Here is a 127468-nt window from a genome sequence, read left to right on the forward strand (position 1 = left end):
TGGTACTCTCCTTTGAGTCGCCGCGTGACATTAGCCATCTCTGTGCGCGTACTAGTCGGATGTAGCACGCACCGAAGTGTGGCTTGTCTTCTTGGTGTGAATGTGCCTCAGAGGGAGTCACAGAAGCTGCGCCAACTTGCTGTTATTGATTGTTCGAGCGTAGATGTTTGCTTCCACCAACAATTGATCAATTCGTCGCCCTAGCTTGCGGTTGCGGTGCTGTCTTTTCCATTTCTTGCTGAGACTTCTACGGGCTTCCCAGTGATGGGCTAGGTGGTTCATTATAGCCAGCGTCTCCGGTGGGGTTCGGAACTCCCGAGTGATGAAATTGTAAAGTTACCTCTTGAAGTTACTCCAACCTTCTGCCATAGTCGGTGTTGAGTGGAATGTCAGCTGGCGTTATCGATATTTCTTCCTGTCCGTCAGCCTGGCTGTCATTGAGGTTAGGTGGACTTTTTCCGCGTTCATCGTAGGGCAAAGAATGTAGCGGTCGTTGTCGAAGTTTTCCTCGAGCTTACTCCAGGTAACACCGTTGTCAGCGATGATAATGCAAGATCCGGCGTATTGTACCGAGCCATGATGTTGCGCATCCTTGTAGGAACTCCCGGGTGTGTCAGCAGAAGTAACTCGTGGGCGTGGGTGATGCGGAGCATACTGATTCCCTTCCTTGTATCTCGCTTGTACCCCCACTTGGTGCGCAATGCATAGAATTTACCAAGGAGAATCTGTCGGTCCCACTGTGAAAGCAGTGTCTATGCTTGGTTCAGGATTGTAAAGAAGTCGGTCCTGCTTTCACAACTGCACACGCGCACCAATATACAGTTTTCCCGTCCTATTTTGGCCATCGAAATGGCGACCATTTGACGATGTGTTGCGGCTAAGTCCTCCCTTGTAAGGATCGCTATACGTATGTGGTTCGGGTCGACGTAAAGGTGGTAAACCCCAGTGGGTTTCGGTGTTTTGTCAACCACTTCGAAGGAAATGATGTCGGGGGCAAGGAGGGGGGCGGTCCTGCGCCGCCTGGATATATTTGTGAATGTAGCGGCTTTGTGATGTAGTGAGCGACAGTTCCATAGCGAAATAGTAAGATTCTCATATTGTCTGGGTGCTCTGTTTGCCATGTTGGGAAGCGCCCAAAGTTGAATCCTCAGTCTCCGTGGTTACAGTGTATTTTACATTCGGCTTGTCAACAATGGTAGGCTGTCGCTTGCGGGCCCTCTTAACCCAGTGGAGAGGCTTATCCACGTACTGCTTGAGCTCTTTGAACTCCTCGTACATGGACTGTATATGTGTTTTGGTATGTTGTTGTAGTTCCTCTTTGAGTTGAGCGAACATATCTCCGATTGGCTGTGTGAGCGCTGTTTGCAGCACCGCGAAAAGTGTCGCAGATGATATTGGTTAATCTGATGAGCTCAGCAGAGGGACCCTCGCATATTGGATGTGTTCTGGGTGTTGTTGCTGCAGCACAGATGGCATTACAGAATCCCCAACGAGCTAACAATGAGGCAATTCTCGTCATGAATGCCACGAGATCTAACTGCGTCAATTATTGCAATGCCTATAGCAATATGGTGCCTTGAATGTACAAAAATTTGCTTTCGTTACATCGTTGCCCTAGTGTCGTTTGATGCGGAAACAGTGAAGAATTTTCCACAACAACCACTTCGCATGTTGCGAAGTCGAATCGCTTAGTCGTTTGTGGCGCGGAGCTTCCCTAGCCATTGGCGAATTTCTTAGCAACAAAAGAAGATATTCTTAGACAAGTTCCTAGAGAATTGTTTCGATTGGATCCGCCTAGCGATCTCCACGACTAGGATTTGTAAATTATAGCATGGACCCTATGGTAATTAGTTAAAATCTTAAACATTGATTTTTGCTGATTAGTCAATTATGTATTTCAACTTTTTCTGCAAGTAATGTCTGTTAACGTTTAGAGAGATGTACCTAAATAAAAGCAGCGCCCAAATTATATCGGGGTTGCACGGTCACTATAAATTTAGTAAATTGCAGCAAGTATGAGCTTGAATCATCTGAGCAGTGGCAGCACTGTGTTATTGCCAGATGGTGTATCATGAAACAATGCAAAGCCTGCTAGTCATTCGAATTATTCCGGCCTAAAGGGAAAGGCTCAACCAGTCAGGTATATATGCATTATATAACCGCGCAAACGACAACGGACGAAGAAGGAAACACACAGGACAGGCGTGGACAGTTCATTGTCGTTTGCGCACTTACATACTGCATTCCACTGTCGACCACCAACTAGCCCGCCTATCCCTGTTAAATTATACAAATGTATCTGGTTCTCGAAAAAACTTCTCCATACCGGGAATCTATCCGTAAGCCATTACACAACGTATCTCGCAAAATCGCAAAGCAGGTGAGACTTGTTATACCATGCAAAGAAAAAAACCTTATTCTACTTTTTCTCAGAGTTTCATGTACAGGTTGCTGGAAGAGTTTTTAGCACGAAGAAAAACCAATAAATGTGCTTGATATGAAATGTAACCAAACCACTGCAGAGTGCCAGTATTTCTGTTAAGCATGTGCGCAGTAGTTTTAATTATCAAAGATGGCAAGTGCATGCGTGGTATCAGTTTTCTATTGGAGGCGACAATGCATGCGTCACGACAGCCGATTACGTGCCCAGTACACAAACCATGCTGTGCGCCAGCGTTAGACAGCAATTTATTGTATTTCATGCTATTAGGTTTTAATGATTTGCAACTGTCTACTGTATAAAGCAGTGCGTTGTTTCGATCTCTTCGACGTTCTTTATAACGAAGTCTGATATTATTCTCATAGCAATTACTTTGTCACGAAAGTTCACGAGTACACGGGGAACAGACGAAACCGTATATTATAATATTTACAGGCTGCTGCTGCCGCAGAATGACTTACAGCATTTCATGCGGTATGTCGTGGCTTCCTTCTCTTCGCGAAGCGAAGCGATCCTTTAACGACATGTTAATGTGCGATGCATAAGAAGATGAACTCCACTGGCGAATTCTCGCAGCCGTTGTTCTCATCGTCGTCGCTGGATGCGGTCGCACATATAGACTAATTGGTAGACTAGGCAGATGCTCTATTAATTGAGTACCAAAGTAGCCATGCCCATGTTTTATGGTTTCAACTGATTGTTTCGTCAGAATTTCGGCAAGTGCAGAACGCAGATAAAATTCAAAGAATATTGCATCCGTGGTGTTAACCTGTTGTCCAAATGAATTAGCAACAACGTTTGTAGCTGGAAATCGCGAAGTAATATAATTTAACTGGCTCTGCCGTCAGTGGTATTATGTGATCTGATATTTCAGTGGGCGTTGGCTGATGCCGATGGTTTCCTGTCGGTGTCAAGCAGTCTTAGCTCATGCAATGTCACGATACGACGCCTGAACCACCACTTCTGGTGGTCAGCTATCAGCATTTCAGATACCTGCCCAGCAGAACTTGCCCTGAGGGCTGCTGCGAGCCTTGTCCACCTGCAGACAGTTACAACACCATTCGTAGAGTTTAAGGACAACGATATCCTTGCTATCGCTGTCAGTCTATCTCTCTTCGTGCAAAACGGTTAACTGGTTTTAACATTTCCTGTGCTCATTTGGTACATGCTGGTACCTCCAGTTATGAGGGCCTCAGTCCCTCAGTTGATCAACCTTGCCGATAGCTGGATCACGCAAGCTTGCGTATTACGCTAAACAGTCCATGCTTTATGCTATCAATGGTGCCAAAGTTTCAGGAAAAGATGCTTCGGTTGACACCTACATGGCGCGCTTACCTTTACGGAGTAGACATTCTCTTGCTTGTCATCAACCTTCAGAAAGTTCCGGCAGTAATTCTCCTCATTAATAATTTGGCCTGGAAGTGCCTTGTGTTGGGACATGTAGTTTGCGCGCGAAACTATTCTTATGCACTCCCATGGCAGTTTCCTGCAAGGAAGATAATTCCTTTTGACCACTTTCAACCGCTGCAAAACTTGAGGCGAATCAAATTTGTCGTTCTGAAAAATTCCTCGGGAAAGCCATTGGTGAATTAAAAAATCAGGAAGAGGAATCACATTTCTTACTTCACAGTATTGCGTATGTCCTCTACAGTGCACGAAGAAAGCCGATATTTTTTTGCTCCTCCATCCAGGTAACTCATCAGATATCCTTCTGACCACGGGCACTTCGGAGGATGATCATGCCGTGCTCCCAACCTGCCGTGAGGAAATACGATTCAGTCTTTAAGATCAAGTGTTTGTTACTCTAGGTTAAAAGCAGACTTACACATGACCGAGTTCATGAGCCATGACAGCTGCTCCCAGGAATGTCGTTGCAGTATCTTCGCTTAAGCCGACTGCGTACTTAGTGCAAACAGAGCCTAGATTTGAAACTCCTGAATAGGAAATTGAAAACTAGGCTTGAGTATCTTGTTCTTTATGCTGCATGCAAAAGTAACTATTCAAGCCTTAAAGTAGTACATGACTATGGCAAAGAAAGCACATAAAATAATATACAAATAGCATAGTATACGAAATACAAGAAATTCTCTAGAAAACTATCATTCTGTACTTTGATGATTATTTTCAGAATGGATCGCTTTTAGACTGATGTACAATGAATTCTTTAAGATATTGATACCAATTAGCTATGTATCTGACTATCTCATTTTTCTGAATGCACGTTTGGTCTCTCTCCGGATGGAGAGACCAAACGAGACCGGATGGAGAGACCAAACCCCAAATGGGGTATTTTAGAGGTACCAATAAATAAATAAACAAGTAAATAAATAAATAAATAAATAAATAAATAAATAAATATTCTGCCGCCTAATCATGTTTTACAGTGGAGCAGTCACGCCAGCGAGTTTTAGAGGACGGACAAGCAGAGAACTTGGTGCTCACAGCCAATTCAACGAAATCGCAGTGGCGTTGCCTACGATGACCGGTTAGTCCTTGAATGACTTCATTTATTTAATTTGCCGATGCGAAGTCGACGAGAAAAACAAAGAACCTCGGTCCCTGTCCTTCATATTGTCACCAAATGAGACTTGAAGGTGTGCACAGCTTCGGCAAGGCATACAGCTGGACAAGATGGCGTAGATAGTATAGAGCACGCATCGTGATTCTCCACTTCCTCTTCTTCAGCACCCGCATCTTGCAGAGCGCACGTCCCAGTCTTAACTGTTTTTTCTTAGCGCTAGCTCGTGAAATCAAGTGGCATTAACTATGCCCCCTCCTAAAAAAGCATCGACGCTATCCTTACAAAACTAGAACGCACAGACTAACAGAACAGTGCGCGCGTAGGAAGCGTCGGACAACGTTGGACGTTCTACGAAGTGGAAGTGAAGAAGTCGCGTGGAGGTCGGAACTGTGCCGCCTTAACGTGCGAATAAAGCTTTCGCCGAACAACAAGGATTATTTTTGAGTGCTATTGTCTAGATCGAGGCGACGCGACACCATCCGGAACGACCTCGTAGTTCCCTTCACTAACGCGGTGTAACACTTTGTAAGGCACAATGTATAGATTAAGCACGTTCGCAGACAAATCTTGGCGAAGGACCAGAATCTATGCCCAGGCTTGGTGACCTCGCTAGTATTCGACTCGCCGATGCCGAATTTTGTAGCACCGTGCCTCTGTGCCCTGCTGCATTGTGATGTGTATGCGTGCGATTTGGTGAGCTTGTACTCGTTGAGTAAGTAGCTCGGTATCGGAAGCACGCGAAGCGTCGACGTCGTGCGGAAGCATTGCGTCTAGTGTGGGCTGGACCTCATGCCCGTAGACAACATGGGACGGCGTGAATTGCGTGGTTTCCCTAATATTGATCTTGTTCGTGAATGTAAAGTTTGGCAGGACCTGACCACAGGTTTTGTTCGGAAAATCTACATAGATAGATAACATGTCCGCACTGGTTTTGTTTAACGGTTCGATCAGTCCGTTTGTCTATGGGCGATAGGCAGTCGCCTTGCTATGCTGCGTGTAGCTCGGCTTGAAGATGTCCTCTGTCAGTAGGATTTTCAAAGGCAGTCCCTCGTTCGGTGATGACGTATGACGGGGCACAATGTCTGTCTATACGATCTATAAAAACTGAGCAATTTCGTTGGCCGTAAAATGTTGTGGAGCGTTCATCTCGGCGTAGCATGTCGGGTAGTCTGTCACATTTAAAATGCACTTCTTTCCCCTAAATGATAAGTGAAATAATTGCAGCAGATCCTTGACGATTTGATCAAATGGTGCTTTAGGTGCTGCTATGGGTAGGAGTAACACCGACATCCATTTTCGGCGCTTACATTCGCGGCAGCTTTGCACGTAGTGCTTCACCATTGTAGAAAGCCTGCGCTGGTAGTACGTCAGGCATATTCTGACTAGAATACGTGAAAGTCACTGGTGTCCCAATGTGGGCTTACAGTGGAAGCCAAGAGAACGTCATCATGGAGGTCGCTAGCTACAACGAGCAGACACTCTTGGTCGCTGGCACTCGAGTTTTTTCTTGTCTGCCAAAAAGGTGCCGTGGTATTGTAACAGTCTTGCCTTGTAGGTTATTGATGAGACGGCGTATTTCAGTGTCCTCGAGCTGTCTTAAGATCAGGTGTCAGGGGTTGTGACGGCCCCAAAGAATCCACCGTCTTCGTCCATAACATTTTGGCAACGTCCGAAGGCAGCGCGCGACAAGTTGACCGCACTTTCGTATTTGCGGCGTGCTTTGTAGACGATAGTAACACAGAACTCCTGCAGACAGGAGTTCCATCAGCAGTTCCTGCCCCATCACGTCAGCCACCCAGATAGGTCTCGTAAATTTGCCAACCAAAACAAGGAATGACGTTATGTCACCACCTCGTAAGGATGAGCGTTGAGATAAGGCCGAAATTTTATGATGGCCCTCACCAATGCTAGACACTCTTTCTTGAGTAGTTCATTTCCGCCCGGGAATGAGTACGACTAGTGCAAGCGATCAATGACTCAACGCCTTCCTGGCATTGGAAAAGTATATCGCCACGACCGATGTTCCTTGCGTCGGTGTGCACCCCAGTGCAAGCGTTCTCGTGAACAAGGACGGATTGTTCCTGCAGACGCTGTCACTCGATGAAAGCTGCGTCTTGCACATCAGTGGAAAAGAAAGGCGCGTCATGTTGCGTAAGGAAAATGAGTGGTTCGGCAGTCCGCGAGAAAATGGTCATGAAGCAGGCGGTAGTACTGACACAGACCAAGAGAGTGGCGCCCTCCCTTCTTGTCAATAGGGAACCGAAAAGCAAAAACAGTGCCCTCTTTGTAGGGGTCAGGCCAAACGTCATCGGCGCTCACGACATCCCGGTGAAACTGTAGCTCTTCGTAATCGACGTGACAGTTTTCTGGCTGCAGTGTGAGATTAGCGGAGCACAGTGTCAGAAGTAGCACCTCTACACACTTCAGATATTCTTTGAAGATCGCCGCTAACACGATGACGTCATCTAGGCATAGCAAACAACTGTACCACTTCAGGCCAATCATAACAGTGTCCATAACTCTCTGCATTGTAGCCACTGCACAACACACGCCAAATGGGAGTACTCTAAGTCTATAACTGTACTAATGGTGGAATTTAGAGTGTGATTTAACTAAACATTCATCAATACTTAAAGTGCCTGTCATACATTTCTTGTTTAAAAGACAAAGGAACATGACTATGAGACGAGAAAAAGCGAAACGTGGTAAGTGTTGACAATAGGTTGATATTCCGAAATCCAATTATCACTCATCCGTGTGCTTTCCTTTAACTACGACTCAGTCAAGTTGGTCTTCAATATTGTAACCGTGACAGCACAGTGGAATTACGTAATAAATATCCGGCGTCGTGCGTCATATCCTGGACGCACGACGTCGCACTCTCATTCGGCAGATGAATGCGGGAGTGCAGCGCCCGTTAAGCTCGTGCGCGGCGATTAGCATGGGTGCAGGTTTCCAGCAGAGAATGTCAGAAATTGAACCATGATTTGAGGAAGTACATGTTTGTCAACTCCGCCCCGTCGCTCCACTCGTTGATCTGTGCAACGCGCACAATATGAGCCAACCAGTCTTCTAAGTGTTCGAATATGTCTGCGTGGAAGACTTTCGGCCCTTGAAGATTCGGAAGAATGTAACAACATGTTGAGGCCATGTCTTGCTTAACAGTCGGGGGAGACGCCTACCTTCTTTCTGACAGAAGTCCTTCCAAAGCGGTCCGTAGGGTCATCTACGTTGTTTCAGAGAGATTATCACGCTGACGAGGCAATCTTCGGATTCACATGCTGGCCCGGTGGACAGGTGTTCAATGGTATAGGGTTGGTGCTCCTGCTACCAGGAGGGGATTGTGGCATCGGATGAACCATGTCCACTACTCCGCCACTTTTGTCGCGAAATGACAATTGAAGATGTGCAAAACGGCGGCAAGACGGACAGCTGCAAAAGATGGCGTGGATACTCTTAAGACGGGGCCGTGAGTCTCCACTTCTTTTCTTCAACGCCCACATCTCACAGAGGTCGTGTCCCAGGCTGAAGTTATTTCTTAACGCTCGTTCATAGCATGTAGTGGCAATATGTACACGTAGTGTAGATCTCGTATTAATGCAAAAACAATGTTCTCATCAGGTTGGCAACATATCCCCATCAAATGGTACAGCTACTACCGTATATGGTTCCACGAGTAAGGTTTATTGAATTTCCATCTACTCCAGTGCAGCTATAGTATTGCAGCTCAATAAATAACAGGGTTGTAGAGAAACAGCACGTTTTCGAAATCAAGTGACGCTGGAAGCTGTTACAGATTACTAAATGCGTGACGTGAGAACGAGTGGGAAAGTAGGTTTGTGTCGAGTACTTCAAACTAAGGCGACGGCAGTAGGACGGGCCACTTTTTAATAAAACATTAGCTAACCACACACGCTAACCCCACTACGTTGTACACATGTGTCAAGATGGAGTTAAAACCACTCATATGATGTCCCGTGTGCTTCTCTAGCCGCTGCTGACAAAATATTTCTTTTAATTACATAACAGTGCATAAGCAATCACTGTCTCTAAACATTAAATTATTGTGCTTGATATGCGTCTCAGGCACTCCTAGGTTGGTCTATAACTTCATCTTGTCTTCCCTTCCCATGACACTTTTCAGACGTGTCGCGGCTCACGAGTTTGCCAATTTCCATTCGTGAATTATTGTACCCCCATTGAAATTAGAGCCTTGTTCCATAGCAACGCAGCAGTGCGCTTTCTTTGCAAAGCACGTAAACTCACCTTCGTAGCTTCTATCCAGAGTATTATCTTCATAGCGGGCCATGTCTCGGCTACAAGCAAAGAGGAAATTTCAGTTTTTTGAGTCGAGAGATAATGTGTGTTAGCGGCTAAAATATCAAAGGGAGGGTTTATATTTTTGTAGAAGTTAACAGCTCAATTTACGACAATAGATCAGAGGGTGCTAGAACATTTGTAACTCGAGCACGCGAAACTCATTTTTGGGTACCAGCGCTTTAGAAATACGTGACAGTGCCAGCTCACCCAGTTATGAGGTGCACCACGTCAGGCGCACCCGCGATTTTTCCTTCTCTGTAAGATTTTATCAAGCCTTCCAGTGTTTCTGGCCCAATAATAGCACCATCTATAATTTTAGCGAAATCATCCTCCTACAAAAAAAAAAGCCAAAAAACCAAAACATCTTTTACGGCATCAATAAATTGAAGCAGCATTGTTTACTCTTAGGATATTTTGCCTAAAACATTGAACACACACAATTATTGCGCAATTCACGTACGCCTTCGGGCCACACTTATATTCTTACCACTTTTATACAAGTCTACCAGGTGGCATTTCTTTTAGTGCCAACGTGATAATAATGATTGTCTGTTCAAGATAGTGACCTTACGTCAGATAATGTTGGTTACCAAAAGGAGCCAACGACAAATGTCGGTGTCCACTTTAACCATGTTGCAAATCTTACGCGTTAACGTTCGGGCTTTAACGTTCGGAAGACGGGTCGGAAATGCTCAAGCGTAATGTAACTACACCTCATCCATACTCATTTCACACAAATCCTGCTCCTCAGTGGCAGATTAGATGAATTATTCCCAAATTTCAGGAGGAAATCACCGATCGTCAGTTTACGATTTAGCTTCGCTGTAGAAAATTCTTCACCTGAACACATAAGTGAAGTCTGCCAATCTCTTGGCCAATCCCCGTGAATGGGTATGCGCCAAACTCATCAAGGTTATCATCATCATCAAGTGAACTGCTGATCTGCATTAGTGGCAGCATAAATACACACCGTGACATATTTTGAAGCATGATGAGGGAGCATCGGCTTTTGCATCAAACGCAGTTTTAAATCTCACAACTTGGCAATGAATTTTGTGTTATACGAGTAGTGGGAAAAGCGCACAGCCACGGCAACTCAAGATAAACATGGTGTTGATGTCCAACGATGTTTATTCTTTAATCCTCCCACCACACGCTCTCATTGCTTACTCTTTCCCGTTTTCCTCGTTCTGTTCCCCTTTCCCCCACCCCCAGTGTAGGGTAGCCAACCGGGTGCTGGAATGGTTGACCTCCCTGCCTTTCCTGTGCTCGCTCTGTCTATTCTCTAATAGAACCTCAATGTTCACCGGCCTATGTGAAATAAAGAAAATGGCAGTAACTTAACGTTATCATATCGAGAAGGAAGAGCGAGCTGCTCTTTCTGCCCAAGTAACAGGTGCATGCCACTTTTTCCTTTGCAACCGAAAGCTCAAAACCTCATAAAGTACACATTTTACCTTACGAAAACACAATTGGATGGACATTAACACCTAAACTAGCTCAGCATATATTGTTGTCGGTCTGTATAATTTTAGACTGTATTGGTGCTAAGACACCTGAACATTGTCCACAAGTGGGGCTATGTGGCCACACTTTACGGTTGCAAATTATTCCCTATGGACCACCTGCAGCAACATCAGGTTTGTTAAGTGCTCTGCTCTGTTAGAAACATTGGTATTTGTTCGTTTGTGCCGCATTACATTGCGTTATAGGCACAGGGCAGTGCGCGTCATATTCGGCTTTCACTTATTCGGATTTTGAATAGTTGGCATCCAGCCTATGTGCGCTTTCCTATAAGCACACGGATAGATAAGCTGCTGCCGTCCATGTCGATCACGTTGTAACCAGGTACCTAAGATTTCAGCTACGAAAATTTTCAGCGAACCAGTCGCAAAATATGCATAAATTTCGTTTGCGCAGGTGGTTGATTATGTGCTATAGCGGATACAATTATTACTGGAGATCGTTTGGTAATTTTTATTTAGAATTTGGAATTTCTGTTAATATGGCTGGCCTTTATTTAGGTACACTCGAAGGCAGTTCTTCTTTTAGATAAGTGAATTTTGCTACACAATTATACGACGTTCGTGCTACCACATACCCAAAATGTTTTGGAGCTTGGTAAGACGAAAACGTAAGCCTCGCTAATCGTGCTATTACAGGTGCTGCATAGTGAGCTCTTCTACTTAAATATAAGAATACTTTTTTTACAACTTTATTTGTAAAAACACTTATGATACTACCGGTTAGTGAAACGATATTCAACTGAAGGAAAAGATTTGTGCCATAAAGAAATGTACTTACTAAACTCCTTGTTACTCCAACTAGAATGAATTTTATCCTTGGTCTCGTCATGTCCAGATACCTTAAGTTCACCTAAAGTATACGGTTAGTTTACCAGCATTGCCAATGATACGGATGATAATATTCATTACATGTGAAACTGTTACCACAACACATTATAGATAATCATCTAAACTTCAAAGAAATTGAAGGATTGCAGGAAAATTTTTTTTAAATATAATCTCTTATTGCTTGCTGAAAACGCCATGGTATTAATTACGAGGCGTATAAAATAAAATCTCAGATAACAGAGATCTACGTTCAGCAGCTTTTATTGCTTGAATGCTTCTTTGTGAGGCATTTAAATGATAATAAGTAGTTTCATGGTTTCATTTTTCGCAGATTCGCTTTTTACTATATTGGTCATGCATAATAAAAATTCAGCGGTGTTTTAGCGGTTTATGTCAGAGAAATGCGCTAGCATTATGTCGAACCTGTTTGACGTCCCGGATCCATGATTTACACCGCGTTCACCGCTATAAAATGTGTTGTTTAGGAGCTCAGTCCTAAGCCACTGGGCAGGAGTAGAACACGGCAAGTTGAAATTTATCTAGATATAGTATCTACTTGTATACGTGGTGATGATCTTGAAGCTTTCTGTATTTTTAAACAATGGCCTGTTACAGATAACGCAAGTCTAGTATATGATGAATGTGTTGCTCTATGATGCAAGGGGCAATTATGACAAAATAGCGCCAGACAAGCGTTGATGAGTTCGCAGTGGAACGATAAATTCCGAGAGGCAGCTGCGACGTGGCAATAAAGTGGCCTGAAAATGGTGGTTGTAAAGTGCGTAACACCAAAGTGTAATAAAATTATATTAATGGATAATGAAGTGTACTATGCACACGAAATACAGATTGTGAATAATGATGATAACATACATCAAGGCAAACGTCTACAAGAACCCCTACTGCTTTAACAGAACTCTTGAAACGCAAGGGCCTCGAGACACGCGCTGTACAAAACTAGTATCACAGCGGCATCCCCTGTGGAGGATATGCGCTACGAAATCGTAGGGAGAAGAACGTGTAACACAACATCATTTAACAAACTTAGGGCTACCCTGGTGTCAAAAAATGAATCTGGACCAAGAAACATTACGGAATGAAGCGGGATGTGCTGCTGGTATGCTGCAGTAAAGTGTTTCTTTTTCTCTATTTCGGCTGCTCGACACTTCTGGATGACATGGAGGATGGTCAGACTTTGACCACATTTACCGCAGGTTGGTGGTTTCTTTCCGGTCAGCAGAAAACTGTGTGGGCCACATGTCCTATCCGCATGTCCCTTATGTCCTATTCGGAGACGACGTAATAGGCCCTCTCTTCGTCGTGTTTTCGGTAGTGTTTTCAATTAGGAGGGCCAATAACGCAACTGTAGCATTATAAGATGAAGTTTATTATTTGTTCCTGCAGCCCGCAAGCGCTGCCAGTGACTTCTTAGTTTCTTTCGGAGAAAAAGCTTTAAACATAAGGAAGGGAAAGCACCGGTATAAACGATAACTTATGATGCTGTTCATGTGGCAATTTGGTTAGCCAGCATATTACCCTCAATGCCCTGAATGTCGAGGTACCCAGCATATAGTGATTTGTTGCTGAGAAATGTACCATGTGCATATAACCAAATAAAGCTCAGTAAGCACCGGGTTTGGGTGTTTAAACAGTGACCTTGGGACTTTTGCGACGCTTAGAGAGTTTCTGGTTGTAAGGGCTTTGTAATTGTTTGCCTTATTGATTTCTTTACGAGCGGAGAGTTTTGCCTAAGCTTCCGCGGCGAAGATGCTTGTTTTTGGGTGCAACACATCGGATTCGGAGAAGGATAGATGGAAAATGTTGTAAGGTCTCGTGTGTGAGTCGAAAGATTGCATAAACTAAGAGCTAACACTTTAGAAAGTGAATAGCTTTATGCAGCTCAATCTGATTGAAAACCAGCTAAATTTTTGTGGATGTCGGTAAACATACTCACTGCATTCGTCATGACAGCCATGTATAAAATGAAATCCTCGTGCGTTTTAAAATGTTTTTGGTGCTCTCTATCGGAGACGACGTGAAGCTCTACGACGAAGATATCGACGTGGGCTTTTTGCCTAAAAATTTGTCTCCGAATTCGCCCGCTACCTAAAATGTGGAGCAATATGATCCAAAATATCGTTATTTTGTCAGACCAACCACTTTTTTTTTGTCCAAGAACTAAAGCAAGATGTACATTTGTGCGAGTTAGATATGTGACTGCTGGTGATTATAGCAAAGATGTTCGGTTAGGCTTCAGCACAATTAAAAAAAAGTGAATCCTGTTAAGCAATCTTCGTTCGCCAAATTATCATACAAACTTGTCCATGACACGTGATGGAAGGCATTTATTAGGCAATATCGGGCCCTATGAGAGAGAGATAGAGAGAGAAATAGACAGAGAGGAGAAAGTGCAATGATATTGACACGTGTACTTGGTTGTCTTTCCATTTATGATTATTTATTTTTCAATAGATTAAGCGCCAAAAGTGACGGCACACAAGAAGAAATACAGACAGGACAACAATCTCGTTGTTGGAGGCCAACGAGATTAAGAAAAGAGGGGACAACTGTATCAGTACCCCTTCTTTGAATATATACTCGAATGAAAGTATGTTTTTAGATAAGTTTTAGATTTAGATTAAGCGTGATTCCCTTTATCTTCAGTGTTCTCGCACGTGCGCATTCACATATTTAGTGTCCCTCCTTTTTTCGTTCCCCTCTCCTCATGGCTATATAATCAGCCACCTGTCATTTCAATAAACAGTTGCAAGTAGCGCCTTGTCCTGTCGGTATTTCTTCTTGTGTGCCGTCTCTTCTGGCGCTTAATCTATTGAAAGCTATGCACCAACTAGCCCCACAACGTGTTTTAATGATTATTTATCACCTAAGAAATGTTGAATGTTATTGCTTGGCCAAAAACACCCGTGCATGTATAAGAATTTTCTAGATTCTTGTATTTGTTGTCTTGTTGTCTTGTATTTGTTGTCTGTGTTAGTGAACGTAAATATCCTACAGTGTGAAAACTGGAAGTATTGACACTGTATCATTCTTCACCCTCACTACAATGTGACCCGTGGAGGAGGTGCTACTTCGTTCTGTACCGGACACTCGCTGCAAGTATAAGCCGCGAGTACGTCACCGTTAACAAGCAAGATAGCCCTTGGTTAGAAGAATTGCTACCCGAATACAGACCTCTTTCTGAGAGAACCCTACCCCACAACCTACCCAAGCCATTCTGTCTATTTCCTAAATTTCTTCACTAGCGACAATTCAAGTAATTCATTGCTGATGATGCTACTGATGATGATTATTATTTGATGACATCCCCTTTGAAACAGGGCGCTGACAAACAGTCCCCTAGCATACTTGACCTAATCAAGTATGACATGCACATGTTTTTCGTTCTAGCTCTCTTGCATACATCTGCTTAATATTCTTTCTCTTCCTCAAGACAATCCAATCCTTTCTTGGCCAATCGCCCATGTCGAGTAGTAGTCACATTCTTGATAGGAAACGCAAACTAGGTTGTACCGCTACGTAGGCAACTGCCGCAAGACGTCCCACCTTGTGTATTAACATGTAAGTGCAATGCGAAGTGCGCACGTATTGACGCTAGGCGGCGCGCACCTCACATCCCCTGAGAAGTGGCACGATACGATGCTAAAAATGATTACGATGACGATGATTATTATTTATAGGCATTCCTTTTTGAATGGGGTGCTGACAACCAATCACTCTGCCTGCTTGAGTTAATCAAGTATGTCATACATGTTTTTCATACTAGGTTTTTTCACATTCCTAAATGTTTTTCTCCGCAAAACAACCCAAGCCTTTCTTGGTCAATCCCCCATAGTAAGTAGATACTTGACTATATTCTGCCGGTGACGGCGGTGGCGGACAACATCGCCGAGCGAAACGGCTAATGGAATGAGAGCACTACAGCTTACACTGTAAAAACCACACATTACCGATAGTTTCAGGCCGTACTTGATGACTTCTGAAGCAACAGTCGCTATGATTGCTTAAGGACCAACTGCAACCATTAACCTGTGAAATATTAGTTGGGCTTCTCTAGAGGGAAAATCTCTAAAATGTGCGGTTTCCACATTGTACAGCCCTGTTTAATAATATTGTAGGCTTACAAGAAATGACCGAAACTTTTTAGTGTTAAAGCCTAAAATTACCTATCACGTGCCATATCATTTTATGCAGAACACAAATACAATGGTTAATACATGTTACGAGACCAACGAATCGCTCATGATTGTTGGTTGGCTTTTATTTAGACCAAACGTCAGACATAGAGACTATTTAGACATAGAGACACATGAATCGATAGCATAGATTACAACACATGTATTTTGGATGGAGGCTGTATGTTGTATGCAAGAGGGCATGTGTTAGGCTCTTTATCATTAGGAACTTCCGATCGATTTTATCCTCGAATATGAAAGAACAGGATCATTGCAATATGGCAATACTAACGCAGTGTAGGGAATTTTAAGTATACCAAAGTAGCATAAGCAAAAGCGAAGGCACACGCAATTAGCAAGTAACAGTTAAAACTGACAAGTTCAGTGTGAATTAGAGTGGCGTAGAGCTGGTAGAAATTGGTACAACTAGTATTACAGTGGAGATAAAAATTCACATACTAAGTTGAGAAAGCAATGTTATGCTCAGAATAAATACACTGTGGTCTATAACCGTAATAGAATCGGCCTACTTATTAGTAAATTTGCAGGTACGTGTTTGAATCAGCAAAGTTACTGTTGCTCCATAAGCGTTAATAGTTAGAAAAGTACCTAGTACCCTTATTCTCTAGGCTTTATCACGTATAGCCCAATACGATTACGGAAAAACAGCCAATGTTCTCAACAAAACAACAAGTTCTACAATTAATTACATTTAGATGGTACAACAGTTAACGGATGTCGCGATACGGTATTCCTAGTAAAAGTTCATATTTTGAATGTCTTTTTTACATTACCTGCAATCAGCACGCGATGTTCGTCATAAGAAAGTAGGTTCACACACTAGAACATTACAGTAAATAGAGTCGTACTGATATGGCTACCAAAGATGAAATGCTGAAAAAAACTCCGTTCATAGCGATATGGTCAAATAAATCGATAAAATCAATCTATAAATGAGATAAAATTATTTACCAAAGCTTATGAAGCAGTCTCTCTTTTCTTGAACTTCGTAAACCACATGGAGCATTTCACCTCGAAGTGAAAGATTGCCATTCGCAAGTGGCATTATCCTTAGCTTGCGGTTTATTATACCTTTCTGTGAAAAAAAAAAATAGATTCGATTAAGTTACTCAATGCCTGGTTTGACTCCGAACTCGTTGTCGAGCTCGCTATCAAACTCGCTATCGAGGGGAAGCTCCATCGAGCGCATCCCTGAACCTCCGCTCGGTTCGCTGCTTGTATTAGCTGCCGTGCGCCAGGTCGCAAGAGCAGCAGCGCAACACGGCAGCTTCAAATATGCGTGTTCCTGCGGGGCATTTTTTTAGAACGTTACTAGCCATCAGAAGTAACCCAGATGTTCCCTGGTCTCCACGTCGACGAAATTGAGGTCTGGTTGGAAGATTACGACCGCATGAGTGCACTCACCCACTGAGGTGAGATCGAGAAGCACATTTATGTAGCCTTCTATCTAGGCAACATCGTGAAGTCATGGTTTCTCGACCATGAACGTGACCTCGCCTAATGAACTTCTAAACAGTAACTGCGACAGAATTTTGCTGTCCTCACTGTCAGCTCAGAGGTTGCCAAGAAGAACCTTGCCGAGCATCTTGCACTTGGATGAGTCGTACACTTCATATATAGAAGAGGTCCTCGCCATTTGCGACCGTGTCAACAGCTCCATGGCGGTGAACGACCGTGTTTCCCATTTACTGAAAAGCATTGGGACCATTGTGTTTAACGCTCATGTCGTGATGAACCCTAATACTTTAGATGACATCATCCCTACGTGCGAGCGACTCCATGAACTTCATTAGAATCGCTTGCAGCATGACGCGCCTGATCAAAAGGCAACCACCGACAGCTAGCTGCGCGCACTAGTGCGTACCAGGATTCGCGAGGACTTGCATGCTGACATTTCACCGTGTGGTTGCGACATCCCTATAGTGTCGTCTGGTAGCGGCCTACGTAACGTCATGAGGGAAGAATTACCGTCAGTGGCGTGCGCGCAAGGCCCAAGCCGTCAGCCCCTATGAAGGGCCACTTGCGCTCCGATTGCTGCGTTACGTAGCGTCACCCTTGCAGGAACCCCCGCCAGCTGCACCTGCACCACATGTGTTTCTCTCTTCGCCACTTCTCCCTCAGCCAAGTACCGGCTCAGCCTTGTGACAACGAGTGCAATTCACCTCTACCGGTACACTATTCAAGGTTCTGCCGGGACCGTCAGCAGGAAGAATGACGTGGTTATGAAGCTCTTGAGTGAAATGTACTTGCTGCTACCAAACCACAACATCACCGCTTTTACTAACGTTCCGGAATGTGGCTCCCCACCTCCGGAAATTTCCGGAAAACCCAGAAATTCCTATTACCTGCGTCGTCCTTCTTCACCACTCCAACGGTCCTCCCGTTCTCTTCATCTGGCCTTACAATCGCTCAGAAAACTAGACAGAAAAGGTTCAGGTGGGAAAGCTGCATCTTTCGGACTACATCTAACCCCTCCAGAGCGCCCGTCTAATATACTGTCGGCGTGCTAAAGGTGCGCCTATTGAAGCCTTGCTTGATACGGGTACTTCGTATTTAGTCATTAGTGCTGATATGTGCTCTCGCTTGCGAGAAAGTGTAATCGTCCTACAATGGCCCACTCCTTTGTTAATGGAATGCCGTTCTTGTTCATCATCATCATCATGATCATAATCACGATCATCATCATCACCTTCTTCATTATCATCATCCTATTTTATGTTCACTGGAGGATGAAGGCCACTCCCTGCGATCTCCGATTCTCCTTGTCTTGCGCGAGCCGATTCCAACAAGTGCCTGCGATTTTCCTAATTTCATCGCTCCACCTAGTCTTGTGCCGTCCTCGACTGCGTTTTCCTTCTCTTGGTATGCATTATGCAACCCTAATATTCCACCGGTTGTCTAACCTGCGCACTACATGGCCTGCCCAGCGCCATTTTTTTGCTTAATGTCATATATAATATCAGCTCTATCCGTTTGTTCTCTGATCCAAACCGCTCTCTTTTTGTCTCTTAACACTATGCCTAGCGTTCTTCGTTCCATCGCTCGTAGCGTGGTCCTTAACTTGTTCTCAAGCTTCTTTGTCAGTCTTTAAGTCTCTGCCACATATGTCAGCACAGGTAAAATGCACTGATTGTACACCTTCCTTTCCCGTTCTTGTTCAGCCCTCCAGAATTGGTACAGTGCGTGTTTGTGTATCGTGTTGTCTTCCTGTACACGCCAGCTCCTTTTGGGAAGTGACTCTTTCATCTGCATCAGATTTAACTTTTTGCCGCTACGTATATTTCGTATGAGATACACTGAATGCTAATCGGAACTCGTCACACACAGCCTGCGTTTTCTTACAGCGGCCAATTGTTGGACTCCACCTGGCCATGAAGATATTCTAATATTGGCATCAAATACCATCGTTAATGGTGATGTGTTCTTAGTACCATTTGGTTGCCACAACTCTAGCAGACTCATTAGCCCTCCTAGCCCCAAAGCTGATGCCCGGAGGCACCAATGTTACTTGCTTTACAGACACCGAATTTGTTACGCTTGTTGCTCTTTTTATGGAAGCACGATCTTTGCCTTTACTTCCTGATGATGATGGTACCACCGCTCTGACGGCCACGATAAACGAAGATTTCACTGTAGTGCAGAAGGAAGGTCTTTTAGTTCGGCTTCAAAAATTCGCATCTCTATATGACGTTGACCCAAAGCTTCTAGGTCGCGCTTCCATCGCAGTGCATCGCACTTAAACCGATGGCAACATCATTGTACGCAACCGCCCGTGCCGTGTGTCATCCGCGGCGCGGAACATCATCGAGAAAAACCTCACCGACATGCTCAAACGCGACTTTAACGGCCGTTATTGAGCTCGTGGTCGTCTACTGCTATGCTAGACGGGAAGAACGGCGGTTCTGTACGATATTACGTCGATTTTAGAGCACCTAATGAGGTCACACGCAACAACTTCTACCTGATATCGTAAATCTACGATGCTGCTGATTTTCTCCAGCCCGTTTGATATTTCTCAAATCTCAAACGCTACACGGATGCTACTAACTCGACATAATGCCCTTCTGGTTCTGCAATGCTCCTGCAACATTTGAACCTATCATATATCAGTTCTACAGCGCCTGAAGTGGAAAACCTGCTTACGTTATGATGACCTCATTATATTTTGTTCCAGGACGAATGTTTTACCTGTATTTATAACGCTGGTTTTCAGTTGAACACTAAAATTCAGCTGAGTCCCTTACGACTGCTTAAGTGTGCGAAGAAAAAATCATTGTACTGTTTGTATGCCTCGGATTGCCATGAACGCGCTCATTTTAAGCAATCATTATGCGGCGCCGCCAGCTACCCATTGGCCGTGCCGTCATGTACCCAATCACGCACTCAATAGGCCACACCTTTAGTTAGCCCCATGACTGCGACCTGACGTGTGCAATGACGTACAGACTAATCACACCTTTAGTTTACCAGAAGCATGGAGCCTCAGTGGCGTAGGGCGGGCGTGCTCGCCTCGTACCTCGGAGGATCGGGCTTGTTTCCCACAGAGACCGAAGTGTATGAAATTTTCCTTTCAAAGTAATTAATTTACTTTACTTACACGAACCTGAGTGAGAAATTTTACGTCAACCTGAGCATTTATAAAGGTATTCTACCTCTTTGCGGCATCGGCCGTTTTTGGGATGATTTTTCGATCACGCCGACGCCGAGGGATTTACGCGTAATGGGACACATAATTCTTTCTCATTAAAGAGCGCCAATTTGCCAGCAAGAAAATCAATGTGCTCGGCCACCTTACCAGCAAGGACGGCATTGTACCACTCCTTCACCAGATTGCTGCTTTACTTTGGTTTGCTCGTCCAAAACATGGGGAACACTTGTGCAGTTTCCTGCGCCACGCGTCCTCTGTCAGGCACTTTTTCCGGCTTTTCGCGAACAAAGCGTCACCACAGAACACGCTGTTGGCCTCGGGCACTCCTTTCACTTGGACCGGTGATTTGAGCCAGCACTTCGATCGTGCCCTAACATTCAACCCCTTTCTCTCCTATTTTGCTGAAAGCGCGCCTACCGTTTTGCACACCGGACCTATTGGACACGGGGACAGTGCCGTCCTGCAACGTGACAACACTTCACGAGGTAGTTGTGTATGCCAGTCACAAACAAACGACTGCGGAACAGAACTGCTGGGTAATCGAACACGAATATGTTGCTGTAGTTTGCACCGTACAATTTAAGCCATATACGTATGACGCCACTTTACAGTAGTTTCTGATACTCATGGATTATGTACGTTCTCATCGCTGAAAAGTTTGTTTTTATGTTCCGGGCGCAGGGGGGGGGGGGGGGGAGGGGGGGGAGGGGGGGGGGGGGGAGGGCGTGTTCTCCGGTTGCAAGCGTTTGATTTTAGCTGCATATACACCTCCGACAAAAAACATCAAGTGTCCGACACTCAAACTCGCTGTATGCTGCCGCTACTCTCTAGGAGTATATCTCTGCGTAACACTTCACAGTGCACAAGGCTACATCTTCAGTGACGATTTCAGCACTAGCGCCAATCGACACGCTGCTGTACAACCGCTACACTATGTTCGCCTCTTATGAAGAAGCTGATCCGTGCTGCCATCGAATTATACAAAGCCTATGCGGAATTTCTCGTCCACCTCGTCGTCAGTCGACGTCAGCCTACCACCCACAAACAAATCGCTTGACAGAGTGATTTCATCGGACATGGGCTGATATGATATCTATGTACAACGGACAGATCACAAAAACATGGACACAATTGCATTTGTGACGTTTGATCGTAACGCCACTGGACGACGAACTACTGGCTACTCCCTTTTCCGCCTTGTTTACGGCCGTTCGCCCACAATTAGGCTCGATGCTTCTTTCTTCGATGTCCTTACTAGCTCGTCGGCGCTTGTGCCCGAAGAGTTCGTCTCAACACGCTACGAACGCCGTGCTTAGCCCAATACAGAAGCCAGTAAACAATGCAGCAAACAGCTTTGCGATCGGTCTCGCTGCGACGTTTCCTTTCGTGCAAGAGATGGAGTGCTGCTCTTAAATCCTTTCGTTTCCCTGGTTTGCCTGATAAATTGCTGTATCGTTTTCTAGGCCCTTGCATCATTACATAACAAACCTCCCCTGTGAGCAACCGTGTCACTGCGGTTGAAGTTCCTTCTAACTGTCGTTTCCATGGTTCTGAGATCGTTCACGTTTGGCGTCTCAAACCATTAGTTTAGTGGCTATTACCAGTCGAAGTTGCGACCGGGCTGCCCGCTTCAGTGCACGGGCGACATGAGCGCGAGCGCCTGATAGAGCATTTCTTTTTCATCATCTGCAAAACACTCGGAGCCTTAATAGCGGCCGTAATAGAGGCCGTAATAATAATAGAAACAAACCTGCGCCGTAACAGCTGTCTCAGAGCATATATATACACATATATATGCAATCCAAGGTGTACAACGAAAAAAGCGAGCTCTTATTCAACTAAAGAAAGCTTACGACTTGCGCTGTGCGATCTCTTATGTTCACGATCACAGAAGACTGGTGATGTTCGTCGTGGTACAAATTTTCTTGCAGAGCAGACGTGTCGATCTGCAAGCAAAAATTTTACTCTTGGTAGCTGCGTCTACAGTGGTTGGCGCAATTTACAAATTGTAGCCGGTGAACATTCAAGGCAGGTCCACTTGTAACGAAATAGAAAGATTACGCGAGTTTCCAGATATGCATCACAAAATTAGAGGTAGAAATGCCGTATTGTTCGTGTTATTCTTCTTTAAACAACAGTTTTATGCACAGAAGCACAAACTGGAACGCCCGTGTATTTTGCCGCATATGTATGACACCCAAAAAATTGCTTTAAAGTATCACGCCATCCGAACTCACGGACTACAATTCGTAAATTTATGTGTGGTGTAAAGGAAGGTAATAACATGGGGTAATAGAAAATTTTGATTGGTTAGTAGGTGACGTAAGTTGCTTTCTCGTACAATTTATGTACACTTCCTTAAGTAATCCAGCTCAATAAATCAATTATGTTATTTGAAACAGGTTATTTCGAAAATCTTTTATGATCTAAATTATATTCGTATCGCTTTGTGTAAGTTTCGTTGCAGATTTTACTCGCCGGAGAAACAGTCCATCGGAGAGTAAAAATTCGCCTTTTACATAACAGCTTCCTCCCCCCCGCCCCCCCCCCCCCCCAAAATAATTAATTAGGCGTCGACATTTCTTTTCTCCAAATATGTCTTATGTCGAATTTTAGTGCTATTTCTATGAAAGCAGAAATAGCATCAACGTCCAACGTCCTTCGTTTCCCCAGATACATCTATCTAGCCTGGGTATTTTGATACTGAACCTGACTAGGCTTTTTTTCGACTTTGCACAAGAATGTTCACAAGCAATTAAAACAAAATAGGAAAGACAAGTTCCGCATAAGCTTGAAAGTGCGCATTTCATGAGAGGCCCGACAGTAAGACGAAAATTATTGAACATTGTAAGCTGAATATTCCCTGACAAAAATTGCTACAGCGACGAACAACGGATAAATATTTTCTTGACATGTCACGGCCTTACCTCTTCAATCTGGCTGCCTTGTTGACGGTATGTAGCCATCAATAGTTTGGCTGCCAATACATCGCTTTTCTTCAAATTAAGGATAATATCGTCAGTGAGTTGGAGAATGAAATTGGAAGCGGTCGTCCGCTCTTGCAGAATGGTTGGGTATACAAGGAATCTCCTTTCTACAGAAGTGAATAGATTAGTGACGCACAGCAAGTCGTTATAACATCATTGCTTAAGGGCGTGCATACATAGTTGAGGTCATTTTAACTGACTTCTTTGCCAATGTAACGTGAAGGATTCTACAAATTCCATGAAGCTAGGCAAAAAAATCTGATAAAAATTTCAAAAAATACTGCGACGCGATGAACTAACACTGTTTGGAGAAATTTACATCATGAAATAGGTACTTTTTAAGTAAAAAAAGAGCTTGCGCTGAAATAGGACAGCGACTGTTCGTACAATGACGTGGCCAATGGATATGTTCATGGAATCAATTATGGTCTACTTAAAGCTCCAATATGGGCACGAATTGAATAAAAAAGATTACCTGATCAATTTTGCACACTGAAAGGTATTGAAAATTTGGTTCCGTCAATGCGGTCAGTGTATTTTTTAAAGCTCTTGTTACACGAATCTAACAATTAGTTCACAAAGTTACCTGCTGCAGAGGAGACAGCCAGTTTTGCCAATAAAATGATAGCAAGCATTTCCAACCTGCCCGCCTCCGTCAAGCGAGCGGGTCTCATACTGCGCCCTTTGCTTAAGCGCGAATCCCCGTCTCTGTTCTATAGAAGATATCATCGTAGAAAAATATTTTTCGGCCACCTCCTGCTATAAGGTCACTGGTAAGAAAAGTTCATGATCGCACCCTTGGTTCAAAACATCGTGCTTACCTTGACTGTTTTTATTTTTTTTATTAAAGTAAACAAAATACGCTAAAGGGCACCAAATGATGTTCAGACATTCTACTTTTGTTGTCATTGTTGAAAATTTTCTTGTAACACAAAGCGTGATTCTTCAAACAACTCGTTGTGTGAAAAGTCAGCAACAAGGAAGACACTGAAGTTCGGTGCTTCTATAGAAAGGGACGGACAACCTTCTCTTTGACGCACACTTCGTGAAGCAGACCACGTGTGCTCAAGAAAAACATGCCAGAGCCCTGCCATAATATCTGATTATGATGAATAGCCGAATCAAAGTGCTCAGTTTGTTCCACAATGAACTCAGCATGATGACGCAATATGAAGAATGAAGAATACTTCGGTGCTAGATATTCCGCCTCAAGTTGCTTCGTCGAAACAACGATGCAACATGTCGCTAAACATATTGCACCTAATAGAGAGAAAGATATTCAGCTCCCGAAAACTGCGTGCAGTAGCCAAAAAACGTTAATCGCACTATTACATAAATGGTTACATAGCCCTTGTTTCAGTTTGGCACATCTATCTTGGGACCGTTGCCGAATTTAGGAACATACCCTTATACATACGCAATGCTGTAGTTGTCAATTGGGGCAGATACCAAATGCTGCATACCCAGTGGCAACCGACCAAAGCCACAAGTTGTTTACAACACCAGGCAGCAGCCACCATCTAGTTCTCCATCCGGCACATGTCTGTTGCACCACATAGCAGCGAGCACATACCTAATATATAGTGGAGAACTTGAGCCACGGGGTATAAGACGCTACGTGGAGTAAAATACACCAGGTTGTGGGTAAAATTTCCCAGTAATGCCAATCGCATTGAAAGTCGGCCGATCTCTGACACCGTCCAATCCTTCTGTTGGGGTTTGCGCATCTTGCCCATTAGACGCGTTGGCACGTGACCACATCGTTAAAAAAAACGCATCGCAGAAGGTGGGCAGTTTTATAGAAGTTGCACTTAGCGTTGAACTAAAACGTGGCTCTTGGTGCGTCTATGACCGACGTGGGCTTGTGGTTGTCTTAAAAAGCTTCACGTTGAAAACAAAGCAGCGGTGATGCTCCGGACGAGACGCGCTAAATAACCGCCACTTCCCTGCTTCCTTGAAATCTGGAAGGGTAAGCATGTGTGCGCTGACTATGGTCAGACAGTAATGCATTGTTGTGACATTTGACTAACAGCGGCGTAGTCGGATGATCGGACTTGCTCTAATGTCATCGCTGACTTATAATTAAAGGAGCAAAATGTATTCCTTTGTTGATGCCAACAGCAGGATATTTTGGTCCTGGCACACTCAGGGCAGCATTATCTGCGTATCAGGAACATTTGCTTACCGCTCGCCATCTCCACTTAAAAAAAAAGACTCAAAGGAGAATCAAGACAGCCCTGACGTTTTATTTTCAAGCTACTGAGTGTTTTTTCCCAATGATGTCACAAAACAAAGTGAGCGCTCACGTATGAAATAAGGGGAGCCTGTAGTGACTCTCTTCATTAGGATGTAGGTTGCAATGAAAGATGATTTTCATCTGATGATTCAATCAAATAAGTGGCTGACTATAACCAGGACAACAAGGTACTATGAGGCTGCCTGAGCTTCACCTGCAGCCACAAAAAGTAAAACCTACTTCAAGCAGCGCTTAATTACTGATGGATAAGCTTAGTAAGAAATACGAATTGCTTCTTAATGGCTCATTAAAAATGTTAGAAGCATGATAGTACAACACCTAACACGAAAACTGAACACACTGTTTGGTAGTGACAGGTGAACTTATTTGTCCCTTTTCCGTGGACTGCAGTCCACCCGTTAACAACTTCATGTTAGACCCCCAGCGCGAAGACGCACCTGCCTGTTTGGGAACGTGCGCTGTTATACCTTATTCTATTTGTAGTGTGTGATGTCGCCGAATCTTTTGTAATCGCCTTGTATGCACGGCACGAATTGTATGGTATTTTCTAGCGGTTATGCTGGAACTTTCTGCGAGTCATGTATAAATGTCGACGATAAGATAAACGCAAAGATATTATTTAGACGACCGCTCACTGTGCTGACCGCTATCGTTGTGCTTCGAGTGTCACTTGCTTCAGTGGCCGTTAGTGTGCTCTCGACCGTCACTGAAACGTGACAATATTTACCCAGAAGACTGTGTACGGATTTATTTTCTCTTTAAAAATAGATTACGGGCGTCAGAGGAGGCATTAAAGGGGTAGTTCCTAAATATTGATTTGACAGGCATAGAACAGAAAGAAAATGAACATTTAACATGCACATACACGGTATGCGAACGAAACGAAAACTGTGAAGTACAGGCGCGGCCACGGGTAGCGGGAACTCGGGAGCTCGTGGCATCGCTATGCGGAGCGCCACCGACAGGTGCATTAAGAAGCCTTGGTAGGTGACTCGCCATAGTAGACGACTCGCCGGGCTTTCCACCAATTGCTTTTATCGGGACTGCGCCTCAAGAGTTCATGAGATGCCGGTGGTGGGGCTCTCCGCGGATTGATGTCACGACTCCGGTATTCCCCCTAGCAGTCGCCGCGCCCATGTACTTATTATGGCAAACCGCTTAGCCCTAATTTAGTTAAACATCAGCAAATAACACTTTGAGAGCACGTCCCCTGCCAGGTGAACATCTTGGCATTGTGACAATACCTCATCTCCTGGCTGTGCCTCACAGACTGCATTCCGTTTAGATACTTTGAATACATGTCGTTTTCTCGCGAGCCCAGAATGTTCCATCATAAACAACACTATCAACAATGTGTACAAATTGTGGGTCGTCTCTCTTAAACATCACTAGCGCATTTGCCGCATGGTATGTTATTCTGCGTAGTGAGCTACATGGCTTGTACTGTAGTACCTGTAGGCACACACTCCTCAATGCATGTCTCCTAAACCGACATTGGTGTAGGTTTCTGAGCTTTCATAATGCAGGCTTGGTTAAAGATAACCTCAGGAGATGTGTGGCTTTGGAAACGTTCGTGAAGCTCGTTCAAATGTTCGTGACGCTTTGCAAATGTTCGTGACGCAAATGTTCGCGAAGCCTTATAGCCCTGTATATCAGCACTGCGACAGGTACTGAGTGCGTTTATGGGATGAATAATTTTTGTGGAAACTGCAGGCTCGATCATTTCGATATGTCAATGTGCATTGTTATCGATTACGGCAGGCAGACGCGAGAGCTCTCAGTGTAGATTTCTTGCAGCTTTCGGTGCAACAGATTTCTTGTTATAGGTACACGTCTAACATAGGCGTCGAGCAACATTTAATCTCCTGAATTAGCCTATAGTGCACTCGAATCAGAGTGCGTGCCTTCCGCATGATTACGCGCAACACACGCCTTTCAACACGGTTCGATTGACACATTTTTTAAAGGTGCTCGCATTACCGAATATATATGCGTGCGGAAATCAGGCCCGATTACAATAAAAGGATTTGGAAGACATGAATATGCTGGCGCACTTATGTTTATATTGCTGCACAGAGTCACAGATGTGCCACTGGTAAGGCTGTCTTGCTTATTCAATGTCTTAATCTTGACAAAAACATTTTTAGCTTCATTCCGATATAATTTGCTTCAATTAACTAACACGCTGTGGATATTAAAAACACGTGGCGTACAGATGAATGAACAAGTGTTCATAGGAAAATGCGTAGAAATGCTGTTATTGATAAAAAGTGCGGGCCTATTTGCTTTGGTATTACTGCAACATTGACCAATAAAGCCATACCGCAAGTGAGTAGAATTGCATAACCAACGCCAACTGCGCCGACAACAAGCCGTCTGGAATGCTTCATTGTTCGGGAAGAAGCCATTAAGCTTCAGTGCTCTAGATGGGACAGGTAGGAAAGAATACCAGTGTTGAATTACTATGTTCCTATCCAAAACTTGCTAATAAAATACTCAAAGCATGAGTTTGCATGTTATCCGAGCGCAAAGGAATATAATGCGCAAATTCTGTGTGGTATTTGAACTCCTGGTTGAAAATGAGAGTAGCTCCAGAAGTAAGTTTGCAATTTTTCTTCCTTGTTGTGGAAATTGAACTACGGACATACACATACTTTACCAGTCTCAGACTACCCCTGTTTATGTGAGCAAGATTTATTTACCTATAATACACAGCTTTATGAATCCTTGTATTTGCATTTTATATGTCAAAGGCTTGTGCTATGTGTTTTTGGTTGAGGTAGTTATACATTTTTCCATTTAAATAGATTTCTATCCGATAACCTTGGTGCAGCATCTTTAGCATAGGTTCCCTATATAAAGCAGACACATTTCTTTGATTTCATTGCCCGCTAGGACAACATACAAGCACCTACCTGCCCACGTCACCTCATATGAACATGTTAGATTTACCTCATTGTTTCGTTATCCAAGGTTATGGCGGTAGATAAGAAGGCAAAGGCCGTGACAAAATATTCGTGGTTTTCAAGCTCATTGACTCGTTTTCACAGACCTCTGTGGGGAATAATCTACTCGCAGGACAACATCTCTACAACTGATGTCACTAGTAAAACGGCACAATGCCACCTGCGAGATTTCTGAGATTTCACATTATGTATATAGCTGCACGGCTGCTATATGGGACACTTTGAGGTGGGGAACACTGTGGGCGACTCTCTTAACAATCTGGCGTTGCTGTTGTGTCACTTAATTTTGCGTTGACATCGTAGATAATTTCAAAGCTGTTCTTCGCCAACTACCTTACTCTTGGCGCATCCTATATCGTGGGCATGCGCCATGCTCGGAGAATACCGTCGTCACTGTCGCGTAAGCTTCTTCTGTGGCGCCGACGCTTCTTACAGGAGCCTGGCAAGGAACAATAGCATGCACATGCAGAACCATCATGTCCAGCGTATTTTCAGCAGGATATGCAAATGTAGCCTCGTTTTGTATAGTAGTGCTTGATGTGGTATCGCAGATACACGCACAGACGCTACTGCTCGCATATTGTTGTGCGGAGCGCGATGTATCCCAATAATTTTCTAGTGCGGTTGCTGTGCGATACCAGAGACATAACCGATTCTTCCTCCAGGAACTAATACATTTACATTAGGTGGCATTCGGAAACTTTTCCTGTCAAAACGTGGTTCGAGAATGGAGGCTGCTTTGTACCGCGGTGGACACATTGTTGTTTGTCTACAAATAATGAGACATTTGATCACTATTCTGTAGACCGGAAAGATACCGTGTTATTTGGAGACATTTTCCCAATAAGACAAAAGAAGGTTTAAATATTCCTCCATACGCAAGTCATTTCATACTTTTTTTAAATATCCCTGTGAGCCTCCCTGTTTCATGCTTATGTTACATTGCGTTCTTTAACACTGTTGAACAAAGCATCTTTGGCACTGTAAAATGTCCGACGGGTATGCTGAAGCTGTATTGGATTCCTTTTTCCTAGTATCTGCTGCTTACACTCCTAATGTGTACGCTGGGTGTGTTTATTTCGCACTTGGACGTGGTTTGATTATGTTCAAATCACGTTTGTTATGTTAGTTCTGATTATGTTTCAGTAGCCTTACATTTGTGTAGTAGAAACCTATGAACAATTGCCATTAGTTGAATTTGAGCTCATGCCGGCGAAGCTGTTTGAATTTGGGAGTCGAACGCGCAAACAACCGAGTATTGCTTGCTTTTTCTGAAAGCTGAGCTCCCATGTAATAAAGGAAATGAGCAGTTGCGCAATAGCTTAGTAGTTAGTGCGTTCGACTCCCAAATTCACATTGCTTCACTGGTGTGTGCTCAAATTCAATTAGTGGCACTTGTTAAGATTTGCTTTGCTTCATGCTTCGGCAATAGCGATGCTGTCGGTGATAAACATCCTGGCGATGAAAAAAATCATCGTTTGGGAGTCGTCGAGGACAGCAATGGTTGTCGTCGGCGTAGCAGAATGGGCGGACCAACAAAGCCAATACAATTTTGACCACAACTGCTGTCATCGTCATGAAGCACTATAAAGCGTTGTTACTTTTATTCAAACAAACAATTAGATTTCTAAAAGCGTTTAACCTATCGCATACACCGAGAAAAGCCGTCGATGACTTGGCAGAAGTGTTAAATACTGCTACATACATATTGTGTGTTTCTTTTGCACAAGGCGCGCGGACGCCGCGAAGGGGAAATGAACCAAATCCACAATATTTAGGACCCCTCCCAGTAGATGCAGCATGAAAGGCCTCTTTCTTGACTAGTCGTTTTGTTGCTGTGATCAGAAAACGGCCTCTATAAATGTACCATATTGCAACTTCTGGCACTTAAACGGGATTGCTCATCTAACTCTTCAAAGAAAGAGATCATATGGTTTGGAATACATATTTTCCATGCCCCCCTAAACCGGCACAGAACTGAATGTTGTTAACAACATTGTTTGTACCATCAGGAGTTTTGCATTTCTTGCCAGATATCCTTGGCAATTGTTCTTTGAGGCATTGCTTCACAACTGTGTGTGCGGGCAACTTCCATTCGCTATCTAGGGTTCCGCGCTAGATACGGAGCATCGTGGAACATTGAATACATGACTAATAAGAAGACTAGATCATCGCTGGTATAGGTAATGAAGAATCACCGTTGCGGTCATCGAGTAACGGATTCAAAAATAGCTTTCGGGGTAACTAGATACCACATGATGCTCATACGACCAGAAGTACACAGACAATCAATTGGTCATTCTACCAACCCCATGCACCCAGAAAACAAGGCAAAAGAGATTTTGTTGGTTTCTTTGGGGATTTTAACATAAGCCGAGGAGCATGTCCTTCAAAGCTGAATATATGTGTGGTTTCCGCAGACTCCTCTTTGGCATGTCTAGAAGAAGAAAGAACGGAAAGTATTAGGGAACATCAATCAATAGACAAAACTCCTGCCAAGCTTGATACACCTATAAATATTTTATACGATTGATTTTGGAGGAACATTGGGAGAAAGCTTTAGTTCGAGGCGAACTCATTTCGGAGAAAGGACACAGCGAAAAATAGACAAGCACACGAGAGAGCGACACGCACACAGCGCTGACTTACAACTGTTTATTCATGAAGCCATGAAGGAACGAATATATAGGGTGCTACCATGCGCAATATGTGAATGACCGGCAAAAAAAAAATACCTAGAACATCATTCGCAATGCTGATAATAATATCCACGTACCTACAGAGCACATGGAATGATTGCCATTCAATCCCTGTCAAGATACGCTATTTCCCGAGATGAAAGTGCAATCAGAGAACCGGCGCACAAGCTATCAATTTTCCTAATAAAATCTGCTTCAATGATTTCACGTGTCAGCTGTGAACTATGTTTATACAGCACTTTGCTTTTTTACTAGTAGGGCTTACACTCGTGGTCGCGGCAATAATACCCAGATGACCCTGCACCGTGTTGGACAAATTGTTATGCTTCTCCCTGAGACGGTCATTGATTCACCTTCCTGTCTGTCCCACGTATTTTGTTCCACAAGAGAGAGGAATCACATACACCACGCCAGTGATGCAGGGCACTAAACCCTTCCTCCCTTCCTGTTTTTTATAGTACAATGGCCACGCCTGGCTTGCGAAGTAACGTTGCAAAGCTTTGGCAGTTTTTCAGCAGCGGAATAATCTATCGTAATACGAGCACGCTGGCCTACCCTCTTCAGTTTGTGGGACAAATAATGTTTAACGGAAAGTACCCCAGGTTTTTTTCTCTTATGCACTGGCGGACGTGGTGCTCGATTATATTGGCAATGCTTGATTTGGTTAAAAAGCTTTTCTGCGACAGCTGATACTAAAGCCAGACAACAAGCGGTCAACTTGTGCATGAAAACTTTTTGCTTAGAATGCGGACATGGCCTAGTCAGGATACTGACGAGGCAGACATTAACGATTTCTATTTTGACTACAACTGCATCTGCTGACTGGGAAGAGAGAAGCGGTTAACCAGTCCTTGGTTTGAACGACCAGTACAAATGTCTACTGGACATGCACACCCTGACGTACAAAAACCTTAAACAGTTATTTTCGGGCAGCTCATGAATAAACTCCTGTATGTTCGCACTGTGAGCGTGTCGCTCTCTCGTATCCTTGTCTTTCTAGCGCTGTGTCCTTTTTTCACTGAACCACCAGCAATCCCAAGCTCCCACGCTAAAACTTATATCTTCCAATGCAAATGAATGTAAAACACGGAAACACTTTTAAGAATAGCAGTGGACTAATTTGACAGAAAATTGTCGGTTTTGAGAGAACAGTTTCTAGAAACTGTACTGATCTTAATTTTGATATAAAATGTCGAGGCTCTTACAATATTTACGGAAGATTCGTAGGTAGAAAAAGTGAAAAACGCAACTCATAAACGCTATAGCCTGCGCGGAAAACCGATATCGGTATTCGGTAAACGGCATCTGTGAGAGTATCCTTTTCAAATGGATGCTCTCGCGAGTGCATATATAGATTTATATCTCGCGTGATTTTATTGCTGGTTTATTGTACCATTATGTACCATCATACATCAGAGAGGTGTATCACACAAGAAATCGTTGTGGTTTAGGCATAATAAGAGGTACCATTTCTGGAATTACTCAGTCGTTGTTTATTGATAAGTTATAGTTTCCAATTTGATAATTGCGTTTTCTCTGATTTCGTAATCTTCAATACGGTTGCTGAAAAAAGTTACGGCACCATTTTGCTTGCTAGAGGCCGCTTGCGAAAGTCAGTTGAAAAATAATTCTTACTTCTAGCAAGAAATATAATAAAAATTGCTACAACGACAGAAACTTTTTTTTGTTCCGCTCTGTTGAAATAGATCGCAGCTCACAACTTAGAGCTTCATCATATCCTGTAGAACTGTACATTGCTTTGTAAATGAGGTAATATATGTCAGCTCAGAAATTATATTGTGCTCAGGTGAGATATTCTTTTAGACGTAAGATATTTAGGCCAATCTTTTCTAACTTTATATATATATATATATATTAATAACGAAAATGAACATATTTCTAAAATCACACCTGAAAACAACGCAAAGTGCTTCTTGCAGCTGTAGCGTGGTTACACTTATTGGAGCACGTCCTAGTCAGTTTCTGTGAATATTCCAACAAAGCACGTTTTACCTAAATGCGAAGGTTCCACTAAACTTGTGTAATTGGACACGCTGTGATATACGCTATTTTAGTATGCAGGGGAAAAGTCTCCATGATATTGCTTCCATTTCTGTTGCGTTTCGGACCGAAATCAAAACACGAATAAATAAGGAATTCTTGAATTTTGAGCTGTGATTAAGCGAATATCTCCGCCAAATTATGCTCATATAAGTTCGTTTCATCAATACGACGCTCACTCTAACACTTAGGTGCGCTATTTTTCAGGCTGGGATTAATATGCACATATCGAAAACATGAAGTAACCTACGCTTTGCAGCACCTACTACCCAAGAAAAGCAGTTGATCATCGTAAGCATTCGCTTTTGTTACCGTTATTTCTACTTACTTTCTATCATGATGTTTCTACTCGAAATAAACAGTGTTTACACCATTTACACCCTACAAACCTTTCCCGTAACGCACTGCATTCCATCCGGTAGCTTAGCTTCCAGGCATATTCTTATTCTATAGCTCGGTGAATGGCAGCAATCCATTTTGCACTCCTTGGCACCACGTTCAGTCTGAAAAGAAAACCACAGTTCTCGTGATTGTTTTTATCCTCCTGACTTCTCTTCAATAAACACAGTTTTGTCGGCTTGTAAAGTATGCTTTGTAAAAAGTCAACCACTAGGGGGCACTTTCTCAGGTATCCGTCTCCACCTTCTGTTAGAAAATGCATTCGCCTTGCAGATTTTATCACCCTTAAGTGCACAATAGAGGCTTATCCGAACACAATAACTGCACTGTGAGCGCCGTTTGAAAACATCTTTACACTCTTAGTCAATACCGGCTTAAAATGAACGCATGTAACGCGCAAAGTAGATCAAAATTTCGACGCTTATTATGGGCTCACTCCAAGCAGCCACTGCATATGCGGTCTATTTTAAGCGGTTCTTGCATATACGGCCCGCATTTACCGGCCCCATTCGTTGCAGGAAAGGGGCCACTTACAAAATGTCACGCATAAGCCAAACCATTATGCGGTACTTCAGATCAAATCTGTCCACCTTAATAAGAGCTCAAATATTCTGCGGCCCTACGAGAATTTTTATGTAATTTTTTTTTCGACAAGAGCCACCCCGACGGGTTTTGCACGAGGTTACAAACACACAGCTTAGAGCCACTTCATAGGAAATGGGGAAGACTCGTCACACAGACATCGAAACACACATTGCAAAACATCGACAGGCTGGGAATGGAACCAGGGTACACCACGTGACAATCAAACACTGTAGCCACCACACCACTCGCTACGCTGACAGGGAGGATTCGCATAGCCATTTGTACGTACATTTGTGCTTCCGAGGCTGCCGTCTTATGTCTGTTGGTCACCGTCGCCATCATGTGTGGTATTCATATATTGTGTAACTGTTGCCGATGCTTATGAGGTAGGTGATAGTAAAGATGTATTAGTATACGCTTTCAACAGCTGTCATGTGCGGCGGAAATGCTAAGAGTTGTAAGATAACAGAGGGTGGGAGCTACGCGAAAACAAGCTGCTTCGTTGTTGTTCTTCAATGTTTTGTCTTTATTCGCTACGCTGCGGATTGTACGCTGCAGTCACTTTTTAACCGAGAACTTGGCTTTGTCTGAGAAACTTTGAACCTCGTTCAGTCGAATATGATCCGCCGCCAACATGGACGCCTGCAAATGTAACTGACTGCACTTGCTTCAAAGTTGCGCTGCCTCGTCGTTATACCGACAATACGACTACACTATTCCGAGATGTCGAATAAGCGGGCGGGATTTTGCCGGCATGTCCAAGTTTGTTGAACGGACGAATATTTCCATTCACTTCCGCATGCCGCAACAAGGATGCACCGTCCGGAAGACTGACAGATAAAGCTTGTGTAAGTACGATAAAGATGGTCCCGAAACGTGCGTTTGATGCGGCACCGTTGTAGTTATCGATTCATTGTTTATTTCGGAGCAGCAAAGCGCGTCACCATATCTTTCGTGACCCTAACGTAAGTGTGTGTACGTTATGCTCATATCGCTAGGCAAATATCGGAAGCTTCACCGCTTTGCACGCGCTAGCTTGTTTTCACCTATTTACATGCCATGTGCGCGTCAGCGCAGCTACCGTGGCCGTGTCTGCAGCGTTCTCAAAAATTAAAATTAAATTGTGGTGTTTTACGTGCCAAAACCACTTTCTGATTATGAGGCACGCCGTAGTGGGGGACTCCGGAAATTTCGACCACCTGGGGTTCTTTAACGTGCACCTAAATCTAAGTACACGGGTGTTTTCGCATTTCGCCCCCATCGAAATGCGGCCGCCGTGGCCGGGATTCGATCCCGCGACCTCGTGCTCAGCAGCCTAACATGCAGCGTTCTCGATATTAAAGGAAGGAAGACAGAAAAGAAATGAGGGTATGGTTCAACAATTTACATTGTGGGACTTAACATACCGAGACTGCTGCGGATTACGAGGGAGGCAGCATTGGAGAGCTCCAGATTAATTGTGACATCCTGGGATTAATTAACGCGCACCTAAACGGTGACACAGGAGTCTTTGCATTTCCGTCGGAATGCGACAGGCGGGGCCGAAGCGTTAGAGCCTCCAGGTTACCGCGTCAAGTGTCGTCAAAATAGCGATTCAGCTGCTGGAAAATGTATATCGAGGTGCTATTTTGCCTGCCTGTCGAAGCTGATGCCGGCTCCATTCCTAGCCTTTCAAGTCGATGGCTTCGAAGGAAAATGAACTTGGGATAATGGCGATGTGCCCATTGCCTTGTACTACATTTGTGTGAACAGCACTGCTGCAATGAGCAATTTCTGCTGTCTGCAATGCCAGAAAATCTCCGTGCGGAAGACGAGCCGCATTCATGCACCAACTACTTTTAGTCATCCATATGTCCCATGTTCATGTATATATATATATATATATATATATATATATATATATATATATATATATATATATATATATATATATATATATATATATATATATATATATATGTATATATATATATAACACAAACTGTATTAAGCCGGGACGACGCTATTGTGCTGTGCGTCATGTGAAGTAAGGGGTATAACTGAGGGGTATAAGCCCGCATGTGTATTCCTTTTGTGCAGAATGGCTGCTCGGGCTTGTCGCCGTACTGCATAGTAGTAAGGGCTTATATGACGTGCGAAGGGGTCCGCATGAATTCTTGTCCTTAGATCAGGGTGCCTAAATGTAGTCTGGTCTCCCCATAACTTTGGCGTTAGGGACCAGCGAAGTCGCGTTAGCACGAAGCGCCCCTGGGGTGTTGCGTTCAGTCTTTCGTGCTGGGCCATGGGGGTTGCTGAGGAGAGTTCTTCGTATACGTTTGACATGTTCAGTTCGCTGAGGTGGTCTGCGCTCGTATTTTTGGGCAGGCGAAGCGCAGCTTCGCAGGAGATTTGGATCAGACGATTTGCTTCGTCGATGTCGGTTTGTATGGAGGCTTCGAAAGGGAGAGCGTAGATGATTCTGCTTCTGACGAAGGCCTGCATAAGTTTCGTAATGTCTGTCGCCATCCTACCCTCTCTGTTACGCGCAATTCTGGCAATGATGCTAGTAATGCTGCTCGCCGATGTTAATAAGATCGACCGCAGCAGCTGTCCCATCTCTCGCGGCTTTCCAGGGTTTGGAAACACAGTGCTGTTGTACGATTTCCATGGCACTGCTACCTGACCTCCCTAACTCCTGACGTGATCAGTGAACAGATACACAAGCAATCCGATGGCCGTGTCACTGAGATTACGGATCATATCATTGATGACGCGGTCTGGTCCTGGTACCGTGTTCTTTTTGAAAGACTACGCGTCTGCACAATATTCCACGAAGTTGATGGGGACGTCCATATCTTCGTTGACTTCCCCATGGTGCTCATTGGGTGTTGTGCTAGGTGCTTGATCCTCACCAGTGTAGGTGGTCTTGATTTATTGCAATAGCTGTCTTCCTCTCTTGATACTCTCCTGGGAGTCGCCGTATCACATTAGCCGTCTCTGTGCGCGTACTGGGCGGATGCAGCATGCATCGAAGTACGGCCTATGACTTCTTTGTGCTCAATGTGCCTTTAACGGAGTTACAGAAACTGTACCAGTTGCTGTTGTTGAGTGTTTAAACGTAGGTGCTTGCTTCTACCTCCAATTGGTCGATTGGTCACCCTAGCTTGCGATTGTGGCGGCGTCTTTTCCACCTCTTGCACAGACTTTACGAGCTTCCTATAGATGGGCAAGGTGGATGTTTATAGGCGGCCTGTCCGGTGTGGTTTTGAACTCCTAAATGGAGACATTATAAGGTTCCTTTAGGATTTTACGCCACTCTTCAGTAGTGACCCGTGTCAAGGCGATGTCAGCTGTCCTTATCGATATTTATTCCAGTCCGTCAGCCTGGCCGATTCTATGGGTAGGTGGACTTTTGCCACGATCAACGTAGTGCATAGAATGTAGCAGTTGCTTCCTAAGTTTTCCTCGAGGTTTCTCCAGGTAACCTCGAGGAAAACTTAGGAAGCATGGCTGATAATGGTAAGATCAGGCCTAGTGTACAGAGCCACGTTGTTTCCCATTCTTGTAATAACTCTCGCGTGTGTGAGCAGCAGTATCTCGTGGGCGTGGTTGATGCGAAGCAACTTGATTCCCTCACTCGTATGGCGCTTGTACCGACAGTCGGTGGTCGATGGATTAAATTCACCAAGGAGAATCAGTCGGTTCTGCTGTTAAATCGGTGTGGATGCGTGGTTGAGGGTTGTAAACATATCGTTCCCGCGTTCGGGACTGTACACGTGGACAAATATTCACTTATGCTGTCCGTTCTTCAGCGTCCAAATGGCGACTATTTCATGCTGTGTTTCCATCCTCGGCGCTACGGTCGCGGCTACGGCTCAGTCCTTTCTTGCGAGAGTCGCTACACCTGGCTGGTTTGGATCGATGTAAAGACGATAAACCACGATTGGTCTTGGTGCTTTGCCGACCTCTTGTAAGCAAATGATGTATGGTGGGACTAGCACCACCTTGATGTATGTATTGAGTGTAGCTTGTTTGTTATGTAGTGAGGGACGTTTCAATAGCCAAAGAACAAGATTCTCCTATTGTCTAGGTACTTTGCGAGTCATGTTAGGGACAGCCCAAAGTTGCTTCCTCCATCTCCGCGGTTACGATGCATTTGATAATCGGCTCATTGTCGCCAACGGTAGGCGGTCGCTTGCGGGTCGTGTTAACCCCTTGGAAAGACTCATCCACGTACTGTTGGAGCTCTTGGAACTCCTTCTATATGGACGGTATATGGGTCTTTATATTTTGTGGTAGTTCCTCTTTTACTTGAGGGAGCATACCTCCCATTTGTTGTGTGGGAGCGTTTTTTGCGGCTCCGCGAAGAGTATGGCAGGTTATTTTGGTGAACGTGGTGAGGTGCGCAATGGGACTCTCGCGCATTGGAGATGTTCTGGGTGTGGTTGCTGCAGCACAGATGAGACTTGAGAAATCACAAGCCAAAAATGACGAAATTCTCGTCGCGATTGCCACAAGATCAAACCGCATCCAATATTGAAATGCCTATAGCAACATGGTGCCTTGAATGTACAAAAATTTGCCTTCGTTCCATGGTGGCTCGAGTGTCATCTGACATTTCCCAAGTTGCGATAGCTGTTCCGGCTCGTCAAATTGTTTAGTCGTTTGTGACGCGGTGCTTCCCCACCCTTCGGCGACGTTCTTCGCAACGCAAGCAACCAGTTTCCGACAAGTTCCTGGTCTTCTGAAGCCTCGACTGCCTTCACGGCTGCGAAACAAGCCGTTGCACTTGCAGTGGTTCTTATTCATCCAATATTTGATGCTCCATTTGGAATTGTAATGTAAGCTTCAAGAATGTTCATCCGAGCTGCACTTCCCCAACTTGTTGTCTTTGACTTTCTGCACAAAACATCGTGTTATGTATTGAAGAAAGAAAATAGCTGGAACGGTAACGCATTTTTCCAGAAAGTTCGGAAAGTGATATCTCGAAACTGGTGTCATCTTGAGAATTCGTTTTAAGTGCAGCCGCTATGACTGTATTTGTAAATGCAAGTACATGGCGGCACTTGTAAATTGTGACATGAGCCATAATGTAATTAGTTATAAACGCAAATGTCTGTTTGTTAATTAGTCGATAATATATTTAATTTTTCGTTCTATGCAATCTCCGCGTCTTCGAGTAGACCAGCTTATGAACAAGAATTGTGCTGCCTGCCACAGGCAACCTTTGAAATTTTGAAAGTGTTCTCTCAAACACCACGTATATTGTTTTTTTTTTATTTTTTGCTTAGTTTTTGGCGCATATAGTCCTACATGAACGTAGTGCGCGATAAACCTAAATAAAAGCAGCGCCAAAAACATGTCGAGGTCGCGCGCTCACCATCAATTTAATAATTTGAGGCAAGTAAGGCCTTGATTCATGTGAGTAGTTGCACCACTGTGTTAGTTCCAGAGGGTGAATCAGGGAATAACGCAAGGTCATCTAGTCATTCAACTTATTCCAGCCTAAAGGTACAGGGTCGACCAATCACATTTATCTGGTTCTTGAAAAAGCTTCTCCATAAGGGGAAAACAATCCGTAAGGTATTCTCACAAAATCGCAAAGCAGATGAGACGTCATGCAATGCAAAGAAAAATTGTATTGTTGTTTTTCTCAGAGATTCATATACAAGCTGCTGGAAAGGTTTTTACACAGAAATAAAAACCAATAAAACTCCCCAAGGTTGACGACTGGGCGTGTTGGTATGGCATATTAGAGGTTGGATTGCGCAACATTTTGACGAGACACACAGAAGAGACACACACCACAGAGCGCTACTTGCAACTATCGTTTTATTCCCTTGTCAGTGGAATAAATACAGGAAGATTACTGTATTTATTCCTCTGACAAGGGAATAAAGCGATAGTTGCAAGTAGCGCTCTATGGTGTGTGTCTGTTCTGTGTGTCTCGTCAAAATGCTGCGCAATCCAACCTCTAAAAACCAATAAATGTGGTTCATATGCAATGCAACAAGATCACTGCAGACTGTTAGTATTTCTGCTAAGCATATGGCAGTAGTCTGAATTATCAAAGATTCCAAATGCATGATTGGTAGCAGGTTTCTATTGGAGGCGACAATGCATCACTCATCACAATTCATTACGTGCCCAGTACACACACCATGCTGTCCGACAGCGTTATACAACACTTTCTTGTGCTTCATGTCATTAACTTTTAATGATTTGCATCTGTATAGTGCATAAAGTAGTGTGTTCTTTCAGTCTCTTCGACGTTCTTTATGCCGCAGTCTCATATTATTCTGATAGCAATCATACTGTCACGGGGATTCACGAGCACACGGCGAATAGACGAAACTGGATATTACAATATTTACAGGCTAATGCCGCAGAAGGGCTCGCAGCACCTCAAGTGGCATGTCCTGTGTTTTTTCTCTTCGCAGAGCGAAGAGAAAACGAGAACGGGAAACAGGAACGCTTTCAGGGAAAACTAGGGTGGCGCTTTTCCTGGTATTAAGAGAGAGGTTAATTTCATCAAGCCATATTTCTAGGAGATTCGTATAATACTGTGGTGTTTGATTCAAAACATGCAAGTCTACCGATGCAGCAAAATGCAATGTCGTCACGTATAAGTACACATGCACATTCTGTTGTAAAGGTACAATACTGAGTAAAACATTAAGTGGCAATGACGATAGGACTGATCCCTGTGGTAGACCTTTTAACTCTTTATATTTTGATGAAGACAATCCGCTTAGAGAGCAGTAAAACTCCTTGGCGTCTGAAAATTCACAAACCTACGCGACAAAATATTTTGGCAGCAGCATTAGGCTTACATGTTCGACGCTGTCAGACGCATTAGGGATATTTGTAGTGACTAAGGTTGCATATTTTTTTTTACATCAAGCTAGTTAAATACGAATTTCTAGGTCGAAATACGACTTTCTAGGCCCTGTCAGGAGGTATGTTGCCTCCTTTTGCAGCGCCTATCTATATATTTGCAGCGCCTATCAATGTATGTCCAAATAAACTCAATTGATTGATTGATTGATTGATTGATTGATTGATTGATTGATTGATTGATTGATTGATTGATTGATTGATTGATTGATTGATTAAAATGGGCACACCAAATCGAGCTCCCTCGTCTGAAGCCAATTTGGTATGGGCTCGAAATGATGTTCTTTATCAACCAATTATCTAGGCGGTCGTGTAAGATTCTTTCGGCGTGTTCCACTACATTATTTATTTATTTATTTATTTATTTAGAATACCTTACAGGCCTACTTAAGGGCATTGGGTAAGGGGAGACACAACGCAAGTGTTTCAACACGAGTAAACAATATAAATATCAATACAGGCAGTCACAAGATAACTAAAGCAATGTTCAAAAGAATGTTTGTCTAGTCTAAGCTTTAGACAGCGTAAACACAGTAATATAGTCATACACACAAAAATACAAGTGTGAAAAACAGGCAAGGAAAGCAGGTCACTAACATGCTTACACAATGTTACAACAGGAAACTTTACAATTCTTCACGAAATGCGTCGCGATGTGTTAAGCACGCAATGTTATCAGGAAGACTGTTCCATACGGTTATCGCACATGGCACTGCTGATGCGTTAAATGACAATGTATTGCCGAATATGCGATTGAAACTATGTCTATTGTTAGGGCGACGTGACGTGCGCGCTGGTACTTCAAGCGGCAACAAATGAGGTATATTACCATGAACGTATCTATTGAAAAGGCAAAAAGACTTATCGTGCGACGATCTTCAAGTGGCTGGAGTGAAATATCTGCTTTAATCTTAGTTACGCTGCAAGTTCTGTCGTAGTCGCTTGTGATGAAGCACGATGCTCTGTTTTGAATTGATTCTAGCATATCAACTAAATAATTTTGATGTGGAGACCATACTGATGACGCAAATTCTAACTGTGGGCGAATAAAAGTCTGATATGCTAATTTACGAACTGTAGCCGGGGATTTACGCAAGTTCCGTCGAAGATAACCCAGAGGTTTTGAAGCTCTTGCACAGATAGCTGTTATGTGTGTACTCCAGGAAAGATGAGTTGTAAGTTCAATGCCAGGGTACTTGTAGGACGATGTCGGAGGTACGGCGGTGTAATTTAGGACTTAGGAAAAGTGAGTTTGAATGCTTTCGCGAGTAGGAGATGACTTTACATTTGTCTGAGTTGAGGGTCATCTGCCGTGTACTGAGCCAGGAACTGACAAGGTTAAGGTCGTTCTGTAATACTAAGTGGCCATCAGACATGTTTATCGTACGGTATAAAATGCAATCGTCTGCAAAAAGCCTTATCTGCGATTACGTGTTTTGTGGTAGGTCATTAATAAAGATTGAGAAAAGAAGAGGACCAAGGACACTGCCTTGCGGTACGCCAGAAGTACCGTCAGAAATAAGGGATGAGTGGTTATTAACAAGAGTGAACTGTTGCCGCAAGGAGGGAAAGTTTCGGAGCCCAGATACAGTTAATGAATCCAGTCGGAGCGCGGATATTTTTGAGATAAGGCGACAATGAGCGACAGGATCAAATGCTTTCGAAAATCTACGAATACACAGTCAGTCTTTTGTTTGTTATTCATGCTGGAATGTAATTCTGTTGCAAATTCGAGCAACTTAGTTTCACAAGATAAGCCTTTTCTGAATCCATCCTGGTTAAAATAAAAAAAAGTCGTTTGATTCTAAATGGCGGTAGATATGCGATGCTATGATATGCTCCAGTAGTTTACAGCAGGTGCATGTTAATGAGATGGGACGGAAATTTCGTGGAGAGTACTTGTTATCCCCTTTTGAATACAGACATAACCTTCGCAATTTTCCAGTCAAGGGGTAGTTCGTCAGATGATACGGATTTCCTAAATATATGTCACAAAATTTGGCTTGAGATTGTAACGGTATTTTTTTCTATGTTTGAGTTGATATTGTCTATACCGGTAGATGTGCATAATTTCAGATTATTTATTAAAGACAAAATGCCATCTCCTGTTATATCTATTGGTTCCGTAAAAGGATATTCAAAGTCGGGAACTATGGGAACAGTGGAATAGTCTTCCTGTGTAAAACCAGATGTGAAAAAAGTGTTAAACGCTACTGGACAATCAGCGTCAGACAAAGGGCTGTGCCGCCATCATGTAGCACAATATTGCGGACAGTGTTACCTGATGATATGACTTGCCAGAATTTTCTGGGGTTATTGATTAAAAGAGATGGCAGATAACGTGAGAAATATTTGTCTTTGTCTGCGCGTAGCTCTTTGCAGTAAAATTTTAGAAAATCACTGTATGCTGCCCAAGATGAGGCTTGATTGTCCATTCTGGCCGCGCGATACAGACGCTCCTTCTTGCTTCTTAATGTTCGAAGGCGCTTAGTAAACCAAGGATTAAATCTGTCATTTGCTATAACAATTTTTGCCGCGTAATTTTCTACCAGAGCTGTTAATTTTTGCTTGAAAAGTTCCCAGCTGTCGTTTACCAATTTTGAATTAAAGAAAGGCAGGAACTCTTCACGAAGAAAGATAGCCAATTCAGCATTAATATTTTTATAGTCGGCTCTATTGTAGTCTCTAATACTTTTAGTCTGAGCCCGATAGAAAGTTTGAGCAATATTATTGTCTAATTCAAGAATTTTGTGATCGCTCAAGCCATCAATGTAAGCAATAGGCCCGGTGGTATCAGGTGCGGTAGTTAATACTAAGTCTAGGATGTTGGGACCACGGGTGTGTTTATCGACTCTCTGGGTTAGATTGTAATCTAGTGTTAAGCTAATAAATTCAGCAGAGGAGCGGCATGATGATGACAGATTTAGCCAATCAATAAGTGGAAAATTAATGTCTCCCAGGAGATAAATAACAGCCGTGGAACATTGTCGAGTAGCACATGTAATGCTTTCACGTAGTACATCGAGAAACGAGGGGTCCGCGTCGGGCGGCCGAAAACACGTACCCACTAGGAAACAGGTAGAGGTTGTTTCGCACACGCTCATTTCGCACACGCTGGTATCCTCAGGTATGAGGCACTTAGTGTTTCAGTTGATCAACCTTGCCGATAGCTAGATCATGCAAGCTTGCGCATTACGCTAAATAGTCCGCGCTTTATGCTACGATGGTGCCAAAGTTTCAGGAAAAGGTGTTTCGGATTAGGCCTCTATGGCGCGCTCACCTTTACGGAGTAGACATTCTCTCGCTCGTCATCTATCTTCAGATATTTCCTACAGTAATGACCCGCATTAACAATTTGGCCTGGAAGTGCTTTGTGTCGGGACATGTAGTTCGTAAGGGCAACTATTATTGTACATTGCCATGGCAGTTTCCTGCAAAGAAAAGAATACCTTTTCACCACTTTCAACTGCTGCAGAACTTGACTCATTAAAAATTGCTCCGTTCTAAGGAAATGGTGAAATAAAAAAAAAGAACAAATGAAACGACACTTCTTACTTCACAGCATTGCGTATATCCTCTACAGAGCAGGGAGAAAGCCGGTATTTTTTAACCCCTCCATCCAGGTAACTCATGAGATATCCTTCTGACCACGGGCACTTTGGAGGATTATCGTGTTCCGCCCCCAACCTGCCAAGTGGAGATACGATTCAGTCTTTAAGAGCAAGTGTTTTTTACATTTGGTTAAAAGTAGACTTACACATGAGCCAGTTCATGAGCCATGACAGCCACTCCCAGGAATGACGTTGCCGTATCTTCGCTTAAGCCAACTGCGTGCTTAGTGCAGACAGTGTCTTGGTTTGAAATTCCTGAACAGGAAATTGAGTACTAGGTTTAAGCATTGCGATCTTTATGCTGCTGACAAAACTTACTATTTATGACCTAATGTAGTGCATGACCATGGCAAACAAAGCACATCAAATAAGATACAAATAGCGTAGTACACAAGTATTATATACAAAATGGATCGCTTTTGAACTGATGTACACTGCAGTCATTACTATATCGATAGCGGTTAGCAATGTATCCAACTATCTAATTTTTGTGAAGGACCGTTTGGTCTGTCTTCATGTGCAATTCTCTGCCACATAATCATGTTTACAATGGAGCAGTGACGCCGGCTGGTTTTATAGGACGGATATGCAGGGAGCTTGGTGCTCAGAGCGAATCCAGGGAAATCGCAGCGGCATTGCTTCTGATGATCGGATAGCGCTGTCATGGTTTCGTTTACTTAAATTGCTTACGCGAAGTCGACGAGAAGTAATAAGAAACTGTGTCCCTGTCCTTCATATTGTCACGAAATGACACTTGAAAATATGCACAGTGTTGGCAAGAGAGTGAGCTGGACAACATGGCGTGGATGTTCTACAGCATGCGTCGTCAGTCTCCAGTTCCCCTTCAGCGTTCGGATCTTGCTGAGTGCGCGTCCCATTCTTAACTTGGCGCTCGCTCGTGACACATTTACTCGCGGGCAACTTTCTTGGGCAATGAAGGAAAAAGTACGAAGGCGAAGCGCACAGAAGTGAGAGCGCTTCTGAAAAGAGTCCCATGTTTTCATTCACGTGAGTTTATGCTTGGGAAAAATAAACATAAATACCTTATTAGCAACAGGTAAATCTGATAAAACACCCCACCTAATGTAAACGTTTACTTGTTTTGCGGCTATTCCCTTCAACGTCTGGGTGAACGCGCAACCGTCGCACGTGATGCTGAGTCAATTCGGCGTCTGTTGTGCGAAACCAAAAGCACTGTCAAACGCTGGTGGACTGCTTGGCGCCGTAACGCATGCGTGGTAGCCATGCGCCCGTAGCTTTCACTTTGTTGCCACAGAAAGGTGTCCATGAGTATAGTGGCATTATGCCGCAACTAAAAGAAAGCACCAAACCGATGCTTACTCAACAAGAGAGGGAACAACAGAGCAGTGCACGCATAGGAAGCACCGGATTACATTGGGCTTCCAAGTGAAACTGAAGAAGCTGCGTGAGCTCTGTGCAGCGCCCGCTTAATGCACGAATAAACGTGTGGGCGAAAAATGTGGACAATTTTTTTAATGCTGTTGCCGACACCGAAGCGACGCGACGCGACTCTATCCGGACTGATCTCGTAGTTCACTTCACTAGCGCGCCGAATCCATTTGAAAGGTCCAAAGTATCGACTAAGCAGCTTCTCAGATGACGCGTGGTGTCGGTTCAGAGTCCATATTAAGACTTGGTCACCTAGTTGGTATTCGACTTGCCGATGCCGAATGTTATCGCACCATGCGTCTGTACCTTGCTGCATCGTGATGTGTATGCGCACGAGTTGACGGGCTTCTGCGTGTTGAGTACGTAGATCAGCGCCCGAAGCACGTGAAGTGTCGATGTCGAGCGGAAGCATTGGGTCTAGCATGGTGCGGACCTGTCACCTGTAGACGATATGAAACGGCGTGAATCGCGTTGTTTTCGCAATGGTGACCGTGTGCGCGAATGTAACGTACTGCAGCACGTTACAACTGGGCAACTTCGGTGGTCGTGCCATGTTTTAGCGTTTTCGCCTCAACGTAGCGTGTCACGTAGTCTCTGGCGACTATATTCCACTTGTTTCTGCTGGCTGACAGGGGAAATGTTCGCAGAATATCCCTCCCGATTTGGTCAAACGGTGAGCTAGGTAGTGGGATGGGTTGGATTAACCTCACGGGCTTTATAGGTGGAGGTTTTCGGTGTTGGCATTCGCGCCAGCTTCGCACCTAGTGCTTGTCCAGGGTGGAAAGCCTGGGCTGGCGTACTCTGGCGTACGTAATGCGTGCTCCGGGAAGGCTATGCAGAAATCCCAAGTGTACAGATGCGGGCTTACCGTGGAAGCAAAGAGAATGCAATCACGGAGGTCGGCAGCTGCACCTAGCAGATACCCTTGGTCGCTGGCACTCGTGTTTTCTTTTTCTTGCAGGATACCCCCTCTCGAAGACAGAAGGTCGAGAGACTGCCAACAAGGTGCCGCGGTATTATAACATTCTTCCCTTCTAGGTGATCGATGGGAGGGCGTATTTCTGTGTCCTTGCGCTGCCGTAAGATGAGGTCAGGTGCTCTGAGAGCCCGAAAGAATCCGCCGTCTTCGTCTACTAATCAAGCTGCAAGGACCGACGGGAGCATGCGACAACGTGTCCGCTCGTTCGTGATTGCGGCGTGATTAGTAGACAATGGTGACATATAACTGCTGATGGAGGTGCCATCGTGTAAAACACCCAGATAGGTCTTCTATTTGTTGTGGTGGCTTCGGTCAAGAATTCCACCACGGTTTTCAGCTGGCTTCAAACAAGGTCACTTAATAGCCCTTCCTTAACCCCACTCATCAAATGGCGCAGATTCGTTTCCTCTGGCATGTTTGGATCCACCCAACAAAAGAGGTGCGTCATAACCTCGGCGCACGACGTCCCGCTCTCATTCGGCAGATGGTTGCAGCAAGGGAGCGCCCGTTCGGCTCGTGCATGGCGATTAACATTGGTGCAGGTTTCAACCAAGCAACGGCGGAACTTGAGCCAAGATTTGGTGAAGTACACGTTTAAGTTCGATACCTCGCTCCACTCGTTTATCTGTACAACGCGCTCAAACTGAGCCAACCAGCATTCTACATCTTCGAATTTATCTCTGTGGAAGACTTTCGAAACTTGTAGATTCTGAAGCAGGTGACGAGTTGTTGTGGTCATGCCCTGCATAACAGTCGGCGGAGAGGTCGTCGTTCCTTCGTACAGAACTCCCTACATACTGCTCCATGGGGCCATCAACGCTGTTTCGGAGAGATTAACACGCTCAGGTGGCAATCCTCGGATTCGCATGCTGGCTTGGTGGACATGTGTTCACTCGTATAAGATTGGCACTCCTGCAACCAGGAGGGGATCGTGGCATCGGATGAACCATGCCCCGCACTTCCACCACTCTTGTCACGAAATGACCACTGAAGATGTGCACAGATGCGGCAAGACAGACAGCTGGCAAAGATAGCATGGATATTCTAAAACCTGCCGTCGTCTCTCTCTATTTCATTTTCTTCAGTGCCCACATCTCGCAGAGGTCGCGTCCCAGTATTAGGATTTTGCTTAGCGCTGGTCCATAACTTCTAGTGGCCATATGTACACGTAGTGATCTCATATTAACGTAAAATGCTCGCATTAACGTAAGTGCTCACTAGTTTGGCAACATGTCATCATGAAATGGTGCAGAAATTACCGTGCATGGTTCCACGAATAGGGTTTGTTTAATTTCCATCTGCTTCAGTGCAGCTACGTTATTGCAGATCAATAAATATATAAGTTGCAAAGAAATCCGACACTTTCGAAATCGCATGACACTGGAAGCTGTTTCACAATACTAAACCCGTGACGTGAGTACGAGTGTAAAAGTAGGCTTTGTGTCGAGTACTTCAAACTAAGGCCAGGGTAGTAGGACAGGCCATTAAAAAAACATTATCTAACCACGGACGCGGACCCCACAAGGTTGTGCACACGCGTCAAGCTGGAGTGAAAAGCACTCATCTGGTGTCCCCTGTGATTCTCTAGCCGCTGATGCCAACAGATATTTGTTTTTATTACATAACACTGGATAAACAATCACTACCTCTAAACATCATGTAATTGTGCTTAATATGCCTCTAACGCACTCTTAGGTTGGTTTGTAACTTCTCATGAGACAATTTCCTTCTCATGGGACCTTTTAAGTCTTGTCTTGGCTCACGAGTTCGCCAATTGCCATTCGTGAATTATTGTAGCCACATTAAAATTAGAGCCTTGTTCCGCAATGACGCAGCAGTGTTATTTATTTATAAAACATGTAAACTCACCGTCGTAGCTTCTATCCAGAACGCCATTTTCGTAGCGGGCCATGTCTCGGCTACAAGCAAATAGAACATTTATCATTTTATTGTGTCGTCTTAGCGCCCATGTTAGCGGCCAAAGTTCTATACAGAAGCGTTTATGTTTTTTTATTTTTTGGAAGTGTGGAGCTCAACCTACGACACCAGGTCAGAGGGTGCTAGAACCTTTGTAACTCAGTTACGGAAAACTCTTTTTTTATTTGTACGAGTACTTTAGAAATGGGCGCCAGTGCCAGCTCACCCAGTTATGAGGTGCACCATGTCAGGTGCACCAGCGATTCTTCCTTCTTTGTAGTATTTTATCAAGCCGTCCAATGTTTCTGCCCCAATAATAGCACCGTCTATAATTTTAGCAAAACCATCTTCCTGCAAAAAAGCCAGAAAGCGATCACTGTCTTTTACGATATCAATAAACAGAAGCAGTAACGTTTACTTTTAGAATATTTTGCGTAAAACATATCACTTGAACAAATCATATATGCTTTGTGGGCGACACCTATATTCTTACCACTTTTATACATGTCTACTAGGACACATTTCTTTTAGTGCGAACATAATAAATAATGATTGTCTGTTCGAGATAGTGACATTGCGTCAGATAATGTTGGTTACAAAAAGCAGCCAACGACAAATGACTGTGCCCACTTCAACGACGGCGCAAACCTTACACCTTAAGTTTTGGCCTATAATGTTTAGAAGACGTGTCCGGAATGTTGAATCCTGCCCCTCAGCGTCAGATTCGATTAGTAATTCTTAAACTGTGGGACGATATCCCCGATCAATCATTTACGAACTACCAGTGCTGTATAAAAGTGAACTAATGATGTGCATTTATGGCAGCATCAATACACACCGTGACATATATTGAGGCCATGATGATGTAGCATCAGATTTTGCACCATACGCAGTTTTAAATCTCGCAACTTGGTAAACAATTTTGCGTAGTAAGAGTAGTGGGAAAAGAGCACTAGCACGTCAAACCAGGATAAACAAGGTGTTGATGTCTAACAATGTCTATTCTCTAAAGGAACATCAGTATGCACAGGCCTGTACGAATAAAGAAAATGACAATAAATTATTGTGATCACATCAAGTAGGAGGATCGAGCTTCTTTTTCTGCCCAAAAAGCAGGCGCATGCACTTTTCACTTTGCAACTGAAACAGGAAAACCTAATAAAATACACATCTCATCTCCAGAAAACACAACTGGAGGGACATTAACACCTAAACTATCTGAGCATATATTTTGTCGGTCTGTATAAATATAGGCTGTATTGGCGCTAGGACTTTACCACACTTTACCACTGAAAATTATTCGCTATGCACCGCCTGCAGTAACAGCGCGTTTCCGAGGAGCCCTGCCCTATGATAAAAGTAGGTACGTTGTGCGCTGGTGCCATAATACATAGCGCTGTTGACACAGGGCAACGCGCAGCGTGTATAACTTTTATTATTTCGGATTTTTATTAGTTGGCGCTCAGCCTATGTACCCTTTCTTAAGCACACGGAGAGACTAAGATGCCGCCACCCATCGCCCACACGTTCTAACTCGGTACCTCAGATTTTAGCTACGAAAATTTTCAACCAACCTGTATCAAAATTTACACAAATTTCGTTTGCGCTGGTGGTTGAACATTTGCCATAGTAGATACAATTATTGCTGGAAATTGTTCCATTATTTTCTTTTACAATTTCTATTATTATGGCTTGCCTTTATTTGTGTACACTCGAAGGCAGTTCTTCTCTTAGACAAGTAAATTGTCTACGCAATTATACAGTATGTTTCAGCGAACATTCTCAAAATATTTTAATGGTTGCCTGCGGCCGATAGCTCAATTCTAGTTGATGAGCCGGTCTATTCGAAGCGGCGGACACTACATGCAGAAAATTTTAAATGCAAGGTCTACTAATTAACCAGCATTCACTAATGAACATATTATTTAATTATCTTATGACCCATATATCAAATTACACAGTCTAGCAGTGGACTGCGCAAGGCGGATCCACTTGGAGCGAATTCTCAGGACGACACCAGTTCTGAGATATAATATCCCGAACTTTGCGGAGAAATGCATTGGCGTTCCAATTACTTGTGTGCGTGAGTGCATGAAACGACGTTTTGTTAACAAATTAACTGGAACGCCAATTCATTTCTTCGCAAAGTTGTGGAATTTCTCTTTCGAAGCGGGTGGCATATTTCAAATATGTTCCAAGAACGGCCTTGCGAACTCCAAGGCTAGAATGGCTAGAATTTGTAAATTGCAATATGGGCCATACTGTAATGAGTTAAAAACTTCAGTGAATTTTTATAAATTAGTTGATTTTGCATCTCAATTTTCTGTGGAAGTACTGTCAGCCGCTTCGAGTAGCCCAGCTCATGAACTATAATTGTGATCTGTGCCACAGGTAAATTTTATAGATATTTAAAAGTGTTCCCTGAAACAGCCTGAATAACGTTCGGGCTAAGTGATGCTCAAACTTATTTTGACACTTGTTAAGACGAACTTGCTATTACATTCGTGCTATTACAGGTGCTGCACACTGAGCTCTTCTTTTTAAACATATTGCTACGGGACAGTATTTGCTATGACGAAGAGGCGAGCAGTGAGAAGACGAGGACGACGACTGGAGGCTAGCGCAGGCTGTTGCCTCTTGGCCAAGTGCGGCGTATTCCCTCGTGAATAATCTTGCATATAGCTTTTCGTCTGCGTCTTCCTAGGTAACAATATTAATACATTTTCGTCATCTGTGTTTGTGAAAACATTTATGATAGTACCGGTTAATGAAACGAGGTTCAACTGAAGGAAAAGATTTGTGCAATAAGGAAATATACTTACCAAACTCCTTGTTACTCCGACTAGCATGAACTTTATCTTTGGTTTCGTCATGTCCACATATCTTAAGTTCACCTAAAGCATACGGTGAGTTTATCAGCATTTCCAAAGATGTGGATGATAATAACCATTACCTATTAAAAGCTACCGTTACCACAACCACCTAATTACATCTATAAATATTCGTCTAAAGCTCAAAGGAATTGAAGGATATCAAAAAATAATTTAGTGAAATATAATCTACTCTTTGGTGCTGAAAACGCCATAGTATCGATTACATGGTGTATGAAAAAATTACTCAGATAACAGAGATATGCGTTCGAAAGGAGGTGCATTGTTGAATTTCACCGTCACAGTGCGCAAGCGCCCTTTAGACCTTGTTCTGCAGCTCCAACAAAAATCACAGATACAACATGAATATGCTAATCAGATCCCAGTGAAGGTTCTAAACAGGCTGGTTGCATTCTTATGTCCACAATAACGAGGGCATTGACTAGAACGGTGGAACACGGGGCCGTTTAAAATTTATAAACGCTGGGTTCCTGGTTTTCGTACGTATGTATTTTCTTTTGCTTTTATCGCTCGAATGCTTCTTTGTGATCCAGTTGACTGCTAATAAGTAACTTCATGGTTTTATGTTGCGACAGATTTCATTTTTACTACAAGTGGTCATACATTAAAAAATAACTGTGTGGCGTTTTAGCGGGTCATGTCAGAGAAATGCGTTAGCATTGTGTCGAACCTTTTTGTCGTCCCACATCCATACTTTAAACCTTATTCAAGTCATTAAAAACGTTTGCTTAGGAGCTCATTCAACGCCTTTCGTGGATATTTGAGGAGCGAATAACAACTGACACTGGTAAGGAGCAGAAGACTGTCAGTTGCAATTTGTGTAGATGTAGTGGTTGCTTATATACGCGGTGTTGATTAATAAGATTTCCATAATTAAAAAAATTGCCTGTTGCAGATAACGTAATTCTAGTCTGTGATGAATTTGTTGTTCTATGGTGCAAGGGGCAATTATGACCACAGTGCCCGACAAGAGTTGAGTTCGCAGTGGATCGATGAATTCCGAGAGGTAGGTGCGACGTGGCAATAAAGTGGCCTAAAATGGTGGCTACGAAATGCGTAAAACCTACACCTAGCATCATTATGACAATGTCTAATGACGTGTACTGGGCCCACAAAAGATAGATTGTGAAAATAATGGTGACACAATAAAATACATCAAGGCAAACGTTTACAAGAAACATTAATGCCTTAACAGAACCCTTGAAACGCAAAATGCTTGGAGGCATGTGCTGTACTAAAGTAGTATCACAACGATATCCGCTGGAGAGAAGATGCGCTACGAAATCGTGAAATCGTACAGATAACAAAGCGTAAGAGAACATCACTTAACAAACTTAGGGCTAGTCTGGTGTCAAAAAACCAACCTGAACCATGAAACATTACGGGATGAAGGAGAGTGCGCTGCTGTTATATTGCAGGAAAACGTTTGCTTCTCTCTGTTTCGGCTTCCCAACGCTCTAGGAAGACGTAGAGGACGATCAGCCTCTGACCACATCTACCACAGGTTGGTGGTTCCTTTCCAATCAGCAAAAAAGTGTGTGTGCCACATGTGTGTCCGATTCTTAGACGACAGAATAGGACATTTTTTCGTAGTGTGTTTGGTCGTGCTTTCGTTGCGCAGCGCCAATAACATAATTGTGGATTATTTAGGTGAAACTAAATTTAGGAGATAGGTTGCGATGCAATTGATGTGGCCATTGGGTCAGCCATTGCTTTCTTGATTTGTTTACCAGCGGAGAGTATTTCCTAAGCTTCCGTGGTGAAGATGCTTGTTTCCGGGTACAGCACATCAGATTGGGAGGAAGATTGATGCAAAATGTTGTATGGATTTGTGTCTGAGTCCAAAGATTGGATAAACTGAGCTAACACACGGAAAAGTGTATAGATTTTATGCGGTTTAGTCAGATTGAGAACGACCAGAAATAATTTTCGTGGATGTAGGTAAACATACTCACTGCGTTTGTCATCACAGCCATATATGAAATAAGATCCTCCTTCGTTTTAAAATATTTTTGGTGCTCTTTATCGGAGACGATGTGAAGCTCCACGACGAATATTTCGACGTGGGCTTTTTGTCTAAAAATCTGTCTCCAAATTCGTCCGCTGCCTAAAGTGTGGATCAATATGATCAAAAATGTCATTATTTTGTCTCATTAACCATCTTTTTTTTATTAAAGAACTAAAGCAAAGTGTACATTTATGCGAGTTAGAGATGTGACTGCTGCTGATTCTAGCAAAAAGCTTGAGTTAGGCTTCAGCAGAACTTAAAGAAAGGTGAACCCAGTTAAACAATCTGCGTTTGTGAAGTTATCATACAGACTTGTCTAGGACCCGTTATGGAAGGTTCTTCTTATGCAAAATCGCGTCCTATGAGAGAGAGAGAGAAACATTCAACGAGGAGAAAGTGCAATGATATTGATACGTGTACTTGGTTATATCTTTGCAGTTATATTTTTTATCACCTAACGAATGTCGAATGTTATTGCTTGGTGAAAGACGCGCGTTCATGTATCAGAATTTTCTGGATTCTTGCAATCGATTCTATTTGTTGTCTGTGTTATCGACCATAACTATCCTAGAGCGGGAAAACTCCAAGTATGGACACTGCGTCGTTCTTCACTTCGTTCTGTACCGGACACTCCCTGCAAGTACAAGCCGTGAGTACGTTGCGACTAACTAGCAGTATAGCCGCATGTAAGAAGAACCGTTACCGGATTACGGACCTCTTTTCGAGAAAATCATAGAAATTGCGGACAAGTCAACAACCACAATGACAGCCCCAGCGTTCCCCGTCAGGCTGCAACAGCCCAGGAAGCCGGTCTTCCCCGGTTCATATTTGAAGATCAGGAAAACTGGATGTGCACATATGCAAGAATCTCTACATTAAACAACTGGAGCTCCGACGACAAGCTGCAGCATGCTTACTTACTTCGTCTTGCAAGACGCCACCGGGACTTGGTTCAAGAATAGTGAATCTAGCCTGACAACGTGGGATCGCTTCTGCTATACCTTAGCGAACACCTTTACGAGTGTTGTCGGCAAAAGAGGGGGTTTTCCTGTTTCGTTACGCCGATCCAGACATGTCCAAAGAAAGGAAAGTCCGCTTCCTCATGCTGGTTATGAAACAAGTCCTTTTCGTTGGATTATTCAGCAACCCGTTCAAGATAGCCGTGGAATTTCACAGCTTTAGCGAAGACGCTTCAAATGCAAAGAAGAAAATATAACAGTCAAGTGCTCACGCAGAAGTGTGAATTCCAAGAACTAGGCTCTGACGCCATCCGATAGACCACCAGTAACATTGTACACCAATGAAGCAAGATGTTTTCTTGGGCTAGTCTCAATCCACGACATTTTTTATGAAGAAAATTTAGCGCTCACTGGAAGTTTTCGGCATGAAGTCCGAATCGTCGCAGCGCCAACCGGAATCGATGTCTCACACCCTCTTCGCCCATCTTCACGTTTCTCCACCGAGGTAGTGCCCGGGCCGTACCGCAATCCCGTCGCCAGCCGCCACTGCCGCCAGCCAGCTCACATGTGGGCCCGCGCAATCCCCAAAAATGACGGATATTAGGAGCGCAGCAGCCACCACCTATTATGCTACCACTGTGGAGAACCGAGCCGCTTGTACCGCTGGAGTTCATGCCCCGAGCTGGGACCACGAATGTTAGTCGTCAACGCACCGCTCACAAAACTAGGCGAACGTCCACGAGGCATCCCCCACGACCTCGCACTGACACAGCATAAGCCTCGACGATGCTCTCGTTCCCCAGGGCGTTCTCGCTCGCCGCAGCGCCGACCCTATATTGGCCCCACTCTGAGCCGGTTCATTATCGCTTATCAGGGAACCTAAAAGCAGCAACCGTTGGAGGTGCGGTTGCTGCTCATTCTTTGCTTTTGACGCCGTAACATACATATCGGCGATGTAGAGACGACAGGACATCACTCGAACGATGGCTCGAAGTCAAGAATACACCGCCTCGACGTTCACACACACACACATATATATATATATATATATATATATATATATATATATATATATATATATGTATGTATATGTATATATAAACGAGAAGAAATTTGGTTAACCGAGGGGCCCGATTTTTATTAGTCATATCATAAGAAGCCAACAAACACAGACACCAAGGACAACAGTGGGGAAATTACTTGTGCTTAATAAATGAAATGAAGAAACGATAAGTTAATGGAAATTAAAGTGGATGAAAATCAACTTGCCGCAGGTGGGAACCGAACCCGCAACCTTCACATTTCGTGTTTATTGGCTTCTTATGTTGTGACTATATATATATATATATATATATATATATATATATATATATATATATATATATATATATATATATATATATATATATATGTATATATGTATATATACACACATGTATCCAAAACATTCCCGCTTAAATTACCGCAGTAGCTGACTGTTTCATTATGAGTCGATCCTTAGACGCTAAGCTCAAGAAACTAAAGCCTCCATGGACGAAATTATACCACCTGTATAGGGCCTTAAGTTACAGTGCCTTGAATGTGCTCGTAGGCTATGTCGGCATACCGCTTCGCTCAAGCGTGAGAATGTCCATCGCCACCAACATATCCGGAGACGTCCAAGGCGACTTCGATGGCGACCATAATTTACTGCTGAACCGTTAAAATTTACATCGCAAGAGGCATCGCTCGACTAGTTGGAGGAAAAGCAAAATAGGCGTTGACAAACTTCACCCATGATTACACATACCTCAACAATAGTGTTACGATCAGTTTACGGCAAGAAAATTGTGGAAGCCAGCAGCGGCAGAATCCGGAAGGATTCTACCTCGATATACCTGGCTGGCCATTGTATCGGTAGCAGTAATCTACATAAATCAAAGCGAACGTCGCGAACGAACACTGCCTTTCAGAAAAGCTGACACCGATGCAACCAAACTCATGTGAGCTGACGCCCTCAAACCTCGTCCTAAAACCACAAGAACAACGCCTCTTCTTACTACTCTATTCTCAAATGTGCTCTCAAATGTGAACAGCACCCTCAATAAATACTACCCTATTCTAAGCAGCAACCAGAAACTTGAGACCTTTTCCGACTCGCCCACGGTGGCCTACACAGACAGCACTATTTGCAAGAACGTTCTTGTGCATGCCTAAAAATGGCAGAGACGAAGCCAAGATTCGGTCCCGGAGGCCGTTCCAGGTGCTCTATCTGCAAACATATACAGTCTGCTGCTACAGTAAAGACTACCACGTTGGAATACCTTAAGAAGGCAACTATGAGTTTCACCTCCACGTCAAGCAACCTAATCTGCTGTCTAGAAAGTGCGACTTCTAGCAAGCAGCATATAAGTGAGGCAGGACAACAAACTGATAGAAGAATGTACGGCCATTGCACAGATACAAAACACACTTTAGCTAAAGCAGTGGCAAGACGCCTAGTGGAACATGACGCTTTATTACATGGAACATGGCGGTATATTACATGAAACCAGGCACTATAAAGTAGAAACAAATTTCCATTCTCCACGCGAAAAGCCATGTACGGAAACATGCGGCATACACAAGTTTAAATGCCTACTAATTTGGCACAAGGCAACTTATCCCCTTCAGCGACGGTGTCCACGTTGGGGCACGCGAACTTGGAATCACCCGCAGGATCACAACAAATGCCACTCGGGGAATTCAGTCGCTCTCGGCTGTTTCATAGGTGCGTAGCAAATGAACCCCTGATGTCATCTCGCTTTAGGATTAGAAAGCTCAAGCACAAATATCCATTCAAAATAGACGCCTCTGCGTTCTGCGGGTGGGTACGTGAGTACTCCTAAAAATCAAGTTATTTTGCGGACACACGTGCTGGATAGCAAATGATTTTTATTGTGTTTTTCGTTTAGGTATCTTACGTTTGCAGATAATATTTGATTTAGCTTAACTCGAGCAAATCGTGTACTACTAAGAGAAAGATATTTGCGTGATGAAACGTGCACAGCGCGCCTGAATGCCTGCAATCCTAGTAGACATACGGAAATACCTTACGCAATTTGCGCGCGTTGTACTGATTTGTAGAGCGTGCTTTGCGTCTTGTAGGCCTTGAAGATCACTCCCGCTCAATAACAAGAGCAACCAAGTTAGCAGCTGAGCAATTTTTATTAAATATTGCCGATGGAAATGCATCAATGTCTTCCCGGACGATGAGGTGGATGAATGAGGCAGTGGAAGTAACAATGTCAGTTTCCCAAAAATTCCGTAGTAATACTACTGATTGTCTAATTCTCGCATTTTTCCCTATCTTTATTCCACCTGAGCACAGTCTCGAGAGAGTGAACAACGGGCAACAGGTCCTGCTGGCGAAGAAGAAGATCCCCAGCCGCCCGAGCCACCCCAGCCTAAATGCAAACAAAAAACGGAAGTGAAGTGGATTGATAAGAATTTTATGCCTACAAGCACCGATTGAAAAAGTAAGCACCGAGAAGCTACCGCTACGCTGGAACCTTTCCCGTACTCGTTAAGGTATTTTACAGAAAAAATGCTCAGTGATCTGGCCAAGCTCACCAACATTTATGCAATGCCGCGAAACTCCAGAAGGTATGAAGGCGTCAACCACTGGCCAAAGCACGTCGCTATGACCTCCGCTCAAGAATGCGATAATCATGAATGGAATTCAGGTCCCGAGTTTACTGCCGCAAGGGTGTCTTTGCTTGTCTGCTGCAAATGACTGCTTTTTCGAATTTCATATTAAAATATGAAATCCAGTGTTGTAGCACTCAAACGTTTCCAAAAATTGCTTGCTTTCTGAAGCAAATTACTCGAGACAAACGATTTCTAACCGTGAAACCTCACTCCTAGTCAAAAGATGAAGGATGCCATTGAGGCGCCGTGTGCACAACTCTGGATGCGAGTTAAGTTTTACGTTTTTTGGGGCAATATATAAAATTGATTTTATCCTGTGAAATATGTTGCAGTGTGTTACAGAGCTATAAACCGATGTGATTCAGAATTGTTGTTGTGGAAATAATTTATTTACACCTGAACTGGTAACGACTAAAAGCAGTACCTTAAACATTATTTATTATACCTGCAACAAAAGCATAACAATGCGTTTTGCCAACACTTAATGTGGACTCTTAGGCTCGCCTATTCCTCTCTTTCCAGATCTTCCCTTTACCTCCACTGCCGGCTGACCCCACCGGCTGTCCGCCTCCTCTAAAACCATAAACGCACGCCGCCTATGACTGCTTCTCTTCAGTTCTGATGAGTTTTCCGATCCTCTCCCATTCCCTGCCCCAACAACCTACCCAAGCCACTCTGTTTATTCATTTCTTAAATTTCTTTATATATCCGCCTTCCCAATCCCCACTCGTTCTCCCTCGTATTCGAAACCACGTTGAGAAACATCAAATGAGGGCGCTAATTATATTTTGAGCCTTGTTTTTACAACCAGCCACCGCCAGCAACGAGTGCACCTGACATTACCCTATTACCATATTGAAAGTAACCTACCAAGAATTACAAGGCTGCCTTTGACGATGATAGGTCCACCTATTGAAACGTACGCCAGCCTTTCTCTAACTGTGCGCTACAGTATACTAAACTTCACAGTTATTCCAACAGCCACGTACCAATGTCTAGATCTAACGTAGAACAAGGCGGACAAGTCGCATTTGTATATACGGATAAGGATATGATGGGCTCAGAAGAGAAGTTCAGCCGAAAGGACGCAAAGAAAGACGCCTTAACTTGCCTTTGGTATTTAACTAGTGTCACTTACTATGGTAATCTCACATAAAACCATGGCTATGCATAGAGAAAGAGAAACATTTTGTCAGCCTAAGGTGACTTATTTAGTCGCGAAACAAGTCTTGACACCAGAAATGAGGAATGAAGGATGTAGTAGAAGCATAGGTTTCTTTTAAAGGAAATGTCCCCCGACGTTTAACAGATAGCTCATTTTTCTCAAGTGAAAAAAAAAAGAAGAAAGCCTGAGAATTTGGTGGTACACCAACCAAAATTACAATGTAAGTAGGAGGAAGTACTCCGTAGGAACGCCATTTAAGGGAGCACGAACTAGAGGGTGTTCGCGGCGAAGACGCTTTCCATCGTTCTCAGCAGAACGTTCTTAACGGCCCACCCGCTGTCGAAGGCGAGCTATGCTTTGTGCTGCTGTTTGAAAAGCAGTCTGAAGAGCCCGACGTTGGCTGGTTGTAGCCGCGCGCGTAGTTCATAGGTTCACTTTTTGAGTAGCGGTTCCTAACTTGTGAGGCAGCGCCATAAATTATCCGAAGTGTAAACGCGGATATCGAGACTACGGAGCGCACATGACACATCTCTTTACCCTTGACGCAATAAGATGCTGTTGAGGATGCTGATGATTGATTGGCACCGCCTTCGGTAGCAGGCGGTGGCATAAAGTTCAGCCTGCTTGAGATAACCAGGTCCAGCTTCATGCAACATGCAACTGCTCCATGTCGGGTCGCCTAGTGAAATACGATGCAACTACATTGCGAAGCTTGGACGTATCTGTGCTACGCGGCGCGCATGTCACTTCGCGCGTGAGAAGTGGTACGATTCGATTCTGTTGATCCTACTGAGGATGATGATGATCTGTTGGCATCCCCTTTGAAACGGCCTGTAACAAACAGTTGCCTAGCCTACTTGATCTAATATGGTATGACACATGTATACATGTTTTTCGTCGTAGCACTCTTTCATCCATCTACTTAATATTCTTTCTCTTCCTCAAGACAATCCATTCTGTTCTTGCCCAATCGCCCATATCAGGTAGGAGCCAAATTCTTGATAGGGAGCGCAAACTAGCTTGTACCGCTACTTATGCAACTGCCACATGACCTGCCACCTTGTGTAATGACATGTAACTGCAATACGAAGTGTGCTCTTATTGATGCTAGGCGGGCGCGCATCTGGCATCCCTTGAGAAGGGGGACGATACGATGTTAAAGAAGATTATGGTTACAATGATTAATATTTAATGGCATTCATTTTCGAATGGGGCGGTGACAAGTAATCACCCAGCCTGCTTGATATCATCAAGTACGGCATACATGTTTTTCATAGTGTGCTTTTTCACACCACCTAAATGTTTTTTTCTTCAAAACAATCCAACCGTTTCTTGCTCAGTCCCCCATAGTAGGTAGGAGCTCGACTATTAGACCGGCGGCGACGGTGGTGGCGAATAATATCGCCAAGCGAAGCAGCTAACGGAATGAGCGCATAACAGCTCACGCTGTAGAAACCACACACTAACGATAGTTTCAGGCATCACCTCGTAACTTCTCAAACAACAGTCGCTATGATTGTTTAAGGAAGTACTGCAGCCATTAACCTGCGAAATATTAGGTGGCCTTCTAAAAAGGGAAGATCCCTAGTATGCGCGGTTTCAATATTTTACAGCCCTGTTTAATAATACTCTAGGCTTACATGTAATGAACAAATACCTTTAGTGATAAAGCCTAAAACTTGGAGCCACATGCCATATTACGTTATCAAGAACACAAATGGAATGCCTATTATATGGCACGAGACCAACAAACCGCTCATGATTGTTGGTTGGCTTGCGTTTAGGTAAATCAACACACATATAGCCCATTTAGACATACAGACACATGAATCGATAGTATAGATTAGAAGGCATGTATTTTAGATGGACGTTGTATGTAATATGCTCAAGGGCATGTGGCAGATCCTTTATAATTATGAATTTCCGATTTATGTTGTCCTCGAACATAAAAGAATACAATCATTACAATAGTGCGATACTGACGTAGGGTTTCAGACTCTGAGTATACTAAGGTAGCATGAGCAAAAGCGAATGCATGAGCAATGAACAAACAATAGTTAGAACTTAGAAGTTCAGCGTAAATGGCTGTGGGGTAGGTAGCGAAAATTGGTAAATGTAATATTGCATTGCAGAACAGAAGCCACTTACTAAGTTCAGAAGGCGATATCATGCTCAGATCGAACAAACTGTGCATTATAACCGTAATAGAATTGGCCTATCAATTAGTAAACTTGCAGGTACGTGTTTGAATCAACTTGGTTACTGTTGCTGCATCAGCTTTAATAGTTATTAAAGTACGTACTACCCTTATTCTCGAATCTTTAGCACGTATAGCACAATACGATTACAGAACAGCCAATTTTCTTCTCAAGAGACACCTTCTACATTTAATTAGCTTTCACTGCTACATCAGTTAATGAATCTTTCTGTAAGGGATGCCAATTCTAACAAGTTTATAGTTTGAATATTTTTTTGCATTACATGCAATCGGCACTGGATGTTGATTAACACACTGGAATCTTACAATACTACAAAAAGTAGTATTGATGCGGTTCCCAATGATAACATGCGAAAAAACTGCGTTCATAGCTATATTGTCAAATAAATGGGTAACAATAATCGATAAATGAGATAAAATTATTTACCGAAATTTATGAAGCTCTCTGCCTTTTCTTGAACTTCGTAAAGAAGATGGAGCATTTCACCTCGAAGTGTACGATTGGCCATCCGAAGGGGCTTTATTCTTAGGTTGCTGTTTACAATGCCTTCCTGTGAAAGAAAATATTCGATTCAGATACTCTACGCCTGGTTCGGCTACGAACTCGCTATCGAGCTCGCTATGATACTCGCTATCGAGGGGAAACTCAATCGAGCTCATCCCTGAATCTCCGCTCGGGTCGCCGCTTGTAGCAACTGCCATCCACCATGTCGCAAAAGCAGTAGCCGAACAGGGCAGCTTCCATTATGCGTTCTCCTGCGGGAACATTTTCTTAAACCGTCAATAGCCATCAGATGCAACCTCAGATGTTCGCTAGTCTCCGCGTCGACGATGTTAGGGAATAGTCAGATAATTACGACCGCGTGAGTGCATTCGACTATTGAGACGATTCCGCGAAGCACGTTGATGTAGCCTTCTGTCGAACCAACGTCGCGAAGCCTTAGTTTCTCGACCATGGACGTACCTTTGCCCATAAATCTGTTTTGAACAGCAACTGTGGCAGAATTTCGCTGTCCTCACTGCCAACTCAGAGGTTCTCAGCAAGTACCTTGCCGAGCTTGTTCTTGCACTCCGGTGAGTCGTACACTTCATACAAAGGAGACGCGCTCGCCATTTGCGGCCGTGTCAACACATCCATGGCGGGGATCGACCGTATGCGCCATTTACTGAAAGCATTGGGACCATTGTGTTTAATACTCTTGTCGTGATGAGCCCCAATACATTAGACGATATCATCGCTACGGGTAAGCACCTCCATGAACTTCATTAGATTCGTTTGCAGTTTGACGTGCCTGATCACAAGGCAACCAACGACAATGAGCTGCGTGCACTAATCGGTACCACTATCCGTGAGGTATTGGATGCAAAAATTTCACCGTGTAGTTTCGACGTCCCTGTAGTGTCGTCTAGTAGCGGCCTACGTAACGTCATGAGGGAAAAATTAGCATCAGTGGCGTGCGTCCAACGCCCACGCCATCTGCCCCAATGAACGGCCACTTATGCTCAGATTGCTGCCTTATATGGCATAACCCTTGCTGCAATCACCGCAACTTGCAGCTGCACCAGAAGTGCCTTTCTGTGCACCACTTCTCTCTCAGGAAAAGTACCGGCTCAGTCTTGTGGCAACGCCTGCCACTCACACCTACCGGTGCGCTATTAGTGCAGCATCATAAATCAAGGTTTTTCCAGCACCGTCAAGAGGACGAACGACATGTTTATAAAGCTTTTGAACGATATGTGCTTGCTGCACCCGGACCACAACATCGCCGCTCTTAACAACGTTCCGGAATCTTGCTCCCTACCTCCGCATAACACCGGAATAGCTAGGAATTTCTGTTACCTGCGTCATCCTTCTCCTTCGCCTATCCGACGATCCTGTTCTTCTCTTCATCTGGTCACTTTGTCTCCTGACAATCAGTCGGAAAACTAGACAGGGAAGCCTAAGGTGGGAAAGCTGCATCTTTCGGACTACATCTAACCCCTCCAGAACACCCGTCTAATATACTGCCGGCGTGCGTAGAAGGAGCGCACACTGAAGCCTCGGGTTCTTCGCTTTCATTCATTGGAGCTCATATGTGTTCCTGTTTGCGAAAAAGTGTAGTCGTCCTACAATGGCAAATTCCTTTATGTGGCAATGCCGTTCTTGTTCAGCCCTCCAGAATTTGCACAGTGCATGTTTTCATTGAAGGCAGAGGTCACCACATTTAGTATCTCGTGTTGTCTTCCTGTGCACACTAACTATTTTAGGGAAGTGACGCTCTCATCTGCATCAGATTTCATCCCTTGCGGCGACGTATAATTCTTATAAGAGACACTGGAGCTAACCTGAACTCGATGCACACAGCCTGCATTTTGTCACAGCTGCGAATTATTGGACTCCAACTGGCCATGAGAATATTCGAACATTGGCATCAAATACCATCGTGAATGGTGATTTGTTCCTAGCACATTTGGTGGCCCCATGTCTAGCGAACTCATCATCTCTCCGTGCCCCGATTCTGATGCCCCCAAGGCGCCACTGTTGCTTGCTTTACGGGCACCGAACTTGTTACGCTCGATCCTGTTGGTATGGAAGCACGACCTTTGCCTTTATTTCCTGATTAGGATGATGCCACAGCTCTGACGGCCACGATAAACGAAGGTTTCACTGTTGTGCAGAAATAAGATCGTTTAGTTTGGCTTCAGAAATACACATCTCTATATGACGTTGACCCAAAGCTTCTAGTCGCACATATATCGCAGTGCAGTCAGCATTGTACACAACCGCCCATGCCGTCTGTCATCCGCGGAGCGCAATATAATCTAGTGAAACCTCACCAACATGCTCACACGCGACGTTAACAGCCCTTATTAAGCTGTTGGTCATCTACTGCTGTGACAGCCGGGAAGAACGGCGGTTCTGTACGATTCTACGCCGATTTCAGAGCACCTAATGAGCTCACGTGCAACAACCTCCACAAGATATCGCAAATGTACGATGCTCCTGCATTTCCTCAGCGCGTTGACATTTCTCCAATCTCCATGTTCGAGCGGGATATTGATGAATACTTCTGCACGAAGCAGACGAGGACGAAAGCGCTGTTGCAACACTACACGGATGGTACTAGTCTAACGTACTAGGTGACCGATGACCTCAGGTTCTTTTCAGTGATCCAGGCAAGAATCCTTTGTTCGACGATACTCGAGGAAATACTAACTATCAATAGTTCATAAGTCGGCTTCTGCTTATCGCCCACAAACAAATGGCTTAATTGACAGAGTGATTTCATCGCACATGGCCTGATATGATTTCTATCTATAACGGACCGGAACACAATAACTGGGACACAATTTCATTTGTGACGTTTGATCATAACGCCGCTGTACAACGAACTAATGGCCACTCCCCTTTCGACGTTGGTTACGGCCATTCGCAGACTGCTACGCTCGATGCCTCTTTCTTAAATGTCCCGACTAGCTCCTCGTCGTCTGCGTCCGAATAGTTCGTCTAAAGACGCGATGAATGTCGACAACGTGCTCAACCGAATACAGAAGCCAGTGAATAAGGCAGAAAGTAGCGTTACGGCCGCTCTGGCCGCGACGTTTCCATTCGTCCTGGATATGAGGTGCTGCTCTAAAACCCCTTTCGTTCCCCTGGCTTGTGGGACAAATTCCTGCCGTGCTTTCTAGGCGCTTCAATTATTGCAGCAGAAGCCTCCCCCCTGAAGTACCATGTCACTCCCGTTAAAGCTCCCTATAACAGTCGTTGTCATGGTTGTGAGATCGTTCACGTCCCGCATCGCACACCATTAGTGTTGTGGTTCTTGACACTCGAAGTTGCGGCCAGGCGGCCTGATTTAGCGCCCGGGGGACATGAATGTGAGCACTGAGCGTGCATTTCATTTTCCTCATCTGCACAACAATCGGGACCGTAATCGGTGGGCCTGTTGCAATAAAAAAAAACTTGCGGCTTAACCGTTGTCTTATTATATATATAATAAAACAACGGTTACGGCGGAAGTTCTTTATACACATATATATATATATATATATATATATATATATATATATACGTGCATTCCAATGTGCATATGACAGTGAGCGCTTATTGAATTAAAAAAAAGCTTACGATTTGCACTGTGCGACCTCTTATGTTCATGATCACAGAAGACTGATGATATTCGTCGTGGTACAAACTTTCTTGAAGAGCAGACGTATCGATCTGCGAGCAAAAATTTCACTGTTGTTACCTGCGACTACGTTGGTTGATGAGAAATACCGGGTGTTTTTAATCGACTAATAAAGGAGGACGTAATTACGAGATTTTTAGGTATTTTCTTCACAGGACATATTGCAATTTACAAATTGTAGCAGTGAAATTTCCAGACACATGCACTTGTAACGAAATATAACAATTTCCGGCAAAAATACAATATTGTTCCGCTTATCCTTCTTTAAACGACTGTTTTGTGCACAGAAGCACAAACTGGGGCGCGCGGGCATTTTGTCGCACATATTGTGCTGAAAAGTGTTTTATGTCGAATCGTTACTCCTATCTCTAGGAAAACAGAAATAGCACCAACGTCCAATGTTTTTGGTGTCCGTAGATATATATCTAGCCTGGGTATTTTCATACTTAACCAGACTAGCCTTTTTTTTCAGACTTTACAGAAGAATGTTCACTAGCAATAAAAAAAAAATGGGGAACGCGAGTTCCGTATAAGCTAGCAAGTGCACATTTCATGAAATGCCTGATTGTAAGACGACGTTTACTGAAAATTATAAGCTGAATATTCCCGGAAAGAAGTTGCCCCAGCGACGTACTATGGCAGAAACATTTTCTTGACATGTCACGAACTTACCTCTTCAATCTGTCTGCCTTCTTCCCGGCTCGTAGTCATCAATAGTTTGGATGCCAATACATCACTTTTCTTCAAATTAAGGATAATATCGTCAGTGAGTTGGAGAACGAAGTTGGAAGCGGTCGTGCGCTCTTGCAGAATGGTTGGGTATACAAGAAATCTGTTATCTACAGAAGTGAATAGATTAGTGACGCATAGCAAGTTGTTATAACATCATCGCTTTAGGGCATGAATACAATGTAGTGGCCATTTTAACGGATTTATTGGCCAATATCCAACAAATCTGCTACAACTTTCAAATAATAATGCGATGCGATAAACTAACAGTGTTTAGAGATATATTCAGTAAGGAATAAGATTTCTTTACGTAAACAAGAGCATGGGCTGAAATATGACTACGGCTGTTCGTACAATGACGTGGCCATTGGATATGTTCATGGAGTAAGGTAGGTGTATTTTACTTAATACTGTAATAAGGGTACGAACTGAATAAAAACAATTAACTGATCAATTTTCTACACTGTGTGTTATTGAAAGGTTTGGTACCGTCATTGTGATCAGTGAGTTTTTTTTTTAAATCTCTTGTTACACGAATCTAAACTTGTGTTCTCAAAGTTACCTGCAGAAGAGAAGACGGCCAGTCTTGCCAATACAATGATAGCGAACATTTCCAACCTTCCCGCCTCCGTCAAGCGAGCCAGTCTGATACTGCGCCCTTTTGCTCAAGCGCGAATCCTCGTCTGTGTTGTAGAGAAGAGATCATCGCAAAAAAAAAATTGGCCTCCTCTTGCTATAACATCACTGGAGCGAAAAGTTCTTGATCGCACCCTTAGGTGAAAACATCGTGCTGACTTTGACTGCATTTATTTTGTGATTCAAGTAAGAAGAGTGCGCTAAAGTGCACGAAATGATGTTTCGACATTCTACTTTTGTGGTCATGGTTCGAAATTTTGCTGTAACACAAAGCGTGATTGTTCAAACAACTCGTTGAGTGAAAAGTCAGCAACGAGGAAGACACTAAATTTCACTGGTTCTGAAGAAAGGAACGGGCAACCTTCTCTTTGACGTACGTTTCACGAAGCAGACCGCGTGCGTTCAAGAAAATCCTACGAGAACCGTGCCATAATATCTGATATTGTATGACAAAAGGTGATCAACCGCCTCAAACGGTAAGGTTTGTGGCACAATGAACACAGCATGCTGACGCAATATGAACAATGACAAATACTTTGATGCTAGATATTCCGGCTCAACTTGCTTCGTCAAAGCAACGATAGAAAGTATCGCTAAAGTAAACATATTGCTCCTAGTAGAGAGATAGCCAGATATGCGGCTCCTTAAAAGTGCCGTAGGTACCCAAAAGATGTTAATCGCAGTATTACAAAAATGGTTACATCGCCATTGTTTCACTTTTCTACATTCATTTCGGGGCAGTTGCCGAAATTAAGAACATACCAATATCGCATACGCAATGCCGCAGTTGTGTCTTCGGGCAGGTACCAAGTGGTACATACCCAGTGTACATACCCAGCCAGCATCATACATACCCAGCCAACATCAAGTTCCCTCTTCGGCCCATGTCTGCTACGCCACATATCAGCCAGCGCATACCTAATGTATAGCGGAGAACTTGAGCCACGGATTGTAAGAGGCTAGGTAGAGTACAACGACCCGGATTGTGAGTAAGATTCCCAAGTAATGCCGATCACATTAAAAGTTGGTCGATCTCTGACACCGTCTTATCATTTTGTTGGGGTTTCCGCATCATGCCAATTTACCGCGTTAGCACGTGACCGCATCGTTAAAAATCTAATTGCAGGAGATGGACAGTTTTATAGCAGTTGCACTTAGCGTTTCACTAAAGCGTACCTCCAAGTATATTCAGAAGTTTGCGTTGAAGCCGCCTGCTTGTTTCCTTTTTCACGTGGTGCGTCAATGCCCGACGTGGCCTTGTGGATGTCTCACAAAGCTTCACGGTGAAAACAAAGCAGTGGTGACACGACGCGCGAGATGCACACAACAACCGCCGCTTTCCTGCTTCCTAGAAATCTGGAAGGGTAGGCATGTGTGCGCTGACTGTGGCCAGACAGTAATGCATTGTTTTGATGAACTGACCAAGAGCTGGGGCATACTGACCATCGGACTTGCTGTAATGTCATCGCTGACTTATAATAACAAGGAGAAAAAAATATTGCTTTACTTGCTACCGACAGCAGGATAATATTGGCCTGGCACAGTCAGGGCAGTATTATCTTCATATCAGGGACATTTCCTCACTACAACCAGAAACTTTCGCTACTTATTCGAGAGAAATTTTACGAATGATGTAACTCGTAAGCATTTCGAAGAAAGCTTACTGTTTTTTCTTTTGGATAATGCCATTGTTATTTAAGTGTCTTTCGTAGCTCGGAAATCGAATAAGAAACATTTCTCTGAGAATATATTACTGCTAGAGGAAGCCTGTCCCTCCTAGGCGCATGTTGTGGATGTGCCCGTTGTTTTAATATTTGAACATTTCGTCCTGGGTGAACATTTTGTTCCGAGCTCAAAATACACAAGAAGGACATTCGAACACCTGAAACCTTAAGCTGCCATTCATAAACAAAGACAAAAAGCCCCCAGTTACCTTCTTGAATCGCTGTCAATAAACGCAAACGACAAATAATCATCGTGATAAAAAACAAATCAGGAAGGGTTGGTGAGCATTCTTGTGCCACACATTAGATGCACCTTGTTTGATTAAAAATATGTGGAACACATCATCCCGGGCAAAACAGAAACAATACCCTTGTTATACGACCGCTATTTTATCGTTTTATCTAAACGAATTCATGAGTACCGCCAAGTGCTTTACATCTACAGCTATGTGCTAGACAAACGCTGACGCCTGAGTGGTTTCGCAATTTAACCAAACGAATTAGTTATCGCAATATTTTACCATAATCTAGAAAGGGCTGATCTTCTGTCAATTTGTAGGCATAGGATAACACCGTACTGGCAGATATTTATTTTCTTAGCATTATTATTATTCGCTGTGGTGGAAAGGCACAATATTCCTTTTTGTAATGTTGTTTGTGTGTTTTCCTTTTTTTTGTTTGCTGGTACGCCGTGATTTGCCGGACTTGGAGAATGTGTAAGATTGAAGAAAATGAAAAGTGAAGCAAAGAAGACGAGCTGAGGGCAGTAGGCGCGGAAGGTGGAGGAAAAGAAATAAAATGTTACGTGGGGATGTTGACTTTTGGTGCCTGTCAATTAGGCACAAGCCATGGTTCAATGATTACTTCTCTACACATCTTCATTGAAGCATCCGGAAGGTTATGTTTGCAAGGCAGCCGCCGTGTGATGTTTTATTTTACTTTTATTTTTGTAGTATCTTGATTAGTGTTTATTCGTTTTTTATTAATTTAGTGCGTATGTAGTGCCTCTCAAAATCTCTCATATGAGGTAGTTGCCAAATGTTTCCTTCTGAATGTTCTTTCTCACCCATTTTGGTATGTTGTTGGCTGTACGTTTCAATCCATCCAGTGTGGCCATTCCTTGTCGTGTATAAGAGCCATGTTTTGAGGCAAGCACAACGGCAAGGTGCGGAGGAACTCAAGCAGCGATGCAATGGGGTCCGCCAGAGAAGTGCGCCGCTCGGGTTGAAGTGCTGCTTCGGTTGTTCCAGCTACAGTTTAAGCGGCTCAGATGTGGAGGCCTGTCCTAGACCAAGGACGAGGCCTGCTGAACGGCTGCTGCCAAGGCGCAATCGCTGAAAGGCGCATCTTGGTCGAGGCCCACCGAGGCGCTGTCCGCGTGAGTCGTTTCTGGGTCGCAGCCCTCTTGCGTTGCGGCCGGTCCTCGGTGTGGTGTCCTTAACGTAGGCAGGCGCGGCATGCCGTGGCGCAAACGCTGTCCTGGCGACGGTGCCAGCCGCAGAAACCGTGACACTTCCACTTCCGCTAGCCGTGACCACCCTAGAACGCAACGACGAGCTACCTGTCACATCTATTGAAGCTGTAAAACGACGTTGACAACTTTTGTAACTATGGGCGTACCTAAGGATAGTGTGGTACTGTTTATTTTTTATGTCGATGTCCGTTTCTGGCCTGAGCGTCGTGTATGCTTATAGCCTGAAATATGATGTTCGATGTCTTGGCTTTCTCTTTTTTGCCCAGCGTCTGTGCGAAAGATAAATGTAACCTTTGTTTCTTGTTTTCTAGTGCACCTTTCCAGTCCTTTCTTGTCCCAAAACACAAACTAGTCAGGAACGCCATTAACCATCATATTAGTCATAAACAAACTTGAATAAACTTTTCCTTCACTACTTGTGTATTATGGAGGCTTTTCCATGTACCTGACAGAAGAATAAGAGCACGGCTTTTGCCCCTACATGTTTATTTTGTTTCTGAGGAGCATAGTTGATGAAGAAACTCGAACTATATAAAAATATTAAGCCTAGTTTGTTTTAAATACGGCCTCGCTAGTAATATTGTGGTGAACCTCTAATTTGGCGTGCGCACTGTAAGGCTCTCAAAGATACCTTGAAATAAAAACTACGCTTTTTTGCACTTACGTCTAAGCTCGTGTACTTGAACCAAACGAAACACGTTACGGCCTATAATAATGAGTTAGTTTTGAGCCGAACAATATATCATGGGAGGTCTTCTTTATCCAGCTGCGCTGCCTACTAACAAATGCTACGAATAAGAACACAGCAGGCTATCAGCAGCCACTGGAGACGTCTTCCTTTTTTCATTTCATTTATTAGTTGGAACTCTGTTCCTAAATACAGAAGCATTTCAGCTTCATAATCATAACATGTTGCCTAGGCGCAGAACCCACGCAGATAATGCACGAGAAGATTGCGGAGAATCGGAAGGCGAGGTTTTCACAGCGAAAAGACGGAGCCAGTTTCCTTTAGGGAGAGCACCGGTTTAGGTGGATGTGAGCATTATTATGTTGATTCATGCTTTGCTCGTTATCTACTTTTTTGTCAGCGAAGCGCAATGCGGAAAGGGTAGCACTCAACTCATGGAAAATTCAATAGTAAGAGATGGCTGGAACGTAAGTAGTAATAGTATCTTCTTTATATTATTGTAGATTAGCAGCAATATCTCATCGCAAAATCCCCAGCTAATTAGATGGCTTAGGGAATACAGGCTGTTGGTCCAAGAGCACACGTGCGTACTTGTTTGTCCTAATAAAAAGCCAAGTAGTAAGGTCTAAAATTACAGAAATGAACACAATTATCAGTGTGTTTATAACCTCAGAATACGTGAATGAGCACTGCAATACACTGATATGATTAATTAATTAATTTGTTTTTATTTATTTCTTATTAGTACCCTCAAGGCCCGGAGGCATTACAAATGGGAATGGTACATGATAACAGAGTAAATTATACGGGAAACATAACCTATACACAATGTGAGTTCCTTATTATACAATGAGAGCTAGTAGGGTATAGAAATAAAAGTAGAACTACATGTTCAAATAACAGCTAAGGTTAGAACTATGTATGGCACAGTGATGGATACGAGTGCGCGACAAATAACAGGGTCTTGAATGCAGTCAGTGGATCTGAGAGGGCCTTTCAGTTCCTTAGAAGTACGCGGTATGGAGGAGTCAAGGTATGTTTTCGTTCGGCACGGTGCAATACCGACTTTGTTGACACGGCTTACGTGTGAAGACGTGTAGGATGATGGGGGCATTCAGTGAGGACGTAGCTGTCGAGTACGATAATAGATTTTGTAATACAAGTACAGATGCGAACGCTTGGGATGGGTAGCAAGTGGATTGAGTTCGAGTGCGTTTCTGAATTCAGTGATGCTAGTTGTGCGATGATAGTTGGTGGTGATAAATCTAGCGGCGTTATTGCTGACAAGTTCATGTGCAATAACGAGAGTTTTAGAAAAGGGATCCTATATGGAAGACGCGTATTCAAGTCTTTCTGACTAGTGTTTTGTAGAGAAGTAGTTTCAGAGATAAAGGGGCAGAGAAGTTTTGACGGAGGTAACCTAGCCTGCGGTTAGCGTTGTTAATCATGATACTTGTGTGCCTAGTATAGTTGAGGAATGATGTTATGTTTCGGCTGAGATAGCGGTAGGAAGCAACAGGCTGCAAGATAACATCATTGAGAAAATAGCAGCTGGAGGTAGATGAGTTTCCAGTTACATGCCCAGCGTGGCACTTGTTAGGATTTAGTTGCATAAGCCATGTGTAACACCAGTTGCATATGGTGTCAAGGTCAGTTTGAAGGGCATTAGTGTCGTTATCGTTGCAAATTTGACGGAAAATGACGCCGTCATAAGTAAATAATAGGATGTTAGAAGAAACACAATCAGGCGGGTCGTTAATACATATTAGGAACATCAGGTGACCGAAAACGGTGGAAGCCCTGTGGAAGCCCTCAATGGAGAGATTTAGCAGATGATCTGTGACCATTGTACTGAACAAAATGACGACGGTTAGTCAAGAACTACTCAAGCTACTTAAGAAGAGTTGTATGTATATTAACTTTGTTTAACTTAAAGAAAAGTGGTTTGTGACATATTTTGTCGAATGCCTTTGAGTAATCAAGCAATATACAATCGGCCATGAAAGTACGATCCAAAATTAGGTGTAGTTTGGGGTGAATGAGACAAGCTGGGTTTAAGAAGGGGATTTTCGAAAGCCGTGTTCGGAAAAAGAATAAAATAGGATTGATTCTAGAAATTACGTATCTTCAGACGACAGAATATTTTAAACATTACACAGGGAATGCTGGTTAAGGAGATGGGGCGATAATTGTTAGGCAAAGTCTTATTACCATACCTATGGAGTGGAATGACCTTCCCGATCATCCAGTCAGCGGGGATATGGTGGATGTCACGACACTGCTCAAAAACTTCCGAAAGAATAATGTCGAATACGAGGTAGTGTATTTTTTCACATTCTTCTAATTAATTAGGTCTGTGCCAGGCGAGAAAGAATTTTTTAGTGAATCTATTTCCGTAGCAGCACCGCATTAATTGATGATTCTTGGGATTATAGGACGGTATTCGGGGTGGGACGGTGGGAGAGGTAGGTTGGTTACTGGTAAAATTTCATTAAGAGCGGAGGAACACTCGTCATCTGATATAGTAGCACCGGTATCGTTAACAAGGTTGATAATATTGTGACTAGAAGGGTTAATCATTCGCCAAAACATTTAGAGATTGTTAGTTGACATGGCAGGCAACGTTTCGTGAAGAAATTTAGTTCTAGCTAGAGTTGGTACTGAGACGTACATACTGTTAGCAGTAGGGCAGGCATTACAATGTGTGTCAGAAGTCTGAGCGGCACGGTATGCCCGCTTCATTCTATTTCGCAGGCATTTTAAGAGAGCGTAGTACTAAGGAGCGTTGATATTGGAGGAGAGCTTGCGCAAGAGGATTCACTTCTTTACGATTTCGTGAAGTTTAGTTTTTAAAAGCTGCCAGTTATCGTCAGCAGTCCGGTTATCCAAGTTATTAGAGAATTCGAGAAAATTTGATATTTTATTGTTAATTGATTCAAAGTTTGCTATATCATAATCTAAGATAAGTTTAGTACTCGCGTGCTTCCTTGAGATAGCGTTAATACCAAATTTCTGAAGTAGGTGGTCACTTAAACCACGTATGAACAAAATATTAGACGCAAGTTCAGGGCGTGACGTTAGTATTGAATCTGGCGTGTTGGCTGTTCCATTTGCAAGCCTGGTTGGCTTGCAGGCCAGCTGCGAAAGCGCAAACAATGAGCATTGATTCAAAAAATTTGTTGGATTTTGCAGCTGGGGGATGATCTGTAGGCGCAACTGAAAACCATTGTATGCTTGGGATATGAAAATCACCCATAGAAAGAATGGAGTGTTTGGAAACTGAGTGTTAATAGTGCCTAGCAGGTCACGTGACTTACTGAGAACGTCCCTCGCGTACTAATGCGGATGATAACACGCACCAAACATAAATTTACGATAACCTAGCTCGGCAACTGAACAAATGTTTCCTAGTTGAGAGTTCACAGCGGTAACCAGCGGCAGTACATGCTTCTTTAATGGCTAGCAGTACACCGCCGCCAAGGTGCAACATGAGATCGCATCGATAAATTGCAAATTGTGAGACGCTCGAGAAAGCATCATGATCATTAATGTTTGGAAGCAGCCAGGTTTCAGTTACGGCAGTGATATCAGCGTCACATGAATCAAGAGCTGAGTTCGAAGTGGCGACGTGTTTAGGAAGGCTGCGCGAGTCGCAGGTTTGAAAGGCCAAGCCTGGAGCACCGACCTAACTGTGTGATGACGGAACACCACGTCCCCTCGCTCATTTCTATGGGGAAGTGTCACGTAGCAATCTGCGTGCTGTCGAACTAACAACAGCACCGTTTATTTCACGAGTGGTGACCGACTTCAATTTCCGTAATACTGTTAGTCGCCGTGTCGTACACAAAGAATGACAGAATGACAGCGAAAATATATATAAAAAAATTGAGAGCTCATTGAAAACAAAATTGATGTTTAGCTTACCTAGAATACAGTTACCCGCCGCGGTTGCTCAGTGGCTATGGTGTTGGGCTGCTGAGCACGAGGTCGCGGGATCGAATCCCGGCCACGGCGGCCGCATTTCGATGGGGGCGAAATGCGAAAACACCCGTGTACTTAGATTTAGGTGCACGTTAAAGAACCCCAGGTGGTCGAAATTTCCGGAGTCCTCCACTACGGCGTGCCTCATAATCAGAAAGTGGTTTTGGCACGTAAAACCCCATATATTATTATTATTATTAGAATACAGTTGATCTATATCACGGTTACCGCAATTCGGATGTCATGGTTCTGTGTGCCTGGGCAAGAAGAGGACTCATACATGGTTTCATGTCTTTGAACGGTGCTTTTAAATATTACGATATTGTTCAAAATATACTTTCAGGTGTCAGTTCAATTGTTACGATGTTCCTTCTTGTCTTTGCGTCTCGTTGTCTCTGTGTTGCACGTCGGATTGCCATTCGTTTAATATTTTTTCTTCGATCTTCTTCCGAAAGCTATATTAGCGTGCTTAAACCTGGTATCTTTACTCGATAGTAAGCTCAAATTTTGTTTGTGTTCCAATGCCTAATTTTAGTCAGGATATTGCAGGCTCAATTTCGCAACATTTGGACGACACACAGAAGAGCAACACACACCACAGAGTGCTTATAGAGCCTCTAATATACTATACCAACACGCCCAGTCCTCAACCTTGGCAAGTTTCGTCTCCACTTCAATGCGACCTTTTAATTGTGTTAGCGTTCTGTGGTGTGTGTTTTTTTCTGTGTGTGTCGTCCAAATGTTGCGCATTCGAGCCTGTAATATGCTATACCAACAAGCCCAGTCCTTGGCAAGTTAGTCAGGACCTATGAAATATTGAAATTGTTTGCTTAAGGGCTTAGCAGTAGTCTAGTGGCGAAAAAAGTTGACTACAATGGAATCGAAATTTGCAGAAAATGTTAAGCACGGGTGAATATGAATAGACGATGAATTCCTAGAATGGTAATACTTGAACCTGCTGCTAGGAATATAAATTGTGCCTAGCGATGACGTACTCACCATACCAGAAAAAAAAACATGAAGTGGATAGAAGGGACGCGTCGTTAGCTTCACCGATGTCATTCCCGTCATCCCACTTTGTTTCATCAGTGCGAGTAGCACCATGCTGTCAAGGTAAGGATTGTGGGAGGGGCTGTGCAGCAGATAGGCGCCATCAACGGTAATTTCTGTCTACGCTCCATTTCTGATCCTCATTGCGTATAGCCATTCTCACACGACAAATATTTATCGGTGCACTTGACTACGATTGCAGTGTTTTCGATATCTAAAGGAAATATCAGAGTCATGCTGCCGAAGATTTCCTGCTTGTCCTCTAGATAACATCATGCCGTTCGAACGAAAGATGACGTAAAGTGCTTCGCCTTACTATTGTTTCCAACAGTGCCTGCGGTGTATTGCTGAAATAATTATCTTTTTAAACCTGTACCATGCGCTGTTGTGCAGCCTTCCATATTGTTTGTTATAGTACGTTAGACTACTGCATTAGTGAACAAGTGACCACGAGTGTAAGAGTTTCAACCAAAGCAGACGGACACCGCCTCGGTCTTGCGACCTTCTACTATGTATCCTTTAAGGACTTGTTGGTTTAGATATTCACAAACGTTGACAGCATGCATCCGTAGGACACACAATCTGTCTTTACGTATACGTGGCAAGCAATAATTTATCAAGAAATGTTTCACGTTATCTTTTATATTGCTTGCAGATTCACCTGCAGTTATAATGAAAAGGTGTCTCAGTTTATAAGCCTCGTCTGCTGCTACTTGCACTCACTTCTTGGCCAGGTGCTTTCTAACGCCAAACATATTAAGACTATGCCCTTGTGTTTTGCGAAATGTCAAAGTGACCGTGACTCTTGAAGTTCACCTTTACGGAGCCCATAAGTATGTCTGAACAAGGGTGCAATTGTAAAATATTGAAAAAGTCACAATCCCAATACGGATAAGAAGGACCGCAACTATAAGTTCTCTAGTAACAGGAGACCGCATAACGATGTACTTTCTAATCAGACTGATAGCGACCTGTTCTGTGACCGTGTCGCTGTGCGTTAACAATAAGAGATAAACTGCAAAAGAGAAACAACTCAAACGTCGTTAGTGCTCCACTAGTTTCTTTCTGACCGCAAGCAGGATTGTGAAAACAAAACCAAAATGGATAACAACTCGTACCTGTTTTCTAATTATTGCAAGCAGTATTCCGAATTTCAATACCTGTCTCAGAGGTTGTGCTATTGAATTCGCATTCTATTTGGGAATCTGATATTCTAAATTGTAGAATATTCATTTCTTGAGAATATGCAAGGCACAGAGGCACTTCTTGGAGTCTAAAAGGCGAGGGAGTGACATGAGTGGGGAATCTTTGAAATAATTCTGCCGCATTCGATCAGTCGTTGTTTGGTAGGGACACGGGATTCTGAGCAAACGCTAAGTGCAGATACATTGTGCTGAATAAATTTAGCCTTTCACAATTGATGCCTCACTTTTAGCCAACCTCTATGTGAGTTTGTTTCCTCAATTTAGGCTGAGCAACTTATCACTTAACCATACACACCGTGTTCTTATCCCGTTTAAACAATTTAAAGATATGTATTATCACATTTTTATCTTTCACGAACCCAACACTATTTGTGCATCAATTGCAAGCTGTTCCTTTCTTTTTTTACTTTTATTGTCACAGTGCACAATATAACACTAATGAGTTGTTTTTGAATTACAAGCTCTTACTTACAGGGCGTTTATTTGCTAACAGGATTAGATACGTTCAGTAGTGCCTGTGAAGAAGTAACGCAAATCGGGTCACGAAGCCCCTTTTTTTCCGAGGCTTTATCAAAATTATATATCGCATTTGTCCGACTTAACAAAATCTATGTTCAATACATAATTTGGAAGTTTCATTTAAAGAATATTTTTATCAAATTTTATTCAGCAATAGAAATATTCGACGGTCCCTATAATATATCTAAATGGGGTATTGTGTTGGGCTACTCTGTATTTTCTGAACTTGAATGAAGCAGCATGTAATATAGGACGCCGACGACACAAGACTAAAAGTATATCTTCTTTTCACAGCACTACTTCTTTAACACTGTATTCTTCAAGTTCCATATGTTAAGCTTTCCCGCGCAAGTAAAGTTGAATCATAATGTCAACTGTGTTGATCATGTCATCAGGAACTTTTTGATCACTTGTTGTCTTTTTCACCATTGCAGTTTTTTGCACGTCGCCTACAATTCGTGATGTTGAAGAGGACCTACAATGTCACTGGGGGGCTCAACGACTCCATGTGCATCATGGTTCCATTTGCGCCCAAGATAGATAGGAAGCAACACTCGCTGAATGCGACGTTCACTTATCGCAACTTGAGCTCCACGTATAAGCTGCATCCTGATAACACTGCAGACAACACTTCTTATTGGTAAGACGATAGAAAAATTTCTCAAGACACAATACTTCTGCTAAAAGAGGACTTGAGGTCTTTGTCAAAATTCTCGTTATTCTCCATACATTCGCATTTACATTGAGCATATTAGTACATTTACGTGGACGGTAAATCATTTAATTCGATGAAGAGCTGCCCATCTGAGTGGCAGTTCACAACCAGAAGCTGTAGAAGGCACTGATGTGATAGAATGCAATGTGCTGCAATGAAAAAGAAATATATATTTTACACATTTCCTTACAGTTCTTTGCTTTAATCGCCTACATTTCCTCTGCAAGATGTCGGTGCATTGCGCTGATAGCCATTTTCCTCGACAAGCCCTCCTAAATTCATGGCCTGCTTAACGACATCAAATCAACCGGCCACGTAGTTCGATAATAATGATGATGATGATAATGATGACGATTTTCATCCAAGGAGTCTAGCGCACTAGGGGCCCGAGCGAAAAATTTCACGGCCGGAGGTAGAGTGAAAGAAACTTTTATTAAAAGAGTTCAGAGGTAGAATGGAAAAAAGGAAATGAAATTCCGAATACTACACGAGTGAGGAGACACAATAACTGAAACAACAATGAAAAATATGTTAATGAAGGAGGTATGAAAGTACTCATGACTTAAGTTTTTTAGAAAATTACCTTAGTTAAAAAATAAACTGATGAGTGAAGAATACCAAGGTGAAAATATCAAAACGTCAGGACGGAATTTGTTCGGCGTCACTTAGATATAAAATAGTGCAAAACCTTCATTCCTCTGTCCATACAATGTAGCGTTGAAATTGCAGATGATGTAATACAAGAATTGTCCTGCCAAATATAACTTGAATGAGAAAGAAATCGGCAGCACATTCATTCATTGTAATAGTTTGGCGACTCTAATGTGATTGACTGTCATCTTGTGATGTGAGCGCAATTAGGGACGATATGTTTTTATGATGATTACATGAAAACAGGTACATACCCAGTGACAGATGTTATTTCAGCCAAGTTTGCGTGAGAGAGGTTCATCGTCGTGCATATCCACTGATCTATGATGGCGGTAAATGATTTATTGGGCAGCTACCCACTGTGACTGTCATTGTTGCTCTGCACAGATGGCATATGGCATCTGTAATAGGCTTAAAAATTGATTGTTTGCACAATATAACTAGAAAATGTTCAGATCGCAGTGAAAATTATTATTAAATATGAGAGCCACACCAAGTGACCCAAGTTGATGGGTAATATATAGGTACCTAGTGCCTCTTGTAGTTCCAACGACTAACTTTGAACGTGATTCCTTCAGCAGAGAAACCCAACGCGGTTACCATTTGACCATGGGCAGCCCAGTAAATAAAGTTGACGCGAAAGGGGTTAGGTGCATGCTTATATACAGCATTACCGCAATTCGCGTTACGTTCTGTAAAAAGCTTGCAATCGAATTAAAATCTCACTCTTACTATGGCGAGCCTCAACACAAGTTTGCAAGACGTGGTCTGATGTTGGTGAGCGTGATTGCGAGTTACACTGGACAAGTATGACGGTTAGAAGTATTGCGTCTTAGTTAAGGCGGTTGAGCGTGATTATGTTGACTACGAGTTTGTTTTGATCCTGAACTAGTGACCTATTTCGGCATTTAGTGAATTAGTTGCTCCTTTTTCTTAATTGTTGATCCTGGCAAAGCCACCTAGGCGCGCAGGAGGACCATGAAAACGAGCCCAACAACTATCTCGGCTCGCCGAAGCATTGCGAGCACGCTAAAACACCTGCAAGATAAGGTGTGCGGACCGTGTGTGCACTCAGCCGCGCAGGCCGCTCTGTGCAGCCACGGCAATGCCGGAAGTATAGACGCACGCTCACCCATTCTACCTAGCGACCGCTCGATTGCGGTACCGGGCCCTCACCTTGGCTCCACCATCCCTTCTGCCTTGTAAGCACTGATGATGTGAGTTAGAATGCATCGCGCAGAACACGATTGCGTGCATCAATCATTCTGGTACCGTCTGTCACCTCTCACCCTCGTACCCACAGCATATGGTGTGCGCTGGAAGCTTAACGCACTTGAACTTTTACGGAACATCCTGGTGACGTAGAAAACTCGCCTACGGTGTCCGGATGGTTATTTAGAAATAACGGCTGCGCTCTGCCAATTAAAACAAGAAGCATATCTGCAGCGCTTATTCGGCAGCGCTTACGTCGCTTCCTTAGCAGTCGCTGTTTTCCAGATTGCTACTCAGGGCACAGAAACATTCTTTCTGCTCACACACGCGTGAAGGAGGCAGCTACAATATAGATTTCTGAAAGCTGGCGAAAGATATTACATATACATTTTCAATTTGTCTGAAAAAAAGTTGTAAGGCACGCTGAAGTTTAAACTGAGACTGACGTTTTTTTATTGTTTCAGGCCCATTGCAATATTTCAGTTGCATTTCTATGCGCGTAAACTCAAAGGAGGAGCAAGCTTACGAAAGACAGGTTTGGACTTTGTGAATCCAACGGCTGTGATGCGTAAGTACACGCAAAACTACTACGGGTATGTGGTAAATTGATTTGCAAATTGAATTTTAAATTACTAAATAAATAGTCTTACCACCCTGATGATGACTTGATGAATAGATTCATACTTCGACCAGTTCCCGAAATCTATTGATGCTGCTGCGTATTGCTAACCTTATACTGCAGATGTGTACACTCATTTTGTGTAACTGTATATATATATATATATATATATATATATATATATATATATATATATATATAAATTCAGCCGGTCTTTGTTCGTTCATAGGTTACTTACAGAAATAGTGGCAGAATGGGACGTTTCAGCCAGAGAACCGGCCTTTATAATATTGTGTACATGATGTTTCTGTGCAGAATGCTTGTAGCCTGGTATATATTCAATTTGTATTTGTTCCTACATTCCCTTCTTACCTTTTCGAATTATATTTTTCATAATTTTGCACTTTTCGAACTGTGGCAAGCGGTTTCTTTCCTCTTTACAATCGAAAACCTGACTGACAACGTGCGTTCTCTCCACCCACAGCTAAAACTGGAAAAGTAAGAAGCTCATGTAGGCTACTCTACACAAACCCCGATTAATTGCGGCTCTTCAGCCGAGAGATCGAGTAAAGAAACGCCGCAATGACCCATGATATATATATATATATATATATATATATATGTGTGTGTGTGTGTGTGTATATATAAATAAATAATATGTAGGCGCCCAGAGTGGTTCAAATGTAATGGGCGTCTCTAACAAATGAAGTTTATTCAACTAACGCACGCAGATTGTACGGTCACTTTTGCGGTAAATGATTTTAACTTGCGTCGGTACGCAGTGTTCGGGGAGTATTTCGTGAAGAGCGGGAACGCAGTTTTCGGGATTTTCACACTAGTTCAAGTGCGACAGAAATCTAGAGCAGGCGGTGCCCTGCATGTATATTTCTAAACACTTGCTTTCGGCGCACCAACCTTTAATGACATTCAGTCAGAACGCACTTATGCCAACTCTGCACGCCGTGTTCTCTCTATTTTTTCCTACTGGCTGAAATTTTAAGACTTGCACTACCTCCTGTATCACACCACGAAAACCCCCGGATGCATGTCAAGAAGTGAACTGACCCGGAGAAGAATTGCTCGCAATAAAGCTTTAATAAATGATGAACTATTACTAGTTACATAAATATTGCTAACGTTTTGAAATCTGACACAAATATGCTCTTGCCCGTGTATGCACCACTGTTTTGTTTATATTCAACATGCAGCATAGACGAAGTGCACAAACCTATACTTAAATACTATATGTTTAACGGTGATCAATGTTAACAGATGGATGGAATTTCCGTCACTAACGGCGCAGCGTCATTGTCAGCGTTACTGTTGTATTTAGATGCAACTCCCTGAATTCAAAAATGGGTCACTGAATGTCCAATTTCTTAGTGAAAATCTTGGGGCAAATGTGCTTCAAGAAAATCAAACTGATGTTGTCCGTATATGAAAAGTGTCTTAACGGTTAGAGCGAGAAAGTTACTCACGAAAATTTTATTTATTATACGTTTTATGATGCTTTTTTCGGGATGAAATTCATGTTCGCCAAAGTAAATAAACCTTCCGTTGAAGCATATTTGATGTAGTTGCTACAGGTGCGTATTGAAATTATTCTTCCGAGAAGCTTGTCCATGCAGCTTTATGTCACAATAATTCACTGTATAACTGATGTCATAGCAGAATGAATGCCAACCCCCATCGCGTCATCTAATTAGAGTATATAAAGATTTTCAAGGAATGGCATGGTATGAATGTGTCATAACTTAGCGCAATGAAGTTTTTAATTGGCCTGGTTGTATTTTGCAATGCCAAGGTAGCAGCCGTAAAAACCCGAAAAATATTTTATCAACTCTCGTGGCGGCACCCTTTTACAGGATGAAAAACTATTCAGACGATCCAGGCGCATTGGCGCTTTCATGCTGTCCCGCTTCAATCGGGAATACACGAAGCGAGCACGAAGGTATCTAAAAGCTTCAGAACCGTAGGGTTCGTTATGCTGCGACAGCAACCGAGTGAAGAGGATGCACTGTCAGGCATCTTTTTATCAGCTCAACGGTGCAGCATGGACACATTTCTGCCTTCCGATTTTGGCATAGGCTTTGTGAATGCACAGGTCTTAGCAGAAGGGACAGTAAAGATCAAGCCAACGTGTTCTATTAATCAACGCCGACTAACACCAGTGGTTTGCCTTTAGTCTTAGTCAATGCACCTTGGAGGTCTGACGCTTGCAAAGCTTTTGGCGGCACTCCTGATCCTGCCAGCGTTATGAGACACCCGGCAGCTGTCTGGGCGATGTTCCTTCCCCGAAGCTTCTGACTTGCGTGCTGAGTCACGACGTGTCCTCGTGGTACATTTGCGTATTACTTGAACGCCGCCCGAGGGCGTCCATCACTACGGTACACCTTACTATAGCTGTCAGTGGGTCAGTGGAATTCATACCGGATGCTCTTCAGCAATGACGACTGCGATTCGTCAATATAATCCCAGAGACCACGCACGTAATCTCTATAGGGCCCACTTTCGATGTGCCAACCCTCGCTTCCCCCCGCTCCTCAAGTAGCCAAGAGCCGCGCAGAGACACATCTCTACTAATTAGAAAACTTTAACGCACCGTCTAGAAATGGGGGAATAACGAATTGCATTAATTTGAAATAGACGAAACAGGCTAAACGATTGAGAAATGACCCACTAATCGCAACTCCTAATAGAGTTGAATTGTTTTTGCACAAAAGCAATAAGTAATAAGTACTCCCCATATACAAAGAATCTAAATTATAATAAAATATAATTATGGATTTAGAACAACAGGTACGCAAAGCTCCTACCATCAGCTGAGATGTTTGCATCGTATAATGTTACTACTGATCGTGCCATTTACACTTGCAAATACAAGTCTGCATTACAGCACTTCTTTGTTTGTTTTCCATGAGTTTGCCCAATAGCCTGCTGACGTGAAAGAAACACCCCGTAAAAATACGTAGGTGATTCTTTATACTGATGTTTTACTTATAACGCCTAGTGTCTTTTTCTACGATCAACACTTCCAAAAATCTCAAATTCATTTCCCGCTCTCGATAAAGTGCTCCCTGTTAGTTTTGCGAAAGTGAAAACTAAGATACCGCCTCCAACGCGTTTGCAGGAGAATGTGTGTAGTGTTTGACTTAAATGAAACTGGTATTTTTCCGACACAGGTGAATACGGATATGCTCTTTCCCCACCATTTTGGCGTATCATGTACTGCAACAGCCGCTGTGCCGTTGTTGACGTCCGCCAGCTGACGTTTACCACGACTTGTAAGTTCACAAAGGACGCCGCAAAGTTGCCCGTTCCTTCAGAAACTCAAATCTTGTAACATATCTCTCACGGTTTACCATCATTCGGCGAAAGCAATTGTCGTTTGAATTCACGTAAATTTCTACCTCAAGTTGTTATGCTTGCTGGAATCTCTGACGGTATTTTCACGTTTCTTTCATTATATACATGCCCTCAGGAGAGCGCTCGCAAGAACTGTATCATGTGAGAGGCCAAATATATTTCGTGGATCAAATTGCAAAATATTATTACCTTCAGTGAGAGCATCGCAATTCAGTAACATCAAATTAACAGGTTTCTACAGCAAGCTTCGGCCTTCGAAGGCTCGCAATACTGATGCTACTTTCTAAATTCATTTGCATGAGGTGCAGTTTATCGAAATAACACGTTCTGTGCCAGAGAAGGGACCCAAATAGTATATTGGCCCAGCTGATGTTCTTGTTACAAACTGATCAAAAGGTTTTCGACAGCAGTAATCAATTTCAAGCATGAATCAATTTTCAGTAGGCTATACCTTCCTTTCCAAGACTCTTTACGAGTAAGTGATACAAATTCAGCCGAAACCTTACGTGTGCTGCACTCGTCATGGTACCTGAACCTAGGAATGTTGCATTCAAAAATCATAAAGAAAAATATTTAAACAAGTGCTTCCTCGAAACGCCAGAAAAGCAACTTGCCGCAGGTGGTGAACGATCCCACCTCTGGGTTTATTGACCGGTAGCCTTCGCCCAGAAAGATCAAGTTCTCGTGACGCCTGTGGCAGAAAGGATGTTCCACATCCGCCGCCAAAATTTGTGAGTGGTGGCGTTGGCTAACACTCTCAGGGTTTTACTAGGATTCATAAATACTCAAGTGGATGGGCAAACGGCGCCGCGGTAGCTCAGATGGTAGAGCGACGCACGTGAAATGCGAAGGTTGTGGGATCGTTCCCCACCTGGGGGAAGTTATTTTTTCATCGACTTTCATTTTCAATAATTTATCGTTTCTTTATTCATTTATTAAGCGCAAGTAATTTCCCCTATGTTGTCCTTGGTGTGAGTGTTTGTTGGCTTCTTATGATATTCCTCGGCGCAGCCATTTAGTTGAAACCTAAGCGGCCAAAAAGGAACGGTTGCTTCGTGTTAAAAATGGGCGGGCCGAATATAAAAAAAATTTCTTTAATACGAAAATGGTTATTTGTCCGAAATAATACAATGGCGACAGTGCAAAGTAATATTAGAATAACTATAAATTCATCGGCAATCCAGCGTCTTGCATGTTTCTAAGGGAAATGGCAAGTTCCCTCGAGAGTGACCGATTTGTTATCGCAGTACAAATAAATGCAGCTGCTCCAATTCTGGACACCAAGAAAATGTACCATTTTCGTACTATTTAAACAGGGAGGACTCTATCCGTTTACGCACGTTAAGAAACCCAATTCAGGAGACTGGAGACAAAACAGCAACAATGGGATGATTATGTGATTGAATCCGCCATATCGTTTACAAGGATCAGTAACCAAAACACCCTGCTTCTTTCGCAAGTGCCTTGTCGTTTATTTTCTATCGCCGCTTTTACGATGGTCAGATTTTTAGTTGGCTTTGAGTGTTTCCTGTCCACGCTTTTCTAAATGGTGACTGTTGATATAACCAATTATCACACGCACGGCGTTGGCTACACGTCACATAAGCTTTCAGCGGTATACGTGCTAGCTTGTTTTCAGGAAATGGATTTTAATTCTTGCCATGCGGTTTAACCTTACATTGTATATCTGTTGCTACTAAGCAGTAGGCGGCTAAATCACTGGCGTGCAAATGCTCCAGCGTGCATTCAATGTTCCACTGTAGAAAACTTTGGAGCATAACTAATTAAACTGGCCAATTTGATTGCCTTTTTTCTTTGGTTTGTTTTTGCAGTTGCAGGTCAGAAGCCCACCCCCCGCAAGCGACAATGTGAACTGTGGATCAGCGTAAGTGTAGGGGAGGCCAAGCAAGAAAATTACAACGAAAGGAAACAAATAATTTGCGAAGAATTTTTCAAAAGATGGTGCGACACCACAAATCTACAAGACATATACAATCCGGAGATGTGTGCCCGACAGATTCAGATATCCGGCTCATAGCATGTGTTTCTTAAAGATGACCAATAGCAATTCTCTTCACCTGAAATATGACCAGATATCGAGAAAAAAGTGAATATGAAATAAAAGAGGGCAAACGAGCGATTTCGTCTTGCCTCATGTGGATATTGAAAGCCAACGAGTTATCATTTAGAGTATGCGCCTTCAAGAGACCGCTACTCTGTAACATTAGACTGCTATATGTTTTGTGTTAATCAGAGGATATATTAGCAATCGCATGCGAAAGATATGTGTCCTTGGCATCTCAGGGTGGATATCCAGTGGATGCAGAAATCGGCCGCATCAGAAAAGGCAATATCGGTGAAGGTGATTAAAAAAATATTGTTTTACATTTTCGTCTTTAATTTTATGACACCTGTGAAAACTGCGAAATTGAAGCCCTGAAATTGTGCACTCGTGTATACTAAGGACGCATTTTAAAACTTACTCAAGTTTTCGGATACCTAACCACTAAATTAGCAAAGAGTGCATAGGCGTTCTAGGTATTATTTTTAGGAACTGCTCGAAAGCGGCATTCTGAAAGCTGCGAGCGAAAGTTACATTCTATTTTTCGGTGCTTATGTGTAAGGATTTGCCAAAAGTGCCCTTAGGTTTGGTGCTTAGAGAAGGTCTAAGGTGCCACGACAAAAAAGAATAATAACAACGGGCTCAGCCCGACGTGTGTGAGCGAAAGCCAGGCACCATCTGAGCCGGTTTAACAGAAGCTGGACCAACACGCCTGGCCCGGTCGTGCACACGTTGAGTCAACGGTACCAGAAAACCAAACCGTATTTATTGCGACAAATTAGTTAGTTGTGCACGACTAGGCCGAATTCGCCATCCATGGCAATTTTAGCGGCGCATTTTCGCATTCTCATTTATAGCCATCATCTTCCAGTGCGGAGACTCAGGTTTGAGAGCCACCCACCGCCATTGAAGACACTGTACAAGCAGGACACATGCACTGGAAGCTGCTCTAATAATTATTGCTTGGAACGTTTGGCGTCGAGCCATTGGGCAGGCCGGTGAAAAGTGTGATGTGATAGCTGGCGACACCGCATGGTTTGACAGCGTGCTGATCAGTTGACATTTTCTGCTCACATGACATCTGACATTGCGTAGTATGCCCGCACCCCATAGAGCGGTGTCAGTTAGGTGACACCTAGTTTGGGCCTGTTTTTCCTATAAGGTGACTAGATTTGACATGTATGTTAGCAACCATAGTTCTGTTACACAGTCTAAACTTGATTGCTCTTTGTATCTCCATAACGCGACCAGTGCTGAAGGGCATCGTGTGTTCTAGTGGCCCTTGGCCACAATTCCGATTTCTGTCAGATGGAGGAGACCAATCCATCACCTCGCTCTCAGATGAGTCAGCATCCAGAAACATGTCCTGATTGTCTTTTTTTTTGTTGCAGGACACAGCGATGCTCATTTACCTACTAATATTTATCACAGAGCGCACTCGCTCAAACAAAAGTAGAAAATGTACATCACGATAATAAACAGCACCAAGTAGCAAACGTATACCGTTTATTATTATAACCATACTCATGCGGTATTAGTATTTATTCGCGAAAGTCAAAATGCCATCACCGTCACTGCACCGCCATCGCACAGTCGTCGTTATCGATTTGTTTCATACCGTCGTCGGAATGTTGTCGTGACAGTGCCATCGTCAAAATCTCAGTTTCGCATTCGACTATCATCGCGTCGTTGTTCCCATACCGCTGTAGTCATGGTATCGTCGCCAAGTTGGCGTTTCACCATCGTTATTGCGTCAGTATTGTCATCCCATTGCCAGCGTGTTGCATCACACCACCTTAGTCGATGCATCGACGTCATTCCTTGTTTGTCATTCTATCGTAATGATGCTGTCCTCATTCAATTGTGATTATACTCCCGTTATCATGCCGTCGTCACCATTGCGGCGTCACACAGACGCAATCCTGCATCTGTTGTCATACGGTCTTCGTCATTACGCATTAAACGTGCAATGAGCGTCATTCCCGGATTTTCTTCCGGCTGACGTTACACTTTCGTCTGCACGCCATCTTCATCATACAGTCATCTCTTTGTATTGATGTTGTCGTCGCCACGATGTCGTCGTTATACCGTCTTCACAATTTAAGAACTGACATCTCATGGTCGTCGCTAATTGTCTTTGTCGTTCCTTCGATATCTTTCCGTCATGGTCATTCCATCGTCAATGCACCGGCGTCATACAAATGTCGTCAGGTCTCCGCGCTCATGGACTACCTTGGCAGGTCAGTGCCATAGTAAAGTGGAATAATATTGAAGTATTTGGCATGCAGCCGAAACAACAAAAGTCTCACACTTACCACTACGCGCGGTAAATAAACGTGACAACAGTTATATTGTCTTTCGCTGCAATGGTCGATCGCTATTCGCATTACCGCTGACAGTCATCTTGAGATGAGTTCTGCCGAAAGTTTTTTTTTTATATAAACCGTCGTTTGCGGGAATAGCGTTGCACCCGCACTGATCTCATGCAGTGTCAACCATGGCTCTCTGTCTCTCTCTGATGGAGCCAAGCTTATATCTGCCAAGTGCTTGGGAACACTTTTTATGAAATTGCAGGCAAGAGCAGCGAAATGAGGGAGGGGAGGCGAGAAAAGGGCGCTACAAACCTAACGGTGCGGCGCCCAAGAAGCTCTCTGGAATGAAAGCAGGTGTCAGATACGAGTTTAAGAGCAATGAGCAATGGCTTAGAGCTTCAGACGGCTCTGCTGGTGCACAGGAGATTGAATTCACTAAGTCCTAGAAGCACTCAGCAACCACCGTCAGCAAAGTAAAGTTTTGGGAAGAAAGCTTCGTTTTAATAAATAGGTTATTAAATAAACAAATTAATGAAACTCAGACTCATAGCAAAATATAAATGTCTATTTCTGAGTTAGACCCGCCACTGAATATAATCGATTGCGTGCTATTGCAGCGTATTAGTGCGAAGAGCACCTATGAGCTGGAAGTGGGCGGAACGTTTCAGTCTGTTCGCGAGAATTGTTCACGATTATCGTACAACATGATCGACGTTGGTCTGTGGAACGGTAAATAAAAAAGGGCCTTAGCCTTCCAACAACGCCACGTCGTCCTTTCGCAGAGAAGCTTTATAGCCTAGACAATGGCCGTATCCGTCTCCGCATGAGAGCATTCAGCGAGCAGCAACTAATGCGGCGCAGTAGAAGGGAAGAACTTCGAAGAGGCTACGTATAAGGACTGCAATGGGTGTCAGAAGAAGCTTACTGCCGGCTCGTAATAACAGTGTGGTAGAACAACGAAAAAAAAAAAAAATCTCCAGTGACTTCACATTATTCCTGTTTACCGATATAGAATTAAATTAACCAAAGCGTCAACATAGTCTCGCAGTTGATTTAATTATCTCATAGGAGTATTTCAGTGAAGAAACTGAAATTGTAAGAAAGACTTAGGAGCTCATGCCGTCACTAGAAAACACAATGAGTTTACTGAGAAAGCTGTGTTTTTCAATACCTGGATTTTCTTCATGTATGCGCCAACCTGCGCTTATCGAAAGCAACGTAACTAAACGCTTTTTTTATTAGTACTCCTAAAATATGTTGGGTGAATAGTGAGCTGTAACAAAACAACCAAATAACATTCTGCGGTGTAAAGTCTTTATGATTTTGTTATTCTGACGTTCAGTGATTTTCTCCGCAGTCGCATGCTCCATCCAACGCGTCGCCCTGCGTGCTGCTTTGCGGCTCCTCGAACGTGTTAGCCTCCACACAATGAACAATGCGTGCAAAGGACACCTGTGATGCGTCAGCCGCAGTGTGGTTGACACGGGGCAAGTTGCCTGTGCTCCTCTGAATATCATGAACTCTCGAAGACGAGCTGCATATAGGCAAGCATTGCTGGCGCGTATATTGATCAACGTTTTATTCCAATAACAATTACCTGGATACATAGATATACAGGGGAATATTTTTCATGGTTCTGGTGTACCGGATGGAAATTTAAGTAACTAAAAGCACAGGATCCCAATATTCTAACCCATAGGCCATGGACGCTTGCCTCGACCGGCGGTATAGAACATCCTCAAGAGTTTGCATCACGGGAAAATGCGCATCACGGGCAAATTTCCCCGAATTTCATCAAATAAGAACAGAAAAGTAAGTGTGTTGCTACGCTGGCAGACAGGGTTGGGAATGGAGTGAGTGGATGTGAAAGGTAAATAAATATCAAATACTAAATTTAGGTGTATGAAATGCAGTTGGAGTAGAGTTAGTAGGACGTGTACTGGAGGAACAAGAAGAATCATAGTAAAATCTCTGCTTATTTTTATTTATAAAACTCGTTTGAGAGGCTCCCTAGAGTACACCGAAAAGTTTATTACTAGAGTAGCGTACGTGCTTTTGTATGTTAACCACTCCAAACAAAATTTCTCTATTACTACAAAGGAATTGCCACGTCGAAAATAATTTAACAGTAATGTTTTATACCATACTTGTGAGGTGCGAACACGATAGATATGTTAGTATTCTCCAGTGACAATGTTCCAATCTTTCTTTCACGTTTAGTTCTCTTTTTTTTTTCTCTGGTGAATAGGAACTCAATACAGCGGCCATGGAATCCTGATGCGAGAACCCCAGATAAAACGTTGCTGCTATAAAAAAATAATGGCACCGTCTGAGACAATGCAGCAATGCTTTTTCTTAAGCTAATTAGTCAGACAAATTGGTAGAAGTATCGCGGCCCGAAAAGCCGAGAACAGGGGAATTAATTCGTCGACCGAAAAAGGTGTTTTAGAACCACAATAATTAGCAAACTTGATGCCGACATAGCAAAAATAGGAGGAAGGTTAACGCTTCCCGGCAAAGCATACATTAAAAAGTTGGCAACTGCATATCCAAAACGACACTTCTATATCAGGGAAAAAGAACAGCTTCTTTTTTTTTCACGCATATCGATGTTCCTTGTCTAAAGCCAAAAGCCCTTAATGACTTCTCTTTACATTGTAGCAAGGCAGGTTGGCACCGAACCTCGTATGCAATAAAATAGCGTCGCACAGGAAGCTGTTCGATGCGCCACCGTGCGGCTACCCACTGCCAATTTTCACTGGAGCGTTTGACTCTATCTCGAAATGTATACTGCAGGTAGCTTGGCGCCTGTCTCACTAGCATGTGTTTTTGTCTGTGTTTTTACTGCGTTACTCACTGAAGGACATCAGTTGCCCCTGAGGCCGGAAGCACACCAGAGAGCTAAATAACATATTGAGCGTCGGCACCGCGAATCGAATGGCCCATCGCTACTTGATCGTCTGATTCACCGCCCGTCATCTCGCATGGGAAAAATGGCAGTATTATTTATGAATTTCACTGACATTTCTGAACATGCTGCTTCAGATACGCCTCCGCATCCAAAAGATATCACGAAACACGTATTCCCCATTATCCCCACAATCCCTGACATGCGGAAAAAGTCTGATATGCCTGTTTCGGCAATATTCCAATTGGCTCAGTCTCACATGTTCGAAATGTTTTCAGATTATCTTTAAGTATTCACAGATGCATCTGTACAGAGCGACGGTCAAGGCGCCTCTGCAGCTTTTTGCTGCCCTTCAACTCAAGTACGGCGTATCTTTCAAATACGTCATCCGACTTCGTCGAAAACTGCGGAGCTAGCAGCCATTAATGTTGCACTGAAATACGTGCAAGAGGAGTTAACTACATCGAACGTTGCCATCTTTACGGACTTCCATGCTGAGCTCAGCAGGTTACAACGCAGTGAGATTGATTGTTCACTTGTGCGCGACATTACTGACTCTGCGAGCAAAATTTCATCACGTGGAGTATCTCTTGTTCCTCAATGGATACCTTGACACGTAGGAATTGCCGGAAATGAAAAGGCTGATCGGCTCGCACAAAAATTTTGTGCAAGCTTGATGACGTTCGTCTGCTGATTTGTCGCCACCCACTCAAGCAGCATCCAGACAAGCGCGTCGCAAATATAACGTTCCCGCTCCGTGTTAGCGGTCGAGGCTTGCCTCGTCGCGCTAGAGCACAACTACTCAAGCTGAGGGTTGCCTGGGTGAACGTGCACAAACGTTTCTACAGACAAGGGCGTTTGACAAGTCCACTGTGTACGTCTTGTAGCTGCTGCGAGACACTTCAGCACCTTATATTTCAGTGTCCCGCTTTCAGTGAGCAGCGCATGTCGCTAGTGAGAAACTATCATCTCCTTGGCCTGCTGTGTACGACACACCACGAATGTTTGTACCCCAGTGGTTGTGCGTCTAAACGTGGTCAGGCTCATCGCACTCTACATACTTTTCTAGAGTTAACTAACTTAGGATCACGTTTGTAGCGTTGAAACTATTCTATTTAACATTCTGAAGGAGCGTGACATTTAGTGACCGGCCCTACCATGCGCGATCTTTACTGTGTTCTACTTTCGTCTTTAGATTTGTCCTGTTGCTCTTCCTTTCCACTTTCCTGCCCTCCTTCCCATCGTCCGTTTCTGTGTTGCTGTTACGTCCCTTCTGAAGAGTAGGCAGGCGTTGTGCCCCTTCCGGTGGCAGTTGCCGGCCTGCTCCTCGCTTTCCCTTTCCTGTTAATTGTGTATATGTGTTCAAAACAAATATTAATATTTTCATGCTATGAAGCTTTTAACAGAAGCCAACGTATCTTGTGAGTAGCCTCCTGAAAGCACACAATTATTTATTGCAACAGAATAATTTGTAGTGACCAAGCAGCACATGAAACCCTAACTAAATTATTTCCAATTTGCCTACCTTGGGCGCAGATCTTCAAAGCGCATCTCTAGGTGATCATGTAAGGTGGAAGCTGCACAATACAAACACGTTTTCTTAGCTTCCTACCACCAGTGCTGCATTGCTCAGAACCATGGCATGTTTTGGTGAATCGGAAATAAAAGAGCATCAACTTTTTCTTGTTTCCTGGTCAGCTGACATTGTTGCCTATTAGGGACATCAGCTTTTTAAACGTATTTAGGCCCAATTACAAGCTTCCGTAACAGAGTTGCGCCTCTAATTCAGGTACAAAATAGGTGTACGCAATCTCCATACTTTCTGAAAGAGTTCCTTGTCACGCATTCATGCTCCTTTATGAAAAAAAAGTATGATGGCTAATCGTTAATATTAATTGGCACACTCACCTGTTTCCTCTAAACCTCTTCTTATTCCCAAATCAGAGCATTAAAAGCTCTAGCAATCTAAATTTTCATTTACCAATACAGTGGAATTCCTATGGCAAATACTTATTGCGTTACCACGAAGCGAAAATATAAAAACTGATGCCACTGGAAACGTAAATTACGAACAGCTTTGCATCCAGTACAAGGATGTTTTATTGAATGAGCAACAATTCTGTTGAGCAACACATTGAATGAGCAAAAATTCTAGAAGGTGATTGGAGGTTATTATTGATCATTTTGTGTGGCATGGTTATCGTTTTAATACACAGGAGTTGTTTTACTTGCTGTTTAATTGTAGCATTATGATGGGTTAGTCTGACAAAATATTGTCGATTGATTTCATTAAACATTCTTGTCGCTTGTATACAGAATTATTTATTGTTTTTATTTACATAGCCTTCGATGTTTTTCATTACTGTGTACTGTAACTGCAAAAATCTGCATGAATACTGGCCAACACTATGGCTAAATATTCAGCGAACAATTCGGCCCATAAAATGTATGCAAACTATAATAATAATATAATAAATAATATAAACTGCACATCAGATTAAAATGTGTAAGTGACAACGTGGTAATTCACTTTCTGCCAGACAAGTACGTAAGAGGCTACAACAGATAAACGGTAGTCCGACAGAATGGCATCAAAGCATGTCAGCTGTTGGAGAACAGTCATTGGGCATCATCATCGGCAGCAGCGTATTTATGTCCACTGCAGGACGAAGGCGTCTCACTGCCATCTCCTATTCCCTCTCTTTTGCGCCAACCGATTCCAACTAGCACCAGCAAATTTCCTAATTTCGAAGGACCACCTAGTCTTCGGCAGTCGTCTACTGCGCTTCCCTTCTCTTGGTACCCATTCTGTCACCCTAATGGTCCAACGGTTATCTAATCTGCGCCTTATATGACCTGCCTAACGCCATTTCTTTCTTTTGGTCTATCAAAATATCGTCTACACCCGTTTGCTCTCTGATCCAACCGCTCTCTTTCTGTCTCTTAAATTTATGCCTAGCGTGATTCATTCCATCGCTATTTGCGCGGTCCTTCACGTGTTCTCAAGCTTCTTTGTCAGTTTCCAAGTCTCTGCCCCTTATGTCAGCACCGGTAAAATGCACTGATTGTATACTTCCCTTTTCAATGATAACGTTAAGATCTCAGTCAGGAGCTCACGATGTCTGCCGTATGCGATCCAACCCATTTTTATTCTTCCGTGAATTACCTTCTCATGGTCAGGGCTCCCTGTGATTAGTTAACCTAGGTAAACGTACTCCTTCACAGACTCTAGAGGCTGACTTGCGACCTTGCCCCATTATTTATCATTATCTTTGTCTTTTGCATATTAATCTTCAACCCCACAATTACACTCTCCCTGCTAAGGTCCTCGATCATTTGTTGTAACTGGTCTGCAGTGTTGCTGAATAGAAGAACGTGATCGGCAAACCGAGGGTTGCTGAGGTATTCACCGTCGATCCTTACTCCTAAACCTTCCCAGTTTAATGGCTTGAATACTACTTCTATCTACGCAGTGAATAGCATTGGAGAGATTATGTCTACTTGTCTGACCGCTTTCTTTATAGCTATCTTCCTGCTTTTCTTGTGTAGAATTCAGGTGGCTGTGGAGTATCTGTCATATCCCAGGGTATTTACGCAACTGTACTCTTAGACTACGCAATGCCTCTATGACTGCTGGTATCTCTTCTGAATCAAATGCTTTTTCCTAATCAATGAAAGCCATATAAAGGGGCTTATTGTACTCTGCGGATTTCTCGATAACCTGATTATTGAATGGATGTGATCCATTCTAGAGTATCCTTTCATGAATCTAGCATGTTCCCTTGGTTGACTGAAGTCCAGCGTTCCCCTTATGCTATTGGAGATTTATTTTGGTAAATATTTCATATAATACTGGATGTAAGCTAAATGGTCTATAATTTTTCAGTTCTTTAACATCTCCCTTTTTGTTGATTAGCATTATGTTTTCATTCTTCCAGTGTTCTGGGACCCTTCCAGTCGATAGACACTTCGTATAGAGAGCCGCCAGTTCGCTTAGCATTACGTCTCCTCCATCTTTGATTAAATCGACTGTTATTCCATCCGCTCCTGCCGCTTTTCCCCGTTTCATGCTTTGCAAGGTCTTTCTGACCTCCTCCCTAGTTATAGGAGGAGTTTCTGTATACTGTTCGTTATTGTTTCGAATACAGTACTCCTGAGTCCTCTGGGCACTGTACAGGTCAGTATAGAATTTTTCCGCTGCTTTTATTATACCTTCGAGATTGCTGATGATACAGGTGGGCATATATACTGCATATATACTGTATTTATTTATTTATTTATGCAAATAAATAAATAAATAAATAAATACAGTATATATGCAGTGGGCATACAGGTGGTGATTTGTGTTGCGAAGAGCAATCTCGGGCAGCGTCCTAGAGATGTTTACGCTGGTAAAGCCTAGGTCAAAAGAACCTCTGCCGCATGTAGTTGTATGTACGTATAGACTCAGGTGTCAAATTGTACTGTAGCCATGGAGATGATAGAAAAATGTGAAACGCAGTCGCTGTGGAAGAGCTAGCCAGAATTCTGCATCATCTGGTTTGACGCTGGTGAGCGTACCGAATATCAAGGCGTAAAAATGGCGGTGGAAAGTAAGGTCAGAATAGTGCGAAGGAAGACTCTTGAAGCTAAACAATCACCATGGTGCTGTGCACGTCCGATTGCTAACACATCAAATGGCCTGCATAAAAAAACGGCATGGTTCTTGAGAAGGTGAGGAAGGTCCACCAGATGGCAGCATGTAAGACAATAAAACAATATTCATATCGCTGGAAAACCCAGCGGCCAGGTCACCCACTCGTATTCTTGTGCAAGAAAAAAACCAGAGGGTACGTTATTAGTTAATGGGTAATCATAGGTGACCAAATATGCATGCGTGGAATGTTACCAAAGCCCTCTCTAAGGATCGGTCAATGCAGATCATGACACTTACTGGGCTCAAGTGCCGGGACTTCCTCTTCAGTAAAACTTATTGTCTTGTGTAGCAAGACCCACTAGAGATACTGGCGCTGTTTGTTGAACACGCAATAGTGACCATGAGTTGATTGATGTGGGTCAATCCCGAGGGTTGTGCAGTCTCAACAACAAACCACATGCCACATTGACGATCAGAAGTACACCTTGTCTACCTTTAATGTTAACTACCGCTCAGTCGCAGTTCTTATACATATTAACGACACATTAGATACTTTTTTTATATTTTCACTGAGCGTTACCTGTATTTTACAATCTGCTTTCTCAGTGGAGAGTCACTATGTCTTATTATTCTTCATTGCTTAGTGGTGCAAGGAACGGTACCTAAGGTTAGTTGCCGCGTCAGTGAGGCATTCCGACACAATCGCGTGTTGTTCCGAAGAGAATTGCTCGTCCCCATTGTCCGCCGCCATTTTGCGTTGCGATACAAGGGCGCCGTGCAGAAATATGCCTTCCTTTGATATCGACAGCGTTGGGAAATTGTCTCCAAAAGTGCGTTTCGTGCGCGAATGCTATCACCTATATCATCTAGACTGAAATGAGAGGGACGTTGTTGCTACTGCTTGCAACAATTTACTTCACGAGGAGTGCATATGGAAGCGGGGAGCGAAATAATCAAACTAAGGAACACAGAAAATTCTTGGATGGATGGACGGTAAGCACGCCTGTGCACCTTCGATTTGAGATTTCTCTTGTCAAGCCGTGTACTTTCAAGGGTTCTGTGGCAACCGACGTTGCTCGCTAGTAGTATGTTCAAGTAAATACGAAAGAGTGGGCACAGAACCATATTATTTCAATTGTGCTTTTGAACAACGTAAGCGCTGCATAGACATATTTCGTTCGAGATTTTCTTACCTTAAGTGATTGCTGTACCTGACACCTCCTTTCGCAATTAAGTTGTTCTTTATACCAGCGTGTTACGTATACTGACTACAGTAAATGAACAGAAACTCCTGCAACCTTCCGCAATAACTGTCAATTAGCACTGGTGGAACAACAATTAATGCTCGATTGAAGACTTCAGACTTCCGTCGTCCCGTGAACTTCTTTCTTGCATGGACAATGTTCATAAACAGTAAAAATCATACACACACAAAAATAAGTACGTACAATAGTTGTGCTGGTAAATCGTTTCATATGTACAAGAAGTAAACAAGGAAGAAAGAACGATGAAACTCATTATCATGAACAAAAGTTGGGATAATGCGCACGAATCAAGCCACCATAAGCTTGAAAAAAAAAAAGTGGATCTTGTAATTGTGTGATAATGGTTAGCAATAGCGCCTTCTAATGCTCAGAATTTCAAAACAAACGTTGGCATGAGCTGGCTAGCCTGTGTTGGTTATGTGTAAAATAAAATGAACGCATTTTTTAGTAGCTAAGTTCTTTCTATATGTTGAACACCCTTCAAGACCACAAGATAAGTCACTTTGTAACAGAGCAACGATATCTTCTTTTCTAATTTTCCTATATAACGCTCAGTCGTCGCCATGCGACAATGACGGCATTTCTCCCAACCTTGGCTAAATTCACATGTAACATTCAAGATTTAAATGTGTCACTTCTCTGTTTCATTCCCAGGTCTACCGCGAAAATGCGTATGAACTTTTGTATGGCACACACATCCACTTCGAAAACTTCGTGAATATGCACAAATTATCCAACATAAGCTCGAAAAAAATATTCTATCTTGTAATTGTGTGATAAGAGTTAGCGACGGCGCCTTCTACTGCCGAGGATTTCAAAACAAACATCGGCTTTCGTACATAGTTAGCTTTAAATAGCGAACTAAAATGGTTTCAGATGGCTACCTGCTTGTGCTTCTAGCACACAGGCCCTGAAACGTGAATACATTCGAATCTGCTTCTATACTAACCTGCTGGCGTCATGTTTGCTCAACCGCTATCGCAAACATCGGGCGGTTACCCGCAGCGTTGTTTGAAGAAGCCAATGATATCATCCCTTCATTTAAAGGAGGCCACTTTTGTTGGCTTTCAAAGCGAAGAGCCTTGCCTACCTTGGCGGGTATTGCTTGTTTAATTGGCGGACAAGAGGCATAGAGCCCACAGGAGTCGAAAGAATTTCTGTGATGCTGAGCTAGCACCGTGAAAATATATGACTTGATGAGGAGGGTGGTGCCGGCTGCGGTGATTGGCCCACTTACTTTTCGGTGCCTGGTAGAAAATCGCGTTGATGGGCAACATAAATCTTAAGACATTGCTAAAACCGATGTTCGGAGGAGAGTGTTTGGCAGGGGTATGTCTTTTACATGTCAAAAGGGCTTAACATTATTTAGCCATACCAAAATTGCACGCGCTCTTAGATGCATTATTCCGGGAAACAACACGTAACCGGTGCCAGACAAATCGGCGAGCAGTCATCTATTCATTTCGGAATGGGCAGTCTCCAGTATTTGCGAAAAAGAAAAACAGTCTCGTTCGGCACACTCACGCATCGTCAATGCGTGCAGGTCATTTGAACGTGGAGAGGTTAAGAGGTTTTGTGACGTCGCGTGGCAGACAGGCGAAGTGGCTGACTGCTGAAAAATTTTGACCTATACTGGAAGGCTGATGGAAACTAAGGCGCAGAATGAGAGATGATTATTTTCCTTTTGTTCGTTCTAATTATTCATAATAAGTGAGTGCATGTCACGTCAGAAGAGAAGTTCATCGCGCATAGAGAAGCGCGGGGGGGGGGGGGGGGGGGGGGAGGACTAAAAATGTTTAAATCAACCGTGAATGGCTCATTGCAGAAATGGAACAGAAAAATGTTGAATACCTTCGCGTCATAAAGCCAACTTCTGATTGTTGCAGTTCTTTTCACGGCGTATGACGTATTTTATGCTAAGAAGAACATACGATGTGGCAGGAGGGCTGGAGAATTGCATGTGCGTCATGGCACCCTTTTACCCGTTCGTTGACATGCAAAACCATAGACTAAGCACGACCTTTACTTACCAGAATAGAAGCTCCAACGATGCACAACTCAATCCAGGATCTTCTCAAGAAGCTTTCAAATGGTAAGGCGTTTCAGAACATTCCATGCACAAAAAAAAATGTCAGCGAGTCCAAACTACAATAATTTAAGAAAGGAAATGCATGTGTTTGTAGCAATATCTGCTTTATTTATGCACCCATGCAGAGCGATGCTTAATCTATTGATACTTCACTGGTTGCGCAAAACAAGTTATACTATAATTCGTGGAGAGTCGGTACCAATGATTTAGAGAATTGCGGATCAATATTGCTGCGACCAAATCTGTTACTACACTACACTCTGAAAGGCTAGAATGCAAAGGGCACAAAATCATTGTCCAAGCGACAAACTGCCTCAAACAACAATGGTCACATGCCCGGTGTCGAAACGATAAAGGAGTGACCGGGCGAATACTGCGTCCGAGAGTATCCAACCTGCAGAGACTAACATGAGACCGCCTTTGCGGAGAATCAATTGAAGCGTGATGTTTTATATCCTGTTTACCTGATTGTCACAATGGAGAAGTTGCAAAGTGAACACGTTGGACAATTCCTCTCCGAACGCGCAGCCTTCTTTCTTTGGTATAGTGCAGGGGTGCAGTCTACGCCTAAAATTTGGAATGTGTAGTTTAGAGTCCAGCCTGACTTGCATTGTTTAGAGAGTGGCACTAATGAAATATGTGTTAGTTCAATTAGAAATAATTGCTCAAAGCGGCAAGAATTGCAGGGGATAGAAGTGATTACGTTTTCTTTTTTTGGCTGGGACTTAGGGGCGAACGATGGGAATAAAAATTCTAGGTGGCAATATATAACCTGAAAACAATGCTAAGGTTATTTGGATATTAAAAAGAATCAGCAATACCGAAAACTGCTGCTTTGTACATTACATACATGTTAAAGTGTTTTACGCTTTGTGTTCACACTCACCTAAACACGCCGAATACCCTGGGGCATACGAGTAATGAGCTTGCAACGGTATAAAACGCACTTCCAAGAAAACTCGGGAAAATATCCGACAAGCTTTCGCCAGAAGTACCATTGGATTGGAGGACCCAAAGAACAGCACAGGCACTGCGAATACGCTCTCTGTAAAGTGTCTAATACATTGCGATGGTGGGAAGTTATAATTGACGGTTTACAAGCAGTGATGTTATCAAGTTGTGGTTGAGCAGTGCTATAATTTACACCGCTCAGTTACTAAGATACATATAAGGAATTATCCCTAGAGAAGTCCGTAGGAAAGCTGGAACATGCGAGGGCGAATGAGAAAGTTTTTGCTCCTATATTTTATTAGCCCATATAAGTCATATACAGGTAATTAAACAGTATATGTCCTATTCTGCGTACTTTGCAATACGTTTTCACATATTCCCACAGCAATTCACGGATTTGTCGCATGGAAACGCTAAATTTGAGATGTTGCTGTGGTGCAATTCATCCAGCTGACTGTAGAGCCACCGTCGGACTGGTGTCTTGGCTTCGTCGTCGCACGAGAGCCGGTGTGCTGCCAGGAACTTCCTCAGTGCACCAAAAACTTGAAAATTAGTAGGGGCAAGGTCCGGACTATATATATGATGGGCAGTCCAGACTCTCCCAGGGAAATGACCGGAGCTTGTCGGCGGTTCTGAGTGCCACATGCGGCCTCGAATTGTCGTGGAGCATAACCGCATTCTCCACATCGAGAATTCCTCGGCGTTTTCGCCTGACGGCCGCCAGCAGACGCGGCAGTGTGGCAAAATAACTCCGGGCGTTGATGGTTCCACGCCGTGGCGGGAAATCTAACAGGAGCGGTCCTAGGCGATCCTAGAAGTACGTTAGCATCACTTTCCCAACCGATGGCATCGAACTGAGTTTTATTTGTCACAAGCGAACACCAATGTTTCCACACCACACTATCCTGTTTCAATTCTGGCCTTAAATGCAGTATCTAGTTTTCATCGCCAGTAACAATGCAGTGAACGGAAATTTGAACTTCCTCGGCATACCGTCGCAGATGATTCACGGAATCAATCACTCGCTTGCATTTCATCATGTCATCCGACTGCTCAGACACCCATCGGCACGAAATCGTCTGGTACCCTAAGCATTCGCGAACGATGTCGCTATTACTCCCGCACGAAGTGGCAAGGTCCAAAGAATTGTTCTTGACGTCCACATGCAGCTTCGTTTTCACCGTCGCATACGCGCGGGAAAGGTTGTCGTGTGCCAGCGACGCATGCGCCCTCCCTCAACGCTCGTTGTCATGCAAGTCTTCAGGTCCTTTTGCGAACACACAACAGCAGCACCTCGCACTTCTCAGAGCGAGCGCCTTTCCCCATACGTGGGTCTTATCTCCCTACAGATTTAGATTGGCGCTCGTTCCTTGCGCCATCGAAAACGAATCACACCTCGTTGTTCGTACCCCGTGAACGTGTGAAGCAGAACCACCACTTTCAACTGACAGCAGCGCCGTGCTGCGGAGCTACCGGCCAATAAGGCCACACCGGTCCAAGGAAGGTGCACCGCTGGGAACAGATATGCTGACTTCGCATTAGCAGCCATAATTTGGCTTTAAAGAAATAGCGGCAACGACTAAATGATTCACCCTCGTATAAACAAAACAAAGAACATTAAAATCATTCATTGGGTTTGTCAATAGCGCAAAAAATGCGATACCTCGTTATAAAAAATACGCTTGTTGTGATACAAATGAACACCTCAGTCGTATGAAAGTTTCCAAGCATTCACAGGCTTTTGTTAAAGCATCGATACCATGTGTGCCACTCCACAGCTCGAATCAATCATTGCAATGAATTTTATATAAAAAGCACGCCAAATAACACAAGAAAATGCGCAACTTGTATTCATTTGCTCCAACATATACATATAGCAGAAGAACCTTGAATTGTGAACGTTTAGCCCAGTTTATTTCGGACTCGCTCGTGGACTCGCCAAACATGCGAAGCTCCTAGTAAGGCTATGAATACGCCTCCCCCACCCTCCTCTACCTATTTCACATAAGAGGCCTTAGCTATCCCTTAAAATATTTTTATCCTAACCATTAAATTTTGTCATAGCCAAAATTAGAGATTATGCTTTTGCTTTTCTTTCGCTGCATTTTTCGCTTATAAAATGTAATTCGTTATTTCTTATTCAATGATTACATCGCTTTCCCCAAAGGTACTACAGTTTTCGGGGTTAGAATGTCGAAAAAAACATCTTCACTGACACCGCCCACTTGCTGGCTTGATAGGCGAATCCATTTCCTAATGGAACGAACAAAAATAATTAGTGCAGATATTAGTTCCATTCCAGTATCATAAAATTTGGAACGATAATCAGCGCGTGGAGAGGCACAATAGGCCCTGTGTAAGTATATTTGTTTTTGAATGCCGGTTTTATTATGAAAAAATTCATAAACGGGTTTTAAACTCAACTTTCTTTGATGAAAGGAAGGAATTTCCCATCCAATTTCAGTTTTCATATTCATACAGCTATCAATTGGTCACTACCGCCTTAAGGCAAACATTTGCTGCTCTGTTATGGATTTTTTCAATTTATCACTTAGTCTTTTTGCGAAGACCCCACATGGTTCAAGCATAATCGCGCACTGGTTGAATGTACGTTAACTAAGCAGTTGATTTAAAACAGGGTGGCGTGTGACTCAAATTTCGCTGTATAAAGTTTAAGGTCCCGGCGGCCTTAGCAACCACTGTACCACCGTGACCATTCCATGAACAATCGGGTGAGAATGTCGCACCTAAGTATTTGTGCAGTGATTTTTGCTTCACTATAATATTGAAGGCATACTCAGAGGTGAGCATGTGTTTTTTACGTGTAAAATAACATGAACGCATTTTTTAGTATTTAATTTAATTCTCCATCTTGAACACCATTCAAGACCACAAGATAGGGTCACTTTGTAACACAGCAACGATATCTTCTTTTCCGATTTTCCTATATAAGGCTTAGTAATCGACATGCGACAATGACAACATTTATCACAACCTTGGATAAATTTATATTTAACATTCAACATTGAAATGTGTCAATTCCCTGTTTCACTCCCAGGCCTGCCGCGAAAATACGTATGCAGTTTTCCAAGGCACACATGTCCATTTCCAAAACTGCACGTGGCTTCAATTATGCAAAATCATGGATCCGAACAAGTAAGTACAATTTATATGACGCCTATTGTGCTAAGCAAGACCGACTACGGACGTTGTCAATAGAAAATATAGTAGCTTAATATCGCTTACACTCAACTTATATGGCCTTTGTTCTTATCTTTTAGCTATGTTCCATTCCGGGGAGAAAATATACGCTTGAAAAACGTGTCTACACTCTGTGAAATGATTCTTATTACCGTAGCTTCCTGCTCCACTTCATTGATCTGCGCAAACTCTACATGTACATAAAAGATGGCTCACAAGTTTATTGATACGCAGTAAACACAGCGCATCGAAATACTTCTTCGCACTAATATGGACAAGAAAGTTGCTATTTTAATAAAATTACAGCGTAAAAATATTGTTACGTCAAAGCCGCAGCATGTACGCAAAATCAGGAGGACAAGTACGCTTGTCTTCGCAATGGATCGGTGTTGGTTTGCCAACCCTTTGCCTCTTTTCCATCATTTCATCTTAAAGTGAACCCGCTCCACCTTAACAGTTTTATGGAGGCGCGGGGTAGAACGATGGCGCTCCCGAATAACGAAGACGAACGGGCCGCAGAGGCGCGAACCGCAGAGCTTCGGCGAAGTCGTTGAATTGCCCGTTGGCCCTCTCAGATAGCTTCCGACGGTGACAACCCGCCCTCTTCTTCCAGAATCAGATGGCAGACCTACATCGAGACACTAGCCTTCGCCGGAAAAGACGGGAAAAAACATGGACAGATGGCTCGGGTTCTACCGAGGAGCAAGTCGGTTCAAGGGCTCGAATGTCACCGGCCACCTTAACGACGTTGCCTTCATCCTCAAGGGAACCGCGTCTTTGTGGCTTGAAAACCGCGAAGCCTGACAACATGGGAGATGTTTGTAGGCGAAATCAAGGGTGCTTAGGAGACCTATTACCTAAAATGAAGCGTGCAGAGCAAAGGCTCTTGCAGTGAGCTAAAGTTTCCGGACAAACCTGCACGACGTACATCGAGATGTGCTCAAGTTGGGCAAGGCCACGGATCTTCCAATCCCTGGTGTTGCTCATCTTCTAAAAGGGATCAGCGAGAACGTGCACCAGTTCCTGATCGGAACAGACAGTCTGCAGTCCTTAAGTGAAGTCATTCACTTAAGCCAAAGTAACTAACATCGCCAGCGCTGACGTGGTCTCAGCTCCATCCAACCTCGCGCCAGTGATTCGGCAAGTGATGTGCCCATAGCTTGACTGACGTCAGGTGGTTTCCCTCATCGCTGCCTGGGTTGGAGAGCCTTATTCTTCCTGCGACTTCGGTGAGGCGTTCGTCACCGCCGTCTAATTAGATGGCTAGAACTTCGTGCCTCGTCCAACAGTGACAAACCCTACTATGAACGCACATCCCATATACCAGTTCCGCAGCGGTCATTCAAGCAGACTGACTGCAGTTTCTCAATAGGGGATTGATCATTCCATTGACAGGTATGCTTCTTCTGACACTTTCACTGCGTCCTGTGAGCGTCTCATCTGCTTCCAATGCGGCATTCGCGGCCACTTGGGCCGATTTTGTCCTCGTCACTGTCGCACGTCAATACCGTTCTATGAGCGACCGTATACTCTTTATCAGCGCGGCAATCGGCACGCTGACGGAACACGCTGGTCCTCTGACTGATAAAAGCACGAAATACAAGAAAAAGTACCGTAGTGACTCACCAACTTCTGCGCGAAGCTTGAAGCCACCATTGTCACGTCAGCGCATCTACTGGACCACGTTTCACGTCACCGCCGCAAGGAATATAGGGGCGCACCACTGGAGTTGAGGTAGCCAGCCATGTTCAGCTATACGGTTTATTCCTGCGCCAGTCATCATATGTGAGAACAAGGTTAGTGTTTTAGTAGACAATGTTACAAAGTTGACCTTAATGGACACAGGAGCAAGTGCCTCCTTTTCAGCTGGATTTCAAAAGCGGACAGGGCCGCAAAGCGACGCGTCGTGGCATAACGCTAATATATATCGTGCTGTGAGTGGATAGTTGGTCGGACCCAATGCTGTGTGCACTGCGAACGTTTATTTCCCAGATAACATGCATCAAGTTGAATTTGCCGTTCTTCCTGAATACACTCACAACGTAAATATTGGCCTCAATTTCCTACGACAGTTACGTACTACTATTGAATGCGTTACCGGCGAGCTTTTCCTCTCTCTTCTTGGCCACGTGGATTCGTCATGTGGGCGAGCCACAGGACCAACACAGGCTCCATGCATCTCATAATGCAGAAACCTTAATATGTGTCCGGCGTCGGAACGCAAGATCATCGCTCAATAGGTTGACGACTAGCCAGCCAGGGGCGTCATCGAAGATTCCTCTAGCCCTTGCGCTGCACCTGTCAACTTCGAGAAATATAAAGATGCATGCTGGAGGTTTTGCGTGGACTACTGGCGTGTCAGTTCAGTGACAGAAGAGCATGTGTATCTGTTCCCCCACATGGATCACGTTATCGGCTGTCTTCAGTTTGGATCCTACTTTTGATCTGTGGACCTCCGATCGGGCTACTGGCAGTTACCCACGCATTCAGCGCACCAAGAGAAAACTGAATTTGTGACACCAGGCGACTTGCTTTAACCCAGTCAGATTGCAATTTCAAGCCGCTCGGTTTCAGAAACACGCCTGCGACACTAAAAAAGTTTATTGACACGCTAGTGCGCGGCTTAAACTTGGATATTTGTTTATGTTACAATAACGACGTCATTTCCGGATACACTTTTTCAAAGCACCATCATCGACTTGACGTTGTTCTGACGTGCCTTCAACAAGCTCTTACCCTCAACGCAAAGAAATGTCGCCTTGAGCAGCCAGAGCCACTAGTACTTGGACATCTAGAAGTCAAGCTCGGTGTATGACTAGACTCACATAATGTCGCTGCAGCGACGTTGAACAACCGCAGAGACAAAGCGAGCTGACAAATTTCTTGGAAATTTGGCCGTATTTCATATGTTTTGCGCACCAACGCGATTGGAATCAGCCTCGGCTTCGTCCTCGTCCAGCGTTTTGATGACGCCGAGCATGCCATTGCCTACGCCAGCCGTTAATTCAGCAAGGCCAAGTAGAATTCAACCGTCTCTAAGCAAGAAAACCGCGATGTCGTTCTTGCTGCTCATAGGGTCTACCGATATCCCTGCGGGTACCGGTATACGATCGCTAGTAATCACTATTTACTATGTTGGTTGCTTGGTTTCCGCCACTCGTCGGCCGGCTTGCTCGATGGGTGCTACGCTTGGAAGAATTTGACTTTGCAGGGCGTTTCAAGAGTGACCGCCATGATGCATACAATGAGTGTCTTGCGAGGTCTCTCTACCAACAACTGCATGTGACGCCAACAATTTCGATTAGCTTCTAGCCGCCATCGACTACATTCTTTTTCCCCACCTGATCACCTTCCGGGAAGAGCATTGCAACGATCGCAGCCTGGACAACCTCTTCGCCTCAGCTGCTCTGCCGACAGGTAACAATGGCTTTCTTATCAAATATGGCCATCACTACAAAGGAAATTACGCGGCTAATGGTGCCCGACTCTTATTAGTGGTCCCTGAGAATTTCAGGACGCACGTGCTCCGCGCTATGCCCAATGACGCGACCGATGCTGAGATGTGTTTTGCAACAACATATACTCGCATTAAGGGCCCATACTACTCACCTCGTATGCGACGGAATATAAACAAATATGTGGTCAGTTGTGACAAGTGCCATCAATTCGAGTGCCCTAATACTGCTGCAGTCAGACTCCTACACATTCATGTACCACCATCATCTCCTTTTGAAATGGTTGGAGTGGATATCCTCGGCCCATTTCAGCACTTTATAAACTACAGCCGTTGAATTCTTCTCTTTGCCAACCATCTGACGCGTCATGCTGAAACCGCAGCGATGGCAATGGTCACGGCTATAGATGTTCCGAGCTTCCTGCGGACCTCCGTCATAGACACCCTCGTATTATTTAAAAAAATTACCTTTTGGAGTTTTACGTGCCAAAACCACATTCTGATTGTGGGGCACGCCGTACTGGAGGACTCCGGAAATTTCGACCACCTGGGGATCTTTAACGTGCACCTAAATATAAGCACACGGGTGTTTTCGCATTTCGCCCCCATCGAAATGCGGCCGCCGTGGCCGGGATTTGATCCCACGACCTCGTGCTCAATAGCCCAACACCATAGCCACTGAGCAACCACGGCGGGTGCCCTCGTATTATTGTGAACGATTGTTTTCTCCAATTCGTTACCGGCCTTACAGAAGGGCTGTTGCGATACTGCGCTTGCCAATTTCGTCATGAAACTCATATCGCCCAAAGACAAATGGTCTCTCCAAACGCATAAACAGAAGTTTGACCAACATGCTTTCGACGTACGTCAATTCGAGGCACAAAAACTGGGACGACATCATGCCTTTTAGCGCATATGCCTACAGCACTGCAGCGCGTAAAACGGACGGCTACAGCCCCTTCTATCTTTACGTTATCCCACCTCGCAGCTTCTGTGACACAATCCTACTTTTTATTCCTTATGCTGACTAATCTATACCCCACACCTTCTGCCGCTCTGAGGAAGCACGTCGCGTAGCTCAGCTTTCTTCCCGGCCTAAGCATATGTCACTAGACAAAGGGGAGCTAGTATAGCTTTGAGCACTACTTCGCAGACATGGCCTTTGCCCGAAGTTGCTAGCTCATTACATCTGGCCTTCCGTCATCCCCGATCGCCTAAGTGATGTGACCTATTATATTGGTCCTTTAGTCTTTCATAGCTACTGCTCAAAGAAGACGCAGCTTGTTCACGTCGCCCGCTTGAAGCAGTGTAATTGGTGTGAGGGTGTGCACGTAACACTTACTCGCTCAGCAGGTTTCGTGTGTGAAGGGAGGTGGGTTATGCTAAAGTGAGCGAGGGCGGAAGAACAGGGGACGAAGTGTGCTTTTTTTGGAGCGCCTCGGTGTCGAGGTGGTCACCGTTCGCCACTTTTCATCAATTCATCTTTAAATAAATGCACCCCATCGTAACAATGTGTATCATTAAATCACTTCTAAAGGTTTATGTAGAAGTTACGTAACTGAGCAAGTGTAGAAAACAACGCACTGGAGAAGACAGTATTTTTTAAAGCTGGAGTTGGAGAAATTGAAACACCAGGTAGTATCGATTGTCCACTGGAAAGTAAGAAACCCAGTTAGGAAATCGACTTTGTTCATTTCTGGTGAAATATTTGACTAAATTGTTCGTACAAGACGCGAATTTAGGATAGATAATGTTAACCGAGTGGCATATTATGAAGACAGCGTCTTTGCAAACGAGCAAAGGATGCGCCGACTTATAAGTGTAGTACATCACAGGCTTTGTGCCAGTGCTGAACGGTTAGCGCACGCCAGAGCAAAAGAAACAGTATGAGGACGATGGGATGACTGTGAGCCCATACTGACAATGCTACAAAGATGACTACATCATCAAACCTGTATTACGACGACGGCGTCAAGACCACGGTATGAAGGGAGTCAGATGACGAAGATGCTGTGATGACGACGGTACGAACACTACGGCATGACGACGGCGGTCTGATAACAGAAGCATGATAACAAGTTTCTCACGATGACGGCATAACAAGGGTGTCATATTCACGATTCAATCACGATAGCATGATTTCCATTGACTGCCGTAGAAAGATAGACATTATTCGAAAGATAAACGCGGTATGACGACGGTATAAAGACAATCGGAAGACGTTATTAAAGTGTTGACAATGATGAAACAACAGCGTGATGACGTCATGATGAGGGCTTTGTAACGATGGTGGTGTGATGAAGACGGCACAACGAAAGTCAGTAGATGAATGATGATGTTGTGATGACCACAACGAAATCACGACCCCAAACACATAACTGGTGGCCCTAGTTATCAGAAAACTTGTACCACTGAGGCGGAGTGGAAGGAGTGGCGACGTCAGAATAACGAGAGTCAGCTGAAGAAGCTGTAATGACGATGATTGTATTACGGCGACGGCATCACGGTGAGGATATGATAAGGAATGAGTAACGACTGCATGGTGACGATGGCACGATGAGAGTCGGATTACAAAGCTGGAATCGCCACTATAAAATGAACAAGATGGCATGAGGACTACGAGTCCGTAGCTACTGGTTCAAGCTATTAGACAACTTGGACCACTGGATAGAAGTGCAAGGCGCGGCGATGACAGAATGACAAGAGTCAGATCACGAAGCTTTAATGACGATTATTTAGGACCACGATTGCATCCTGATTGCGATGTGAGAAGAAATATATAGCAACTGACGTGAGTCGGATGACAAAGATGAAATCAATATGATATAACAACCACGACGGCATCATTACCACGAGCCCATACCTAGTGGCCCAAACTACTAGAAAATTTGGACCACTGGTTCGGGTTTGCAGGCATGAGGACGACGGCGTGACTAGAGGAGGATCACGAACCTGCATTGACGACGATGAAACAGCCATGGCGGAATAACCACGTGGAGCACAAGTGGACCAGGCAATTATACAACTTGGGTCACTGAATCAGCGTGAGAGGCTAGTTATTAGGTAGATAGGCTCTAAACGACTGAAGTAGGCCAACACTGGTATTCACAGTAATAATTACTCTAACATCTACAAAGATGATTTGCGAATGAAGTGTGAACGCAACGCAGTCTTAACGAAAGCGAGAAAATTCTCCAACTGCCATAATTCTGAGGTGGTGTCAGCAAATATGGACAAGCAATAGAGTCAGTGCTAATGTCCGCAAGTACCGTTCCGTCCTGTAAGTCACTGAAATATTTGTGGCTGAGAAGGTAACTGAAGGCCTTCAATGCCATTTATATCCTCTGAGCATAGCACGCTCTCCAGAAGAAATTTTTGTGACGGGTGCATGCGCATCATTTTCTTTACGTCGGTGCAGGTATAACCTTGCAGTGTATTTTTAGCAAAGCCCATACTGGCAATAAAGCCTTGTGCGTTGTTATATGGCATACTGAATGCTCACATTTGTTGTTTTGGGTTGAACTTTGGCTTCCCCACAGGACAGCATGGATATTCACTTCCACCACCACATTGGTACTTTTTGTACGCAGACAAAGACTGTGCAGTTGTCGGTGTGTACGACCAGACAATCTTGACGAGCAGCCATTCGGTTGGTAAGTTTGACACGTATTTAACAAAACAGCTATGACTGCTAACCACAAGGTGTGTTTAACTTTTAAAGGTTAGCTGGCCAATATTTCTGGCCCACAGGACAATATGGCTGGCCAACCGGACTGCGTCCAACGCATAGGTTATAGCATGGTACACATCATGTTTAATGCGTCAGACTTGCACAGGGAGGCACAGACTAGAATGCTTATGTCTTTAGGTACTTTGTCTCGCTTTTAGTTTAATCAAATTGCCTGTGGAATTGTATTTTGAGTTACTAAAAGAATTGAAATCCGCTCTGAAATATTCGCTACCTATTCTGTACAATACTTATCGTCTACAACTCCTCGGTTTTTTAATGACGCCTTATGAATGTTATTGTTTCTTGCGTTTTATTTAATTTTTTCCATATCGGTTAAATTATTTTGATTTTGATAAACCCATGATTGTTTGATTCTCGTTATACGTGAGCCATTAATGTGCAGTCCTTATTGCTGCACATTTTAAATACCTTTTTGCATTGATTTTTTTATCTCTTACTTTTCTTCTTCCTAATTCTCTCTCTTTTTCACCCTGTGCATTTACTAAGTCAACACTTTAGTGACTGCCGTGTTCCGCCCACAAGTCATTTACGCTTCCGCGCGCACGACTGCCAGCCTATTTTGATGCAATATCATATGTATGTATGTATGTATGTATGTATGTATGTATGTATGTATGTATGTATGTATGTATGTATGTATGTATGTATGTATGTATGTATGTATGTATGTATGTATGTATGTATGTATGCATGTATGTATGTATGTATGTATGTATGTATGTATGTGTGTGTGTATGTATGTATGTATGTATGTATGTACGTATGTATGTATGTATGTACGTACGTACGTATGTATGTATGTATGTATGTAGGTATGTATGTATGTATGTATGTATGTATGTATATATTCTGGCAAGCAGTATGTGTACAAGTGTACAAGAATAACCGCTCTTCGGTTTCTTTGAATGACAGGAATGGAGTCTCAATAACTCAATAACACCAAATCGTGTTTTTGCGACCATCTTATTCAAAAACATTTCGACGTGGTTTCTATAAGATTATTATACTTCACGAGAATCACCATACGATCACTCACAACTTCAAGTGTTTCCTTACGCAGAGGTGACCATAAATATCACTCATAAAGCGCTGAAGTACTCCTTGCTTTAAGTAAAAACTTATTTTCGATGTTGCACGCAAACCTAAAGATTTTAGGAAAAGAATATAGTGGTTGTGTTGAGCATTAAAGAAACTTTTCATACAAGAATTTTTAGAAGTTTATGTACGTTGAAAGTAACTGTAATATGTAGCCAGAGCTCCTAGCGCAGCGCAGTATCTCAAGAAACATGCGTTATGAACGGGCATTGCATCTCTCTGATTAGATAAGCAAAGAGTACGCTAGAGATGGCATTTAAATGAGTGCTACATGGTTAGCGTGTTCATTTAAGGTGCCCTATGTGAAACGGCTAAATAGAATGCTGCGAATGCAGCCCGATAGATTCCAACAAAAGTATCCACACGTTGCCGTAATGACATATTGACTGGCTCAATTCTTGCGATCGCTTGCTGAAAACAGAAATGGCAGCAGCGCGACCACTTAGCACAGACTTGCCGTGCAAACGTGGGTGCTTTCTCGCCCTCATGGAAAGGTCTATATAGAATAGCGAGATAGCGCACTCACCATGATTGCCCCGAGAGAACGCCAGTGAACATCCATGCCCAATTGGCAGAACCACGATGAGCCTACAATGAAGCACGTCGAGGGACACGCGATGTGCACATACATAGCACACATATAGATCGGAGTTGCGTAGGGTAAGCTAGAGTTTATACTGTCCGATGTTGCAACCGGTGGTGTCTGCAAAAGAACCAGTCGAACACAATTCTACTCGCACAGGGGCAAATAGGTTTATACAGATACAATCGTTGATCCCGTTTTCATCACACCATAACAGATATCATTAACCAAGAATGCGCATGACAATCTTTTATTGTATTTTTACACAAGTACTTTGACGTTCTTACCCCCCCCCCCCCTCTATAAGATCCCCTGTCTTGGCAATACACTAAATAAAACACGCAAACGTTTAAAAAAGTTCACCCTCACTTCAATATGCGACAAGTATATGTAGGCGCAGGGCAACATACCCAATACAGCACACCGAACGCCTTTCGCATACGAAAGACTGCACAAGAAATTCAAGAGGCACTTAGTTATCTCTAGGTGGATGAATGCGGAAGCACTGTGACCACCCTGGATGCTTAGACATTATGCCACAACGGAACGCCGTTGCTTCGTCTCCTACCGAAGCTCGCGGGTTCGAGTGCCGTAATTAGCTCTACCGTAATTCACTGTGTCTTAAATACCTGCGTCTAAATTAACACCATTGGACGACGGTTCGTGCCTATATATACGATCATCTGTTCACTCCGACAAAGCCGCATTTTTCGCCTCTTAAGGCGTGTCATGCTTTGGCAAGAATACACCGTGCCGGCCTTATAAATCAAGGATAGATCGATTCCAGAATTTGGACTGCGCTATGACAACACAGCAATCGCTAGCCTAGTTAAACGGCACAGTGCCGACTCATTATATGCACACTGAACTAATCCCGCACGCACCAAGGCCCTTCCACAATAATTTGTTCGAAGACGTCGGTTGATCTCTAGCGAAGGGGAGCGTTCAACTGATGGTACGACGAAACGAAACTTAAGAAATTCTATGGCGGCAATCAATCTCAATTCTATGAGATTTGAAAGACGTCAAGTCATTGTGTGAGTTCAGTCACCTGCTTGACAGTACCTACACAAGGTAGGACTACTTTCGAGATAAGTGCAATTAAAGTTGTGGGGAAAATCGCATTGTTGTGTCGCTTACTTATTTAACACAGGGACCTTATAAGCATTGGGGCTCCAGATTTATCGGGACACCAATGCACTTAGGTTCAAGTTTTGGGAACGCTCATCTCGAACCTGGTATCATCCAGTGAAATCGTTCCAAGTGTATGTGACTGCAATTCCCGGCTATAATTCGTTGTTATATTACGTTGCGTAAAGTAACCAGTTTCAATGTTAATTAGCAAAATTTCTTCATTAGTCGAAAAGCATTTCCGCTTTTTTGTGCGGATAATGGCTGTCTCCTAGACTGATCTAGTTCAAGTACAAGAGAACCTTGGGCTTGCTGGCACACCTCGTCGCAGCAATGGAGGACTCTTTAGCCAGGGCTAGAGGAAGCAAGAGGACGCAAGCGCTAGCTTTGCTTGTGTTTACTTGCATCTTCTGCTCCTGTATCTTGTTAGCTCAAGCAGCAGAATTGTGCTACTTCAGCCAAGTAACTTAAAAAAAATAATGTTAACGATAAAAATTTTAAGTCTTGTAAAAGCAACCGCTCGCTTTGCCCCAACTTCCCCTTTCTATTGCTTCTCTGTGCGTTCCTGTTCCAAGGAAACTGCCAGGTTGATTGCTCATAATTCAGTCACGTGGCTAGCGGACCAAAGTAATTAACAACGGCATGTTGAGAAAATATTTCCTTCGAATGAGACAACTAAGCCAAACCTTACCTCTATTTTTGGTTTTTTATAGTTGCGCCTAACGGGACTGGCATCGGCATAAGACCATTGTGTGAAGTGTGGGCAAGCGTGGTCAAGAATACAAGAGAAAACGAACTAGAGATGTCATCAAAATGGAACTTGTGCTTAGCATATTTCTACAGCAACTGTGACACGAGACACCTTTTCAAAGTGTATTATCCTGAAAAATGTAAAAGGGAAAAGAAACGTAATAAAACCCATGCTGGTCCGACGTACTTTGGGAGTCGTTGTAAGTGAAACCTTGCTTCTGGAGCTTATTGGTGGTAATTTGCGGTAATGTTGGAGGTGGATGTTTAACGCTTCCAGAACAAAAAAAAATGAATTGAAAAAGAAAGCTTCCAAAAAAGACGGAATATTGTTTTAGCTGCTCGATTGGTTCTCATGATCATATTAAGTAAGACCACATGCAAAAATATGTTCTAGCTGCCACAAGTGAGCATCCCGTATTACCCATTCTCTGCTTCATTTATCAACCTCCTGTCTCGACTTTCTTGTGCGGTTGCGCGTGAGTACAAACCTTAGCGCTGCAGCCTCTGGAGAGTTTTCGTGGAAGGGGAGGGGAACTCACGCGTAATAACAGTCGTGCAGAGGGCATAGTGCAGACGTCTAGCCATCTCCAACGGGCATTAAGGCCATGACCAGGGAGTTTGTAAGGGTAGACGCTCGGCTTTGTTGGTATATCACACTAACATGGATAATGCAGTCGCGTTTCTCCTCTCCAGCAAATCTCAAATTACCTTATACAAGTACTCAATGACCGCTGCCGTGAAGTCGAACACGAGACTAGCAGTAGCAGAAGATATGTAGACGAGACGCTGCAGAGCAACGATCATTCACTCAAGAATAATGCACCCTTGGACAACTCGGAGCTCCAGGATCATGAATGGCTGATCACGAGCGCCCACGACGTGGGCCGAGCCTAAAGCATCCTGGAATGAGGACGCCTCTCCAAAGCTACATTCAGATAATAAAGGAGCTTACTCTCTCTATTTCTCTATCAACACAGTCATCCTGGCAAAGAAGAGGAGAAACTGAATCTTCTGGAAACTATCACATTTAAGGCCGGCGTGAGAATCCTTCCTGTGAACACGCCCCGTAAGTAGTTTCGACGAGGTTTTAACGACGACACCTTCACGTCACCTGCGACTCGAGGACAAGCTCCCACATAGATCATGCTTGACTTATCGCTGGAATCCTTACACTTTCTTCAGCCATGTGCGAGCACAAACGTAGGCACAAACCCGCGCACATGTGCGAGCACAAACGTAGGTACTCCATATTCCTTCTCGCGGCGTCATTTCCTTTTTAGGTAGGACAACGTAAATTTGGCTAGACACATAATTATGGTCCCCCCCCCCCCCCCCACAATGTGTAAGCCATCAAACAAAACTTCGTGAGCTCTGGTGATCAACTCGCTACACGAAAAGACCTCGCAACTCATGCCCACTTTTCCATACTGGCTGATGTCTTCTACATGTAATCTGAGCTCGCCTTTTGATAAAAAGTGGACAAGAAGATGCCTTTGGACGACAATTTTATCCTCGCATTGAAAGGTATAAAGGAAAACGCGTTAAGCGTGTGGAATTGCAAAAATCATCCGGGTCATCGAAGCCTCCAAAAAGAAATGTTGCCAGTTGGAGCAGAAGCCGTCTTTTCTTTAAAAGGGCTTGCTTGTTTTGTTTGTGCGCCACCTTCCAGAAATACTACAAGCACATCAGATGTGTCATCCGCCGCACGCTTCACGCAGCGGGTTCTGCCAAGCTCTACTCCCCACCTTGCTGACCATTTAACTAAAGCTATGCCCCATATAAAGGCCATTTGTGTGCCATGAATTTACAATCCAGCTTTTCCCGTCGGCATGTTCTGTCTCCCTACGTCGCGCTAGACGGGCAGCAATTTGGCGTCCGAAGAAGAGGCCCTCCTTTCTGTATCGTTCCCGCAACCCAGCTGAGCGGTGAACTCTACGCCATAAGCCAATCAGCTTTCAGTGTCGCCGACTCGGCATGTATCATGTCAATAGCACAGCCATTGGATGGCCTCCTCTTAGGTCATCTTTTTTCCCTATCTCACCTATTCACAGAGCCCCGTCTCCATTGGCTGGTCTGGCGCTTTCTGCCTTTGACGTTCCTGTAGACGTTAGCCCCTCAACTTGCCCATCTTTCGCCTGAACGCCGTTTGTCTTCTTCGCTCCTGCCTCATAGTTACTGTATTTCTCGCCAACAGCCTGCAGATTGTCCCTGATAATATGGGATATCTTGCAGCATTTGGAAGGGATGGTGCGCGGATATTTAAGTACGAAAATCATCAAGTGTTGCCCCCGATAAACTAGAACTTAGTGACGCTCATGTCAACGGTGTTCCTAATACGGCATTGACCTACGCCTCAGCATAGCACCACGCGTAGCTACGACAGGCCTTCGGCAGGCGCGTAGCTATGGGAGAACCAGCGTCTAAGTACTGACAAGGTGTTAATATTTGCGATCACCATTCCCTTGTCGCCTTCTGCTCACGAAATACAGACAATGCGTGAGAGCTAGGTAGTGATGTCTGATGTAGCGTCGCTCTTCCGCGTTGCTGCCCCGCATAGCCGTGGGAAGGCGTCGTTGGCAACCGCGCCTTCGAGGTCCGATGGGCACTGATCTGACAAGTACGGGCCATTGCCAAATACGACATAGAAGACCCGCACTAGAGTCACTTTCCTGATTTCTCCTCCATCAATAAAAATGGCTTCGTCGTCACCCGCTTAGCTTTGGGCCGTGTGTCGGCGATAGAAGAACACACGCATCAGCCGTGAAATCCTAAAACTGCAAAGGTCAACCCAAACCGAGGTCCGTTATCGCCTAAACAAGAAGATCAAGCCTGTACGGCCCACGTAGAAGCGCACTACTTGATACAGCAACGCAGGCAACCCTGGGCATTTTCTTTCGGCTACTATAAAGATTTTCAACTGGTTTGAATTCACAATATTACTTAACGTCGCAGACGCCAAGACCGGTAGTGCAGTGCATTCTACCGTACATACAACCCAAGTTATACTGGTCGTGACGGTGACGTTCAGTGGCCAGAACGTGGAAAGTCTCCACATTCGACTCTTGCCTCCGTTACGCTTCTCTGAACAAGCATCGGACGCATCATTGAACAAAGGGAGGACTAATTACCTCTGCTTTCATTAAACGCATCGAAATACTTTTTCCTACAAAGTACCTAATATACTATTGGAAGAAGCCTGACTACTCAGACTCAAATTCTCATTGCTCATGGACGAACAAAACATTTGGAAAGCATGTGCCACAAGGAGAGAAACTATTTTGCAGCAAGGAAATAGTGAGCCTACAGCGTCGCGGACTGCCTCGAAGGCATACGTCTTCGATGTTATTGTCCCTACGGGGAATGGTCCCGAGACCGTCGTCGACGCGTCGGCCTCAATAGTTCGTCTCTCTGAGGTCTACTGCGTTCAGCACATGGGAGGCCTCAACTTCCATGTCGCCGTCAAGAGCATGGCTTCCATGACCCTAATCGTCGATGCTGGCTGCCTTGTCATCAGTGGCGAGCGTTGTCCTGTCGTTCCCGTCGGCCCGCAGGTCACCAACTTCACCTGCCCCTTTTTGCCGTCCTTCGTTCCGAACGAAGTCCTCATCCAGGCACTATCACCATACGGCAATGTTCTATCTGTGAAGGCTGGTCGTCGAGTGGACGACGTGGCTTGCTCACGGGCACACGCTTCGTTCGTATGGAACTGAGTACCACAACCCCGGCCCCCAATTATCCGCGAGTCTCTGGTCATCGTGTGACGTTCGACTACCGCGGCTTGCAACGCGTGTGTCGTCGGTGCGGCTCCAGCGACCACTACCGTGCACAGTGCACCGCCGCATTTTGTGGCCATTGTGGTGTCCATGGCCACGAAAGCGACGGATGTGATCGTCCTTCTCGGCGTTGCGGGGATGGTCATTCTACGGCAGCGTGCACTGTGCGGCGTTCGTACTCGGACGCTGCTGCTGGAGCCTTTTCACTCTTACCGCCGGCGTCAGCTGCGGTTGCGACTGCACATGACGGCGTAACCAAAGAAATTGCCCGGACACCTCGTCAACCAGCGTCGACAAATTAAAAAAAAAAAAAGAAGAGGCATGCAGGTTGGGAAGTCACGACGTACCATGTTCGCCGGCCTCCTCTACTGAAAGAAAAAACCGTGACGTGGTGGATCGCAACACGCCATGTTCGCTGGCATTCCAAGCAGTGAAGGACACGCATGCTGTGGCCGACAGCGCCTCCACTTCGGTTCCCTACCATCAGTCCTCCTGATCGCCGCGAGATTTTAAACACAGATAAAACCGTACGCGTGACCCTGCGATTACTACAGTCGACACACCCACAAAATGTGCTGTGGCTTCATCCGCCTCAATTACATCGCCTGCAATGCACCATCCGTCACATCTGAATGAGGCCCCGGCTGCCGAAGTTGTCGGCGGCGATGAAATCGATACCGCCGCCCTACCACTGCCGACATCATTCTCATTAGAAAACAGCTTCAGCCTCAGAATTTGTAGCAGCATTCGAGTCTCGCCAAGCGTATATGAACTCGACACAGAAATGGCGGCCCCGCGAGACGTAAAGCGTGCCCATGCGTCAGCCTCTGGCTGGGACGGCAGCCCGGATCACCGTGCCGAGTTACAGCGCATCAAAAAACCTCGGCATTCTTCGAGAGAGTCAAAGAAGTGACATGTAAACTGCATCACGCCTGAACTTGTTCCCTGGGCGCCATGAACAAAACAACCAGGTCAGTTGGGTGATACTTTTAATGAAATATGGCTGACACCGTGAACATTATTTCATTAAACCCACAAGGGTTCCGAAGTCCGGGAAACCAAGCCGAAATTATCAGCGTGGCCCGCGCAAAAAATTTTGACTTAATGTGTTCGCAATAAAGAAAAAATTTTCACCATTGCACGTGTTCTTACTTACCAACGCGCTCTGAACCTAGACTGCTTATTACTCCCTCGCGATATCACGCTCTAGTGGAGTTGGTATTATTGTTTTCAACAGAACTCTCTTGCGAGACCATCATGTCTTTTATGATGGAACAGGACGGATATTGGCATTTGATTGCTTACTATCTTTATTTATGTTACGGATTTTGTGCATTACGGACACGCGCTGGCCATTTAGTCCAACGATCTTTATCGTGACCTGGACGTGTATTTCCTGGACGGTCGTCACGCAGTGCTTGTTGGGGATTTTAACTGTGTCTTAGAAACACGAGCAGATGTGCAAGGCCCGGGCTAGGGTCGCACTGATTGGAACGCGTGGGAGTTGCATTATCTCGTCCAGCCCTTTTCGTTGCTGTATACATGTCGACTTTTTTCATGGCTCTTTATTTGCCTGGACGTGGCTACGCGGCGCGTGGTCAAGCAGGTTAGACCGTATTTATGTACCAAGCAATTTAGCTCAGTATGTCACCCGATCTGGTTTGATAACTTTACCTTCATCCCCTGTTTGTATTTCCGATCACAGACGAGTTATACTTGAACTTCGCTTCCCTGCTTCCTCATCAGTAAAACCTTGGCGTCTATACACCCACGTTCTACATGACGCGCGCTCGAGCTCTTGTTTGTCAAGAGTCTTGTACGCCTCTGTTTCTAGACCGGACCCAGAGTCATGGAACGCGCTGAAGGTGCAGTGGCGTCTGCATTGTGCAGTTGAAGGACGTGCACTCAGACGGCGTATGTCAGCAGAATTGGCGGATACTGCCGCGAAGCTCCGTATTGCCCTTCGGGTCAATCAACTGACTTCGTTGATGCGGTCATGGCAGCGTGAGCTACGGAGGCGTTTCCAACGCCTCATAGCAGCATCGTCTTTCTGAGCTGCTACTTCGCGATGCAGACGTAACCCGTGTGTACACCCTGAAGTTCTGCAGTTTGCAAGAGACTCGCTTTTTAGACAGGCGAATGCATTCAGTTCTGCAGCCCCAAGAGCACTTCCTGTTACGTCGCCTTCCACGCGTGATTATTCGCTCATTGTAACGCATCTTGAAAATATGGCGCATACGACTACGCAAATATATCCTGGTTCTCAGGGATTTCGTACAATGCTTAGTGGGTTGCCTCAGGTTTCACCTGAGGTAGATGACCGTCTTTGTGCACGACCATCAGCTGATGAAGTGAAGGCAGTATTATCTTCCATGAAGTGTGGCTCTGTCCAAGGGCCAGACGGGTCACCCGTTGAGTTTTATCTAACGTTCTTGGACGATATTGGTGCCATTTTCTTATCCGTTATCAGCCACTGCTATGAGAACTTTGAATTCCCGTCTAGTTTTGCCGACTGTCGTATTGTGCCGATACGTAAGCACGATCTATCATCAGTTCGTCCAGAGGAATGGAGGGAAATCACGCTTCTCAAAGTTGGCTACAAAACTTCACAGCTTTTGTCACCCGGCGCTTGGGAAGCCTGACGCCTTCTTTAATAGGACACCATCGGGCATGCTCAGTCCCTGGCAGAGAGATACACAGCCTTTCTTTTGTTACGCGTGACATAATGACATACACGCCGACCATGTCAGCACGTGGTCCCTTAGTTTCTCTAGACCAAGAAAACGCATTCGATCGCCTTGAACATAGCTACTTCTTTAATGTACTTGCCTCTTCCGGCTTTTCGTCAAATTTCGTTGAACTTATTAGGAATGCCTATTCAAATACCCGAAGTACATTGTTACTTCATGGTCGTGAAAGTGCACCATTTCCCACTACTCGTGGTGTTCGTCAAGGGTGCCCTCTATCCCCAGTACTCTTTGTGCTCAGCCTTGAGCCATTTTTTCGCTCACTAGTGAGAGACCCTTACGTATGCGCTCTCCCACTGCCTGGTAGCGGTGTTGTGAAGGTGACAGCATTCGCCAATGACATCACATTATATCTCAGGAATAAAGATAGCTTATCCCGTAGCCTCAGAATTTTCACTGAGTACGGAAATATTTCAGGTGCTGGGCAAAATTTTTCAAAATGTCGCTATTTGTTCATTAGTCCACCAGGGTAACGCCTAAGTCACTTTTCCGTATTCAAAAAAGCAATTCTCTTCGTATTTTAGGCCTTCATTACTCCTATGATATCATATCAGACTCTGTGTGACTCAATTCTTGCAGATGTAAGGCGAAATATTCAACATGTTGAAGGGTATGATTTACCTCTATTAGAAAGAAGGTACTTAGCACAGTCTGTATTTTGCGGCTGAGTGTGGTACGTTTGCCACTTTGTACAGCCATTATTACGGGTTACTAGGTCCTTGCAGTCCCTTCTAGGTTCCTTCTTCTGGTCGGGCCGTACATATCTTGCATGTCGCGCGGCTCTTGGGCAACCACGCTCTCGCGGTGCGTCCGCATTCCCATCAGTGTCTTTGCGCTGCCGGCTGCTTGCTCTGCAACTTCTGCTCCGCCTGTTACAGCGTGATCAGTGTCCTGCGCGTGAAATCGCTTGCTATTTTCTTGGCACAAAATCTCGTTACGTCTTACCGGGCGTGCATTTAAATCGCGTACCACAAGTGTTAAACGCACCTGCACTTTACTATATGGCCATGATATTTATAGCCCCATGCAACAGGTATGTCCTGATGTAGACGTTCTGGAAAACTATGTAGTAGGTACTATGTCAGCCTTACTGCTTACTCTAGTTTCCCCAGCGCACCTCGCACGTTCCAATAATGTGTCATGGGATGCGATAATGGTATCATTTCTGCCTGGCCACCTACGCCACTTCCTGTGGCGTACAGGGTGGCAAGTGCTTCCAACTCGTGACAGGTTAGAGCGGTGGGGCGTTGTCCCATCTTCGCTGTGTCCCAATTGCCCCCTTCAAGAATCCAATAAACATGCGCTGCTGCAATGCGCCGTTGCCAGGATGTTTTGGAGCGCCATGCATACTGGTTTCCGTGGCCTTGGGGTTAACCACTTCATTACATTTGGTCGCAGCTCACATGGCGGCTTCGCGCGAATTGTAATTCTCTAATGTAATTGTTATGTAATTGCTGCGGGGGCCTTTTGTCTATGGCGCAACCACTGCGAGGCAGTTGCCACGGGACGTCGTCGCCGCGCTCTGTTTCTACTTTTCGGGAGGCTCTACTCTGAGCTACTCGTTTCTGTCAGAGGAGTTGTTCTTCCTTGGAGAAGAGTTCCTTCGACACTGGTCATGCCGTTTCCAGTCAGTGGCTGACGGACGAGTATGGCTTATTTTCGACCAGCCTGGTTCTCGTTGCCAGGCCATCAGAACTATTCGTTTAATCCACATAGAATCTAGGTGCCCGTGATTTCTGTGTGTCTGTGCTATCGTATACATGATCATTCTTGTATATACACATCTCGTGCACACCATTTCAAGATTGTGTAAAGCGTTCTGTCACTTCATCATTGCACATAACCATAACTGTATATAATGAACATCATTTTATACATGTGACATTTAGTTTATGCGTAACTGTGCTTTTCCGTGGGTTTATGTGATTATATTTTGCCGAGTGAGGACTTGCACACTACTTTGAAAACTTGCCGTGTTTCTTTTTTTATATGTTATCGTCCTGGTGGAATCGTGCCATGATTGTGACTCAGTGTTCGTATCGTCTCTTGTCGAAATAAACTTTTTCTAAACACAACAATACGTGCATCTCAAAAAGGTATTTGGCATTCGGCAACAAAGGCGGGAATTCCAGCACCAAAACGCGCGAAAGAGACGAACGAAAGATATTCAGCTTATAGCGGCGCGAAGACTCGAAGAATTAAGCTCTGTTCCTTCAAAGGAATCATGTGCTTCAAAAAAAATTTAAATTATGGGGTTTTACGTGCCAAAACCACTTTCTGATAATGAGGCACGCCGTAGTGGAGGACTCCGCAAATTTCGACTACCTGGGGTTCTTTAACGTGCACCTAATCTAAGCACACGGGTGTTTTCGCATTTCGCCCCCATCGAAATGCGGCCGCCGTGGCCGGGATTCGATCCCACGACCTTGTGCTCAGCAGCCCAACACCATAGCCACTGAGCAACCACGGCGGGTAATCATGTGCTTGAAGGCATATGTATGTTGTACTGAGAATATTACTGTTGTTATGCTTCGGTATTCTGCAGTGAAAAAAAGCCGACAACCAGTGCATTTTTATTGCTGTTACTCGAGGCTACACTTGTATGCCGGGAAAGTATGTGGGCTCTTGCTGTATTGCAGATAAATTGTGGGGCGATGTATGCATTCTAAACGGAAGCCTGGAGAAAGCAGGAATACATACAGCTGCTGAAATATAAAAAACATGCCCATAGAATGTCTAGGGCAGATATCGAACTGCTTTGTAAGAAATGTGTCACCGCTTTAGGCCTTGTAGTCATGACTGTTAGTCTCTCTCTCTCTCTCCACCTATATATACATATACATATGTGCTTGAAAAACAGGTTCTACAAGGCCGCGTATTGTCCTAATGACAGCATATGGAGTTGGACGCATCTGAAGTACAGTACCCAGAAATGCGAAAGAATTTCCTGATGGCCTGTATATATATATATATATATATATATATAACAGGAAGGCGTGGGAATGCCAGATATGGAGGGTAGGCCTTGGGTATTAAATAGAGAAAAAGAACGCATTTGGCGTATCAAGGGAAGCCTTCCGAAGGATGTGAGACATTATTTCGTGACGCAGGGATTCTATGTAAAAGCTACAGTGAGGAGGCCGCTTTATACTGGAAGCACATCACATAAACAAAGAAGGGCGAAGGTTGCATCAGTGAACCTTCATTGAGCCTGCACACAAAATAGTTTGCATACCTAGATGCGCATATGAATTAGGCATTTTTTGTCCATATATTCATAGCTTGTATTTTTTCCATAAACGCATGTGCGCATGTACCTGATTCATATATATATTATATCGACGTTGTCAAATAAATAGTTGAATGTAGTGCAAGTCCTTTGAATGGCCTTCCTTTGGGTCCCTGTCTCTTGTTGGCGCTTTAAAAAATATTTGTCAACTATGCACTAACTCGACCTAGGGAAAGTTCTAAAATAATCCACTGTTTCGCTTGAACCCGATAATGGGGTCCAGTTCACCACACAAATAGCGAACTGTTCGTTTCGACAAACGAAAGCAATGTCGAAATTCGCTTTCTGCCATCTCTTCAAACGCATGTCGCACTTCGAACTTCTCAGCTCCCCCCTAAGGCAACGCCAACGCAACCACCGAAGCTTCCACTGAAAGCGCAATTTTCTTGAAATATACTCTGGATTCTATCCGAACGTAGCATTCCGCAGCCGCAGCCGTCATTTGGATCCAGTCCAATCCAACAGACGTGTCACGCGAAGCCGGTCTCGAAGGGAGCAGATGGCCGCTACAACTGCACACATCTTTTGGCGTTCTGCTACGAGCAGACGAAGTGTTCGATTTCAGAATGATCGACAGGAGCGTGTCGTCATTTTGACGTCACCCGAAACGTGGTCGCGCCCCTTGGCTGACGACGCCGGCACGGCCTAGGCCAATCGTGTGCGGCGAAACTGAATGCGCGCTCCGAACAACAATCTCCGACGTGCCCTTGTACGCTGTAAGCTTACAGTATTTCGTAGCTCCCCTAAGATTCTCATAAAGCAACACAGTTTTCCGTGTGCCATAGCACTAATTGAATGCACATGCTCATGGTACGTCAAGTCAGACAAGAGCGTCTGGCCAAGGTGACCCAACTCATCCACACAATTTAGATGACATGTACCGTGGCCATAAGAAAAAGGGAGTGGATGCTTACTGTTAGTAAAAGTTATGTTCACAGCTTGCATAAATTGTTCTTTTTGTTGCAATGTGCCGCTTCATTTAGAAACTAAAAAAAAGAGCATTCAAGAGTTCGTTGCGCGGAACACTGACACTGGGGTGCCGAACCCATCCAACTGCCTAAGGGCAGAATTGTACTTTATGACCTAAGCAAAGCAATCTATGTAAATATCCAATAATAGAGGCCCCGAAACTGAGCTTTGGCACAGATTTGGAGATACCTGAATGGATGAATCGTAAAAAATGTGGTCTTAATCGCTGGTAATCTGGTTTCTGCTTCAGCAATTGAATACACATGGTCACTAGCAAAAATACCCTAAAATTCAGAATTAGCTCATTGAAACCGCTGACAGTAAATGCTTTCGTGCAGTCATCATTAAATTTGTTAATTTAGACCCCGTGCATCTTGATTTTCAACTTTATTTTGCACCTTTCCATACCCGATGTGTTGGGACCGAAGCAAACATCAGCGTTGGTTGGAAGCAAACGCGGCCTTCCACAACACAAATAAAGCAATTGATCGGAGTAGCTCACATAAGAATGCTACATCCAATATAGTCTCATCGCGACTTAGCGAGTAGAAACACTGAAATGAAAAGAAACTACCATGTCGCGAAGCGAGTCACACATTTATTATGAGTAGTGTAGAGAAACTGTAGCTACTCTATTATTAGTAAATTAATATCACCGCTCAAAATCTTGTAGTACTGTTGTAGTTTGTGAGTTAACACGTATTCGTCAGTCGCATCAAAAATAATTAAAATTTAGCAGGGCATGGGAACTGATATATCACACAAGCAGCTGTTGTGAAGCCAGTTATCGTCATCTTAAATGACAATGATTTGGTGTCCGAGTGCCCTGGCTGCAAATAAATCTCATACTAGTTTTGAAAAGCAGAGGAACTACCGCCACCTTTTGAAAAAAATTCTAATCATGCGCGATAAATCATACATCTGATATTGAGTCATTCAACCTCAGCAATACAGACTGTGGATGAGTTATAGTGTTCGACTAGGAAAATAGAACTTACTTCTTCATTTGCGAGGCAACGCGCAGTCACAGTCACGGGTATTAAATAGGCAAGGGTCAGAGGAGGAAAGACAGTCCTTGGTTGATCCACGGGGTTTAGGAAATTTATCACTGGAGTTTTGGTCGTCATTCCGGACGAATATTTATTTCAGCATTATGAACTAATAACACTGCAAACTGAATTTCCAGCATTCTTCTCTGTCCACTTGAGCACCGCAACAGTTCGTGGAACATGTGGCTAAATTGGGCTGAATATAATTAACTGATATGTACATTCACTCTCATTGCCTTTAGTGTAATTCCTCTGCATTATAAGCCTGTGCGAACTCTCCAGGTTGCCTCACTTGAGATAAATTTCTGCACTATAATGTGAGATACCTTTGGCAGTAATTACTCAGGCGCTCGTTTGGTACATGGGGCTAATCATGATGACATTATTCTATAGCCAATGGCTCGCTAGGCCATCATTTTTCACTCGAGTAGATGAGCAAACTCGTAAAAGTTAGGGACCCTTTGCTCAGCGTCATGCAATTGATGCGCAGCACTAGTGCATTTTATCTTTGCGAAACTCTTCTCAAATGAAGGATAGGATAGGATAGGAATAAACTTTATT

At 43.8% G+C, this 127468-nt stretch overlaps 3 protein-coding genes and 1 long non-coding RNA gene across 9 annotated transcripts; 2 read left to right on the forward strand and 2 right to left on the reverse strand.

Annotated features, from left to right (window-relative positions):
* Positions 1-3310: 3310 nt before the first annotated feature.
* Positions 3311-11651, reverse strand: LOC126543460 (A disintegrin and metalloproteinase with thrombospondin motifs like). Its single transcript, XM_072284693.1, has 6 exons — positions 11586-11651; positions 9489-9613; positions 9228-9277; positions 4266-4374; positions 4064-4195; positions 3311-3479 (listed from the first exon to the last, which is right to left on the reverse strand). The coding sequence occupies exons 1-6, from the start codon at positions 11634-11636 to the stop codon at positions 3311-3313; spliced, it is 636 nt and encodes a 211-aa protein (XP_072140794.1). The 5' UTR covers positions 11637-11651.
* A 19392-nt stretch (positions 11652-31043) lies between these two features.
* On the reverse strand, positions 31044-67835 carry LOC126543857 (venom metalloproteinase antarease TserMP_A-like). Of its 2 annotated transcripts, XM_050190990.3 has the most exons (13): positions 67615-67835; positions 66996-67162; positions 66263-66355; positions 62582-62705; positions 54091-54242; positions 52067-52138; positions 49471-49595; positions 49197-49246; positions 45085-45193; positions 44883-45014; positions 44608-44758; positions 33857-33970; positions 31044-31144 (listed from the first exon to the last, which is right to left on the reverse strand). In XM_050190990.3, the coding sequence occupies exons 1-13, from the start codon at positions 67661-67663 to the stop codon at positions 31097-31099; spliced, it is 1386 nt and encodes a 461-aa protein (XP_050046947.2). In that variant the 5' UTR covers positions 67664-67835; the 3' UTR covers positions 31044-31096. The 2 variants fall into 2 exon arrangements, with proteins under 2 accessions (XP_050046947.2, XP_054918374.2); XM_055062399.2 differs by lacking the exon at positions 52067-52138 and having other exon boundaries at positions 67615-67834.
* A 3981-nt stretch (positions 67836-71816) lies between these two features.
* On the forward strand, positions 71817-87061 carry LOC126543858 (uncharacterized). Of its 5 annotated transcripts, none has more exons than XM_055062400.2 (5): positions 71817-72041; positions 78800-78969; positions 81372-81475; positions 84709-84810; positions 86725-87061. In XM_055062400.2, the coding sequence occupies exons 1-5, from the start codon at positions 71934-71936 to the stop codon at positions 86928-86930; spliced, it is 690 nt and encodes a 229-aa protein (XP_054918375.2). In that variant the 5' UTR covers positions 71817-71933; the 3' UTR covers positions 86931-87061. The 5 variants fall into 5 exon arrangements, with proteins under 5 accessions (XP_054918375.2, XP_050046948.2, XP_072140862.1 ...); XM_050190991.3 differs by having other exon boundaries at positions 71818-72041; positions 78764-78969; XM_072284759.1 differs by having other exon boundaries at positions 71825-71921; positions 78764-78969.
* Positions 87062-97549: 10488 nt separating this feature from the next.
* LOC129388306 (uncharacterized) lies at positions 97550-115266 on the forward strand. Its single transcript, XR_011890344.1, has 5 exons — positions 97550-97803; positions 99962-100167; positions 104174-104271; positions 111310-111423; positions 115044-115266. It is a non-coding gene; the product is annotated as an uncharacterized lncRNA (long non-coding RNA).
* The last annotated feature ends 12202 nt before the right edge of the window (positions 115267-127468 follow it).

This window comes from Dermacentor andersoni, chromosome 10 (genome assembly GCF_023375885.2).
Source record: "Dermacentor andersoni chromosome 10, qqDerAnde1_hic_scaffold, whole genome shotgun sequence".
Lineage (NCBI taxonomy): Eukaryota > Metazoa > Arthropoda > Arachnida > Ixodida > Ixodidae > Dermacentor > Dermacentor andersoni.

Bases quoted from the DNA above. Each gene is read 5' to 3' on its own strand.
- LOC126543460 (XM_072284693.1), bottom strand. From the start codon at position 11,636: ATGACGAGACCAAGGATAAAATTCATTCTAGTTGGAGTAACAAGGAGT. The intron at 4,375-9,227 runs GTGAGTTTACGT...TTTCCTATTCAG, and splicing joins TCTGGATAGAAGCTACGAAG to GAGTTTCAAATCTAGGCTCT. The intron at 3,480-4,063 runs GTAAGAAATGTG...AACTGTCTGCAG, and splicing joins GACATACGCAATACTGTGAA to GTGGACAAGGCTCGCAGCAG.
- LOC126543857 (XM_050190990.3), bottom strand. From the start codon at position 67,663: ATGTTCGCTATCATTGTATTGGCAAGACTGGCCGTCTTCTCTTCTGCA. The intron at 67,163-67,614 runs GTAACTTTGAGA...TCACTTCTGTAG, and splicing joins GGCCGTCTTCTCTTCTGCAG to ATAACAGATTTCTTGTATAC. The intron at 62,706-66,262 runs GTAAGCTTTTTT...TTTCTTTCACAG, and splicing joins GAGGTCGCACAGTGCAAATC to GAAGGCATTGTAAACAGCAA.
- LOC126543858 (XM_050190991.3), top strand. From the start codon at position 71,934: ATGTTGATTCATGCTTTGCTCGTTATCTACTTTTTTGTCAGCGAAGCG. The intron at 72,042-78,763 runs GTAAGTAGTAAT...TCACCATTGCAG, and splicing joins TAGTAAGAGATGGCTGGAAC to TTTTTTGCACGTCGCCTACA. The intron at 81,476-84,708 runs GTAAGTACACGC...TTTCCGACACAG, and splicing joins GAATCCAACGGCTGTGATGC to GTGAATACGGATATGCTCTT.